The following is a 144,179-nucleotide window of genomic DNA, read 5'->3' on the forward strand; positions in this document are numbered from 1 at the left end:
ATAACCCAAATTAACTGGTAGGTCAATGAGTATTGCTTTGATGATTAATGATTCTGGAAATACTGGGACTAGGGGAAAGTGGTATCATTTGGGATTTAGATAATCTTGTTAAAAACAAAATCAAACCAAACCAAACCAAAACAATAAAAACTTATCCTCCCAGCCCATGTCTGCCCTATTGCACTACCTTAAAATCTAAGTATCCCTGGGAAAAAAATAATGCACTGGGTCCACAGCATGTTCATATAAATAAGACGCTTTTATTATCATTTTGCTTCCTCTGCAATTGGGGAGATTGTAAATAAGAGAGTCCTTAGAGGCAATGTAGGGGATGGTGGTGATAAGGGAGGTCAAAGTCATGGTTGACACTGATTACAACATCCACATATCAGAAATGTGCAGGGCTTAATAAGGGGATCTAATGAAGGTAACACTCACATTCATTTCTCATTAAGGTTCATGTATGTAGTATATTTTCAAAACAATATTTTCTCTATTCTTAGACAAAAATTGCTCCAGCTTTGCAGAGGCCCTGTAGCATTGGGTGGCGATAGCTCCAGAGGAATGAAAACCCTGCAGTATGTTTTATATTGGTTTCCTACTCTACTTTCAAAAGGCGTTGACCTCATTGTTGATTTTTACAGCAAAATTATTTCTACAAGCAGAGCACTGATCATTAAATGATGTCACTTAAAACACATTTTAGGACTGTTTTCTTCATTTTAAACATCATGATTTAGGAGCTATTAACAGGCATTTGATAATTTTGTGGTTTAGTTTTAGCGTTATCTTTTAAGAACTGTATCATGGAATCTCTATTCATTTGGCTCTCAGACGCATACAAACACTCCTTATTTATTTATTGGGTAAACATCTGTTTAACAAACGTTTGATTTTTTTATCTTCTTACCATTATTTTTGGCAGGAGATGGGGTATCAGAAAGGTAGTCACTGGGTGCTTAGTGCTTTGGAACTGTGTGATGTATGACTGTATACACCTGTGCTGCAACTGCTAGGAAATGTCTCCCTGCTCCCCCCACAATTCAGGAATTCACTTGTTTTAATGAAGACTTATCAGCAGCTTTGCCTTCTCATCATTAATCCTGTCTTTAGGTAGAAATCCTCGAAAGTTCTTTTAACTAAGTCCTTAGTAGCTATGTGGTCCTGTATTGTGCTGTGAGTCACATACTCCCCCTCCCCCCACACAGTGGGGGAAGTACACTCAAGAGCACACAAGGGCTCTATTAGAAGCATCTACAAATGAGAATTTTCATTCCAGCCTTCTAGGGTCCATGGCTAGTAGATTTCTATGTTATCACATAGCAAAATGACAATGAAGTAGAGGTGTGAATTGATTCAGGCAATAATGCTGTGCATTGTATAGTGCTGAACTTCGACTCTCTGTGCCTCAGTTACTACACCTATGACATGAGTACAAGACTAGTCCCTAAGGAGGCCATGGTGAGGATGAAAGAATACACATGGAAAGGGATTTTGAAAATGACAAAGTTGTTTGTAAATGACAATAAATATTAATATCTTTTGTAATTCTAAAGATTAAACCCATAGACTCATATGCTAGGCAATCAATCAGCCACTTGTAAATTGTTTCCGCACAATGAGATGTAATATCTACCTTTATAAAGATAGCCAAATACACAGAGCACACTCAGGTTTCCTATGGATCCTCTAGGATACAGTCATTTCTAAACCCTGAGAAGAAGGTGGGGTCTCCTATAAAGGATGACCAAAGTCTATATTCTGAGGAGGTAAGCAAAGAAATCTGAGTTTCCAAGGTTTAGTTTCTGTTCTGTTTCCCCCTGACTACTTCATAGTCTGAGTCACTTTTCTTGGCTCTCAACCCACAAATGAAAGCAGCCTCAGAGAAAAATGGCAACAGAAAGCAAGGACGAAATACACACCCAGCTAGTGTGACCCCTCTGCCCAGAAATGAAGATGGATGAACTCTAGCACTGAAGAAGCCAAGCATTCCTCAGGATGCACGGGTGACAGGTTACACTCACATGTCAGAGGCCTTTATTTTGGCAGATATGGGAGGCACATAAATATTTCATGGGTATAAAAACAAGGGACCCAAAGTGATGTGATGGCTTTTCTTTTTAATTTAAAATTACTATCCTTTGGAAGACTGTCTTTTACATTCAGGAAAGAAGTCTTTTCTTGAGGATATCTACACTGAGCATTGTAAAACAGAGTGGCTAATTAGGTGGGTCTGGAGAATGCGGCCTGTGTTCCAGTTTCACAATTATAGACTTCAAAATCTATTGCTTGAATCTATGGTAAGTCACTTAGCATATGACTCTAGGTTGAGGGAGGAAAGATTAGAAAAATTTGACCTCTTATAAATTTCAAAACTGTCCAAATAGGAACTAAAATGACTGATGCTCACCAGAGTCCCAGCTCTAGCAATATTGTCATCTATTTTACAGTATTTTAACCAATTTCCCCTCTCTTCTTTTTTACAACACCATTAACTGCTATACAGATAAAGTCTAGATGATAAAATAGGACATGATTTTTTACAAATAGATACAAGTACAATGTTGACCAGATAATGCTACATTAATTATGTACACCTTGTTTCTTCTTTAGAGGCAGGAACCTCTCCAAGGAGGACCATCAGCTTTCTGCTTTCTGGGTGCTGTGCCTGCCCTCACCATGGAAGCTTATCCTGTGCTTTAATTCCATTCTTGAAGGACACTCTTGGGTGGAAAGCCAAGCCCTTCTACAGAACTTCTTGGGACCTGGCTACCCTTAGTCTACACATGACCAAGATTTTTTTACTGTTGTATAGCCTAGATATCATCTCTCTTAATATAGTAAAATGAACACATTCCCTGCCTCTCTTTTATAAAATATGTTTCCAAAATGTAGATGAAGGCTTCCATCGGTCTTTCTCCTCCACATCAACATTCTGTCACTCCTGGTGAGGTGAACACTTTCTGAGCAGTCCTTTGAGAGGCCAGGTAGACTTAGGCTGCTCTGTGAGATTCAGCCTTTCCATACACACATGTGGTTTGCTACAAAAATATACTTTACTTCAAGTCCTCAATGATGAGTGCTTCAGATCTTCATGGGGAATTAAGAGCAACAGACAGGCTAAGCGCACTACAGTTTGTACCTGAACGTTTGCACAGTACCTTTCTCAGCAAACTCTACCCAGGCTCTGTGCAGCCAGGTGTCAGGTGCTGTATTAGTGAGCACTATGTTCTGAAAATCCAGGAGGACAACTCAGCTTCTTAGGCTTTGTAGTTATGAATGGGCGTTGTCAGGGTCAGCTGCCCATTGGGAGCCACTTCATTGGCATCGTCCTCTAACAATCCCGATACATCTGCATTGGGTATGCTGTCATGGTAGCTGCTGAAACTGATATTGTCTTCTTTCAGTTCGATGGTCCAAAAGGGAGCATTGAGTTTCCGATTTTGGTACTCTCGGTACATGTACACAGCTCCTACAAATCCCATTAGCAGCACTACCACAATGATGATGACTGTCAGAATGATGATGTTAAATTGGGTCCATGATACATCAGCAAGAGCTGAGGTGCTGTTTTCAGAAGAGCTTACTGAAAAGATAGTCTGCAGGGTTGTGGGGGCAAATGTACTATTTATAACAGGGGTGGGCACTGATGTGGTCAAAGAGGCATTGGAAACCAAAATGGTAGAACCTTCAGGAGTTGGAACAATAACTTCTGAAAATAAAAACAGAGAATGAAATGTAAAAGACAAAATTATCTAGTTTTGAAAAACAATAAAAGAAATACACATGAGAGTGAAAGTTGATATGGAATGTTGACATGGTGCCCTGCTTAGAGGAATGCAAGTTAAAAATAATTTTTAAATAAATACAATGATAAGAAATGGAGTCTAGACAGCTCATTTATTACATCTCACATCCAGGTCTGTTCTTCAATGTGCATAACATCCATAATGAAACTTTAGAAAAATTCTAACATGGAAGTTTTCCATCCCTTCTTAAACATGTATAATCATGGACATTTCTGCAAAGGCTGGAAATGTGTCACTACCAAGTTCTAAATCACCTGGTTTAAAATGACAATTATCTGATGTAAAATATGTCCAGCACATCTGATGGCATTTTATGAAAGTGAAATTCTCCTTAAAGAAGTATAAAAGTCCATCCCAGAAAACAGAATTTAATGCTAAGAGTTGATGTTAGCCAAAAGAGAAAGAAGGTTTTCTTTAATTCAATGTGTAGAGATTTCTTGCTTTGTGTGTTGCTGAATTATTTTATAATCAAGGAACTAGATTTTAGATCTCTTGGCTCAGTGGAAGGATGAAAAGCTTTGGACTAGGTTTTCCACTAGGTTAGTTCTAGGTTTGGACTACAGCTAAGTCAATCAATCTCTTAGAATTTTAGATTCTTCATCTGTTAAACATGAATAACAATGTCTACATCACAGAGCTCTTGGGGAATTTTATGTGTACATTAGTGAACATTATGGGTACTGAATAGGCAAAGCTTGTACTCTTTCATGGCTAAAAAAAAATCTCATCAAAATCCTATCTTCTTGGCACTTTTGTCTGGATACATGGTGGAATGCTATGCGATAGTTTTATGCTAGTGATGTGGTTCAATCTTATCACTATAGCAGAACACCAAATATAGAAGAAAGATACCACAGGTCACTGGCCAACTGTACCTCAGTTCAGTAATCAGTAAACATTGGAATATCAAGGAGTGGTTTGTACAGAGCAGGGTTTAATCTCTCTGTGGAACAATAATCCCTAAATATCCCTAGCTCCTCCTGAATTCTAAATTCTCAATGAACACTCCTATAAGGAACATTTCTTTATATGCCTTATGCCTTTTATTTTAAAACTCAAAGGGAATATTAATAAGATTTTATCTATCACACATGGACAATGTCAGCTCAAAGTGTGAAGATACTATCAAGAACTGCAGTTTCCCAGATGGATGATCACTGAAATGATGTGTCAAGAAGCAAAGGAAAACAACTTTCAGGACCTTTCAATTCTAACAGAGAGAAGAAGAGAAACATGAGTGCACTCGGTCTCATTGTCACAACGACTTGGTCTTGGTCTTCACATTTCTGGAATTGATGCTGGAGGATCAGGAGACAATAAGAAGGGAAAGAAACCTCTTTAGGCAAATACCTAGCGAAATTTATTTCCAGAAACTCGTCTGGTAGGACTGGAAGGTTTACAAAGCTACTGGCAGCTGTCTTGAAACACCCAATGCAAGCCTCAGATACTCAATATGTAATTTTAGTTGGAGTTTTACCTTGCTTGATGCAGTTTCTCTGAAGGTCTCGAACATAGCCTTCTAGGCATTTCTCGCACCAGAGCCCAGTGGTGTTATGAAGGCAGTTGATGCACTCACCACTCTCGGGCTTGCAAATCTTTGGAGTTTTAATTGGGTCCACATGGCCATGACATTCACACTGTAGACAGATGCTGTCAGAATGGTAATAGCCATTTTCACATGTATTGCAGTTCTGGCCTGTGTAACCATCTTTACACTGGTCACATGTAGGCTCCAACGCACCAAATTCTAATAGAATAACAGAAATAGAAATACAAGAACATTAAAATAAATTAGTAAAGTCTCAAGCTACATTAAAAAATAGAAAACTATTTTGCCCTCCAAAATCCTCTCTGGTATCTTTTCTGAAGAGACATATAGAATCAAAAGTCTAATTTAGTTTATTAACTTTCCAGTGTATTGAAGGAAAGATGAGCCTGTCTAGAAAGCCTGCTGTAGTAGAGGGTAAAAGAAATATGCTTTCGCTAGATGTTTCAATAACTGTGATATACTGTCCCTTACATAGAGTGTGGGTGTGTATAATGTGCATGCTCTGATGCATATGGGCAACACTATGTGTATGTATATCAGAGGACAACTTGCTCATGTACTCTCCATCCATCATGTAGGTTCTGGGGATCAAACTCAAAGGTTGTTAGTTTTTCTAGCTTGTATCTTTGCCCACTGAACCACCTCACAGGTCCTTACATAGCTTTGGTTTGTTTGTATGTTTATTCATTACTTTTACAATTTTCTTTCCTTTGAGGCATGAAAGACTACATAGAATATGGTTTAAGGAAAAACATTCTCCATCTCCCACTTCCCTAAATGTTGATACTCCTAGGAGTCTTTTTCTTTTGTGTGGTGCTGGGTGGGTATTAATCTGGGACCTCTTCCGTGGAGGGCAAGTACCCTCTGGCACTGACCTACACCTGAGACCATTATTCTCTGTGCTGAGTGCTCTGCTTGGTTTCCCTTTCATTCTATGTTTCCATGGGTGAGGTTACTTACTTGTACAATCAACAATGGAAAACAAGTATCTCCAGTTCATCTCTCTTGTCTTAAATTACAAACTATATATGATATACAGATTGCCTGGATATCTAGGTCTACAAATAATTCAAATTTAACATAGATGTCTGTCCTCAAAAAAGTTTCCCATATTTTAGTGAATGACCCCAATATTCATCCACTTGCCTAGGTACCAAAGCTAAGAACTCTCAGCTCTCTATCTCCTACCTGCTTTGGGGCAGTTATCAGTTCAATTCAGTGATACATTAAAATATTCCTAATCTAGTGACATGTATCAATTCCAGTGTTATGCTCCTGGTTAAAGCTGTCATCATTTCTTAGTTCCGGTTCTCTCAATATTTCCTAAGACTTCTTTACTACAGTGTATTCCTACAGTCTCTATGATCTTCAAAGTAAATCTGAATACACATATTGCCTCTCTACAGAAGTTGCTACAATTCTAATGGCTTAAGAACTAAGTGAAAATTTAATAAAAATTTCTACTGAAAATTATTGAAGCCATGCCTATTTTTTTAAGCTCATCTCATTTCTCTTCACACTTCATCATATACTATGTTTCAAGCTTGTCAGATGGATTAGGACACTCCTAAAGAATGTTTGCTTTCTTCTCTCTCTAAAATTTCATTTATACTGTTTTCTTTACATGCAGCATCCTCTTGTCCCCTACCCTCATCATCTTACAAATGCAAACTGCAGCAATTCAATTCTCAGAAGCACAAAAGGTTGTACCTGATTTTCTGTTTACACTTAACATTTAAGATGCAATAATTGGATTAGTTTCTTGTTTCACCAACTAAGTTGTAAGCTACTTGTGCTCCATCCTTACCTCCAGTATTTTTGTAGCATCTAACATTCAGTATCTGTTCAATGAATGCTTGCTACTTACATAATTTCATCTTTTATACTGGGAACATACTGGTTCATAATTATTTGCTCTTTTCAAGTCTCTATATGATTATAGCTTGGGCTTATCAATTAGATTTGATAAGTGATTTTTAATAGTAAGTTGTAACTTAACTTCTTAGATTTTACGAATTTGCTAACAGAATAATAATTTTCTCTAAACATGGTATTTCATTACAGAAAGAATAATTTACAGTGGGCATGAAAGCTACAGCAAGGACTCCTCAGACTTTGGATAAAAAGGGAATCTCTTTTGCCTATTTTATTAAGAGTTTCATTTGAGAAACAATTCATAATTTGTCATTTAAAGTATACAAGTCAAGTGTTTTGAGTATAAGTCAGAGTTGTATAAGTGATAAACAAATTTAATTTAACATTTATAGTCTCATTGGTCATGTGGCATCAAGTTAAGCTAATAAATTCAGAACCTTGATTTTCTATTTTTCAAACAAGGACTTTAAACAAGAAATTCTTAAATTAATTTGCATAAAGAATAATGACAACAGAATGAATTCAGAACTCTTACAACAGATGATATATAAGAAAAATACTCAAAAAAGTTTATACTTCATTTTAAGAAGCTCATAACTCATGATAGTGCCATGTTTACATTTTTATAGGTAACAAAAATTCCATTTCAAAAAGTTGTAGATAGAACAGATAGAAGGATTGGAATGAGACTTGTGAGAGTACCTCATCTCCCTAATATTTATACTCCGTGGACCTCATGAGATATTTAAAATCTGCTTCCTGTTTTACTCTTCCTCCCTTGCACTTTGCTTCTGGCACACCTAAGAAGTCAGATCAGTGATTTTTAACATTCCTACTATGCTTTTGTTCTTGTGTGTTTGTTTTTAGAGAGTGTCATACTGTGTAGCCCAGGCTAGCTTTGAACTTATGATCCTTTTGACTCTTCCTACCCACTGCTGGCTGGGATAATGATTTCATGACTTGAAATGTCTTTCCTTTCATTGGCTCTTATCACAAGACCATCAATCACTTACTGAAACTATTACTGATACTCCCTCACTAGTGTAGAATGTTCCCCCCCTGTGCTGCTAATTTTATTTCAACTTGTCATAAGCTAGAGTCAGTTGGGAAAATGGAACTTCAACTGTGAAACTGCCCCCATAGATTGGCCTATGGGCAAGACTATGGGGCATTTTCTTTATTGATGATTGATGTAGGAGGGCCCAGCTCACTGTTGGTATTAGTACACCCGAAAGTCTTAGATGCTATGAAAAAAGCAGGGTGAGCAAGACGCCAGGAGCAAGCCAGTAAGCTTTTCTTCTATGGCTTCTCTTCTATGGCTTCTCCTTCAGTTCTTGCATCCAGGTTCCTGCTCTATCTGAGTTCTGGCCTGACTTTGCTCACAGATGGACTGTTACCTGAAAGTTTACAGTGAAATATATCCTTCCTCTCCAAGTTGCTTTTGGTAATGGTGTTTTATCATAGCAACAGAAACACTAAGACACCCTTTTAGTATAACCATTATATTATAGACTTAGTCACTATTCAGAACTTATTTGTATGTTTGAGCATTAGACCCAGCGATCTGTAGTGGTAGTTTATCTAAGTTGCTTTGTGTTCCTGATGGGTTTAACATGCACACCTGCCCAAGCATTATCTGGATTTTCGAATGGAAGACTACCCCTATACACACCACACACACACACATGTCAGTTAATTTTAAATCTGTCTTGAGCTAGCTCAAAAGTTGGGCATTTCTAATCTTCTGCCCGGCTAGCATACATTTCCCTCAAGAACTCCTGGCTCAATACCTCCTAAATCTGTTTTACCTTTGCTGCCTAACCTTATGCACAGCCCCTCCCATAGGGCCACTTTCCACCTACATTTTGAATGAATTTTCTTCTGCAGCTCTTAATCTGATCCGTCTCCCTCTAAAAATGGTGCTCTCTCGCTCTCCTCTCTTATAGTTCCTAGCCCATGCAAATCCCTAAGTCCTGCCTCAGTCTACCTGCCCAGCCATTGGCTCTTTATTGATTGATCAAAAACCAATTGGGGACAAATATCTTTAGCATTTAGACATGCAGACTCCTGATTTGGGGGACTGGATTAATTCAAAGCACTAGAGCCAATCTTCAACATCCAGATGGATGAAACATGGTAGGTGAGAACTCACTATTAAAAATAATTTAGATTTCCGAGTGGAATCACACACACCATGAGGTAAGTTTAGGAGGAGGGGAGAACTGGTTTTTCAGTGAGAGGATCTGAGTCATGTGATTCCCATACAAGCCATAAAACTAGAACAAAGGAACACAGCCTCCTGCAGGGATCTCTCCTAGACACTTTTCTTTTCTTTCTTTCTTTATTTTATCTCTCCAATTACTTTTTTTCTCCATCTTTATTAAATTGGGTATTTCTTATTTCAATTGTTATTCCCTTTCCAGAAAATGTGGTACATCTACACAATGGAATATTACTCAGCTACCCTAGACACTTTTAAAAAATTCTAGCCACCTCAGAAAGCCTTAGCTGAGATGCTGTGAGTCCCTGCTATACAAAGAGATAAGATGACTGCTCTGAGACAGAGAATCAGATGATAGACACAGCTTACTTCCTACAAGTAAATAATCAATGGATAGGGATAAATAAAATTTGATTGGAGAGACCCAACCGCCTGGTCAGGTGGGCACTCCTGAGGCTGCAGAGCAGAAGAGACCACCAACACTGCTCACCCCTGCCCACATCCCTGGCCCAAGAGGAAACTGTATAAGGCCTCTGGGCTCCCGTGGGGGAGGGCCCAGGAGCGGCAGGACCCCTGCCTGAGACACCGCCAGAACCTGAACAAAACAGACCGGATAAACAGTTCTCTGCACCCAAATCCCGTGGGAGGGAGAGCTAAACCTTCAGAGAGGCAGACAAGCCTGGGAAACCAGAAGAGACTGCTCTCTGCACACACATCTCGGACGCCAGAGGAAAAAGCCAAAGACCATCTGGAACCCTGGTGCACTGAAGCTCCCGGAAACGGCGACACAGGTCTTCCTGGTTGCTGCCTCTGCAGAGAGCCCCTGGGCAGCACCCCACGAGCGAACTTGAGCCTCCGGACCACAGATAAGACCAAATTTTCTGCTGCAAGAAAGCTGCCTGGTGAACTCAAGACACAGGCCCACAGGAACAGCTGAAGACCTGTAGAGAGGAAAAACTACACGCCCAAAAGCAGAACACTCTGTCCCCATAACTGACTGAAAGAGAGGAAAACAGGTCTACAGCACTCCTGACACACAGGCTTATTGGACAGTCTAGCCACTGTCAGAAATAGCAGAACAAAGTAACACTAGAGATAATCTGATGGCGAGAGGCAAGCGCAGGAACCCAAGCAACAGAAATCAAGACTACATGGCACCATCGGAGCCCAATTCTCCCATCAAAACAAACATGGAATATCCAAACACACCAGAAAAGCAAGATCTAGTTTCAAAATCATTTTTGATCATGATGCTGGAGGACTTCAAGAAAGACGTGAAGAACTCCCTTAGAGAACAAGTAGAAGCCTACAGAGAGGAATCGCAAAAATGCCTGAAAGAATTCCAGGAAAACATAAATAAACAAGTAGAAGCCCATAGAGAGGAGACACAAAAACCCCTGAAAGAATTCCAGGAAAACATAAATAAACAAGTAGAAGCCCATAGAGAAGAGACACAAAAATCCCTGAAAGAATTCCAGGAAAACACAATCAAACAGTTGAAGGAATTAAAAATGGAAATAGAAGCAATCAAGAAAGAACACATGGAAACAACCCTGGATATAGAAAACCAAAAGAAGAGACAAGGAGCTGTAGATACAAGCTTCACCAACAGAATACAAGAGATGGAAGAGAGAATCTCAGGAGCAGAAGATTCCATAGAAATCATTGACTCAACTGTCAAAGATAATGTAAAGCGGAAAAAGCTACTGGTCCAAAACATACAGGAAATCCAGGACTCAATGAGAAGATCAAACCTAAGGATAATAGGTATAGAAGAGAGTGAAGACTCCCAGCTCAAAGGACCAGTAAATATCTTCAACAAAATCATAGAAGAAAACTTCCCTAACCTAAAAAAAGAGATACCCATAGACATACAAGAAGCCTACAGAACTCCAAATAGATTGGACCAGAAAAGAAACACCTCCCGTCACATAATTGTCAAAACACCAAACGCACAAAATAAAGAAAGAATATTAAAAGCAGTAAGGGAAAAAGGTCAAGTAACATATAAAGGCAGACCTATCAGAATCACACCAGACTTCTCGCCAGAAACTATGAAGGCCAGAAGATCATGGACTGATGTCATACAGACCCTAAGAGAACACAAATGCCAGCCCAGGTTACTGTATCCAGCAAAACTCTCAATTAACATTGATGGAGAAACCAAGATATTTCATGACAAAACCAAATTTACACAATATCTTTCTACAAATCCAGCACTACAAAGGATAATAAATGGTAAAGCCCAACATAAGGAGGCAAGCTATACCCTAGAAGAAGCAAGAAAGTAATCGTCTTGGCAACAAAACAAAGAGAATGAAAGCACACAAACATAACATCACATCCAAATATGAATATAACGGGAAGCAATAATCACTATTACTTAATATCTCTCAATATCAATGGCCTCAATTCCCCAATAAAAAGACATAGATTAACAAACTGGATACACAACAAGGACCCTGCATTCTGCTGCCTACAGGAAACACACCTCAGAGACAAAGACAGACACTACCTCAGAGTGAAAGGCTGGAAAACAACTTTCCAACCAAATGGTCAGAAGAAGCAAGCTGGAGTAGCCATTCTAATATCAAATAAAATCAATTTCCAACTAAAAGTCATCAAAAAAGATAAGGAAGGACACTTCATATTCATCAAAGGAAAAATCCACCAAGATGAACTCTCAATCCTAAATATCTATGCCCCAAATACAAGGGCACCTACATACGTAAAAGAAACCTTACTAAAGCTCAAAACACACATTGCACCTCACACAATAATAGTGGGAGATTTCAACACCCCACTCTCATCAATGGACAGATCATGGAAACAGAAATTAAACAGTGATGTCGACAGACTAAGAGAAGTCATGAGCCAAATGGACTTAACGGATATTTATAGAACATTCTACCCTAAAGCAAAAGAATATAGCTTCTTCTCAGCTCCTCATGGTACTTTCTCCAAAATTGACCATATAATTGGTCAAAAAACGGGCCTCAACAGGTACAGAAAGATAGAAATAATCCCATGCGTGCTATTAGACCACCACGGCCTAAAACTGGTCTTCAATAACAATAAGGGAAGAATGCCCACATATACGTGGAAATTGAACAATGCTCTCCTCAATGATAACCTGGTCAAGGAAGAAATAAAGAAAGAAATTAAAAACTTTTTAGAATTTAATGAAAATGAAGGTACAACATACCCAAATTTATGGGACACAATGAAAGCTGTGCTAAGAGGAAAACTCATAGAGTTGAGTGCCTGCAGAAAGAAACAGGAAAGAGCATATGTCAGCAGCTTGACAGCACACCTAAAAGCTCTAGAACAAAAAGAAGCAAATACACCCAGGAGGAGTAGAAGGCAGGAAATAATCAAACTCAGAGCTGAAATCAACCAAGTAGAAACAAAAAGGACCATAGAAAGAATCAACAGAACCAAAAGTTGGTTCTTTGAGAAAATCAACAAGATAGATAAACCCTTAGCCAGACTAACGAGAGGACACAGAGAGTGCGTCCAAATTAACAAATCAGAAATGAAAAGGGAGACATAACTACAGATTCAGAGGAAATTCAAAAAATCATCAGATCTTACTATAAAAACCTATATTCAACAAAACTTGAAAATCTTCAGGAAATGGACAATTTCCTAGACAGATACCAGGTATCGAAGTTAAATCAGGAACAGATAAACCAGTTAAACAACCCCATAACTCCTAAGGAAATAGAAGCAGTCATTAAAGGTCTCCCAACCAAAAAGAGCCCAGGTCCAGACGGGTTTAGTGCAGAATTCTATCAAACCTTCATAGAAGACCTCATACCAATATTATCCAAACTATTCCACAAAATTGAAACAGATGGAGCCCTACCGAATTCCTTCTACGAAGCCACAATTACTCTTATACCTAAACCACACAAAGACACAACAAAGAAAGAGAACTTCAGACCAATTTCCCTTATGAATATCGACGCAAAAATACTCAATAAAATTCTGGCAAACCGAATTCAAGAGCACATCAAAACAATCATCCACCATGATCAACTAGGCTTCATCCCAGGCATGCAGGGATGGTTTAATATACGGAAAACCATCAACGTGATCCATTATATAAACAAACTGAAAGAACAGAACCACATGATCATTTCATTAGATGCTGAGAAAGCATTTGACAAAATTCAACACCCCTTCATGATAAAAGTCCTGGAAAGAATAGGAATTCAAGGCCCATACCTAAACATAGTAAAAGCCATATACAGCAAACCAGTTGCTAACATTAAACTAAATGGAGAGAAACTTGAAGCAATCCCACTAAAATCAGGGACTAGACAAGGCTGCCCACTCTCTCCCTACTTATTCAATATAGTTCTTGAAGTTCTAGCCAGAGCAATCAGACAACAAAAGGAGATCAAGGGGATACAGATCGGAAAAGAAGAGGTCAAAGTATCACTATTTGCAGATGACGTGATAGTATATTTAAGTGATCCCAAAAGTTCCACCAGAGAACTACTAAAGCTGATAAACAACTTCAGCAAAGTGGCTGGGAATAAAATTAACTCAAATAAATCAGTTGCCTTCCTCTATACAAAAGAGAAACAAGCTGAGAAAGAAATTAGGGAAACGACACCCTTCATAATAGTCTCAAATAATATAAAGTACCTCGGTGTGACTTTAACCAAGCAAGTAAAAGATCTGTACAATAAGAACTTCAAGACACTGAGGAAAGAAATTGAAGAAGACCTCAGAAGATGGAAAGATCTCCCATGCTCATGGATTGGCAGGATTAATATAGTAAAAATGGCCATTTTACCAAAAGCAATCTACAGATTCAATGCAATCCCCATCAAAATACCAATCCAATTCTTCAAAGAGTTAGACAGAACAATTTGCAAATTCATCTGGAATAACAAAAAACCCAGGATAGCTAAAGCTATCCTCAACAATAAGAGGACTTCAGGGGGAATCACTATCCCTGAACTCAAGCAGTATTACAGAGCAATATTGATAAAAACTGCATGGTATTGGTACAGAGACAGACAGATAGACCAATGGAATAGAATTGAAGACCCAGAAATGAACCCACACACCTATGGTCACTTGATTTTTGACAAAGGAGCCAAAACCATCCAATGGAAAAAAGATAGCATTTTCAGCAAATGGTGCTGGTTCAACTGGAGGTCAACATGTAGAAGAATGCAGATCGATCCATCCTTATCACCCTGTACAAAGCTTAAGTCCAAGTGGATCAAGGACCTCCACATCAAACCAGACACACTCAAACTAATAGAAGAAAAACTAGGGAAGCATCTGGAACACATGGGCACTGGAAAAAATTTCCTGAACAAAACACCAATGGCTTATGCTCTAAGATCAAGAATCGACAAATGGGATTTCATAAAACTGCAAAGCTTCTGTAAGGCAAAGGACACTGTGGTTAGGACAAAACGGCAACCAACAGATTGGGAAAAGATCTTTACCAATCCTACAACAGATAGAGGCCTTATATCCAAAATATACAAAGAACTCAAGAAGTTAGACCACAGGGAAACAAATAACCCTATTAAAAAATGGGGTTCAGAGCTAAACAAAGAATTCACAGCTGAGGAATGGCGAATGGCTGAGAAACACCTAAAGAAATGTTCAACATCTTTAGTCATAAGGGAAATGCAAATCAAAACAACCCTGAGATTTCACCTCACACCAGTGAGAATGGCTAAGATCAAAAACTCAGGTGACAGCAGATGCTGGCGAGGATGTGGAGAAAGAGGAACACTCCTCCATTGTTGGTGGGATTGCAGACTGGTAAAACCATTCTGGAAATCAGTCTGGAGGTTCCTCAGAAAATTGGACATTGAACTGCCTGAGGATCCAGCTATACCTCTCTTGGGCATATACCCAAAAGATGCCTCAACATATAAAAGAGACACGTGCTCCACTATGTTCATCGCAGCCTTATTTATAATAGCCAGAAACTGGAAAGAACCCAGATGCCCTTCAACAGAGGAATGGATACAGAAAATGTGGTACATCTACACAATGGAATATTACTCAGCTATCAAAAACGAGTTTATGAAATTCGTAGGCAAATGGTTGGAACTGGAAAATATCATCCTGAGTGAGCTAACCCAATCACAGAAAGACATACATGGTATGCACTCATTGATAAGTGGCTATTAGCCCAAATGCTTGAATTACCCTAGATCCCTAGAACAAACGAAACTCAAGACGGATGGTCAAAATGTGAATGCTTCACTCCTTATTTAAATGAGAAAAAAGAATACCCTTGGCAGGGAAGGGAGAAGCAAAGAATAAAACAGAGACTGAAGGAACACCCATTCAGAGCCTGCCGCACATGTGGCCCATACATATACAGCCACCCAATTAGACAAGATGGATGAAGCAAAGAAGTGTAGACTGACAGGAGCCGGATGTAGATTGCTCCTGAGAGACACAGCCAGAATACAGCAAATACAGAGGCGAATGCCAGCAGCAAACCACTGAACTGAGAATAGGTCCCCCGTTGAAGGAATCAGAGAAAGAACTGGAAGAGCTTGAAGGGGCTCAAGACCCCAAAAGTACAACAATGTCAAGCAACCAGAGCTTCCAGGGACTAAGCCACTACCTAAAGACTATACATGGACTGACCCTGGACTCTGACCCCATAGGTAGCAATGAATATCCTAGTAAGAGCACCAGTGGAAGGGGAAGCCCTGGGTCCTGCTAAGACTGAACCCGCAGTGAACTAGACTATGGGGGGGAGGGCGGCAATGGGGGGAGGGTTGGGAGGGGAACACCCATAAGGAAGGGGAGGGGGGAGGGGGATATTTGCCTGGAAACCGGGAAAGGGAATAACACTTGAAATGTATATAAGAAATACTCAAGTTAATAAAAAAATTTGATTAATTATTTTTAAGGATAGAAAAATATAATGATAATTGTTTAAATGTTCTTAACTATATATCGAATTAAGAGATCCAAGCATTTGATCTCAAATGTATAAAATAAAGTCAAGAAGGGAGAATTTAGGGAGATTCAATGAAAAAAAATGCTTTAAGGAAATTTAAGACTCTTGCCAGGACAAATACTTGGGATTTTTGGTCATGGTCTACATGGGATTTCTGACATTGATTTTTGCCTGGCATGACAAAATAGAGACTGGAAATAGGCATATATAGTAAGATTACATAGAAGTATAGATAGTTGAGGAGGTTGATCTTTAAAAATTAGATCAAAAAGTAGGGGATAGGGAGCCTAATCTATTTCCAACAATAAAAACTTAGGTCTTGATAATTATTTAAAAAGAAGGGGACATATTACTAATATGTACCCATACAGATACTAATTTCTATAGAAGCGAGGATTAAGCTTATATAGATGTATAAACAACTTTGGCCTTGATCTCATATAGAACAAGAGAGGGGACAGTGAAGACACACTGTCTCAACAAATAATATTTGTTTAGATTCTTTAATTGCTTTAATTGTTTTAATTATCAAAATACGAATGGTTATGAGTTTGGTTGTTACATTAAAATTTCTCTGAGAGAGAGCTCAAGCTATGATTTCTAGTTACTGGACCAAGGATATACTATTTAGGGAGAGAGGCTCTATATTTGTGTTAACAGGAAAGGAAAAAGACTTTGGACCCCTTCCAGAATCATATGGAGTAGACCCCCCAACCCCTAAGACCTTGACAACCAAAAAGAAAAATTTGAGACAATCAAACAAGACAGGTAACTCGATTTGCTGATTCATCACCATGGGAACAGCCCAATACTGGCTTAGACATAAAAATGTATCTAGCCAAAACTTCAGCTAAAATTAGACAATAAATCTTGTTGGTTATAGAATACTTAAGATTCTTTGTGCCCTCCTTCATATGACATGAATGAAGATTTATTACAACTGGTTATTGATCAAATTAACTGATAAAAGGATAGTTGTATTTCAGCTGCTTAAAAAAAGGGAACAAAATTCATCCTTATTTGTACACCTTACATAATCCATAAAAATAGCTTAATGTTACTAAAATTTTGGTTATGAGATTCATATATTACAGAATGTACAGCTTTGACAAAATTCAACCTTAGAGATGCTAAACTGGCCTGCTGTTCTAACCTCCTGATTCCTGATGCTGTCCAGAGACTTCTAGAACAGCTTCAGGAATTACTACTAATTCCAGATGATCTATAGTCCAACCTTTCAGACAGATCCAGTCAAAACTTCAGTCAAGCCTTAAGCCTTCTAAGCATACAGAGACTAGATAATAGATGCTAAAGCTAGCTTTAAGTCTAATCAATTTTTCTAACTTTCCTATCCTCCCAGCCCTTTAAAGAATTTCTTGTCGCCCCTAGTCAGCAGGAAGAAGCCATGGAGAGTAATCATCCTGATCACTTGGATTTGGGTGTCTTGGTATGGTTATTTTATAAATTATAGATAGATTGTCATTTGAAGAGATAATTTGGAAATAGTTGTAATTTTTGAACAAGGGGGAAATAGATGGGATGGATTACTAAATTTATTCTTGAACAAAACATTATGTAGCCATAATCTTACATTAATAGAAATCATTATAATTGATACAAAATTAAAGTTATAACTTCTTACATTGGTATAGAATCTATATATTGATATAGAATTAAGGTTTTTATTGATAGAATTCTATATATTGATGCAAAATTGAAATTAATACTGTTACTCTTAGATAGACATTGTGCCTATGAAAGTCATTTAAGAATACAAGGCTTTAACCCAATCCTTCTAACAGCTGCTATTACAAACTGTTTAGAATGAATAAATAACCAAATTTAAAGGGTCAGATAGTAAACTCAAGGTTATGCTAGATTCTGGTTTAATTATAATAATGTGTTTTCAATTTACTCAAATAGAAATGGCTAAGAGAAGTTAAGGTTTAACAGTTCCGAGATACTTTATGTAGATAGTCTTCAAAAACATCTAAAATGAACAAATATGACATTTAATGTTATTACATTATTAAGAATCACTTGACAATGTGACATGTCTGCTTCCCGATTTTTCTCCAAAGAAGAAATTGAGCATCAAAACCTCCATATAGAGTTGCTCCAATAATGACAAGGTACTCAGTAGACAAAAATTGTCCTATTCATCTACAGACAAAATACTGTCCAAAGAGAACAGATGTGGGATAGTTGAGTGCTAAGCTCTGTCAAGACAGGGTAAGCCAGTCCTTTAAATTCCTGCCTAATTGCAAGGTCTGCCAGATGGCTCTGAGTCAAAACACTAAAGACATATGCTCCAGTTGTTGGAGAATGTCGAGGTAGTCAGCTGTCTCTACCATTTAAGTTTTGGAAGTTATATTTTTGTTTCCCTTATATTCAGGTAATATTCAATTGATTCCTGGATTTCTGATAGGGTTGAAGACTAGTTATAGTCTCATTATCAAACTCAAGTTATTTAGCATTGAGAGAGATGATACAGAATTAAAAAGATAGTTTTCAGATGGTGATACAGGCTAAAATCAAAACCTAATTCAGGTACAGAATTATAAGCTTTTTAGTTTGGCTAGGTGATCAAGTACTTTGTATAATTTTTGAATATAATAGACTAGATGCTAATTGTATATCATACTTTATAATTTACACAATTGTTATGGTTATGCTCAATTTATGTTTAAGACAATCCTTTTTTTTTATACAGAAAGGGTGAGATGTTGGGGATTGGTTCTAGTGCTTTGAATTAATTGTTCCCCCAGATCGAAAATCTGTGTCTATATGTTAAAGGTCCTTGTCCCCAGTTAATTTTTGATTTTTCAATAAAGAGACAACAGTAAAACCACTTTGGAAATCAATTTGGTGGTTCCTCAGGAAACTGGAAATAGTTATACCTGAAGATCCAGCTATACACTTCTGGGCATATACCCAAAAGATACTGCAACATATAACAAGGACATGTTCTACTATGTTTATAGCAGTCTCATTTATAATAGCCAGAAGCTGGAAACAACCAAGATGTACCTCAACAGAAGAATGGATACAGAAAATGTAGTACATCTACACAATGGAGTACTATTCAACTATTAAAAGCAATGACTTCATGAAATTCACAAATGGATGCATCTATAAAATATCATCCTGCATGAGGTAACTCAGTCACAAAAGAACACACATGGTATGTACTCACTGATAAGTGGATATTAGGCAAAAGCTCAGAATACCCATGTTATAGCTTACAAACTCTGTGGAGCATAAGAAGGAGGAAGACCAAAGTGTGGATGCTTCCATCCTACATAGAAGGGGGAACAAAATAATCACAAGAGATAGAGGAAAGGAGGGACCTGGAAGGTAAAGAGGAGGGGAAGAGAAAAAAGGGGGAGCAGGATCAGGTATTAGAAGGGACAGAAGTACAGAGGGTCAGGAAATTGAATAGAAATATGTACCAGTGGGGGTGGGGTGGGGAACTGGGGGTAGCCACTAGAAAGTCCCAGACACCAGGGAAGTAAGAGGCTCCCAGGACCCAATGGGGATGACATTTGTCTAAATTTCCAACAAAGGAAAGCTACAACCTATAGAGACCACCTCCAGTATATAGATGTGGACCATAGATGAGGGAGGGGGCCACCCACCTATCTCAAAAATTTTAACCCAGAAATACTCCTGTCCAAAAAAAAAAAAAAAAAAAAGAGAGACAGGGGCAAAAAATGGAACAGAGACTGAAGGAAAGGTCATCCAGAGACTGCCCCGCCTAAGGATCCATCCCATTTGCAGACACCAAACCTAGACACTGTTGCTGATGCCAAGAAGCACTTGTTGACAGAAGCCTGGTATGACTGTTCCCTGAGAGAGGTCTACTATCACCTAACCAATATAGCCGCAAGTTAGAGCCAACTATAGGGCCGAGCCAGGTGATCCCAATGGAAGAGGAAGAAGGACTGAAGGAGGTAAAGAAGATTGCAACCCCGTAGGACGAACAATATCAACGAACTGGACAACCCAGAGTTCCCAGGAACTGAATCACACCAACCACAGAGTACACATGGGGAAACCCATGGCTCCACCTGCATATATAGCAGAGCATAGCCTTATCTGACATCAATGGGAGAGGAGGCACCTGTAGAGGCTTGATACCACAGCATAGGGAGATGCATGGGCGGTGAGCCATGAGTGGATGGCTGGGTGGGGTGAGCACCCTCATAGAGGCAAAGAGGAGGGGGGAGGGGGTGATGTGGGGGGTTGTGGAATGGGTAACTGGGAAGGAGGGTATCATTTGAAATGCAAATGAATAAAATGACTAATAAAATAAATAAATAGCCAGCAGCCAATGGGTAGAGAAGTAGACTAAAACAAGACTTTTACATTTGTGTGGGCTAAGGAATGGGAGAGACAAAAGAAAATAATCAGGATTCGGAGGGAGGCAGATCAGACTTAGAGCTACAAAACAAAACAACCCTAAAATCCAAAGTGTAGATGAAAAGAAATGCGACCCCCAGAAGGGCTGCCCAGAAGCATCTTGAGCAGCAAAGATTAGGGTTCTGCCCAGGAGCCAGGGCAACAAAGATAAAATATAGAATTAGAGGACATTAAGCCAGGAGGAATACTGGAGGGAAATATGTGCTAGCCTCAGGGAGGATTGGAACTGCTCAGCCTTTGAGCTAGTAAAGATATATTTAAGATTAACTAGTGTATGTATCTTTCATTCACAAATCCGAATAGCTCTTGGGCAGGTGCACACATGCGACCTGTCAGGAACACAAAGCAGTTTAGCTAATTCACAACCACAGCGGTCTCTGAAAGTATCAAATTGAATTGGCTTAGTACTTTCTACTCCTATAGGCACATGCAAGCCTAATCGGATTGCTCATGTTCCAGTTCAGTTTCTGGCTGTGATCTGCTACTACATGGATACATCTCTAAGTATCCCAGTCCTTACTTTTCAAGGCTCCATTTAAATGTAAGGTGTTCCATACATACTTTTCTGTATTTCCCAGTAAGAAATATAAATCTCTCCAAAGGTCTCCCAGTCCATTTTTACATACCTAATTACTCTCTTCCCCTGAGATGGTTGTCCCTTTTTCTACTCACCCAACATGTACTATCAGCATAAATTATATACTGAGGCTAGAGATTTAAGTGATTTAAAATATAGACATCATCTCTATTATAGTGCAGTATATAGTGTATAGAAAAGGCATATAAGAACAAAGCTTTCAAGCACATTATTTTTCACAGGGATTTTCTTTCCACAGAGATTTTATTCATTTTAAATTCATCATATGAAAGAGAACCCAGGGAATCACTCAACTAAAAGCAGTATATTAAGCAAAGCCCCATGTTTAAAAAAATATTACTCAAGATGAGCCAAGAACTTGAGCAGCCAAAGTTCTGCTTTATAAATATTAAAAAGATCTTAAATGTCATTAACAGCACACCAATATGTATGCTCTAGAATTCTTTTATTGCAGATGTAAATTTAGATATTAATATTCAATCTTTATATTCCTGACACAAAATGATAATCCTAACTTATTGTAAATATTTGAGATTGCATACTTATAAAGGGATAAATAAAAATGTATGCCATGTGATGGTATCATCTTCTTTAGGAGAAATAAGAGACAGAGGTCTAGTCCCAGGGATAATGGTACAACGTTCTTCATGTCCTGCAAGCTCATACCCATAAGTTTATGTGCTACTTTTGACCCTTTGTGTGTTTTCCTTTCTATAACACTGAATGCTCCTTTAGAACCCATACCTTACATTTTTATAATCCTTGTCTATAGCAAGGAAAAACATGTACTGGTGATTAATTACTATTTGGAAAAATGAAAGATTTTTAAGTAGCTTCCTATGAAATGAGAAACATACCATTTCTCGTTTATTACTAGGTATATCAACTGACTTCCCAGATGCTGTCAAATACTCCCAACTCCTGGAGTATCACATGTTCTTACTTGATAGAATAGGTATAAGTAAGTTAATTGGGTATTGCAAGCACCTCTCTGGCTTTAGAGACTATATAATAAAATATACCACAGATTGCCTTTTTCCCGTTTTTAGATCATTCCCTTTTAGCAGAAGCCAGCTACCATGTTGCAAGCATATTAAGTAGCTTACTGACGAAGTCCATATGATGACCAATAGAATCTTTTTGCCCTTAGCAAGCCATATGAGTTAGCCATATTGAAATCAGATTCTACAGTCCCAATTAAACCTTCAAACTACTGACAACAATCCTAACATCTTGACTCATGAGAATTAATTCCAAACCAACATAAACAATAACAGAAAATTAAACTGAATGCCTCTGAAATTAAGCAAGTAAACAAAAAAATCATTTGTGTTAAAAAGAGATGAAACAAGTGAAAAATTGTGCTATTGGAATATTTATAAATTATTTTTTAAAACCTTTTCATTTAAGTATTTTATAATATTTAGAGATCAAGCCCAGAATCTTCTATTTACTAGGCAATAGCTTTCACATGGAGCTATATACTCATTTCTTACAAATCAGATATCTGAAAACTGATTTGTATATATTACTCTATAAACACAATGGTAAAAGATAGATATGAACAAAAGAATACCAAAAGGTGTTTTCTTAAAAGAAATACAATACTGGTCAATAAACATATAACCAGACATCAGAGACAGACAAATTAAAACCTCAGTGTAATGAATGCCATTTCACATCCGTAAGGATGGCTGTAGTTATAAAGGAGATAGCTGATAAGTGTTTCTGAGTCTGTTGACAATTTAAAATCCTCACTTATACTTCTTAAAAACAATAATATTGGGAGACAGGGAAACATCTTGACCCAGATGATTGGATGGTCTCTTCTGGCCTCCACAGGCACTGCACTCATATGCACTTGATATTCCATAGATAAACATGTATATGCATAACTAAAAACAAAAGAATAAATCTTAAACATGTAGGGTGGAGGGAGGCTGAAGATACATGATGTTCATCTCTGCCTTTAAAACACAACATGCTGTGCCATACAAACTCATACACAATATACATACACCACCCCCACAAAATGGTAACATAAAATTGTGTTCTTATTTTGGAAAACCATCTCATATTTCCTCATAGAGTCAAACAGAATTGATATATGACATAGCAAATTCTACTCCTAGTGACAAGCCCCAGAGAAATGAAAACCCTTGTACACAGAAACACTGGTAAATGCAGATTAGAAGCAGAGTGCTTGGCTAGCACACACAAATAAGTTCCCAAGTTCACTCTTTAACAGTGGGGAAAACATACAACAGCCACTGACTTGAGGGTATATTGGCAACATTTATATATACAAAACATGAACAGAAATGTTTATGACTGCATTATTTACAGCAGACAACTTTTAAATATCCACCAAGTCAGGAAAAATAAATAAAATATGGCTTCTATACAATTTACAACAAGAAGTATGCATTACGGATACCTGTTTCAATATGCATGAACATTGAAAATATGCTACAGGAAAGAATCCAGATACATGCACAGTGTTGATAAGACGTCTAAATTTTCATTTCATATATGATTAAATTTGGTTGTAAATTCATAGAAATTAAACTGTTGTGATATTTAATAACTCACTTTCACTTATGTCCTCTAGAACCTAATACATCAATACAGTTTATTTCAGAGAAGAAAGTGAAGACCTAGAAAAAGACCTTACCTATGGTGCAATTGCCTGTAGAAGTCACTGCTGAACACGGGCAGCGAAGGCATTCTCTTGCAGCATCAGGACTCTGATAAAATCCTTCTTTGCATTCTTCACAGTGTTCACCTTTAGTATTTTCCTGGCAGTTTAAACAAGCACCTAAAAGAATCAAATTAATTGTTTAAATGTTAAGGAATGTTCAGAAATCCTGCCTGCATCAGGAAGACCACAGGTTATACAGAAAAATTAGCAGGAGTACCATTTAGTTTTATTCTATGTTATTTCTTGAAAGAAAGGAAGAAATAAAGAAAGGAAGGAAAGGAAGGAAAAGAAAAGAAAAGAGAAGGATTGAGGGATGGAGACAGCTGAGCTGGTAAAAGCCTTGCTGTTCTCACAGACAGTCTGGGATTCCCAGCACTGTGTGCCACCTCACAATGGCCACTCCTGTCCGGGGGATTCCACACCCTCTTCGGACCTCTTTGGGCACTAGGCACACATGCACGCATGGAGGCAAAACAGTCATACACATAAACAAATAAAATAAATACACCTATTTTTTTAAAAAATTTATTACTTATGTGTATGTGCCTATGTGTGTTTCTGTGCACTGCCCTTGGAGACCAGCAGGGGTAATCAGAACTCTATGATGCTTGTGAGCTGCCCATGCATTCAGACAAGTCATACACATAAAGTGTAAACATATACAAAAAATATATAATACATTAAACCAAAAAAATACATAGTAAAAACTTTAAGTATGGACAGAGACAGTTAAGGAATAATATGGATTACTGTCTCCATGAATAGGAGAAAGAAAATATATCTGAGAAAACAAGCACTCTATTTTTTTTGAAATTTTCCATTTCAAATATCTGTTGTAATGGTTATTCTTATTTTTCAGTTTAAATACATCTGGAATGAACTAAAACTCAAGTGGCTGGTATACTTGTGAGAGATTTTCTTAATTAAATGATTTGAAGTGGGAATATTCACCTTTAATATGGACTATGTATTCTGGTAGCAACATATATAAAGAATATGGAGGACAGAACCTTTTTTTTCTTTGCTTGCAGGTCCACATTTTCACTGCTATTAGAAACTACTTCTTCAAGATTTTGGTGTATATTGAAGACCAGTTGACATATCCACCCTTGTGGACTACAACTACTGCATGCTTGGACTTTGCCTCTGTTGACAGCCATTGTTGGACTAACAGGACCACAGTCAGTAAAATAATAATAAAATCATAAATATATATATATTCATATGTATTCATTCATTTATACATATATTCATTCTATCAGTTCCTCTAGAAAACCCTGACTAATATAGTAATTATACATATATGGATAAGTATGAAGCAAAATGGTGGCAAAATATTTAGAGGTGGATACATGAATATTCATTAGTTTTTGTCAAGTGATATAAGCTAGAGTCATTTTTTTTATTATGGCAAATATTACATTTATTCAAAGATTACATGTGTCTAAATAGTAGAAAGTACAGGAAGTCTTTGTGGGGCAAAAGTTTTAATAACTGAAGGGAAAAAAAGTGCTGTGAAAATAATCTCATGGGGTTACCCATCAGAAACAAATTCGTTGCTAGTGCAGCTTCCATAATTAATTAATTGTAGTAAGTTATGGTTGGGAAGCTAGAGTCATTTGAGAAGAGAGAAACCTCACTTGAAAAAATGCCTCTATTGGCTGTGTGGTGGTTTGCATTTGTATTGAAAATAGACTCCATAGGCCCCTGTGCTTGAATACTTGGCCTCCAGTTGGTGAAACAACTTGAGAAGGAGTAGGAGGCCTGGCTTTATTGGAGGACTATATCACTTGGGATGGGCCTTCAGGTTTTAAAAGACTCCAACTGTTCTCTGTGTGCCCTCTCTGCCTGCTGCTTGAGGGCTGGACTGAGTGAGATATGAGCTCTCAGATGCTGCTTCAGACAACATGCTTGCTGTTTCCTGCTATTTTGCCCCAAATCATGATGGACTCCAACTCCCTAAAACCATAAGGCTAATTAAACGTTTTCTTCTATAAATTGCCTAGCTTATGGTGTTTTTATAAAAGAACTAAAAAGTAACCAATAAAAGACTTTAGACAAGTTTATATGACATTTTCGTTATTAATGATTGGTGTGGGAGGTAACAACTCTAGGAAGTGATCTTGAATTGCATAAGAAAGCAGGCTGACTTTTCTGAAGGGAAATGGAGGAGTGGATGGGGATGGAGAAAGTAGGGGGGGATAGTGGTGAAGAGCGGGGAGGGGAAACTGTGGTTGAAATGTATGAGAGAATAAATTAATAAAAACAGAAAAACAAAAACAACAAACAACAAGCAAAAAAGAAAGCAAGCTGAGTAAGCTACAAGGAATGAACCAGTAAGCAGTGTTCCTCCCTGGCCTCTGCTTCAGTTCCTGCCCCTAAGTTCTGCCTTGAGTTCCTGCTCTGACTTCCTTCAGTGATAGAGTGTGACCTAAGATGTGAAAGATGAACTAAACCATGTCTTCTCCAAGTTGCTTCCCATCAGGGTGTTCAGCACAGCAATAGAAAGCAAACTAGGACAATGCAAAGTGAAAAATTTAGAAGTGACTAGTAAAAAAAACAGGAAGAAGGCAGAGCTGTGTGTTTTGGGACAACATTCCTTGGGACCCTATGACAAAGGATTCTTGAGAGAGGCATAGCAGCATCACATCTACGTACAGACTGAGACAATGCAGTATAAATCAGACTTACAATTACTGCTACTGCTACGGTGTAATTTAAGTACACAAAAAAGCAGGAATGTGTTTAACTTTTACAAGCTAAAAACAGCTGATACTAACGGAGACTTTCTGGATACATTTCTTTTACTCATGTAATATTTTCAAAATCGAGTGTGGCAGAATTGATTGGACTATAAAATGATATGACAACTGTAACAAGATGTGAAAGCCAAAACAATGAAAATATTAATAATGTGTGCTCTCAATTCCTAAAGGATTACAGGAATTTCATGACTTACTAGGAAAGATATTTTTATGTTATTTGGATACTTTGATTTTTGACTGAATTTTCATGTAGATATCATCTTTTAAAAACATATAAAATATATTTAGTTATAAATGATGTTTTATAGTTCAAGCTAGTCTCGAAGTTACTGTTTTGTTGAACCTGGCTTGGAATACTTGGTACTCTTTTTTTTTTTTTGAGTTGTTTGATTTATATGAACAGTTATTATTTTTTTTATTATTAACTTGAGTATTTCTTATATACATTTCTCTTGCCTCCATCTCCGTCTTCTGGCATTACAGGCAGGGGCTATCAAGCCTGGCTAAAATCATGAAACTTTTTACACATATGACAGTGTTGAAGGTATTTTTCATGTATATGAGTATGTACTCATACAGGGACAAAAACACATTGACACTGCTTTCTTTCTAAATCTTCTTATATTCTGGTAACTCTATAGCTATAAATTTTATAACAACAAAAAATTTTTGCTTTTAAAAAAGTTTGCTTAAAATATCACAGACAACTGTGGATTTGGATTTAAAACAAAGTATTTTAATTTTAGCTTTTATTATTTTTGTTTCAAGCCATAGAAGCATATCCTAATTCTACTCCAACAATAACAGTAGGCTACTGTAGGGTTTTAGCAGGGGAATGTCATAATTAAGTATTATAATTTTAAAAATTCTTACATGGAGACTGGACTGTGATAGGATAGAAACCCAGGGAAGTGGCAATAGACAGAGGCAGAAAGATCAGTTAAGAGAAGGTCAACCAGTTCAGACAGGTGATAATGGCTTGGGGAAGGACGCACTATCAGTGGTTGTTGCAAAGGAAGGAGAGACAGGTATTAGTGGAAAATAAGAGTTTTGGGTGTTAGGATTTTAATGTTAATGAAAAGCATTCAAATGAAGCAGCCTGTTGAATGAGCATGGAGATCAAGGGAGGAATGCAAAACTGAGAATAAACAAGCATATCGGTGACATTTCAACTAAGTCTAAGGTCTGGGTGAGATCACCCAAAGGGAAAGTACTAGTGGAGGGGACAAATGTGCCAAGCTCTGAGTTCCGAGGCACCAGTATAGAGCTGACCTAGGGAGATGGAGCACAACGGACAGAAAAGGAAATGTAGCCATAGAGGAAGAAGGCCAGGGAGAGCAGCATCCTGAAGCAAAGCAGCTACTAAGCAGTCCAGGGAGTCAGTGAATCAGGCTGCTCAAGTCTCACTCTCATGCGATATGACCAAGACACAAAAGTGCCTTGAGTTCTTAAAAATAAGCCTGCCAGACAAAGTTGGCAGTTAAAAAATAACTGACTCTCTTACACTTTCATTTAAGAAAAATGTGCTCAATAAAGAAAAGTTGGAAAACAAGTGAAAGGACAAGAAAAATGCCCAGACAATGCATTAACATTTGGGATACCTTCCTTGGAGTTTTAACTTATTTATAGAGATTTGGGTTTTGTCATTGAAGCAGTCTAATTATATGGTACTTTTTGTTTTAAAGCCCAAATATTCACATATGCCATTCATGAAAACACTGTAATGAAATCTAATAGCTATCACTTCCAGACTGCTTATGATGATCAAGGTATTGTAGAGAAGCACAAATGTATTTAATTTTACAGCAAAACTACTAGGTGATTATTGTTAACCCAAGTTTATGGAGACAGAAACACATTAAATAACTTGCCCAAGATACAGTAAAATTTTGATTTTCTGGGTTTTCAATCATATATTATCTATATATCAGTATTAATTGAATATTTTTATAAATTATGGTGTCTAAGTGTTGCTTTTTATCATCATAACTATCATTCTGGTGAGCATTTTTTTAAATCAACATAAGCTTTTTATGAATTTAGAATTATTTTCTCTGCAGGTTCCTGAAAATAGAATTTCTGGGTTAAATATTTTTAAAGAGCCTTTTCATATCTACTGTCAAATTTGTCCCTGTGATATTTTCTCCAATATATTTTACTTCAAAAGAGAACTTTGAAACTCTAAATCAATCTAAAACAGAAATTCAAGACATACTGGGAAGAATAACTATGCAAACATACAAAGTGGCCACCAGAGGGCGATAGTGTCACAGCACTCTTGAAAACTCAACTGTGATAAAAATTGTATATAAATTGGCTGTTTTCAGTAAAGTGCTCACTCCTTCACATTGGATTCCAGACTTATTATATTTTTAATATGGTAAACTATAAATGTCTTTTAGAAGTCAGAATTACTTAATGGATTTATTTTACTTTATCTCCAGTGCACATGAGGGTCAGTGTGATAGCTGCCACCTGCTATGAATAAAAAAGTCATACAAATGGCTTTCTGGTTCTTTAAACCACCCAGAGAATAACTGATGATATGATCCAGTAAAACATTCTTCTTATTAGCCAATGATGAACCTCACCATTGTTTTTCATATTTTACCATTAGTTTGTTCATTAATCCAACAAAGATTAAATATGTGCCAATAAGTGTGATAGAGCTTGTGTAAACAACAGGATGACGCTGATTCTGTTCATGCCCTGATAGAACTTACCATGTAGGGCATGTGTACATGAGAGTAATGCCCACAAGTAAACATTTCAACCAATTGGGACACGTGCTCTGAAAACTTGCAAGTGCCTGTGACAGTGTGTAGCGAGAGAGCTTTCCATTTAGTGAGTGGCAACAGGAAATGCTAATGAAATCACCTTTTGTAGAGGACCTGGATGAAGTCTATGACTTAATAAGGCAAAGGGGTCTAAGGTGTGGATGGAGGCGAGTTGGAAAGGCCATTCTTGTCAGGGGGAAGAATATGCGTAGTCATTTTGGGACAATACAAGAGTAAAGGAAAAGAACATTAGGTAAGTAGCTACAGACAGAGGACACAACGTCTTCAAGACAGCTTTCTCTACATATGGTTCAGTAGAGTGTCGAGGACTAAGTGTAAAGAATAAGCTCCTAGTGTGATTCTTCTGGGGATCCACTCAGCTTAGATTTATTCTGATGTTCTGTTCTCATAAAAAGTCATGCACTTCTCAAAATCATATGTCCTGATTTTTTTTCCATGTTGATATTAAAAGACTTTCCAGGAAGGTCCTCTAATCTTACTTACATTTAGGGAATTTGAAGATCAGAAATTTAATTTTGACAATTTGACTGAGTTTGCTTAGATGTGGTTTTCTCTGTTATTAGACGGCTTGGCGTTTGCTGAGCTTTCTGATCTGTAGGTTGAATTTTTTTTAATCATTTAGAAAATTCTTGGCCATAAATTCTTGAGCTCCCTTAAACATTAGACTCTGGCTGTACCCTATTCATCTCTCCTGCCTTTTTTCTACTACCTTGTTATAAAAATGCTTCAGTTTTGACAGCTTTTATTGTATTTTATTTGGTTTTTATCTTGCCTTCACTGGGTAAAGCCTATTCCTAGCTCTTGCAAATAAGTTATTATCTTTAAATACCATAATTTGTATGATCTTCAAATATCACAATTTTAGGTTGCTTCTATTTTAAAAAATATTTATCTATGTATTCTTTTTTAATGCATGAGTGTTCTGTCTGCATGTATACCTGCATGCAGGAAGAGGATATTAGATCCCTTTATATATAGTCATGAGCCACCATATAGTTGCTGGGATTTGATCTCAGAACTTCTGGTAGAACAGCCAGTGTTCTTAACAACTGAACCATCTCATCAGCCCTTAGATTGCTTTTTTCAAATCTGTGTGTATGTGTTTGCAGCTTTATATTCATATAAGTACATATGTATGTGTGTAAGTCAGAGGATAATCTCAAGTGCCATCCTCAAGAATGCTGTCCAGTTCCTTTGAGAGGAGAGGCTCTCAATGACCTGGAGTTTATCAATTAGGGTATACTGGATGGTCAGCTAGTCCCAGGAATCCTCCTGTCTCTGTTTCCTGAGCACTCAGATTCTAACTGCATGCACTGGGGCTGGAGAGATAAATGGCTCTGTACACTAGCTGCTCTTCTAGAGGACCCACATTCACCTCCTCGCACCCACAGTGGCTCACAACTGTCTGTAACTCCAGTTACAGGGGATCAGATGCCCTTTTAGACACTGGTACACAGACATACATGAGATGCAGTACCCATATGTATAAAACTATGCCCAGCAATTTAACACGGGTTTACAACCCAGGTTCCTATGCTTGCATAGTAAGCATTTTACTAACTGAGCTGTCTCCCTAGCCCCCATCCCATGTGAGTGTGTATGTGCAGTGTAGAGCTATTCTCTAGTGAAATTTTATCTTTTTACTGATTTTGTCTTATTCCTAATAAGACAATTCTATAATTCCTCAATATAGTAGTTTTAGTTATTTTGAAGTTTCCATCTGAATTCTAGTAACAGTATTACTTGTAGTTCTGATTCCATTGTTTATATTTTTTAAGAGCCACATTTTTCCATTTTTGTAGTCTTTTTTGTATTGTATACCATACCTGATATATAAAAGAATCAGCCAGGTGTAGTGCTACACATCTTTAGTTCCAGCAGTGACATTTAGAACTCTGTGAGTTTGAGACCAGACTAGTCTACAGTTAGTTCCAGAAGTCCAGGACTATTACACAGAGAAACCCTGCCTTGAAAAACTAAACTAAACTAAACTAAACTAAGCTAGAACTGAAGAGGGTTCTTATTTCCTCTAATAGGCAAATACACGAAAATGATGGCCTCAATTCAATCAGGCATGACGGTGGGTTACAGACAGACTCAGTTTTCTTATCTGCCAACTCAACAGTAGTTCTTCACAATTTCTTGGCATGACCTTTTGGATTAAGAATTTGGCAGACCTTTGTCTTGACATTGGGGGTTCGACCATTCAGACCCATTCCATGCATCTTCAGAGTTTGGCAATGTATTAAGAAAGAGCTGGCTGCATGTTATAACAAGCCCTCTTCTCTTTAAAAGGATTTTGTCTCCTCAGCATAAAATATTTTCTGGCCCAGACATCTTAGTTCAGAGTTGGGAAAACTGTCCTTGTGTTTTGGGCTCCTCTAGTTTCCACCTATTATGCATGCTCCAGATGGCTGTCAAAAGCTCTCCTTCAAGAGTGCTTTCCCTTCCTTTGGCCAACCCTTACCCCTTAACCTGTGCTCAGAATCAGCAAATTTCTACTGGAAAGAAATCATGTGGTGTATTGATGCAGTCTAACTTAACTGGAGACATCTTGAGCCACAACTTTTATTCCTATGCCTAAGCAATCCTACACCCTTTCCTTATATAGCTTTCCTGCACATTGCAGATTAAAAGAAAAAGAATGGCATGATAATGGGACTTTAGGACTAGACCTTCTCCACTAGCACCAGGAACATGCTGGACATCTTTGATGTTAGCCTGAGATAAATTAGCTACATTCTGGGTTTAATGAAAGTCACCATTGATCTTAAAACCACACAATTCTCTATTTGCTGATTCAAGTTGTGAGGACTGGCCAATGTAGTTTCCACCCTTGACTCTAGTTGTGTAAGTAACCCCACAGTAAACTTCACTCTGCAGTCTTGGATTTGCCTCAGTCTTCCTAAGTCATATGGAGTCTCAGTTCTTTCACACAGGAATTCTCAAGGAAGCATAGCTTGCTTAGATGAGCTCTAATGTATTTTGCAAAGTCTAACACTTCACTTGTGTTGTTCTCCAATCTTCAATCTGTAGGATTTTTGAAATTCATTAAATATTTTAAGTTGTTGTAAAAGTTTGACTTGCTATATGCTTTACTATATCTACATAAAAGTTCAAGGCCTTAGAAACTATATGAAAATAATCAATACATTAAGACTTCAAGATTGAAGGAATAAAGAATAATTTCATGATGCTATTAAGAAAACTACATACCTGTGAGAACATCACAACTATCAGACCGGTTGTTGCACTGGCAGGGCAAGCAGCCTGTCTTACCAAAGCCATAATGTCCGTCTTGGCATTGGTCACACATGGAGCCGGTGACACCCAGTTTGCATTGGCAATTCCCAGAACTGCAAATAAAAGCAAAGACAGTGAATAAAAGTAAGTGATATTGAAAACTGTAGTTTGGGGCTCCATAGATTATCTTAACACAGCCAAGAATTTCTACTAGATTCTACTTCCAAGAAGCATAGAAGAGGGCCTGAGAGATGACTTAATGGTTAAGAACATTGGTTGTTCTTAAAGAGGACTCATGTTCAGTTCCCAGCACCCACATGGCAACTCACAACTGTCTATAACTCCTATTCTTGGGGATATGATACCCTCAAAAAGATGCATGCAGTCAAACCACCAATGTTCCTAAATCAATAATAATACATTATAAAAAGCATAAAAGGGATTAATATTGTTTTAGGGTTTTTGTTTGATTGGTTTTGTTTTCTGGCGTCCTAGTCTCACTTTGCATAGCACAGTCTGCTGTGGAACTCACAATGCAACTTAGGCTGTCCTCAAATTCATAATCCCCTTGCCCCAGCCACTTAAACTAGAGAAATTTATGGACATATTTCAGCTAATAGTATTGATAGCCATTTATGATAATTCTATCCTCTGTGCTTGGGAAGTTGAAAATACATGACAAAGGACCCACGGAGAATAGAAGTTTCTAGTGTAAAGCCTTTCTTTACTGAACACTGGAATTTAGAATATGTATCACTGCTGTATCTTATTCCAGATTATACCATCACTCTGCAGATATCTGTTCCAATTTTGAAAAAAGAATTAGACTTTACCTAGCTCCTGTCTCACACATATGAAGAATAAAATCTTGATAGATGAATCATTTCACACCAATTTCTAAACTAGAGACTCGATATGATTCTCTATTTTAAGTCTACAATGTATTTAAATCATAGTTCTGATAAGTAAGGTGGAGTGTACATTAAGTAAGTATGACTAGAATGGTGATGCCTAGTGAAATTTTTAAGATTTCTTTTTATTTATGTGTTTGCATGCCTAAGAACATGTTTGTGGATACTGACAGAAGCCAGAAGAGGGTACTGGATACCCTGGAGCTAAAGTTCCAGGCAATTTTGAGTTGCCAGACAAGGTAGTCCTCTGCAAGAGCAACAAGCACTCTTAAATAGCAAACAACCTTTCTAGCTCCTACATTAATTTCTATAAAAGTTGAAGGCTGCTAACTACCCAAAAGTAAAAATAAATAAAGACTTAAAAATTTATTCAGTATACTATCAATTTCTATTTATATTCTTTTCTTAAATGGCCATTTTAATAATAATAACAACTCCTCAATTATTAAAATATAAAACTTTTGTGTTATTTTCTTTTAAAATTGTCTAATTTTTTGTTTTGTTTTGTTTTAAGATAGGGTTTCTATGTCAGTGATTCTCAAGCTCTGGGTCACAACCACTTTGTGGGTTAAACAACCCTTTCAGGGGACCACATATCAGATATTTATATTATGATTCATAATAGTAACAAAATTACAGTTCGGAACATCAATGAAGATCATTTTATGAGTGGGGTCAACACAACACGAGGAACTGTATTTAGAGGCCACAGCATTAGGTGGTTGAGAACCACTGCTCTGTGTAATCCTGTCGTTCACTGTGTAGATCAGGCTGGTCTGAGACTCACAGAGATACGCCTACCTCTGTCTCCCAAATTCTTGGACTAAAGGAATGTGCTGCCATATCAAACCCAGTTTTTTTGCTTAAATTAGGGACTCCCATTAAATGAATCAAAAAGAACTCACAGGGCAAGAACATACGTTACTGTGACCTATATAAAACTTTCTTCCATCATATACAGTAGAACATTCATTACTGTGACCCATGTAAGACAGCCTCCCACCATACACAGGCAGATCAGGATTAACAGTGAACTGAAGGGACAAAAGGAAGATGTCCTGTGGTTGTCATCTATATAAGCACCCAGCAGGGAAGACCCATATCAGTATATGGGTTTCTTTTTGAGTTCTGAGAATTTAAACCAAAGGCAAACAGGCAAACACTCTACCATTGAACTACATCACATTCCTTCCCTAAAGAACCCTTTCATAGCAGCATAGCATTATGCAAATGCACAATCTCTTACTTAATTTCCCAGATGGAATTTAGGTTGCTTTAAACATCTTACTATTACAAGTGTTGGGAAACACAGTTGGGTCTTATTGTACTCCTATGGCAAAAAGTAGGAAGGGGGTTGAACAAAGACTTCAGTGGCTCATGGGGAAATGAAGACATTAGGAAGACCATAGCTAGTTGGGGCAGAAATATACAAAGTAATGGGTTAGACAGTTGGCTCAGTGATTAACAGCATGTTTTGTTCTTGTAGTGGACCCAGTTTCAATTCTCAGAACTTGCACTGTGGCTCGCATTGTGGGGTAATGGGCTGTGAAAGGTACCCTAATTCCTAGTCGAGATAGGTCCCCAGGGATCCTAAAAGGGATGGCAGGTGCATTCCCACTCTCCCAGATCAAGGCCTCACTAGCTGCAGCCCCCTACAGACCCCTGTAGAGAGTTTGAGACAGACCAGTCATGTAGAGCCCCAAGCCCCTTTTCCATAGGTGAGGATGTGACGTGCCCACAGGTTACATGGGCTCAAGACAGATCAGTCATAGAGGACAGCGCTCCAAATCCCTCCTCCACAGGTGAGAATGTGACCACAGGTCATGTAGGCTCAAGACAGATGTAGAAGCAGGACCCTGAATATGTACATGAGGTCTTCCCAAGCTCTCAGGCCAAAGCAATAGGAAGTACCTGCTGTCAGACACTGACCCATCCAAAAAACTGTAGTTAAGAGTCATGTTCAGGATTAAAGGTGTGCAGGAATTATTCCATCCTTTGAGAACTTCTGTCTTAAGACCCGTAATACTGACACATGGGAAAGAGACCTGCTCTCTCAAAATTTCAGCCAAAAGCCTTCCTGCACCCCTTGTCACTGGCTAGTCAATCTCCTGAAGGCTCAGCCTGGCTGAACAACTGAAGAGGCAGTGGCAGAAAGGAGAAGGACCAGCAGTTGAGGTGGTAAACGCAGTCTCACCCCCTACCCATGCCTGAGTTCTGTCTTTCCTTGCCTGAACCCACCTAGCTGGGTGAGAGATCACTGTGGAAAGTCCCAGGTGCCAGAGCTCCACATCTCATCCCATAATTCCAATTGTAGGGGATCCAATATATTCTAGGTATGTGTGAATAAAACCACAGCCTGTTATACTCTATTCAATAAAACAGAAGTCATCAAAATGACCATAACCCATGGCACAAAGCACAGCATTTCCAAATGGCTGAATTGGGCATAACTTTCACAACATTTAATACATTCACAAAGGTACCTCTGGATCATTTTCAATTCATTCTCTCTACTCCATGTTCTTATAATCATTCATTTATGTCCAATATGTCATTTATGTGTGTCAAATTTTCCTCAAGTAACTCTTGGTAGAGTTATTTCTTCTATACACTTTCCTAGAATAGTCCTTGTTCCTCTTTACCTCTAAAATTTTTTCCTGCTTTCAAGGCATCTTCCAATGAAATGTTTCTCTAGCTGGTCCACAGAGATCTTGTGGTTTCCCACATTTACATTTTAATTCCAAATGCAATTTTTGTTTTGTTTTGAGATAGACTTCTCTATATAGCCCTCGCTGTCCTGAAACCCACTTTGTACACACGCTGACCTTCAAACTCCGAGATCTACCTGCACTATTCAATCCCAAGTGTAATTTATTCTGTAACCTTTCAACATGTAAAGCTTCCCATCTCCCATTAGATTATAAAAGTCCTTAAACACAGCCCATCATGTGGTTTCCTATTGTCAAGACCTAACATAAGTGTTAGACAAGACTGTGTTTTGGAACAGACTGTTTTAATGTACACCTCGCTAAGTGGGTTCTTATTTCAGGGATAGGTAATCAATGGCAACTCCAAAAATGTAAAGAAAGTAAATGCTTGGTTTGTTGTCTGTACTTAATATCAACACCCTCATGATTTTTCAATAAATATACAGACTAAATTTTGGCATTAGGCACAGGGAAGAGTAAAAGATTAAAAACACCAATTGCCAGGGTATTCAGGGAAAAAAAACCCCTAATTTTCTCTTTGCACACTCTTGACCTCAATAGGGATTCTTTCTTTGTTTTGCTTTTACATAGACAGGCATTCAGTATGTCATCTAGTCTAGGCCGGCTCTTAACTCTCTTTCAGCCTTCTGACTGCTGTAAGTATACCACTATACTCAAAGGAAAATGCTTTTCTTTACATGTTTTAAAATATTTCTTTACATGTCTCTTCTAGAGCTCACAAGTTTAGACTTTATGGAATCCTGGCAGCAGTCACACTAGATAGGAGATGATTAAACTTAAAGCCGCATTTAAAAAATAATTTTCTTAGAGATTTAGTTGTTAATACTGACTCCCTAAAGAAACCTATTCAGTTCAGGAGGCCATGCTAAAACTATTAATAATTAATAATAACTCTTAACATATCACTTAATGCAATTTCCTGTCACTCCCCACTTTCTCTTACTATAATAAAAATAGAAGTTCTAAATTAGAAGATTATTGAGACTCTGAACTGAATTTTGCAGAAGTAATAGGACTTTTAACCATGAATAATCTATTTGCAGTTTGAAAATCTACTCTACTTGTAGTGTACAAATCCAAGCTTTTCGTTGTTGTTGTTGTTTTGATTTTTGTTTTTTGAAACCTGAGATGTGCTTATCAGTTTACTATACCACTACTATAAACAATAAGTTTTATGTTCTACCCATAAGCAAATATTTTTAAGTTAAAGTTTGCTTCTGTGATGGTTAATGTTGACTGTCAACTTGATAGGATCTGGAATCATCTAGAAGGCAAAACCTGAGGCATTCCAGAGATGATCTGGAATAGGTTATTTGAGGTGAAGAGATCTGTCCTAAAAGTGGCTTGTATTCTGGAATGCAGAAAAAGGAGACAGGCAGCCATGCATGGACATTCATTTTCCTCTGCTTCTTGGCTGGCAATGCAATAAGACCAGAGGTCTGATATCAGAACATCTCCACCATTATGGGTGGTACCTTGGAACTATAAACCAAAATAAATCCTTTTGGCCATAAGCGGCTTTTGCCTGGGTATTTTATCATAACAATAGGAAAAGTAGCTAAGAAAACTTTTCTCTTCTTTTCCTCTTGGTTATCTGAAGAATTGTCAAAAAGGAGTATAAAAGTAGAAAAATAAATCCATTCAGTTTTACATGGAAATTTATTACAGCTTTACTCAAATAAATCTAATCTAGAAAAGAAAGTCAGTATTGGGTTAATTTTAAATACTACCTCTGCAATATTGTATGTTAAATAAAAATATTGTATTGAACTGCATTTTTATTCAAAGCTACCTAGTCCATTCACCCATGTAATTTCCTGGCAAATAAGAAAAAAAAGGACTTAAAATGGAGATATCCTAAAAGCAGGAACACTATAACAATACTACTACTACTACTACTACTACTACTACTACTACTACTAATAATAATAATAATAATGATAATGATAATAATAAACAATAAACCACTGTGTTGAAGACCAATGTTAAAAATAATATCCTCATTAATCCTCTGGATCTCTCTTCTAGTGGAAGTTACAATCTTTCATTTGCTACTGGGAAGGCAGAGTTATTGTTTACAATCAATGAGTTAGGTTTATCTCTCATATCTCACTACTCCTAAGGTTCTGATAATTGATTGTTTTATACCTGATCTAGAATAAATAACATCTCTTTTTCACGGTCAGTAAAAATCAAGTATTCTGAAACAGAAGCTGAACAATGTGATAATTGGAAAACTGTCATAGGGTAACAAAGTACAAGGTTCTCGGAGGATATACCATCAAGTATTTAGATATTCAAGTTAGATTAGAATTTAAATTTTGTACTGTCCATAGAGTGGATGAGCTCTGGTATTTTAAAAGGTTCAGTAGACATTTACCAAGCATGCCTCTTAAGTAACTTTGCAAAACAGAAAAGATACACTGATATCTAGTTTTACCCAAGAATACCCTAAAGCCACTACATGATTTGGCAAAGAAGATGGACATTCATCATGTCTGAAACAAAGGACATATGAGAAAACTATAAAGAAAATCACTCTTCCTGCAGATTTCTAACTGCACTTATTAGCCAAGTTTCAAACATTTCCGTCGTCCATGAAAACATGCTTGCTCTTCACTCCTCTAAGTCATTACTTAGTATTCGAATGGATCAGGAACAACTTCTGAGGGTCTACCTAGACTGCCATGGGACGCTGAGTCACAAACACCCTGTAGCTATGATATAGCCATGTTTCCTGAGTTGTTGTTGCTGGTTATGTTTTCCCTTTAGAATTCTGTGGGGAACTCAAAACACTGATGTCAGCTGGCATCCTTTCCCCTGGAGAGTATATCCCTTAGTAGCTTATTTTAAAACCAACCAGAGTAATTTCAGGAATCCTAATGAAGCCAGTGATTGGATCTAGATACCACAATTCACTTTTCCTGGGTAGATTTTTTTTTTTAATAACAGGAAAGTAAGTGCTTTCTTTTCACTTAAAACAAAACCAAAAAAAAAAAAAAAAAAAAAAAAACCCCAAAAAATCCCAATGGAGTAGAGTGGGAAGTTTGCTTGTGATATTGCACTAAAAGTGCTTTTTCATCATGTTATGCATGGTCCACAGCCAATTCCAGCATGTGTAAGAATTAAATCACTCAGCAAACATAAAGCTTAGCCTGTGTGACTTCTTTTATAGAATAATGCTGTACAACACTCTCTTTCATGGGCTCCTTGTTACAGACTGCTGCTTTCTGAGGCAAAGGTCAAGGATATAAATGTGGGGGAGGGAGCTGCAAAAAGCCTCTGCTTATCCACAGATTTGAAAGGAAATAACTGAAGATTCACAGTTTCCTCTCTGTAAAATAAGTAAAAGCATAGCATCGCAATATGAATAGAAATCAGAAATCTGTAAGATATACTAGCAAGACATTTAAAGTAGAATTTGTTCCTCCAGTGTCATATCCTAGGGACTCGAATTTCTAGCAAACTTTGAACACTCTACAGAGAAAAAGTTTACTTACAATATGTAGGAAATCTAGGCATATACTCCACATTTCTTAAACTATTCCAATGGGTTTTCAGATTTTCTTATAGTGTCAATGTTTACACATTCTACATAATCACTGGTACAATAAATATTGTGAGGCTTTAATACATTGGGAAGATTTAATATTCAGAATCTACATTATACATGAATGATCTATTCAAAAACAAAGTCAGTAAAGTATTACAGAAAATTATCTCTTAGAGATGATGTTACAGCCCAATCTGGAGAGCATGCAAACTTGTGCAAGACCCTGGGTTTAATCTTTACCAAAAAGTAATTACGTAAAGCAAATGTTTTTCCAACACGAATAATTACTCATTTAAAAAATATCCTCCAAAGTCTGTCATTTCAAGATTTGGCATATATCTGTGCAACAAGTACTATCCAATCTTTTTCTTTAAATAAAATTCCATTATTTTATCCTCATAGTGATTAACTGGGAGGAGTGGAAGACAAGAGAGAAGGTATCAGAGTTTATGGAAAACAGACCAAGGAGTCTCACCTTGGTTCTCATCCAGCTTTGCTGGTGAGTTCTTGGTACAAAGCATGAACTCTCCCCAATAGCCTAGTTATTATTTATGCAATGAAAATAACTACAACTTTTATAGGGTTATTGTGAAAACTATAAATTATATTCACAGCCTAAGCACAAACTTCAACTCAAACATGATAGCAACTGTGACGTAGTAATGATATTCTTAGATCATGTTTTTCCCCTAGGACTCATTAGAATAGGAGTATTTAAACACAGGGAAAACTCGGAGTTGTTGACTTTTTTTAAGATCCTCTTTTAAGAACCAGCAAGAAATTAAAGGATAACCACTTAATTTTTTTTCACTGCTTTAGAACAACATATAGCTAGGCAAAGAGCATACGAACACATTTGCAGTTTCTAGAAAGAATATTTTACAAGTGAGAAGGGAAAACTCTGGAAGTCCTACATTATGCAGGATCAAAGCCAGCTAGACTATATGTATCAACTAGCTAACGATTGAATTTATTTTTTTAAGTATCAAACATCTTGGCATGTTTTTGTCATTAAAACATTTGTCTATATGATTCTTAAGATTTGCAGGATATAAATTACCTGTTCATATACACATTTAGTTATACTGTCATTAACTTTAACTAAATATATGTTAATTGATGTATTTTTGGTCAGTAGGATCTGGAGGGACCTTTCAGAGTTTAAGGACCCTTGCTGTTCTTGTATGAGAACAGAGTTTTTCCCTATATCAGGCAGTTTACAAATGTCTTTAATGCCAGTTTCAGGGGATTCAGTGCCCTTCCTGGCCTTCATGGGAAACCTTAAACACAGGTGTGTACACACACATACACAAAATAGATACATGTTATTGGTCACTAAAGAGCCTTACTCATTTTTCTCTCTTTCTCAGATAGGTTACATGTTGGCACTCAGACATAGAGAACAAGAAACAGAAAAATTCCATTAACTAAGTCTATCAGTTTTCTTTTTTCTTGCTTTAACTTGGGAGAACAATTTAGTTTGGCAAGACATTGAGATGGCTAATTAAAATAGAGTCAGAAAAAAACCCCGTTGATTTATAAGCTCTTTCAAATGATTAAAATAATATTTATTAGGTAGTAGGGAAGTTTAGCCACCAGAAAGTTTTTACATAGGAATATAAAATAAAAAGTTACTGACAATTCTTCATTTCAAGTTTGAGCTGTGGTTTTGTAAAGGTGATGAAAAATACTGCTTCCTTTCTTATTACCAAAAATACTCAATAATTGGACATTTTGGCTAAAGACTGTCTGTTCCTTATTTTTTTAGTCATGGAAAAAGGCCATTATACAATGAGAAAAGCTCCTTTTTCTTGAGGAAAAAAGGATAGCTTTATTGTTGAAAACAGTGGGCTATTATGCCAAACATTCCTTGTATTTTTTGAGGACACATAGTACATAATACATAAGAGAAAAGTCAAATTCAGACAGAAATTCCTAATAATAAAAGAGTATTGCCTAAGTACAAAAATCTTACCATTATCAAATTTAAAACCTATTTGAAAGATCAGAAGAAAATTAGAGGCAAAACACATAAAAGTATCATATTCCCAGGGCTATGACTTAGAAGTTTGGCTTAATTTAGAAAGGAACATTATTTCTCATTCCCTTCACTTTTTTTCTTCAACAGAAGAAAACAGGCCTCTAAGAATTCTCAGCCCATTCAATTACTCCATTGTTTGGACGGTGATTTCTTTATGTTTTTGAGACAGTGTCTCATTATGTACTGGCAATTGACCTTGAACTCATTATGCAAACCAGGCTGGCACTGAATTCATAGAGATCCCTCTGCCTCTGCCTCCCAAGTGATAAAATCAAACGTGTGCCATCATGCTTGGCTTGTTTTCAGCCTTTTAAGTGTTGTGCACTACATTCTGTGAACCTCTTACAGATCTATTGCACTCCTGAGTACAATTCTCCCTAAGGAGCACATCAAGGACTAAATTCCTAGGCAACTGATTCACCAGGCAGCACATGTTTTGCAATGGAGGAAGGCACTCTGAGCTTTACCAACACTTGGCATTCTTGTGATTACTAAAGTGATGAAGTATGTCTTCATTATTGTAGGTCATGTGACTTTGCTCTTCTGTAAAGTGTATTTTTCACATTTATTTCTAGAAACTCTTGAAATGTTTCTGGGAAAGCAGTCCTGTCATGTTCAAATATGTAACTGTCCTTTCCCAGTATGTGGTTGTCTTTACCATCTTATAAGACTGTTCTATAAACAGAAGCCTCTACTTTTAATACTTTAAATTGTTCAGAATTTTCATTTTTACATAGCAAAACTAAGAATATAAACACTATGGCAATAATACTTCATACATTATTAAAATAACTAATGGGGCCGGTGAGATGGCTCACAGTTACAAGCACTGGCTGCTCTTCTAGAAAATTGAAGTTCCATTCTCAGCACTCATATGGTGGCTCACAAACCTCCTATAACTCCAGTCCCAGGGGAACAGATGGTCCCACTCCTGGCCTTGAGAACACTGAACGCAAGTGGTGCATATATATGCACCTACAGGTAAAACACCCATACACATAAAAAATAATTAATCAAGAGAAAGGATTCTGAAAAAATTTACTATAAAGTAATGGATAAATATTGGAGGAAACAGATATATTTAACCAGATTTAAACAAAAATCAAAGCGAACATGCACTAATGTGTTACATGTACTACATTAGTGTACAATTTTTATATATTATGTATTAGTGAAAAATAAACATAAAAATAACAAAAAACTCTGGAATTAGAATGTTTGAATTCAAATCTTCGCTTTCTTACAAGCCATAACTATGTAAACTATATTTGAAAGATTATAGTTTATGAGGCTGGAGAGATGGTTCAACAGTCAAGAAGGATTTGTTGTTGCTTTGCAGAGGACCTGGATTAAATTTCCAGCATCCACTGGCTCATAAACATGCTTTTGTTCCACTTCCAGGACACCCAGCACCCTCTTCTGAACCCTATGGATTCCAGATACACATATGGTGCAATACATACATTCAAGCAAAATATTCACATACATATATATATAATGAATATACATAAAAATATTGATCATTTTTATTTTAATTCATGTGTAAACATGCACACGCACATGGGTACCTACAAAGTTAGAAGATAGTGTGGAATCCCCTGGAGCTGGGATTACATGAAGCTCCATTATGGGTGTTGGGACCTAAATTCCAGTCCTTGGAAGGACACTCAGTTGGTTTCAATGAGAATGGTCCCTATACGGTCATAGATTAGAATGCTTGGTCTCTAGGGAGTGGCACTATTTGAAAAGATGAAGAGGAATGGCTTTGTTAGAGCAAGTGTGTCACTGTGGATGGGCTTTGGCATTTCAAAACGTCAAGCCAAGCCCAGAGGGTCTCTGTCTTCCTTCTGTCTGTGGATCTTGATGTAGATCTCAGCTACTTCTCCAGCACTATGTTGCCTGTGTACTGCCATGCTTCCTGCCATGATGGTAATGAACTGAATCTCTCACACTGTGAGCAAGATCCAATTCAATATTTTCATTTATAAGAGTTGCCAAGGTCATGGTGTCTCTTCACAATGGAACAAAGACTAAAACAAATAACAAGTGTTCTTAAATGCTAAGCCATCTCTCTAGCACTGCATAAATCATTTAACCTCCTTTCTAAACTTTGCGTAAATTACTTAACCCCTTTTCTTATCCATAAGATGCAGAAACATCTCATACAAAAGCCATAAAGGTTAATTTAGTAAACATATCCGATAGGCATATAAACAGAACAGTTTCTGACACAGTTAAAACCGTGTGCTGTCAATATTTTTATATTACTGTTGAAGCAATCTCTCTGTCCTTCAGGACATCAAGATGCTTTCCTACAGCTTTATGTTAGCTTTCACACTTAATGTCTTCAATCTGCCTGAAACTTACTTTTGTGTATGTTAACCAAAGCTCTAGTAAGATCCACTGAGAACCCTCAGATACCAAAGTATACTTCATATCACTTTTTCTTGTTACCTTGTTCAGTTTCCTCCTTTATGAAATCAGTTTTGTGAAGTCAAGAGGTTCTACGTACTTTCTCCCTTGTATTTGCAGTATGCAAACTTCATTTGGCTTCAAAAGTCATGTAATTTCTTCATTAACTCATGACATCCTCTAAATTCTTTCATAGAAAGGATTATTTCTACTTCAAGTCTTTTCCTTTCAAATGATTCTTAATATATACTCTCACTACTTCATGTTACCATCTTTGAAGTACTCATTTTCATTGTGGTCCAAAAGTGATTTCTAAATTTATCTCTCTCGAATGACCAACCCTTACACCAATGAATCATACTCACCCACACCCAACCAAGCACTTACATGAGATACCCACACTGCCATATATAATCTTGCCCTCTTCTATTTCCGTGTACAGTATAAAGAGCCTCAGGGCCAAACAGAACTGAGTACAACTATTTTTTAACTGTAAGATTTCATTTACAAACTTCAAAAGCAGTTGTCTAACATGTGCAAGTGTTTGGAGGTTTTTTTTTTCCCCTTGACTCAAATATAAATTTTGCTATTTATTATTTAGTCCATGTTGCTAAATAACTTAGCTTCTGAGAGAACAATGATTTGAATTGTCTTAAGTCAGAGAATGTGTACATGTTAAGTACCAAACACAAAAAGTTAACCACATTCACATTAATCTTCCTGATGTCCTCGATTATGCTGCTTTTTTTAACAAATAGGTCAGGCAAGGAAAGTCATATATTTCTCCGTTAAATAGTTGTAGTATATGTTCTGTTGTAAATCCTATTCATTTTCTGATCTCTTTAAAAATTGCTTCAAAGTTAAAAAGTGAAAATTGAATAAAATAGTCATAGTATGTATCTGAAAGGAGACACAGAGAAGAAGGGGTCTTGTCACTGACATCAGAAGCTATCTTTTCATTATAGTCTTTGACAACATAAAAATCTCTACTGAAAAGTATATTTACCCATCAACACATTTCTTGTGTTCTCTTCATTGAGAACTCTTGGCCTAGAGAACAGACACACATGCTAACCCAACATTAAATGCCATGAAGGTATTTAGGGTTTTGTTACTTTTTTGTAACCTTTTTGGGGTTTTTGTTACTTACATTTTTATTCTTAATATTGTTTTTATTATTATAATAAGGAATATGAATATTAACTGGGACTTCGTTATTGATATTACTACACTGATAACTTTGAACACATCCCAATCTGTTTTGCCCTAAGACATGACAGATGATTGCTTCTTATAACAGTAGGGTTTGTTTTTAGGCTCATTTATAAAAGCCAGTCTATATTTTAAGATAAATGTATTGTGATTTTGCTATCTGGCAACATTTAAATTTATTATTCTGGATAGGTGTTTCTCTTGTCTATAAGATGGTGATAGTATTTCTCATAGGCATTTTTTCTGAATCCTACAAAAAGCAGGAAAGTAATCTTGCAACAGACCCAAAAGAAGAAGCCACACAAAATAATTCCCTCTCTAAAAACAAAAATAACAGGAGACAATCAGTATTTCTTAATATTTCTTAACATCAATGGACTAAATTCCCCAATAAAAAGACATAGCCTAAAGGACTGGATATATAAAGGAAACCCAACTTAGTGAAAAAGACAGACACTACCTAAGAGTAAAAGGCTGGGAAAAAAGTTTCCAAGCAAACTGTCCCAAGAAAAAGGCTGGAATAGCCATTCTAATATCAAATAAAAACAACTTTCAACCAAAAGTTATCAAAAAAAGGGAAGGACACTTCATACTCATTAAAGGAAAAATCTACAAAAATGGACTCTCAATTCTAAATATCTAGGCTCCAAATTCAAGGGCATCCACATTCATAAAAGAAACTTTACTAAAGATCAAAGCATACATTGCACCATACACAATAATAGTAGACTTCAACATACTACTCTCATTCATGGACAGATCATGGAAACAAAAAGTAAAGAGAGACACAGTGAAACTAACCGAAGTTATGAACCAAGTGGATTTAACAGACATCTATAGAACATTTCATCCTAAAACAAAAGAATATACCTTCTTCTCAGTACCTCATGGTACCGTCTCAAAAACTGACCATATAACCAATAAAGAAAACAGGTTTCAACAGACATAAGAAGATTGTACTAATTCCTTGCATTCTACCAGCTCACCACAGACTAAAGATGGTCTTCAATAACAACAAAAATAGCAGAAAGTCTACACACACATGGAAGCTGAACAAGGCTCTTCTCAATGACAACTTGATCAAGGAAGAAATAAAGAGATTAAAGACTTTTTAGAATTTAATGAAAATGAAGGCACAACATACCCAAACTTATGGGACACAATGAAGGCAGTCCTAAGTGGAAAACTCATAGATCTGAATACCTCCAAAAAGAAATTGGAGAGAGCATACACTAGCAGCTTTACAGCACATCTGAAAGTTCTAGAATAAAAGGAAGCAAATTCACCCAAGAGGAGTAGACAGCAGGAGATAATCAAAGTCAGAGCTGAATCAACCAAGTGGAAGGTAAAAGAACTATACAGTGAATTAACAAAACCAGGAGCTGGTTCTTTGAGATAAACCCTTAGCCAGACTAACCAGAGGGCAGAGAGGCAGTATCCAAATTAACAAAATCAGAAATGAAAAGGGAGATAAAACAACAGAAACTTAGAAAATTCAAAAATTATCAGATCCTACTACAAAAACCTATACTTAACAAAACTGGAAAATATGGAGGAGATGGACAATTTTCTAGACAGATACCTGGTACTAAGGTTAAATTAGGATCAGGTAAACCATCTAAACAGTCCCATAACCCATAAAGAAATAGAAGCAGTCATTAAAAGTCTCCTAAACAAACAAACAAACAAACAAACAAACAAACAAACAAGTCCAGGACCAGATGGGTTTAGTGCAGAATTCTGTAAGACCTTCAAAGAAGACCTAATACCAATACTTTTCAACCTATTCCACAAAATGCTACTTACATTTTTTGTTTTTCTTCCTTGAGACTGGGCTTGCTATTTAAGCCAGCCTATCCTAGAACTTGTGGTCTCTTCCTGCATCAGCAACCTGTGTGCCACTATAGCTAGATAAACTTCATGAGAATCTAAAGTAGTAAATAACATACAATGTTAGAAGCCATCAATCAAACTTACCTATTTCTCACAGTTCTATTGAATCAAATTAGGAATATACTGTCATTTGTAAATTACTTTGAAGATAAATTAACATTCTTACAAAACCTACTGAATTTACTATGGTAAGTTGGAACTTTAAACACTCAATGGAAAGTGAAGTGGTGCATTATTGAGTGCAGTGTATCCTAATACAGCTATAAAAAAATAGTACAGAAGTGCCTCAAAATATTTTTTATAAAGCAACTATACAATCCAGCAATCCAACTACAGTGTTCATTACTAAAGAAACCCAGCAGACTGAAGAGGCATCTGGCTTATTGTGCCACCATTCATGAGAGACAAGAAATGCAAAAAACCCCAACTGTCCATCAGATGAAGAATGGACAAAGAAATGTGCATAATAGAACCCTATTTGGTTATAGAAAAGAATAAAATTTGGGCACTTGAGGCAACATATGAGATCATTATGTTAAATGAAATAAGCCAGCCACAGAAAGGCAATACAGCATGATCTCATTTATATGTAGAATAAAAGTTGATCTCACTGAGTTGAAAATAGAATGATAGTTCCCCAGAGTACTGGAAGAATAGAAGGTCAAAAAGATGAAGAGGAAGAGTGTGCGTGTGTGTGTGTGTGTGTGTGTGTGTGTGTGTGTGTGCGTGCGTGCGTGCGTGCGTGCGTGCGTGTGTGTGTGTGTGTGTGTGCGCGCGCACGTGCACACATGTGCACAGAGGGAGTGGGAACTAGGAGTAAGAATTTCTGATGGGCCACTGCATTGTAAGGTGACTATAGATATTAAGTATGTGCTCTGTATTTCAAAATGATAAATGAAAGGATTTTGATTTTTTTTACTATAAAGGAGTGATAAATATTTGAGGAGAAACATATATGTTCAATGTGAATAAAACAATATATTCATGTAATCTATAACCTTTGATTTTATATATGAGTAAAAATGTAACGAAATATGCAATTGTCAAAGTGCACTGTATCATATCAGAGAACTACTGAGCAACTTATAATTTTTGACTGAACCACACATGTTGAAGGCCACAATACTGCTGATGGATTTAAACTTTTCTCTTAGGAAATCTGAAGAAATGCCATATCCAAATCCTTTTGTGTTGGCAAATTTAGTCATTTGGAGTGGAAATTATATTCTGGTAGAACAAAAAATCTCTACAGTCAAGTATTTCTGCCTGGTAAGACGCTTTTTTTAAAAAAATGTGTGATGGAAAAAAATCAGAAATGGAAAAAGTCATGCTGCTTTCAGACACAGAGGAAGACAAAGCCTTCTCTGTAGCAACAACAGTACTTCTATTTCAAAGTAAGTCTTTAGCATAGTTTTAGAAAGTCTACTTTTAAAATCTGAAGGAAGGACATTAAATCAGGCTGGCAGCTTAACTGTATATTCTTACCACAACATCGTATATCTAAACCTGCAAATGTTCATGCAACAAAGTGTTATACCTATGAGGTATCACTAGGACCAAGTTTCATGGCAAGACAGCAATACTATCCACAATACCTTTCTGGCTACTCACAATAATGATTTTATTGACATTTAATCATAAAATATGAGATTTAAGAAAGAGTCTTTTTAAAGTATAGAGAGCTCTCATATGGCTTTTATCCAACTTTACCTACAATTTAACATCTTATATAAGCACAGAACATTTGTAAAAGCTGAAAAGTTAATATATTGCTATAATAGTTATCCTTGTTTCTCAACCTGTGTACATCTAGAATTAACTAAAACCCAAGCAGCTGGGAACACCTATGGGGGATTTTTTCTTAAATAAATCATTTGAAGTAAGAAGATGCTCTTTTATCTTGTTAAGTGAGAGGATACACCTTTAATATGAGCCATACCTGCTGGCAGCCTGTATAAAGGACATAGAAGAAGGAAGCTCTCTCACGTTACCTGCTTGCCCTTACTTTCGTTAGCAAGTCTGTTCCTTCACTGGCTATTTGTATTAGTTAATGTTATTCTTGTTATTATATAACACCATAACCAAAGCAACTTGGGGAAGAAAGGGTTTGTTTGGCTTATACTTCCGTATTAGTATTCATCATTGAAGAAAGTCAGGATAGAAACTCAAAGTAGGAGCTAATGCAGAAGCCATGGAGGGGCGCTGCTTACTGGTTTATTCCACATGACCTTCTCATCCTACTTTTTATAGAACCCAGAACTACCTGCCCAGGACTGGTCCCACCCACAATGGATAGGGCCTCCCCCTTAAAACACTAATTAAGAAAATGCCCTACAGGCTTACCTACAGCCTGATCTTATGGATATTTTTCTCAATTGAGGTTCCTTCTTTACCAGTGACTCTTGCTTGCCATGTTGACTTAAAACGAGTCAGCACACTACTTTTTCAGGATTACAGTGAATAATGAAGACCAGCTAGATACCTGACCTCATGGACTGAAAAACTACTGGATTATTGGAACTTCCATCAGTAGATGGCCATTGCTGGATTGACTGGACCACGGTAGGTAAACCATTTTAATAAATCCCCTTTAAATGTATAAATTCTGTAATTTCTGTTGCTCTAGAGCATTCTGACTAACATCACTGCTGTGAACTACAGACTTCAGTTAAATTTTCCTAAATTTTCTAATTATGTCCTTTTGTTTCAGGTTCCCGAGCTACCAGCTAGCATTTACTAGTCATATCTTAAAGGAGTCTCTTCAATTTTGTAACTTCAAGGTCCTTCCTCATTAGTTATGAACTTGAAGCTTTTCAATAGTTTCTTTTAGAAAATCTGTATCAGATATTGAATTTATGGATTATGGTTGCTCATATGGTAATGGATATAGTAATGTCTAACATGTAAAACATTCTTCTGGTTCTAAGTATTTTAGAAGGGTGAGATGGCATGTATAATAGCATGAAGGTAGCACTTTCCAAGTTATGTGGTATTCTCATCTTAGAAGGAAGTCAGACTACAGATTAACACTACTATATGTTTATAAGGCTTTAACCTTTTAAAGTATAATAAAATTGCCTATGAGAAAGATATTTATTGAGAAATTTGTTTGTAGTTTCTTTCTTCTTAAGCAAGAGAAACTGATGGTTGTTTTGCCATTTAAATAGAAGTTGAAAATAAGCTTAAGGCTGATCAGCCTAAATGCTATCATTTAAATTAGGTTTCCATTGGTGATATGAATATGGACTGAACAAGTTCCCTTATTAGGAGAGATGGGTCTAACAAAACTCTCTGCAATTTGAATGTCAATGAAAGGTTCCTCACCCTTAGGAAAGGAAGAGGATTCCATGTTTGCTATAAAAAATTCCAAAATTTTTATTGACTCTGCCATGCATCAAAGCTATTCTGCATCATGTTTAAACTGAAGAAGCTGACTGTTAAGATCTGTAACTTAGGAAGTTCAGTTCAGAACATCCTTATGAGAACTTGGCACTGTGGGATTAAATTCACCATCTCTCAAAACAAAACAAAACAAAACAAAACAAAACAAAACAAGTCAAAACAAAACAACAAGAAAAATCGCTGTTAGTTGTAAGGATACAGACAGAGGGTAATATACCATTACAGCAGTGAGTACATATAAAGCATCCAGACGTTTAGGGAACTGGCTGTGACAAATAATTCCACACATCAGGAAAAATCAGCATCAGTGAACTGATCAGAATCATTCCTTTTATACTTACTGTCACAGGAGAACTGAGCCCAGAGTTGTTAAACAATCGATGACCTCAAAAGGAGGGCACTGCACTTTCTCCTACTGCATATGAGGGTCAGAGTGATTAAGTAGAAATATGATTTTATTGAAATTTTATGAAAACTGTAAACTATACAAGTTTTTGACTTTCCCTCATCTATTATTTTTGTACATCAGATGCTTCTTTATAATGAATAACAGCTCCAACACTTTTAAAAGGTGAAGGGGCCTTGGATTTATATTCAACAGCATAGAAAGAATTTAGGTATGGAGGCTTTGTTTGATACTCAAAAGCAAGACTTGGGGGGATTAAAATCCCATGGGGTGTAGCCATTGAACCCTTGCAGCTTGCAGCAACAGAATAGAAAGCACACATAGAGAATATAGATCTGAGAAGGAGGCTGAAACTGATGCACATTTCTATAAATTCAGTTTAGGAACCTGAACTACACTTACATTTGTTTGAATTAACACAAAGCATTAATTCCTAGAGATTATGCACAGAAACATGACTATTACAGTACTTCATCCTTTATTTTCCTACTATTCTCTCATTCCTGTTGTGTTACCCATATTTTGATCCTTACTAATTCTCACTCTGCCTTTAACAACTCACTATCATACATATCCACATTGGAGATTGCTACAATACAGTGCTGATCCTACACCTGCTGTTACGGATGATGGCTTACAAAGGAGCACCTAGTGAGAAGGCTCAGAAATTACAAGCACTTACTGTTCTTTTAGGATACTCATGTTCACTTCCCAACATCAACAAAAGCCAGCTCACAACCATCTGTAACTTCAAGTCCAAATTCACTTTTCTGGTATCTATGTACACTACACTCCTATGCCCAAATTACATAGATACATACATATAATTAAAAAATAAGTCCTTAAAATTTATGTAATAAGTACATTTTAATTTATATGGCTTTTTTTTTCTTTTTTCGGAGCTGGGGACCGAACCCAGGGCCTGGCGCATGCTAGGCAAGCGCTCTACCACTGAGCTAAATCCCCAACCGCTATATGGCTTTTAATATATTATCTATGACTTGACCCCAGAAGTACTTACCAGATTCATCCCTTAACCCTGCTTCTTTTTGACTTCACATCTATATTGAGTGCATTTATGAGTTATTAATCCTCTTTCCTCTTCTAAAAAGTCTTTTTCTACTTTTTTACCCTGTATGTCTAAATCCTTTCTTCAAAACAGACCAAATGCTACTACCTCATTTTATTCAGTTCTGGTTTTCACTGGTTTCAGCTATAATACTGATCTCTTCCAGCTTCTCATAATCTTAATACTTTGTGGAACTTGATTTTACCATTAGCATACAAATGGAACAGACTATTCAAAGCAAAAGAAATATTACTTAATATTACTAATAACACAACATTAAATTCTACCTTCCAAAACTGTTCTAAAGTGATGTTAAACAAGAGGAGTCTATGGTAAGATTCAGAAAGAGTGACAAAGGTCAGGAGTAGCTGGAAAGAGGGTTTTTTCCATTCATTTGCCTACAGTTGTTATCTAGTTAATAATTGGATGACTAGGAGGGCAAATTGTGCCTGATATGAAATGGAACCTTTAGATACAAAACAGATAAGATTATCCAGACTACTTTAAATATGCTTTATTTCCATAAAAGTCTCAGTATTCTCAGTGCCCATTCTTGAACAAAGCCACCTCTGACCACTTAAGAATCATAGTTTATTCCAAGTTTTCTTTCCATAAGTCATTTGATATAATGACCTTAATATACCTTCTAAGATATAAACTATCTAGCAATATATAAATCCTTACTGGAACAAATAAACCATGGTTCAGAAATACAGGCCAAATACCTACTTTTACCACTATGATTATCTTTAAAAATTCCACTTCCAAGGATGGCATATTGAAGGATTAAAAAAAAAACTTTGAACTTGAGGTTGGTGACTTGCAGGAATAATAATTGGTATATACACTAAAATTATAAGGTGCTATCCTCTTTTTCTACAAAACAGCATAAAATACAGTATTTTAGGTAGATAGTTATTTGCAGAGGACCTGAATTCAGTTCTAAACACCCATGTTACATTATGTGGCTCTGTTAGACCAACTCTAGAAATGTAATACCATTTTCTGAATTCCAGAAGCACTTGTACTCACATGAACAACACATGCATACATATATAATTTAAGATAAACCTTCTTTTAAAAAATAACAGAATATATCTTGAGCTTGTTAGAGAACATATCGGAATGTATCATTAAGACAGTTCTACTAGTCATTTTCATATCTACATGGTTAAAACCAAACAGCATCACTACTTAACTTACACCACTATTTTCTCATTTGTCTAATGGAGTATTTCTTTTCTTCCACTTCTATGCTCAAGCTAGAAAGACACACAGTTGTCATCTCTCCCCCATTTACTTCATACATTTAAGGTAACCATTTAACTCTTAACCTGGTTCCCTTCACTGTGGTTTAGATATGGCCTTATGTTCTCTTGATTACATTGTTAAACAGTTTGCTACTAGTCTCTTTGCCTGAGCACTCTTTCTGTTCACCAGATAGATGATTTTTCTGATCACCCCCTAATCAAGCATATTTATTGAATGTGATGGCCACTAGCTCCTTCATGGTCTAGCTGTTTATTCTTCATTCATCTATTCTGTTCACTCACCAAATGCTTACTGAATTTCTACTATAGCCAAACTTTCAAGATACAACCCCAAATAAATAGACAAGAGTTCTATTTCCTATTCTCTTTTAATCCTTCCTCACTGCCATTACTACTCTTTGCCTTCTAGAAACAGTGAACCTTTCTTTTCATACAAATTTCTACTCAGTTTTCAAATTCCATTTCAAACATGAATTCTCTCCTAAGACCTTCCTGAAACAACTTGTACACTTTACAAGCTCTAACATTTGATTTTTCACAGGAACTCTTCTAACCTGTGAGTTTCTTGAGAACGGGGACAATATCTTTTGACATGGGTGGCAAATACAATCGAAAAATAAGAATTTGAAATGACCAAGCTTCCCACATTATTGTTTCTAGCAACCAACTAGCTTTCTTTTTAAATCTTCAAAAGCTGCATTCACAAAGCACTATTTTATACCAGCTATTGCTCCTAAACACTACACAAAAAGTGATTTTTAGTGCCCTATATAGGCAAAGGTCTGGATGAGTCTTAGTTTTCTATGGGTAGTCACCAGCAAGTCACAGATTGCAGGAAATCAAGAGGCTCCCAGGACCCAAAAGAGATGAGATTAGCTGAAATGCCCAACAGAGGCGAGGGAGAACCTGTAAATCATATCCAGAATGGCCTAGAATGGCTCCTGTCTAAAGGAAATATGGAAACAAAGTATGGAGCAGAGACTGAAGGAAAGGCCATCCAGAGACTGCCCCACCTGGAGATCCATCTCATAATACAAACAGCAGGCCCAGACAATATTGCAGATGCTAAGAAGTGCTTGCTGACAGGAGCCTGTTGTAGCTGTGTCCTGAGAGGCTCTGCCAGAGCCTGACAAATACAGAGGCAGATGCTCGCAGCCAACCACTGGACTGAGCACAGGGACCCCATTGGAGGATTTAAAGGAGTGAAGAAGCTGAAGGGGTTTGCTACCCCATAGGAAGAACAACAATATCAACCAACCAGACCCCCCTAGAGCTCCCAGGGACTAAAACCACTACCCAAATAGTACATATGGTGGGACCCATGGCTCCAGCTGCATATGTAGCAGAGGATGGCATTGTCTGGCATCAACAGGAGGAGAAACCCTTGATCCTGTGAAGGGTCAATTCCCCAGTGTAGGGGAATGCCAGGGCAGTGAGGTGGTAGTGGGCATTGAAGCAGGGGGAGAGGAGATGGAATAGGGGGGTTCTGGAGAAGAAACCGAGAAAGGGGATAACATTTGAAATGTAAATGCATAAAACATCCAATAATAAATAAAATTAATTTTTGTTTTCATTTATGACATAATTATAATTTGCCTTCTGATCTGGAACATCTTCCAATAATTGGGAAAGCAAAGTAATATATATTCCATGACACACTATATAGCCCAAATTGGACTTTAAGGAGAGGAGGATTATTAGGTTATCACAGAAATTACCTCACTCAGATAATATAAAGTACAGAATCATGTATTCTAATTTATTATGAATATTTTGATATTTTGCATTAAAGCATTAACATTAAATATGATAACATCTTAAGAAATATATATGATGACATCCACGACCTTACTAGCAGACTTCATTTTTGGATAAAACATTGTGTTTTTAATTAATAAAACATCAAGATCTGAATCAGGAAACCACTAGGAATATAACCCAAAAGCAAAAATAAAAAAGTTCAGAGGGTACAGACCAACTTTCCAGTTAAACAGACTAGAACGCCAATACTGACACAAGGGTGTGACCTTCTATCAGTACATAGAGAACTTTGTGTTTGCATACAAAGACATTACTCAACCCACATTTAACTCCTAGAGCCAAAATCTACCTGCACTGGACCAACTCCCACTAAAACATATGGACAGAGAGAATGGGAAAATGAATTTTTAAAGTCAGTTGTTTGTTCCACAGTCCTTCAATGTGTGAGTCAGGACAGAACTCTTATTTCTATTCATTTTTAATGAGAACAGAGAGATCAAGACAAAAGACTTTAGCTGGCATTAAGGGGAGAGATCTCTCATATTCATGCATTATTTTAGAAAATTCTCTAGAATTTTAGGTCTCCCTCCCTGTAATACCCCAAAAGACTCATCTGAGGGCCTTTGGTAGCTAAAATGTTCTGCTTACAAACCAGGCATGTATTTAGACTTGTTTGTGTTATTTCCTAGTAGTGTATGCCTTTAGTCTTACACAGATTATACATTTTTCTTTTATGCCAAGGTGCAAATGCAATGAGAAAGCAACTAAACATCACATAAGACACTTACTCACAAGGCTGATCTTTAACTCCTAAATCTATTAACAGCACATTGGGATTAGCTCTGATTTAGCATGAGTTATCTCACCAAGGTCAGGATCTGATTATCAGATGACAAATGGTAGAAAACCTTTAACAATACAAGTACTCTGAGTGCATTAGTCAAACATCAGAGCTAAAAAACACAATGCTCACTCTCTTGGTTCAGCATTTGATTTTCTCAGAAAAGATGTACCACAGTAGACAGGAATATTCAAGTCTAGCTGACTTATTCCTTCTCTTTTGTGAGATAGTAATTATATTGCTCACTTTATAATAAAACAAAACAAACAAATCAGGTTCAACTCCAAAGGTTATTGAGCTCTATCTATACACCACTCACAATGAGAACATATACATATATATCACACAAAAATTTAATTCTCAGAGATATCCTTCATGTTAAATATATTGATCATATTATACAAACATATTATTAAACACTAAAGTTCATAAAGTACATATATCTTAAGTTATTAAGCTAGTTAGCAAACTATCAGCTTGTTAGCATCCTGTTGTTTAAAATGGTAGGCATGACATGGTATGAATTCACTGATAAGTGGATATTAGCCCAAAAGTTTGGAATACCCAAAATACAATTCACAGACCACGTGAAGCTAAAGAAGAAATAGACCAAGGTGTGGATGATTCAGTCCTTCTTAAAAGGGGGAACAAAAATAGTTGCAGGAGGAAATGTGGAGACAAAGTGTGGAGCAGAAACTGAAGGAAAGGGCATCCAGAGACTGCCACACCTGTGGATCCATCCCATATACACACACCAAACCCAGACAATATTGCAGATGCCAAGAAATGCTTGCTGAAAGGAGCCTGATATAGCTGTCTTCTGACAGGCTCTGCCAGAGGCTGACAAATACAGAAGCAGATGCTTGCAGCCAACCATTGAACTGAGAACGGGGTCCCCAATGGAAGCATTAGAGAAAGGAGTGGAAGAACAACAATTATCAACCAACCAACGCCCCCCCCCCCCCAGAGCTCCCAGGGACTCATCCACCACCCAAAGAGTACACAGGGATGGGCCTATGGCTCCAGTTGTATATGTAGCAGAGGATGGCCTTGCCTGGTATCAGTGGAAGGAGAGGCCCTTGGTCCTGTCAAGGCTTGATGCCCCAGTGTAGGGAAATGTCAGGGCATGCAGGTGGGAGAGAATGGGTGGGTGGATGGAGGTAGAATCAGGGGGAGGGGAGACGGGATAGAGGGTTTCTGGAGGGGAAACTGAGAAAGGGAATAACATTTGAAATGTAAATTTTAAAAATCCAATAAAAGGGAAAAGTGTTAGGTGTGTTGGGCTCAGGATGTAGCTCTGTGGTAGAGTTCCTGCCTAGCATGCTCAGGGTTAGCTGCTAATACCACAATAAAAGTAAGTGAATATAACTTATATGGCTATGTATTTGGGGCATGGTAAAGAAGTTATATATAGACCAGGGGTAGTGGCATATAATTTTAATCCCAGCACTTGAGAGGTAGAGGCAGAAGTGATAGACATAGAGAAAGCAGAGGCAGATATATCACCATGAGTTTGAGGACAGCCTGTTTTAAGAGTTCTACACTGTGAAACCCTTTCTCAAAAAAAATGTACTATAGTCTCAATATTAAAAGAGACTCAATTTTCCCATTATAGGTGGCATGTGGCATGGTAATAAATCCAGGACTTGGGCATGGAAAACTTAATTTGGAATTATTTTTTATGCCACTTGATATTTTTGTGACCTACTAACCTACTATATATAAACAGTTGCTATGAAGATTAAGACTAACTTTGAAATTATTAAAAATTCACAAACATTCATCATTGTTTCACTTCAAATTATAGACTTCTCAGTCAAATTAATTTCTATAGTTTAATACAAGTACTTAGTGTAATATTGCACAATAGCGCAATATGATTTATAAAACATCTAAAATACCTATTGGTAGTCTAAAACACTTTTTGTTTTGTTTTGTTTTGTTTTGTTTTGTTTTGTTTTTGTAGTAAGGGTTTCTCTGTGTAGCCCTGGCTGTCCTGGAATTCACTACGTAGAGTAAGCTCGCTTCAAATCTGGAGATCTGCCTGCCTCTGCCTCTCATGTGCTGGGATTAAAAACGTGCTACCACCACTTGCTGAGTCTAAAGTATATTTTTAACCAAGGAGCTATAAAAGTTCCTTTAAAATATTTCATCACAAAATGTGGGAGATAAATATAATAAAATATATTCATACATGTATGAAATTTTCAAAGAATTAAAATATTTTAAAATTAAAATATTTAAAATTTTTTCATGTAATTTAATATTCCTTTGAAATAAAGACAAACATGTATTTCTTGATTTGTGTGTGCCACATCCGTTTGTAACATACATAACATTTATAACAAATATAACAACCCACTTAGCTTTTATAGAAACCTTGAGAAGAAACTGAGTCACTGAAATGAGAGTATTTGCCAATAACACAGTGCAGTTCAGAAGCGGCACCAGATCTTGGGTACATATTCAGGGTACATTAACTCCAAATTTCTTGCCCTTGTCACTTTGAATGGCTCTCTCTTCAGCTTTATGCCTTGAGGTCCATAAAAAGTTAGGTATTCACTTATATAAAATCAAATAACAACTACTTCCACAATGTGGTATGGTACCAGGAGATTGAGTCGCTTCGAAATAGAAGATAACTTAATTTGATCTCTCTCTCCCTCTCTCTCTCTCCCTCTTCTCTCCTCCCCCCTCCAAATAATGTCTACTTTCCAGTCATTTAAGAAACAGGTACAGTATAGTAGGTACAGGTACTTCCCACAAAACCTAATGACTAAAGCTCAATTCCCAGGACCCTATGTTAGAAGCAGAGATCTAACTCATATAAGTTGTTTTCAACCTCCATAAGTATCATGGCAGGCATACCCCTTCCACAACACACACAATGAATATCTTTTAATAAAAAAGCAAAATAAAAACAAACAACAAAAAAGCATATATGAAATCTGAGACTTCTGATAATACGAAAGTAAACCAAGAATATGTTTCCTTAATATCCAGTCATGTTAATAGATACAACAATAAAGATATTCCACTGGAAATGCCTAAAAGGGAAACCCCTTCCAGTGGCCAGAATCCTTCATCAATATTTATTTCAGTAAACTTAGAGAAACTATCAAAGAGCAAAAAACAAAAGCTTTGTAATTCTGATAGTAATACACAAAGTAACAGAATTAAAGTGTAAAAAACATTGTATAAATCTATGGCACAGTGGTTTTCTCTTTTAATTAAATAACTGATTCTCCACAGGGTAGTCTTTTTAAAAAATTCTTTGATATATATGAAATCTTAGTCATACCCACCTTCTAGTCTCCTCTTCCAACTCTTCCAAGTTTCCCAACACAGTTTCTCCTTACAAAATACAATAGACTTCACGTCCATACGCTGCTGCTTACCTGTTACAGAGGATGCTAACTGCTCCACGTGGACTGCAGTGACATGGCAGGCAGAGACCAACAGTGTGATTCAGGTAAAAGCCCTCTTTGCAGGTGTCACAGTGAAGACCCTGATAACCCACATGACAATCGCACTGCCCTGTGGTCTGGTTGCAGCGCTTTACATCCAAACTTCCAACCTCAGAACAGTTACACATATACTCTGAAAACAAAAGAAAGTCATCATTAAACTCTAGTTTTTGTTAAAAAAAAACCACTTGTGATAAATTTTTAGTGCTAGAAAAAATAATTCTAGTTTTGGCTTCTTAGACTATGCAGCTTATTTAGAAATAAATACAGCAGAGTTCATAACACATATAGAGTTTATAATTATAGACACTCTCAATTTCCTCTCTAGTTCTCTTCATTGCCTACTTGCTTATTCTAAGGCAGCGTGCGTGCATGCATGCATGCATACGTGTGTAGTGTAATTATGCACGTTTCTGAATTAAAGGCCTCTGAGAGCAGGCTTATCTGCATGGTGCTTGAAGGACAGGCTAGGCTCCAACTGCACAGGTAGCAATGAATAGTCTAGTAAGAGCACCAGTGGAAGGGGAAGCCCTGGGTCCTGCCAAGACTGAACCTCCAGTGAACGGAATTGTTGGGGAGAGGGTGGTAATGGGGGAAAGATGGGGAGGGGAACAGCCATATAGAAGGGGAGAGGGAGCGGTTAGGGGGATGTTGGCCTGGAAACCAGGGAAGGGAATAACAATAGAAATGTAAATAAGAAATACCCAATATAATAAAGATAAAAAAAGAAATGACAACATGTTAAATAATAAATAACCCTACCATGAGCAGCAAAGGCCTAAGACTCAGGTGACTAAGTCCAGTAAGTTATACAAGGTCGTATAAAACTGGGTCGCAGCTGCAATCAGACGTTCAGTGTTCCATCAAGGAAGAAATGGAGAACTAAACTATAAGGGGAGGAAAGTGAGAAATAAGCCCAGAGAAGGAAGGGCCAGTTTATCCTGACAGAAACCAATCTCAACTCAACTATCTTTTCTAAATATGGTTATTTAGAACCTAAATGTTTTCTTAAGTAGATTTCAAACAGTTCTTTGGATGAAAATGATTTAGAAGCTCCCAGCTTTAACCTTTGAATGCAAACACTCATTTAGGAGGTTTTAGCAAAGGGAAAGTATTTTTTAGCAGAATTTAACCCAGTTTTAACAGAAGACTTTGTAAGTTTGTACAAAAGATGTTCTTTAAATGAACTGTAGGAGAAAATAATAAAATTTTGTGTATATTCTACAGATCAGCTTCTTTCATTCCCAAATAGGGATAAACCAGGATAAAAATTGTATTTGTTAGTAGTTAAGGCACTAAATAAAGTAGCATAGTCATTAAAATTTTAATTTGGGAATGTAATCTTAATATTAATCTAAATTATTTTAAAAAATTATCAAATAGCAGGAAATCCAGAGTCTTACATAGAAAGTTATAAAGGTGTTTAATTTTGTACTTTAGAGAAACAAATACAATTTAAAAACAGTGTATCTGCACAAGTAAAAACAAAAGATTCCACAAAATTCACATTTGGCAACTTCCCATGTATTCTCAGTTTCTAAGCCTTGGTATCAGTTCTTTCCTTCCATTTCCTTTTTATCTATAGATGTAATGAATATACTAGTAGATAATTTGTTTCCTTTTTTTGATATTTCAAGCATGTGTAGTGAACTATAAAATTTAATGGAGAGTTCAAACATTTTTTAGTACCAAGACTAAGGAACAGAATCAGCTTTACCTAAAAATTGGAATTCTTACTTTTGGCTTGGGGTTATAACTCAGTAAAACATTTTCCTACCTGGATGTAAGCCTCAGTAAACACACACACACACACACACACACCACACACACACACACACACACACACACCACACACACACACACACACACACACACACACACAACTTTGTTATTTGAATAATCTTTTTGTATATAATGAATTCAGTGGTTTGCAAACTTATCATGGCAAGACCTCTGCTAGGCCGAAATTCAAGAAATAGGTAAAATTCATGTCAACATTGTGAAAGAAAATATAACGTACTCCCTGTAACCCTAATACAAGAGTAGTTTAAAGAGGCAATAAATCAAAGAGACCATAGAAACAGTCAGCTAACATTTAAAATCCTGCCTAAGAACTCACTTACTCTCCCTTGCTCTCCTGTTTTTATCTGTAAACAGTGTGGAGTGATGGCATTTGTGTCATAGTCCCAGAATGGGGTGTACAGTACTATAGTAGTGAATGTTAGAGTAGTGATACCACACAAAACACCACAAGTGTCATTCAGGTGGTAAATTTATAGGCCGCAACTTCAATATGCAATATGGATGAGATCATTTATAAACAATATATAGAAAACAAAATCAATATATAGAAAACAAAATGTTACAATATCCTGTGTATAGTGGGTTACATGCAGTATTCATATATAAGTCTATGATATAGTGATGCAAGTAGAAGAATTTAAGACAGATTTTTCAAGAATAAGAAATGATACCACCCAGATTTGAATAGATACTTTGGTACTGTGGTATTAGGTTATCCTAATAGTAACAGAGTCATTAAGATATTTAAGCAAAAAAAAAGACCAATACAATGACAGGGAAAAGCAATGATGCAATATCACGATAATCTTCCCAAAATAATGAAGGAAAGGAAGATAGAGCAAATGTGAGAGGGTATATGCATCTTTTAAATTATAGGTCAGATTTTGAGCTCTATCACAATGACAGTCCTCAAATAAAATGGCCCATACTAAATGAGATGTGAGCAACTACAATAAATACAAAACACTGTGAGCAGCCATTATATTATGTCAAGGTAGTTTTTTAACTTGTAAGGAAATTCTCAGACCTTTCATAATTCTAGACATTCATGTAGATAGGAGTCAATACAGAAATAGTGCAATCACTTTAGTGGAAAATTTTATGAAATGAAAAAATGCAATTTTAGTTATTAAACATAATATGAAGAACTTTTGGGTGCCCAAGGCAACAATCAAAGTACTGACTTTTAATGAAGTAGAATCACAGACAGCAGAGCTATACAAAGCAATACATTAATAACATGACTAATGGTGAGTCACCAGGGCAGACACTGTGGAAATGAAGGAACAGAAGCTAATCATGGAGAGTGTGGAAATGCCAAAAGCTCCTTCAGTTTCTGAGAACTGAATGTGGAATACTATTTATCAAGTAAGTAGCTTGCAAAACTTTCAAGTTTTAGGGAAAAAACTCTATAGAGACATAACTAGAAAAAGTAATGCAAATTCTCACAGACAGACTGCTATACTAGGTAATCTTATTGTTGTCTAGTTTCTGAAGAGCATGGTAATATAGTGATTTGTACCCTGAAAAATTAAAAACCTAAAATCTGGTACCAAACTGATTAAAGTGTTTGAAAAAAAAAAAGAGTATAAAGGCTCAGAGAAAGGTAGTAGTTCCTCTGAGAACGTGAATTTATGGAAAAATCCTTATGTGAAAGTGTCACTGAATCTATACCCAACAGCACATTTCCTCAAGTGTCCCTTTACCAAAGATCAAGAGATGAACTTCCTTGGCTTTTATTTATTTTTGGGGGGCGGGGATTCAGTCTTGCAGGTACCACAACTCTTCTTTACATGCAAATACCTATTCTGGGAGGTCATTAGCCTCATGAATATATAACTGATCTTTTAGGGGACTTCTACATATTTGTATTTTTTCTCTCCATTTAATTTTTATCATCTATGTCTTTGCTCAGCTAGGAGTGGTACCACATGCCAATAACCAAAGCTGTTTTACATGTTGAAGCAGGAGAATCATGAGTCTGAGGCCAAACTAGGCAACTTAGTGAGACATAGTCAATGTGTCAATGTGTGCCCTCTTCATATGCTTCCTTTTAAAGTCCTTTCTGAATGTTAAAAACCTTAGAATTACCATTGATGTTTAAAGGTTCAAGCAACTTCATAGAACAGTGGGTTAACACTTTATAGAAGAAAAAGAACTATAGTAAATCAAAGATTTAAATAAAGAAATGAAAAGTTGTCCTTAGTCTATTTACTATGTAAATTTCTGGGAAAGGAAATGTTAAATTGATAATAACAAAATAATGGTCATAAAGTAAGCATTTCCTTCAAACATAGATACCAAGAAATGTACTTGAACTAACAAAAGCTTAAGTTTTGGATTATAATGGCTATAAGAGAGGATACGGTGAGAGATGAAGAGCAACAGGATTCCTCTCCCACTTTTCATATATTTATTTCCTTTTGAGATTTTTTAAAAGTTCATACACAGGCTAGGAAAATTATTTTAAGTATAATAACTTGATGTGTATACATAGTGTGTCCAACATACAATGTTACCATTTTCCAAGAAGCCTACAGTAACCATTTCTTTGGTTTCTCAAACTGAAGGAGAGAGGAAGAAGACTGACAAAATCAAAGGATACTACATTCAACACCTGTACATCAAGCTATTCTTTTTCCATTAATTTATTTATTCAGTTTACATTCTGATCACCACCTCCCTCTCTCCTCTCCTCCAAGGCCCAACATCAGACTCCTCTCCCCATTTCTTCTCAGAGAAGGCTAGGCTCCCCCATAGGTATCAACCACTCTGGAATGTCCGGTCCCAGCAGGACTAGGCACATCCTATCCCACTGAAGCCAGTCAAAGCAGTCCAGCTAACTGAAAGGGATCCAAATGTAGGCAAAAAATGAGAAACAGCCTCCCCTCCAATTGTTAGAGGATCCACACAAATATTAAGTTGTATATCTGCAACATGTGTGGGGGACCAAGGTACAATGGATTCATGCTCTTCGGTGGTGGTTTAGTCTCTGTAAGCTCCCCATGGACCCAAATTAGTTGATTCCGTAGGTTTTCTTGTGATGACTCTGATCTCTCTAGCTCCCTCAATTTTTTTCCCGATTCTTCCACAAGACTCCCTAAGCTCCATCCAATGTTTGGCTATGGGTCTCTGCATCTGTTTCCATCAGCTGTTGGATGAAGCCTCTCAGAAAACATTTTTGCTAGGCGCCTGTCTACAAGCATAGCAGACTATCATTATTAGTGTCAGGGGTTGGTTCTCTCACAAAGAATGGGTCTCAAGTTGGGGCAGTCATTAGTTGGCCATTCCCTCAATCTCTGCTTCATCTTTACCTGTCTTGTAGACAGGACAAATTTTTGGTCAAAGATTTAGGGGGAGGGTTTGGTGTCCTTCTCCTTCTACTGCCTACGAGAGGTGGCCACTTCAGGCTCCATATCACTGCTAGGAGTTTCAGGTAGGGTCATTTCCATAGATTCCCAGGAACCACCCTGTCACAGATCTCTGGCTCCTTTTAGAGAAACACCCCCCACAACCAATTTCCACTTTCTTTTCCCAGCTCTATCTCCCCACACTACATCTAAATCCCATCTCCCCTCTCTACCCCTGTCCCATCCAGTTCCCTCACTCCATCTACCTCTGATCTCTATTTTATTTCCCCTTATGAGTGAGATTCAAGCATCATCCCTTGGGACCCTTGTTACTTAGCTTCTTTGGGTCTGTGGATTGTACTATGGTTAGCCTTCACTTCATGATTAATATATACTTATAAGTGAGTACATAAACCACGTGTGTGTGTTTCTGGGTATGGTAATCTTACTCAGGATTATGTTTTCTAGTTCTACACATTTGCCTGCAAATTCCATGATGTTCTTGTTTTTAATAGCTGAGTAGTATTCCACTGAATAATGTACCACATTTTCTTTATCTATTCTACAGGTGAGGGATATCTAGGTTATTTCCAGTTTCAAATGAAGATGCTACGAACACAGTTGAACAGGTGTCCCTGTGGTATAGTGAAACATCTTTTGGATATATGGCCAGGAGTGGGTCTTGAGATAGAACTATTTCCAGTTTTCTCAGAATCTTCCAAATTGATTTCCAAAGTACAAGTTTCCACTCACACCAGCAAAGGAGGAGTGTACCCCCTTGCTCCACATCCTTGCCCCCATGAACTAGTTGTCTTTTGTGTTTTTGACCTTAGTCATTCTGACAGGTATAACATAGAATCTTAGAGTCATTTTGATTTGCATTTCTCTGACGACTAAGGATATTGAACATTTCCTTTTATTTTAAAGTGCTTCTTGGCCAGTAAAGATTCCACTATTAAGAATTCTCTATCTAGATTTTTACCCGATTTTTAAATTGAGTTATTTGGTTTCTTGTTGTTTAATAGCTTAACTTCTTAATGTATGTGGATATTAGTCCTCTGTTGGCTGTAGGGATGGTAAAATTTTTTCCCTTTTTTTTTTTTTAATAAACCCACTTTAGTAGCTCTTTATTTTTTTATTTTTTTTTTATTAACTTGAGTATTTCTTATATACATTTCCAGTGTTATTCCCTTTCCCGGTTTCCGGGCAAACATCCGCCTCCCCCTTCCCCTTCCTTATGGGTGTTCCCCTCCCAACCCTCCCCCCATTGCCGCCCTCCCCCAAACAGTCTAGTTCACTGGGGGTTCAGTCTTAGCAGGACCCAGGGCTTCCCCTTCCACTGGTGCTCTTACTAGGATATTCATTGCTACCTATGAGGTCAGAGTCCAGGGTCAGTCCATGTATAGTCTTTAGGTAGTGGCTTAGTCCCTGGAAGCTCTGGTTGCTTGGCATTCTTGTACATATGGGGTCTCGAGCCCCTTCAAGCTCTTCCAGTTCTTTCTCTGATTCCTTCAATGGGGGTTCTATTCTCAGCTCAGTGGTTTGCTGCTGGCATACGCCTCTGTGTTTGCTGTATTCTGGCTGTGTCTCTCAGGAGCGATCTACATCCGGCTCCTGTCGGCCTGCACTTCTTTGCTTCATCCATCTTGTCTAATTCGGTGGCTGTATATGTATGGGCCACATGTGGGGCAGGCTCTGAATGGGTGTTCCTTTTAGTCTCTGTTTTAATCTTTGCCTCTCTATTCCCTGCCAAGGGTATTCTTATTCCACTTTTAAAGAAGGAGTGAAGCATTCACATTTTGATCATCTGTCTTGAGTTTCATTTGTTCTAGGCATCTAGGGTAATTCAAGCATTTGGGCTAATAGCCACTTATCAATGAGTGCATACCATGTATGTCTTTCTGTGATTGAGTTAGCTCACTCAGGATGATATTTTCCAGTTCCAACCATTTGCCAACGAATTTCATAAAGTCATTGTTTTTGATAGCTGAGTAATATTCCATTGTGTAGATGTACCACATTTTCTGTATCCATTCTTCTGTTGAAGGGCATCTGGGTTCATTCCAGCTTCTGGCTATTATAAATAAGGCTGCGATGAACATAGTGGAGCATGTGTCTTTTTTATATGTTGGGGCATCTTTTGGGTATATGCCCAAGAGAGGTATAGCTGGATCCTCAGGCAGTTCAATGTCCAATTTTCTGAGGAAGCTCCAGACTGATTTCCAGAATGGTTGTACCAGTCTGCAATCCCAACAACAATGGAGGAGTGTTCCTCTTTCTCCGCATCCTTGCCAGCATCTGCTGTCACCTGAGTTTTTGATCTTAGCCATTCTCACTGGCATGAGGTGAAATCTCAGGGTTGTTTTGATTTGCATTTCCCTTATGACTAAAGATGTTGAACATTTCTTTAGGTGTTTCTCAGCCATTAGGCATTCCTCAGCTGTGAATTGTTTGTTTAGCTCTGAAGCCCATTTTTTTAATAGGGTTACTTGTCTCCCTGCGGTCTAACTTCTTGAGTTCTTTGTATATTTTGGATATAAGGCCTCTATCTGTTGTAGGATTGGTAAAGATCTTTTCCCAATCTGTTGGTTGCCGTTTTATCCTAACCACAGTGTCCTTTGCCTTACAGAAGCTTTGCAGTTTTATGAGATCCCATTTGTCAATTCTTGATCTTAGAGCATAAGCCATTGGTGTTTTGTTCAGGAAATTTTTTCCAGTGCCCATGTGTTCCAGATGCTTCCTTAGTTTTTCTTCTATTAGTTTGAGTGTGTCTGGTTTGATGTGGAGGTCCTTGATCTACCTGGACTTAAGCTTTGTACAGGGTGATAAGCATGGATTGATCTGCATTCTTCTACATGTTGACCTCCAGTTGAACCAGCACCATTTGCTGAAAATGTTATCTTTTTTCCATTGGATGGTTTTGGCTCCTTTGTCAAAAATCAAGTGACCATAGGTGTGTGGGTTCATTTCTGGGTCTTCAATTCTATTCCATTGGTCTATCTGTCTGTCTCTGTACCAATACCATGCAGTTTTTATCACTATTGCTCTGTAATACTGCTTGAGTTCAGGGATAGTGATCCCCCCGAAGTCCTTTTATTGTTGAGGATAGTTTTAGCTATCCTGGGTTTTTTGTTATTCCAGATAAATTTGCAAATTGTTCTGTCTAACTCTTTGAAGAATTGTATTGGTATTTTGATGGGGATTGCATTGAATCTGTAGATCGCTTTTGGTAAAATGGCTATTTTTACTATATTAATCCTGCCAATCCATGAGCATGGGAGATCTTTCCATCTTCTGAGGTCTTCTTCAATTTCTTTCTTCAGTGTCTTGAAGTTCTTATTGTACAAATCTTTTACTTGCTTGGTTAAAGTCACACCGAGGTACTTTATATTATTTGGGTCTATTATGAAGGGTGTCGTTTCCCTAATTTCTTTCTCGGCTTGTTTCTCTTTTGTATAGAGGAAGGCTACTGATTTATTTGAGTTAATTTTATACCCAGCCACTTTGCTGAAGTTGTTTATCAGCTTTAGTAGTTCTCTTGTGGAACTTTTGGGATCACTTAAATATACTATCATATCATCTGCAAATATTGATAGTTTGACTTCTTCTTTTCTGATCTGTATCCCCTTGACCTCCTTTTGTTGTCTGATTGCTCTGCCTAGAACTTTAAGAACTATATTGAATAAGTAGGGAGAGAGTGGGCAGCCTTGTCTAGTCCTTGATTTTAGTGGGATTGCTTCAAGTTTCTCTCCATTTAGTTTAATGTTAGCAACTGGTTTGCTGTATATGGCTTTTACTATGTTTAGGTATGGGGCTTGAATTCCTATTCTTTCCAGGACTTTTATCATGAAGGGGTGTTGAATTTTGTCAAATGCTTTCTCAGCATCTAATGAAATGATCATGTGGTTTTGTTCTTTCAGTTTGTTTATATAATGGATCACATTGATGGTTTTCCGTATATTAAACCATCCCTGCATGCCTGGGATGAAGCCTACTTGATCATGGTGGATGATTGTTTTGATGTGCTCTTGGATTCGGTTTGCCAGACTTTTATTGAGTATTTTTGCGTCGATATTCATAAGGGAAATTGGTCTGAAGTTCTCTTTCTTTGTTGGGTCTTTGTGTGGTTTAGGTACAAGAGTAATTGTGGCTTCATAGAAGGAATTTGGTAGTGCTCCATCTGTTTCAATTTTGTGGAATAGTTTGGATAATATTGGTATGAGGTCTTCTATCAAGGTCTGATAGAATTCTGCACTAAACCCCTCTGGACCTGGGCTCTTTTTGGTTGGGAGACCTTTAATGACTGCTTCTATTTCCTTAGGAGTTATGGGGTTGTTTAACTGGTTTATCTGTTCCTGATTTAACTTCGGTACCTGGTATCTGTCTAGGAAATTGTCCATTTCCTGAAGATTTTCAAGTTTTGTTGAATATAGGCTTTTATAGTAAGATCTGATGATTTTTTGAATTTCCTCTGAATCTCTAGTTATCTCTCCCTTTTCATTTCTGATTTTGTTAATTTGGACACACTCTCTGTGTCCTCTCCTTAGTCTGGCTAAGGGTTTATCTATCTTGTTGATTTTCTCAAAGAACCAACTTTTGGTTCTGTTGATTCTTTCTATGGTCCTTTTTGTTTCTACTTGGTTGATTTCAGCTCTGAGTTTGATTATTTCCTGCCTTCTACTCCTCCTGGGTGTATTTGCTTCTTTTTGTTCTAGATCTTTTAGGTGTGCTGTCAAGCTGCTGACATATGCTCTTTCCTGTTTCTTTCTGCAGGCACTCAGTGCTATGAGTTTTCCCTTTAGCACAACTTTCATTGTGTCCCATAAGTTTGGGTATGTTGTACCTTCATTTTCATTAAATTTTACAAAGTTTTTAATTTCTTTCTTTATTTCTTCCTTGACCAGGTTATCATTGAGTAGAGCATTGTTCAATTTACACGTATATGTGGGCATTCTTCCCTTATTGTTATTGAAGACCAGTTTTAGGCCGTGGTGGTCCGATAGCACGCATGGGGTTATTTCTCTTTCTGTACCTGTTGAGACCCTTTTTTTGTACAACTATATCGTCAATTCTGGAGAAAGTACCATGAGGAGCTGAGAAGAAGGTATATCCTTTTGCTGTAGGATAGAATGTTCTATAAATATCTGTTAAGTCCATTTGGCCCATGACTTCTCTTAATCTGTCTACATCTCTGTTTAATTTCTGTTTCCATGATCTGTCCATTGATGAGAGTGGGGTGTTGAAATCTCCTACTATTATTGTGTGAGGAGCAATGTGTGTTTTGAGCTTTAGTAAGGTTTCTTTTACGTATGTAGGTGCCCTTGTATTTGGGGCATAGATATTTAGGATTGAGAGGTCATCTTGGTGGATTTTTCCTTTGATGAATATGAAGTGTCCTTCCTTATCTTTTTTGATGACTTTTAGTTGAAAATTGATCTTATTTGATATTAGAATCACTACTCCAGCTTGCTTTTTCCGACCATTTGCTTGGAAAGTTGTTTTCCAGCCTTTCACTCTGAGGTAGTGTCTGTCTTTGTCTCTGAGGTGTGTTTCCTGTAGGCAGCAGAATGCAGGGTCCTCGTTGCTTATCCAGTTTGTTAATCTATGTCTTTTTATTGGGGAGTTGAGGCCATTGATGTTGAGAGATATTAAGGAATAGTGATTATTGCTTCCTGTTATATTCATGTTTGGATGTGAGGTTATGTTTGTGTGATTTTCTTCTCTTTGTTTTGTTGCCAAGACGATTAGTTTCTTGCTTCTTCTAGGGTATAGCTTGCCTCCTTATGTTAGGCTTTACCATTTATTATCCTATGTAGTGCTGGATTTGTAGAAAGATATTGTGTAAATTTGGTTTTGTCATGGAATATCTTGGTTTCTCCATCCATGTTAATTGAGAGTTTTGCAGGATACAGTAACCTGGGCTGGCATTTGTGTTCTCTTAGGGTCTGTATGACATCAGTCCAGGATATTCTGGCCTTCATAGTTTCTGGCGAAAAGTCTGGTGTGATTCTGATAGGTCTGCCTTTATATGTTACTTGACCTTTTTCCCTTACTGCTTTTAATATTCTTTCTTTATTTTGTGCGTTTGGTGTTTTGACTATTATGTGACGGGAGGTGTTTCTTTTCTGGTCCAATCTATTTGGAGTTCTGTAGGCTTCTTGTATGCCTATGGGTATCTCTTTTTTTTAGGTTAGGGAAGTTTTCTTCTATGATTTTGTTGAAGATATTTACTGGTCCTTTTGAGCTGGGAGTCTTCACTCTCTTCTATACCTATTATCCTTAGGTTTGATCTTCTCATTGAGTCCTGGATTTCCTGTATGTTTTGGACCAGTAGCTTTTTCCGCTTTACATTATCTTTGACAGTTGAGTCAATGATTTCTATGGAATCTTCTGCTCCTGAGATTCTCTCTTCCATCTCTTGTATTCTGTTGGTGAAGCTCGTATCTACAGCTCCTTGTCTCTTCTTTTGGTTTTCTATATCCAGGGTTGTTTCCATGTGTTCTTTCTTGATTGCTTCTATTTCCATTTTTAATTCCTTCAACTGTTTGATTGTGTTTTCCTGGAATTCTTTCAGGGAGTTTTGTGTCTCCTCTCTATGGGCTTCTACTTGTTTATTTATGTTTTCCTGGAATTCTTTCAGGTATTTTTGCAATTCCTCTCTGAGGCTTCTACTTGTTTATTAATGTTTTCCTGTGTTTCTCTAAGGGAGTTCTTCACGTCTTTCTTGAAGTCCTCCAGTATCATGATCAAATATGATTTTGAAACCAGATCTTGCTTTTCTGGTGTGTTTAGATATTCCATGTTTGTTTTGATGGGAGAATTGGGCTCCGATGGTGCCATGTAGTCTCGGTTTCTGTTGCTTGGGTTCCTGCGTTTGCCTTTCGCCATCAGATTATCTCTAGTGTTACTTTGTTCTGCTATTTCTGACAGTGGCTAGACTGTCCTATAAGCCTGTGTGTCAGGAGTGCTGTAGACCTGTTTTCCTGTTTTCTTTCAGCCCGTTATGGGGACAGAGTGTTCTGCTTTCGGGCGAGTAGTTTTTCCTCTCTACAGGTCTTCAGCTGTTCCTGTGGGCCTGTGTCTTGAGTTCACCAGGCAGGTCACTTGCAGCAGAAAAGTTGGTCTTACCTGTGGTTCCAAGGCTCAAGTTTGCTCGCGGGGTGCTGCCCACGAGCTCTCTGTGGTGGCAGCAACCAGGAAGATCTGCCAATTTTTTCCCTTTCTATAAGCTGCTGTTTTGTTCTATTGGTGGCAGTGTCCTTTGCCATACCGAAGCTTTTCAGTTCTATGAGGTCCCATTTATTAATTGTTGCTCTTAGTGCCAGAGTCATTGGTATTCTGTTCAGGAACTTGACTCCTGTATGTATGAATTCAAGGCTATTCCCCACTTTCTCTTCTGAGATTTAGTGTATGTGGTTTTATGTTAAAGTCTTTGATGCACTTGGACTTGAGTTTTGTACAGGGTGATAAATATGTATCTACTTGTATTCTTCTACATGAAGAAATCCAGTTAGACCAGCACCATTTCTTGAAGTTGCTTTTTTCCATTGTATGGTTTTGACCTCTTTGTCAAAAATTAAGTGTACATAGGATTCTATTCCATTGACCAACCTGTCTCTTTTTATGCTAATATCATGCATTTTTTAATCACTATTGCTCTGTAATAAAGCTTGAGTTCAGGGATGGTGATATATCCAGAAATTTTTATATTGTACAGAATTGTGTTTGCTCTCCTGAGTTTTTGATTTTTCCATTTGAAAGTAAGAATTGCTCTTTCAAGGTCTGTAAAGAATTATGTTGGAATTTTGATGGGAACTGCATTGAATATGGAAATGATTGAGTGGAAATTGCTTTTAGTAAGGTGGCCATTTTTTTTTCCTATGTAAACCGGAAAGTTTATATTTTGACCAGAGGCCTGATTTCTTAAAGTTATTCTGTGCTCCAAACTGCACTTTTTAATAAGACTGTTTCATTTTTCAATATTTAGAAAAAATAAATCTTGGAAAGTCTTCATTCTAAGGAAAAGTAACAATTACCAGATTTTTTAAAATAAAGTGTCTTACTTTAACATAGAACTGATACTCAAATTACATTTCATGTTTATGTTATGCTAGGGTAGGGTCATAAATATTTTAAATTCTGGCAAACAATGTTAAAGCTGATGAGTTTCTTGAGTTAAAACAGGTGTCACAGAAATGTAAAAGTTTAAAAGCCATCATTTGTAAATAAATGCTCCAAGATTTCCTTTTAAAGATAAGGATGTAGCCACAAAACTTCCCAACAACACATTTTTATAGTAAAACATTTATTTTATTGTAGACATTTGTGAATAAAGGAGTGAACTTTTTGTAGAAATTTTGCTGTTTCATAGGCAAGATTATGTTATTAGTGTGTCTTACCTCTGGCTCAGTGCCAGAATTCTACAGTTCAACAATAATTCATCTAATTAATGGGACAAGATGACAAGCTCTAAAAGGCTAACAGCTAGCCTTTACTATCAATAATGAAAATGATATCACCAGTCATTGAGTATGTGCTACATGTATCAGATATAATCTTAGAAATAACACAAATGATCTCCGTTATCCACTGCAATCTTGAGACATGGGGATTGTGAGTATGGAATCTGATGCTACAAAAAAGAAATAAATCATATAACTAACCAGGACCAGAGAAATTAACAAATATTATTTTAAAAAGCCATAACCACATAACCACATAACCACTTAAAATCATACTTTAGGGATCACTGACTAGCTTTTTGTGCTCTCTGTGTCTCTGTGTCTCTGTCTCTCTCTCTCTCTCTGTGTGTGTGTGTATGCATGCATGTGTGTTTATGTATGTGCCCTGAGCATCAGCATGCATCATTAAAAATAAGTAAATAAAAGGTCATATTATCTGTGATTACATGTACTGCCTTTGGATTATAAAAACCCTGCTTTATAACTGAGAAAATGACTTACATAGTAATCCTAGAAAGTCTAAAAATACTGTTATGAAATGCAAATACTCTCATTTTCAGTGTCATGCACATAGACTATTTCTCTTCCTCTGATTGTCTACTTACCTGTCTCTGCAGTTTCAGACTGCCCAGGTCCTTCACGATGAACTAGCTGGTTTCTCAACTGTGCTCTTTATCACACCCTTTCCCAGCTCTTTCCAGGATTCTGCCCTCTCTTCACTGCCTCCTATAATACCTTTTCATAGATTCTACCTTTAAATATGTACTCTAGGAACATAAAATATATTTTCTTTAATCTCCTGGCCCAGATAAAAACCATTTATCTTCCAAATAAAATTTCTCAAACTAAAATACTGATTTGGTTCCCTTTCTTCACCACGGATTCTTTTTTTTTGGGGGGGGGGGAGGAAAGGGTTTATTTGACTTATACCTTCCCAGATCACTATTCATTATCAAAGGAAATATAAATGTTTTTACAAAAAGTGTAAATGTGTGGTTTTTGCAGCCACATCAAAATCTTAAAAGCAGACATTGCAAGTCTCTAGAACTGCTACAAAAATACTTTTAAAATGTAGCTAGAATTATAATTAGGTTTGCTCTGAACATATTTATTGACCTCAAGAGAATAAAAGTCATAAAAAAATAGTAAATCTGATTCAGCAATGTAATTCTGCCCTTCATACATTCAGATCACTTTGAATTTCTCTTGTTTTGGTTATAGTATAGCATTTTTCAATATATAGTTTTTACACACTTCTTGGAAGCTTATCCCAAGTATTTTATATTCTTGATAACATTATAAATGATCTTAGTTTGCTTTTATTTTTGCAGTGCTGGGGATGGAACCTAGGGCCCTGGACATATGAGGCAAGCACTCAACCATTGAGCTGTACACCCAGCCCTTTAGTTTGCTTTCTCATTGTCCACAGCCGAATACTGTATCCTGCCTGTTTCCTAAGCTTATTATTAGCTCTTATTTGTTTTCTAGATTCTGTTGGATGAGTCTCACAGACAGTTGTGTTTCATTGTGAACACAATTGTGTTTCTTTCTCCTCTCAGAGCCATCTATATTTTTTTTACATTTCATTTTTTTTTTATTAACTTGAGTATTTCTTATATACATTTCAAGTGTTATTCCCTTTCCCGGTATCTGGGCAAACATCCCCCTCCCCCCTCCCCTTCCTTATGTCACCACGGATTCTTTAATGTTCCATAATCTCTGAACTGCTGAAACTGCTCTCTCAAAAAAAAAAATACTGGTGCAAATATGAGTCTTCCTCCTCAGCTATATATCTCTTCAATCTTTCGTTATCTCTTATTTTGTGGGTGTGGCTGTGGGTACGGGTAATGAACCCAGAACTCACAGGTTAGGTACGAGCACCATCACTAACCTACATTCTCCCACCCGCTCCTTCCAACAATACTTTGACTATTTACTGAGAACTTACTATATAAATTCCTATCCTTTCCTTGTGTCCCTATCATTGTAAATCCTTGTAATAATGATTCCCAATGAATTTTTCCTGTGTCCACACCTCTTTTGCACTGTGATGTTGTTGTAATTACTCATCAAAAGACAGAGTCTATTTGAAACCCCTAACTGGCCTTCTAAATGTAGCATAAGTGAGGGGACAGTTTTAGACCTGGTCTTGCAGCATCTTACATCTTCTGCTTCATTAACTTAAGACGGATTAAGTTAGCCCAGTTACCTGAGCTAAACAACTATCCAATAAGAAATTCTACAAACAGGGGACTAGAAAGATAGATCAACAGTTAAGAGCAAATGTTACTCTGATAGAGGAGCAAAGATCAATTCTCAGCCTCCACATAGTATTTTACAACCATTCCTAACCTTAGTTTCTAAGGATCTGATGTCCTCTTTTGACCAAAGACACACATAGTGCATATACACACACTAAGGAAAAAAAATTCACACATAAAGTAAAATGAATAAATCTAACTTAAAGACAATTAAGGAAATTTGACTGATTAAAAAGCTGGTTATCCCCAGAAGTTGGAAACAACCAGATTTCCCACGACAGAAGAATGGATACAGAAAATGCAGTTCATTTACAAAATGGAATATTACTCAGCTATTAAGATACAAGGATATCCTGAGTTTTACAGGCAAATGGATGGAACTGAGTAGGTAACTCAGACCCAAAAGGACATGCATGGTATGTTTTCACAAATAAGTGGATATTAGCCAAAAAGAAAAAAAGTACAAAATACCCAAGATACCGTCCACAGAACTCATAAACGGTCAACAAGCTGAAGGGCCCAAGCTAGGATGCTTCAGTTCCACTTGGGAGGGAGAAGAAAGCAATATAATGGGGGAGGGGGTGGGCCAGGGGAGGGAAAGGGTTTGGAGGTCAGGGGAGAGGGGAACATGTTCTGGTATTGGGTGGGGGTAAAGGACTGAAGCCCTGAGGGCCAGCAGAAAGAATTGAAACAGGTGACCTTGGGAGGAAACAGGTTGGGAGGATCCTCTAGAAAGTACCAGTGACCTGGGAAGTAAGAGACTCTCAAGATCCAAAGGGGGGAGGGGGGTAGACGAAAGGGTTTATAGTTGGGAGAGGGAACTTCTTGAATCCACCTCCAGCAGAAAGATAGGGTATCAGGTGAGGGATGGGGTTGCTATTCTACAGTGAAAACTCTGACCCATAATTCTTCCTGTCTTTAAGAAATTCAGCGATGGAAGTGGAGAGGAGCTTGAAAAAAAGAAGGTCTAGCTACAGGCCCAAAGTGGGTTCCAGCTCAAGGGGATGCCCCAAGACTTGACACCATCACTGAAGCTTTGGACCATTCACAAAAAGGGACCTACCATGACTGCTCTCCAAAAGACACACCAAGCAGCTGAATCAGATGCAGATATGTGCATCCAACCAATGAACAGAAATAAAAATTTTAAAAAAAAAGGAAAAAAAAAAGCTGGCTATCCACCCATTCCCAGTGGGACATCAAACATCCGAGGCCATCTTAGACTTTCTATTTCTAGAGAATTACCATTTAAACTTTTGAAGTTAAGGATTAGGTATGGTTAAGTACAGTTATACTGTGCAATTACAAAAAGTTTTCTCTGTCCTTACTACATTTTATTTATTTACTGGTTTATTGTGTCTTTACTCCAAAATCCAAACATATAAAAAGAGATTTGAAAGAGCTAACAGTTTAAAAACAACTAAATGTCACAGGGCCACAATGATCTAAATAAATAATAAGTTCTAAAAAATAGTTTGAAGGGAGAGCTTTTGCTTCAGTAAAATTCTAACTAATATGGGAGGATGACAGAAAACAGCAAGATGTGGACTTTGGCATCAGAAGGGAGCTCAGCAAGTGCGTGGGGGAACTTGGCAGCTGAGTCAGCAGGATAAGTCTAGAGATTCTTTTCTCTGCTTACCAGGAGCTCTTCTGGCAAAAGCAAGGCTGGTACAGTTTGTTCTTACAAGACTAGAAAATGTAGAAGGGGAATCCAGATTGAGTAAACTCAATAGGTCGTGAATGCCTTTCAAGAACCTGGGAGAAATATGTGTAGCTTTCTGCCTCCATTCAAGGAAACAGATGCTAATGCTGTATATATTCAGAAGAGCTGGCCATAGGACAGAAGGTACCTAGGCTTAAAGAATAATATCAATAGCCTTTTGTCCATGGCTTCAATTATCCAATTGAATTATCCAATTCAATTATTCAACTTAAGAAAAAAAAAAAAAAAACAGAGCCTGGAGATATAGCACAGGAACAGGAACACTTACCTAGCTGGCACTAGGTTCAATCCCCAGTATGAAAGTAAAAACAATAGAAAATTTATTATTTAGCTAGGGTAATGATTGAAAATAAGAATGGAATAAAATTGAGTGACAGTTATTTTGACAACTAGGATAGATACACAGGCTGTGCCCATAAAGACTGAGGAAGGTGCTTAATAATCCTCTGGTCTACACACACACACACACACACACACACACATGCACATGCACGTGTGCATACACACACACACACACACACATTCTCTCTCATGCATACACACACCCACACACCACTTGTGTACACAAATGCATACACACAAACTCAAACTCAAATACTGGACAAAATTAGCGATTAGTATTATTTGAAGTATCCAGGTCATAAATGATAAAAACAATCTCAGATAGAACTATTCCTTATTAGGGCTGTCTAAGAAGAATGAATACATGAATCCAATGTGAGATCCTGTATTGGAACTATGATGACATAAGGAACCTTGTAGAGAACATTGTAAAATTCAATAATATCTTAAACAAAAGGAGGGTACTCAGTAAGAGCATTTTTAAATTTTTATGTATAAATAAAGTTGCTTCCAAATAATATTTTAAGGTATGGGAAATAACAACTTATAACTTTAATAATTCTAAATCAGAAAAACATATTACAAAGTATGTATGCTCCTAAATTGACAATGAGTTTATACTTAAACTTAAAAATATTACGTCAACATGTATTCAACCTCACAAACACCAGCTTAGCAACTGTGGAGGCCATTGTGAGGCCACTGCTTACCTTTACCTTTGACTGCCACTGCCTCACATCATAAGAAAGTCAAAATACATATTGTTCACTCAGAAAAAGGTCAACATTAAAAATCTAAAATACAGTTTCTTATGGATGCATACTGCTTTCACACCATCATAAAGTCAAAATCATCAAGCCAGAGACTATCCATAATATCAAGAGATAATTCAATACCAGAAACCAAACTCTTTTCTATCATTGATCCTATGCTGGACATAGTATCACGTGCATATTGTCTCAGCTACTCTGGAGAATCACCTGAGCCCACAAATGTAGGGCCACCCTGGGAAACAAACATTACTACTACTCACAAAGACATCAGTAAAGAGTGCACAATCCAAAGTCAACAGTGATTCAAAATCAGGTAGACTGGAGAAGTGACTCAACAGTTAAGAGCACTTACTGAACTTCCACTAGACCCAAACATGGGTCCTAGCACCCACATTATGTGGCTTACAACTGTCTATAACTCTAGCTCCAAGGAATACACTGTCCTTTCCTGGTTTTCACAGAACCCACAGAGATATACCCTCACACAGATACACACATATCTAAATATAAATCCTAAAAAATATTTTCATATTAGAAAACAATTTTATTCCCTTGTTATAAACAATTAGAATTAAATTTTAAGAAACTCTTAAGAATAACACCTAATATGTAATATTAGGTATGAACTAAATACAATGTTCATAGCCTTTAGACTTAAAGCTACAAAACACCTGTGAAAGAAACAAAAGAAGACTTAAACAATTGGAGACAAATACTGTAATAATTATATCTACAGAGTCAATGAATCTTAATTAAAGACCCAGAATAATTTTTTGGAAAAAATATTCACAATTAGGTTTTAAAATAAAATGAGCATGAAAAACAAAAGAGCAAAGAAGAAAAGTGCAGAACGCATAAAAGGGGGTTTTAAGACTTCCTGTAAAACAGCAGCTATCAGGGTACTGTTTTATCAGTGGAGAACAGGTATTAATGGCTGGAGAGAAAAACCCTGGCAACTTGACTTCTATCTCAGGACCTACTGAAGAAGAAAGCTGACTTCCACAAACTGGCCTCTGACCTCCACACCTGTGGCGTGCCACACCTCAATCCCTCCTTATCTGCTCCTTCACAGCTAATCAACCAATTTTTTGACAATGAGAAAAGCCAATCATATGTAAAAAAGGCTAGTTTTTTTCCATTAAAATAATTTTAAAGAGTTGCAGTGACTCTTAGTTTTCTTTCTAGATACTGTAATAAAATAATCTGATACAAGCATCCTAAAGGAGATAGGGTTTGTTTTATCTCACAGTTGTAGGCAATTACTCTTGGGCAGGCACAGCAGGAGCCTGAAGCACCTATTCACATCACCTATAGTTTGGAGAGAGCAGTGAATGCATGCTTGCTGCTCAGCTCCGTCCTTTCCATTTATTTCAGGGTGCAGCCCATGAAGTTGTACTGCCTACATTCAATGTGGGTCTTCCGGTTTCAAATAACTCAGTGAGAAAATTTTCCCACAAGTATGTTCAGGGGCCCATCTTCCAGATGATCCTAGAGTCTGTCAACCTGACAGTTAATAACATCACAAGTTTCTGCAAGAAGAAGACAAACTCGATCTAACTTCATACTTACACAAAAGTTTTATCAAAAGAACCATTATCATAAATATACAGTATGGAAATAAAACCATATTAGAAGAAAACAGAAAAATTTGATTGGGTTAGACAAATCATTGTATTATAGGAAGAGCTTTTAAATATAACAACAGAAATAAAATCCACAAAAGAAGGGCATACAAACTAGACTTTACTAAAATAAAACAAAATGAACTTTTTCAGAGATGTCTCAGAACTGAAATTTCAAGTCACAAGTCACAGACTGGACAAGATATTTGTAAATCATATTTATTGCACATATATACAAAGAACTCTAAAATCCTAACATATTTACATGGAGGAGTGCCTACCATGCAAACATGGGGATCTGAGTTCAATCATCAAAAAACACATAAAAATCAGGAGGCGATGGCATATATTTTATTAAGGGAGACATGGAGAGTGTAGCATGTAATTTTTTTGATGTGCTTATTCTACATAGAGACATTGGTAGTATGAGTGCTCACTATCCAATCTAAGGTAATGTGCTCCACTGTATAAGTGGTTACTCATATACAATAAAACAATCTCAGCACCCTTTAATGACCCATAGGCATTGCTGTCTTGGCAGGTGAGGGTGGTGGAAGTGGGTAGACACATGATGATGTGATACACCACCCTTTACCCCCCATTCCCATAATGAGGGCAAGACACATGCCCCCATTGAGTAAACAAGGTAAATGACACCTGAAGAATGACACCCAAGGATGACTCTGGCTTCCACCCATGTGCACACATTTCCACACACATCCACAGGAAACTATACATACACATATACACACTATATATATATATATATTTTTCTTTTTTAAACTTATGTTGATCTATTTATATGAAAGCATAAAATGGTTTTATTAGCTACAGTTTTATAACATTCTACTAATTTGTTCTTCTCCACATTTGCCTTTAATCCTTCATAATTATTTATATTTCTAAACTGTTAACACATTCCTCCCAAAAAATTCTTTGGTAATTTTTCTAACAATTTCATTTACCCTAAAAATTAATATACCAAGAATGAGTAGATTTTGTAATATTCAAACTTCCTAATTGTAAGTACTGGTTCACTTTTCAATTAATTTATTCAGAATTTTTATTGCCCAGTAAATTTTTATTATTAAAATTACATTAAGTGTCATATAAATTTTGTGGAGATTACTTCAAAACTACTTAGTCATTATCAGCAGTGGTAAAAACTGATCTTTTCCCATTATATCTTCTATCAAGCATTAGTAAGTAGTAATTGTTTACATCTATGTTTTGAGATATGCAGAAACATTCTAATGAACTTATTCCAGACAGTTTCCCTACTTAAATCTCTATAAGATTTATTTCTATTTCTAAGTAAGGTTACCCACTGAAGGTCATACCTATCTGGGTAACAACATATTTTAACTTTCCTGGACCAGAACCTTGTCAACAAACTAGTTCATACAACTATTAGTGTAATCTCTAACTCAGTATTATGGTTTGGATGTGGATATAAATAAGGCACAGGTATTGAAGGTTTGATCCTAAGCAGATGGATCCACTCACATAATTATGTGCTTAGAGTGCTGACATAATCAATGAGTTTATCTACTGATGAATCACTCGATGGTACTATTGGGGGAGGGTCATAGAATATTCCAGAGTTGGGGCCAAAATGGCAATATGGTCTTGACCCAGGCCTCTTTGCCTCCTTTGCCTCATATTCTTATGACCATATTTTGTCTCAGCACAGGTCCAATTGATCATGGACTAAAATCTCTGAAACTCTGAAAGTAGGATCCCAGAAAATTCTTCTTCCTTTTATTTTACTTCTCCCAGGGATTTGTCATAGCAATATAAGTCATACTAGCATAATTAGACTTATCATTATTAATTACAGTGAGAAAAATTACCGTTCACTATTGCCAACAATGCTCCAACCTTTGTTGAGCATTTTACTTATTAACATTTAGACCACCCAAACTTTAGGGGCAGGGATTACAAGCCTAAGTTTATTAACAGGAAAACTGAACCTTAAAGAAGTGCAGTAATTGCCGGAGTCCACAGTTGCAGTAAGTGGCTGAGGCAGCAGGCACATTTACACTTGTCTTACTCTGGTGTTTATTCATTTCGTTTCGCCACACAAGCTTTTTACTTCACATAAGAGATGGATCATTTACCTAGTACTGTTCAATATATCTCTTTCATTTACTTACCCTATGTAAGCAAGTGACATCAAGTTGAATGATTACCAAATGGGGGGTGGGAGGAAACAGTTGCTGAAGAGACAAAAGTAGTTCTCAATTGGTGACACAGAGTATCTTGCATTTGCTCTTTACTTATGAGTCTTAATATATTGTACAGAAAGCCAAAGGTACGTATTCTTGTTTTAATATTTGTCACTGCTTTATTTTATTTAAATGCATCCTCATTTAATTAGCAGACTACAACTTGCTACCTGAACCTAGATATTCAATTTTTTTTGCTGCTATTTCTCTGTCTGTACACATTTTAAAAGCCCATGTGAAAACTTTTCCATTTAATAAGAATTTTTTTATTATAATTAATTTTATATGCCATTGTCAAATTTAAAATGCACTAAAAGGATTAGCCCAGTACTTGCTGCCCGAGGACTGAAAGGGTGCTCTATCTTACCACTTGCTGGGCTGCTCCTCCATCTTAGAAACCATGTTTGCATGTATATGGGTCTCTTCTTTGATAGCCTGAGCACAGGAGTCCTGAGTTTAATGAGTTGGAAGTGGTTGTTAAAAGTAAACACAGAAATTGAATTTGAACAGCAATCCAGGTCCAGACAACACTGGAAGGAAGTCATTCTATAAGGTCAAGGGACTTGGGGTCAAACATGAAACCACTGTTTATTGCTTTGCAATCTTGAGTTTCATGCTTGCTTGTAAGTTAGGATACTTGTTACTTAATTGAGGAGTAGAAGATACAAGACAAAAGAAAATCTACAGTAATAGATTTTTTTCTCTCCACCTTACATTTTCATTATAAGGAATCTTTCTGAAAAGCAGTATCCTTACAAACAGCAAGAATTGTAGATTAAAAAGATCATCAGAGATAACTAAATATTCTTAAAATACTCTAAGTAATTTCATTAATATATTAATTTTATTAACATAGCAGAAAACAAACGTGATGAAAGAATTTCAATTTCAAGCACTACTTACTGCTTCTGTCATTGGACTGAATCTGCCTTAGTCTCTCTGTTTACAGAAGCCAGCTGGGCAACTTAAAGCCTGGAACTATTTACTCACTCTAATGCCTGGAAAAGTCATTCAGAGGAGTGCAAAGAGAACAAAAGGACAGGTCAATTAGAAGCTGCAGATCTAAAGCAGCTGGTGATACAACCTAAAGAAGATTATACAGTATAGTGTTAGCACTCACATGCAATCAACTGTTAAACATATCACTAAATGGATAGCTTACTGAGGATATATGCATTTGATACCAGAATTAGATCATACTATCTTAACAGACCCCAGGAGTTATAGCGGTAAACAGTTGAGCAAAGAGAAAATTTACTTACCATGGCTGCAGCAAAAAGTAAGGAAGAACAGATGAAGAAACAGTTATTTGATCCCTGAATCTAGTATGTTTGGATTTGATCATAGAATTATTCAACACTGAAGATTCCAGCACCAGTAGCTAGAGAACACTCCTGGGGTTCATCAGATCTGGTTGTGGTACTTGGAATTATACAAAATTACAATATAATCACTTGAAAATACTTGGAAGGTTTGTCACAAGCAAAGGAAAATTCAAAATTCTTGATCAGTGTAATGAGGTCATGTTTTAGTTTGGTTCTCTATTGCTGTGATGAAACATTAGGACCAAAAGCAAGTTGGAGAGGAAAGGATTTCTTTGGCTTACACTTAAAACATCATAGTCCATCACAGAAGGGAATCAGGACAAGAACTCAATAAGGCAGGAATCTGAAAGCAGGAGCTGGTATAGATGACATGAAATTCTGCTGCTTACTGACTTGCTCCTCATGGTTCACTCAGCCTGCTTTTTTATATAGTCCATGAATGGAACCACTCTTAATGGGCTGGGCCCTTCCCCAACAATCACTAATTAAATATGCTACAGGGTTGCCTACAGCCAATCTTATGGTGACATTTTCTCAGCTGAGGCTCCCTCCTCTCAGAAGACTTTTACCTTGGGTCAGGTTGACATGAAATTGAAACAGGTAGCCAGAATTCTACTTCAGAAGCAAAAACAAATAATACAAACAAAAACAACAGTAACTATCTCTACTATTCTTTACTGTTTTATTTATTTCCTTATTACACAGCATAATCATTTTATGTATTCTACATGCACTAAGTTGTTAATTTACTAGGAAACTAAAAGATAGGTACTATCTTTATCTTAGGATAAAACAATGGAATGGAGATACAGAGAAATCAATTTTTCCAGGGTGTGATGGCAACAGAGACCAGTTGGGATTAGATTAACTTCAGGAGCACTGCAAGGAAAGGACTGAATAAAAGAGACTAGAGGCAATACATTTATTAGTAAATTACTTCAGCTGTCTAAAGGACAACTCAGGTTTGGACAGAACCACCAGCAAAAACCATTTTTTGAAATATGGATTTGGCACAGTAATAAAGTTTCTCTTTTGTGTTATACAATATAATTAAGTCTATTTGCTGCTTTCTGAATGAATAAATGCTGTAAAGTGGAAAACACTCTTCTATAGTCATCAAAGAGGCTACAAATTTAATTGATGTGCCTCCAAGGTAAGAAAACAACTGAGTTTTGAGTCATTCCAAAGAACATTTAAATAGATCTACTTTTTCTTCTCTTTGGAACTGGAAGAGGTCTATCCTTACTTTGTGTTCTCTATCTAATCCTCTTAATTCCCCAAACTAGTTGACAAATTCTCCCCACTCAGTATGATCATTGTAACACTTTTCTGCTGTGCAAACTGCAAAGTTCTTTGCTTTATCATCATGACTAAGCATTTGGGTAACACTTCATATTAAAAAAGAAAACCTTTTCTTATGGCACTACTTGCTCGTCATGTTGCATACATTGATGGAATTCAACCACTTCCTGAGCAACACAGACACACAGACACACAGACACACACACACACACACACACACACACACACACACACACATACACACACACACACACACACACACACACACACACACACAGAATCTTGAAGAGGAAGTTGAGATATAAGAAATCATAGATTACAACACTTCAATTAAAAAGTTGGAATCACAAAGACATTAGAATTCTTAAAAAGGCTTCATGTCACCATCATTCTAACATAAACTCCTTCAAAGAAAAATGCAAAACACAACCCTCAAGCTCCCCTAATAATTGCTAAGGTACTATCAAAGCTTGTAAATTTAGAAATTCTCAGTGAACGATGATGGGTAACCATAACTCAAAACTCTTCCCGAAGTAATAGCCCTGAAAAGAAAAAAGCAGTGTCAACTGAAAAAGCTAAAAGAAGTAAATTGGCTAAGTGATATTTTCCTTCATACTAACAAAACTGTTTCCTTCATTTCTGCTTTTATTTCTCCCATTTTCTATTGTGTGTATTAACAGTCTCAGTAGTACTGTAAAACGGTGCAACACCATAGAAAATAGTATGGCAGGCTGGGTGTGGTGGCACTGTTCTGTAATTCTAGAACTTAGGAACCAGAAGCATAAAGATCACAAGTGTAAGGCCAACCTGGGATACATAGAGAGAGACTCCCTTTAAAGGAAGTTGGGGTCAGGGAGAATACAGCTCAGTAATAAAAGGCTTGTCCAACATGCTTAAGACCCTAGATTTGATTCCCAGCACTAAGAGAGTAAGAGGGAGGAGGAAGAAAATATTCTGTATATTAGTTATGCTCTTCTATTTCTATGGGCAATACCTGACAAAGTAAAGTAAAGGAAGAAGTATTTATTTCAGTCTGTTGTTTTGAGAGGCTGCAATGTATTATGGCAAGGAAATTGAAGCAACTGGTCAACACTACCCTTGCAACAAGAAGCAAAGAGTTGTGAATGGTGCTGCCAAACTTGCCTTTAGTCAGGTACCCCAGCCACCTACCATTTAGAATGGGTCTTTCCTGCTTGGTTAAACCTTTCTGGAATCATCCTCACAGAAGCACTCAGAAGTGTGTTTCCATAGTGATTCTAAATTCCAACAAGTTGACAATCAAAATTAGCCAGTATGGCAGCTCCTCAAGAAATTAAAAATAGACCTTCCATATGACCCAACATTTCTGAGTATTTATGTCCTGAAATATTGAACAGGGTTTCAGAAAGAAGATCCCTTCCCTTGTCACTGTAACAGATTATTTGACAGAGCAACTTGAGGAAGTGAGGATTTATCTTAGAGCCTGGCTCAGTAAATATAGCCAATCATGACAGGGAAGGCATGACAACAATTAGCTCAATCCACGGGTGCAAGAGGCTAGGCTGTCTCCCAGTACCTCAGTAGATCAGAGAGCAAAGTGTGTGTGCCTGAAAAGGCATTAGATATATCCTTCAACAACTACAGTGACCTGCTAGGCTCCATTTCTCTCTTTTTTTCCATTTTTAATTGGTTATTTTATTTATTTACATTTCAAATGTTGTCCCCCTTACCAGTTTCCCCTCCACAAACTCCCTATCCCCTCCCCTCCCCCTGCCTCTATGAGGGTGATTCCCCCTCCCACTCCTGCCTCAGTGTCCTCCCATTCCCATACCCTGGGTCATTGAGCCTCCATAGGACTAAGGGGCTCCCCTCCCAGTGATGTCCGATAAGGCAATCCTCTGCTACATATCCAGCTGGAGCCATGGACCTATGTGTACCCTTTAGGTGATGGTTTACTCCCTGGTAGCTTTGGAGGGTCTGGTTGGTTGATATTGTCGTTCTTCCTATGGGGTTGTAAACCGCTTCAGCTCCTACAGTTCTTGCCCTAACTTCTCCAATGGGGTTTCCTTGCTCAGTCCAATGTTTGGATGCATACATTCGAGTTTGTATTGGTCAGGGTCTGGCAGAGCCTCTCAGGGGACAGCTCCCATGACAGGGTATCAAGTCCTCAAACACATGTGACTGTGGAGGATGTTTCACTTTCTTTTTTTTTGGTTTTTTTTTTTTTTTGTTTTTTTTTTTTTTTTTTGGTTCTTTTTTTCGGAGCTGGGGACCGAACCCAGGGCCTTGTGCTTCCTAGGTAAGCGCTCTACCACTGAGCTAAATCCCCAGCCCCTTTTTTTGTTTTTAAATGTATACCTTACTGCTTTTTAAAAAGCTTTATTATATATAAGTATACTGTTGCTGTCATCAGACACACCAGAAGAAGGCATCAGATCCTCATTACAGATGGTTATGAGCCACCATGTGGTTGCTGGGAACTCAGGACCTCTGGAAGAGCAGTCAGTGCTCTTAAACACTGAACCACATCTCCAGCCCGATGTTTCAATTTCAAAGTGTAAGAATCCAAAGTAAATGAATTTTTAAAACATGGCATGTATGCACGCACAGGCGTGCATGTGCACACACACACACACACACACACACACACACACACATCCAACAGTATATTTTAAAAATGAAAGTCTGTAGTATACTATAATAGAAGTGAAACTTTCAGTCACTAAATAAAATTAAGCCACAAAAGACCCTTAGGGAGATTTTCTGCAGTAGCTAAATTCATAAAAACAAACCATTGAATTACCAGGACTTAAAAAAAGAAGAATGGGGACCTTTAAAGGGGCACAAAATTTTAGGTTTGTAAGATGAAAAGGTTCTTGAGATAATACAATATTATTAAATTGTAGTTTAGCAAATTCAAACTGTTTTAGCGGAAAACTAACATTATATAGTAAGTCTGTATACATGTCTTAGCCAACCAAGGATTTGAGGGAGTCTCAATGCTGCCACTTGAGTATCTGCTCACCTCTACCACTTCCTTTTTCTCTATTCTTAAGTGAACCTGAGGCCAAGAGAAGTATGTTTATTTTCCAGACCAATTTTGAAGCTAGACAGTCTAAAATCCAACAGTGTTTCTAACAGTTAACCCTGGGCCTCACTTTCCTTATCGTTACAGAATGTAGAAATTAAACAAAAAATACAATATCGTGCCATGCTCCAGGAAGGATGGTTCATCTGTTAGTTAAAAAAGTGTCAAATGCTAAGGTAGAAAAGCAGTTCAGGAAAGGGGGCTGGGGAGGGGCTTCCTCCTGTTGCAGGAGTCCAATATTACGTAGTCACAGTTTTCCAGAGAAGGCACGGAGGTTCAAAAAGTTTAAAATAACATTTTGTTGAGTAAAATGTAGGTTTCAGTTTCTTTTCCTGTGGTTATGATAAAGTATCCTGACAAGAGCAACCTAGTGAAGGATTTATTTTGGCTCACAGTTCACGTGTACAGTAGAACATTATGGTGGGGAAAAGGTGGCAGCAGGAGCTTGAGATATCTGGTCTTGCTGTTTCTGCAGTCAGGAAGTGGAGAATGAGAAGCTCAGCTCACTTTCCTTCTTATATAGTATAGAACCCAACCTATGGAATGGTGCCACTCACAATGCGTGGGTTTTTCCATCTCAATAAACCCAATCAAGATAATTCCTTACAGGCTAGGTCAGAGGCTTATCTAACCAAGATAATCCCTCACAGGTTTGCCTGGATTCTTATTTTATAGGTGATTCCAGATTCAGCCAAACTGACAATCAATGAGTGAACAAATGAATATTAATAGAACTTAAGTAGGAAAAATTCAAGAACACAAGAACAGAGAGCTAAAATGTTCTCTGCATTTACCAAAGAAAGGATTCTCAGCAAACTATAAGTTTATTAATTCAATCATTTACCAAGCTACATTATGCCATAAATAGAGTCTATAATTTCTAGGTAATGTGGATACAACAAAGAAGGCAGATATGGTCCCTGATCTCCAACCACTTACTGTCTTGTGGAAAAAAGAAAAACAAATAAGCAATATATTCTGTTAGGTATCATATGGAGATATTCATGTGGTATTAAAGAAAAGTACAGTACAGCCCAGGCTTTCTGAAGGAGAACATCTAACCGGGAACAAAGAATGAGGAGGTATGATGGAGGTTAGGAAACAGCATGTATATGATTTGGGGACAAGGAAACATACCCTAGAAATTTTAAGACACTTCATTGTAACTAGGGCAAGAAGTAAAAGCAGAAGTAGTGACATGTGAGGGCTGAGTAGCCATGGGAGAATTTTACATAAGAATCACAGGTCTGCATTATAAAATTATAACTCTAGAGACAATGTGGAAAATGTCTGGGAAAGAATGAAGGCAAAGAAATCTTAGCAGTCTGCTAAAATAATTCACTTAAGACACAAAGAAAACCAAAGAAAATGGCCAAGAATATGTTACTGTTAACCCAACCACAGGAAATTCATCATCACCTGTACCTGAAGGCAGCTTGTGTCTTAAAAACCTAGGATTCTTTTTATGGTAGTAAAAACAAATAAATTGTGTCAGTAAGTTATCAGTGCCTCGAATACAGAAGGTAAAAAGGCATATAAAAGCAAAGACCCTAATATAACAGCCCACCAAAATGTTTTCAGATTTAGGCTGCATAATTCACAAAAATCATTACATTGTTCACATAAGAAAGCACCTTCACCTGTATAGTATGTCAATGGCCAATGACAATTTTCATATTTTCTCTTCCCTAAACAATTTTCCTACCCACATTAATAGCTTCTGAGAGCTAGAGATTTGTGCTAGGCTATGTAGAGGCAAGTATTGCTTTTCAGCTGAATAAACAAAGACAGACAATGAGGGTAATGTGGCAAACAGGCCTGCCCACTCAGATATTTTCCAAAGTAGGAGTTCATGCTGGGCTCCCTCAGTTGGAAAGCTCAAGGGAATAAACATTCCAGATATATAACTGAGTTAATATCAAAGTCATAGTCCATCAGCACTACATTCTTATTAAATGGACAGTGTGCAAAGTGTTAGGGGATAATTATGAGATGCAAGGGCTTGAAAATTCAACAGAAATAAAAAGGTAGGCAAAGTGCATATTTTCTGACAACACCAGACCTAGTACACATAAAACAATTTTCCTTACCTGAGAGACCAGGCAAAATAGTCCTACTCTCAACAAAACCTATTTGTATCTGAGGTTATACTCTAAGATCAATGGCTTGTATCAAACAAATAGAATATTTGGCTTGGATGATGCAATGTTTGAGGCAGCCTCTCTGTCCTTTTCTCTCACTCAAAATGAACAGTACATTCCTATCCCGGTCTGCTCAAACATCCAGGGTGCCAATGAATGGCAGTCCAGACTCCTCAGTGACCGAGCAACCAATATCCCGGACTTTAAAAAGAACATTTTGCAATGAGAAGTTCTTCCACCAATGGACTATTTGCTTGAGTTGTTTTCATAGTTGCAAATGACCCTCTGTTGTAGATCAAAATTGTTTCTTTATGAACCCTAAAATCACTCACGTAAGGGTAAGACAGAGGAAGAACAACATGAGAAAGGGCAGAAGAAATTAGATATTTAAAGTAAAAAATACATCATTGTAAAAATTATGTGTAATAAGCATTTGAAAAGAAATCTAAGGGACTGGGAAGATGACTCCATGGTTAAAAGAATACTGGGTGCTCTTATGAAGGACCTGGGTTTGATTCTCAGCCTCCACATTGCTAGTCACAGTCTCCTGTAATTCAAGTTCCTGGAATACAATATCTTCTTCTGATCTCAACAGGAGGAGGCATGCAATGCCCTTAGACACATGCAGGCAAAACATTTATGCACATTAATAATAATATCCAAAGAAAGGAATACAAATAATTTCTCACATTTAATATACATTTATGGATAAGCATTGTTCAAATAGCAAATTTCAACAACTACTTAACAGTTTCATATTGATAAATCATCTCTTTGAATCAGATTCCCTACATTGAGAAAGTGCATTCTAATCTGTACCTAACACTATCAAACAGTCCCAGGGTTCCTTCCCACCTCTATCTTCAATTGGGCTATACTAGATACTTAATAGTGCAGAGAGACAATGACATAAAGCCATCGATTTACATTACAAAAGCAAACTAAGCTAGCAGCCCAGCTTTAGCTTTTGTAAGGTAAACAGGTGGAAGTGTTGATAAGGCAGTGCTCAATACGAGGTAATGGCAGTCCAGATGGGTAACAGGAACAGGAAGGGTCACTATTTTGTGCATTTTTTTTATATGTTCAAAGTCAAGTCTCTAAATATATCTAACAGCAAGCAAACAAAATAGATTTCTTTAGTTAAAAAAGAAAATGATTTCCTGAATCTCCATTAAACTATATTAAGAAAACCGTTAGTTTTTGTTGAAAATGATTTAGAATGGAGAACCCACTTCTTTCAAAAATACATTCATTCTGAAATATTCATACATCATAGAATGACTGGCATTTATTTAAAAATAATTTCAGAATAAGGTAATCAGATGGAGGTATCTATGAGAAAATGCCTTGTTTGGGGGGCCAAGAAAATGGTTGCCCAGGTAGACAGAAGTCATGTTCCTATTATGTTAATTTTGGCATATGCCCCAAATTTTCTACAATAAAGAAGTGTTTAAGCTACTCTCATGCCATACTTTATTGGATGTGTATTTATGATGACAAGGTTTCTCAGAACCTGAACAAAAAGCCAAAGTTCAAATGTGTGCCAGTAAAAGACTCTTTACCAAGGTTAATTTGAATACAGTACAACAGTTTAAATGGGTGTTACCATGTTTCCTAAGTGTTTGGAACAGAGATAAGTTGCTATTCCAATGGTGATTCTAACAACTAAGCTCTTCCTTCTGAGCTCTTAATGTTTAAGTGGTTTGCTAACATTTTCTCATAATATTAGAGAAGGGGAAAGACTTCAGGTTGAAAGTACAGAAATACTGCCTTGTCAGGGAAACTAACAAAATATGATAGGAGTAAATGAAAAAATATTGAATTGTGCTTATTTATTACTCATAATTAAATGACATGATTCTGAGAAAGTTCATTATTTCTCCTAGGTTCCTTACCATATCCTACAAGTTTGCAGTAAGGCTACAAAGTGAAATGCATGTAAAAGAATATAGTAATTACCTAGAATATTCAAATTATTATCCAAGACTATCAAGCTACAAAGGACTAAATAATCTATCATCTCTCCCCAGCCTTTAACACAAATAAATTTTTTGGCACACAGGAGGTGCTTGCATTTGGCCAGACAAACACCAGGCTCTTTGCAAGGTCCAGCATCAATTGAGAATTTTATTGGGTCTATTTAATTTACTTTAATCATCTAAGGATGAATATCACACCAACAAGTCAAATAGGTTTTAAATGGTTTCTTAACAAGAGAAGCTAGACAACTAATTCATACTCCTCTATTACTATGTTATGGTATAAGCCCTTTAATCCACAATTAGAGGCAGAAAAGAAGAAAAGAAATAGCCAGTGGTCTAACTGTGTTTGCTGGGCGTCAGCACACTTTTGGAAGAACAATGCATTTTCCACAATCTTTACAAAGCAAAAACCTTATCATATCACTTTCTGGCATACACTGCAACTCATTGCTTTCAGAATAAATATTTGAATATGGCCTGGGAAGCAGTGCATGATGTGACACTGCTGACCCATTCCAAATCCAGGCTTCACCGTTCCCTGGATCACCCTGACAATGCTAGGCCACTCAAGACTTCCCAAACGTCCCATTTATGTGCTCTCCTACCTCTACTTTCCCATGGACTTCCCTAGGTTCACCTTCTCTATCATCTCAACAATTCCTACATATTTTCAAGATTCATCTATAAAAATTTCCTGCAGAAAGCTTTCTGTATCATCCTCCTAGACCTTCTAAAAGTCTGAGTGGGGAGTCCCTTCTTTGCTCCTCTAATTTCTCTGCCCATACTAGCCTCTGATCTAATTTTCTTTATTCTCCACTGTGTTCTCAAGGACACAAATCCTGTCTTATTTGTTCCTCCAGCAACTAGGTTAACAGGCATTCAGTAGTGGAAAACTAACAGACCTGAAGAATGGACAAAAGAACTGCCAGTAATAACTATGCTATGAGTAAGGCAAATGTGAAGTTTCTATTACATAACTAAAAATAAATACATGGCTAGACATGTAGCTGAGTGTACAATCCAGAACATGTAGAATATCCTGGGTTCAATCATCACAGAGACAATAAATGAGAATGTAATGTGGAGTTTAATCATGTTAATGATGTATAGCTGAGCATGGATATAGACATATGGAAAGAAAAGATCTAAAAATTTGTAACAGTTAACAAAAAAAAAAAAGGAAGATAACATCGAAAATATATTTGTGACTTTAGTCCTAGAAAACTAGTGACCACTGACTTTGGTTGAATGTTTTCATAAATGCATACTCTGTTACACAGATTATAAATTAAAAGAAGTACAATAAATACAAATGTTGGATTTCTGATAAGCTATTAAAAGACTTGCTAAAAACTGGGTTGGTGTGCGATATTACTAAAAGTAAGTCTCCAGAACAGCTACAGCAAGTTTAAAGATCTCTTTCCCCTCTCTTCTCTTCTTCCCTTCCCTCTCTTCTCTCCTCTCTTCTCCTCTCCTATCCTCTCCTTTCTTTTTGACAAATATCTAGAATCTACTTGAAATATTTCAAGTGTCTTGTACACAAACACAAAATTTCACATTAAGGTTGCAAAACAAGTATCTTCATTGCTACTGTCTTCCACTCTGAGAAACTTATGTCTCATCTTTTATACCAGCTAAAATGGCCCTTAGTGCTTGGATGTATGATATATTTCCTTAATTGACATCCTGGATAATGTATGTTTACTTATCTGATTCATATCAGTTCCTCTGGAAAAAAATCCACTATACAGACCAGTCAGGCTAACTAACAATGACAACGACAGCAGCAGCAGCAGCAGCAGCAGCAGCAGCAGCAGCAGCAGCAGCAGCAGCAGCAGCAGAAAATAAAGCAAAAATAAAAGCAGTGTAGTGTTGGACAATGTTTTGTTGTCTCCGATAATGTGCGAACTTCCTACTACAAATACAAGGATCACGAGAAAAGCTAGAGAGTAGTAAATAGATTTATAATTTAGACAAACTAAAAGACTACAAAGTGAGAAAAGAGAAGTAGACACGCTGAGTGAGTGAATGATTCATTTAAAACTAATAGGAATGGAAGAAAGAATATAACAGAGAGCATTATGTTCTTCTATTTCTAGCATGCAAATTTGCCATGATAGAATGACTTCAAAAGTCTGATGCATCTGGGTTTGAATCCCATAACTAGCACTTCTCAGCCACATGATTTTTGAATAAGCAACCCGACCTCATTTTAGATTTTGGCTCTCCATTGTAAAAGCACCAGATTTGGAAGGATTAGAAGAACAAAATAACCAAGAATTGGAAGTAGTAAAGGGAAACAGATATTCAAATTATAGCAGTAAAATGTACAGCTAACACAAAGCCAATTTATATCAGAAACCTTAAATTAGTTTAATTCATACAATAACTCCCATTGTCTATAATATAGGTGAGGATACTAGGTAGGTAGCACAGCCCAAATTACAACTGGACAGCTTTGATCCAGAGATAGTAGTCATCATTGACCATAATTATCAACTTGAAAAGCTCTCTTTCAGTCTAACTAAATTACACTTTCATTCATGATAAAACATTAACAACTAAAAATTCTAGACTGTGTTTCTACTATCTCACTATTCCTATGCAAATTAATTTCAGCATTATTAAACTTCCTTTCTTCAATAGAGTTTTTAATTTTACCGTCTGTGTGTATATACATGTTCTTCTAGGGGGTGTGTATGTGTGTACATGTACATATCTTCTGCCAGGGGTTGATACCAGCTGTCTTCCTTGATCACTCTCAACCCAGAAAAGATGATAATCACAGATGTGACTAGTTATAATAGAGAAGGGGAAAATAGGTTCATAAAGTACAAATATAGTATCCTCAGGCCATTTTTGTGGCTACTGACCGTAGTAGCAGATCTATGGAAGTTCCCAATTAACTTTTTCTGGTTATGCTTCTGGATAAGAGGAAGAGGTGACCAAAGATAAATAAGACTGTTTCCACTCACTTATTGTTTGGAGTCTAATTGGAAACTATGAAACAATGCTCTGAACAGGTCACTCATTCAAAGGTCTCTCTGGCTACTGTTTCATTCCCAAAGGTAAATAATTTATTTCAGGAGTCTTCTCCTATCCAATAGTTACCAAGGAACTACCACATACAAGGACTTAATCTAGGCGCCTGTGTTTGAGAGGGGGCCTGCCTTTGTAGAGCTTACTTTCTAGAGGTGGTAGGCAGTAAGTATACTTCAGGGCAATGGAGCCTTTCATGCTAAAGATGAGATGATGTCAAAGTGTAAACATTAATAAAGCATAAACGTTTAAATAAGAAGACAGAGAGCCAGTTCTGAGACAACTGACACTTAAAACAAGAATCCCTTAAAAGCAAGTATTCATACATTCAGTAATGTTAGAACGCATAATTCACAATAGCACTAAAAGACAGCATGAACGGTGTTTTCCAAGGACAAATAAGTTTGTTAGGTGGCTGAAAGAGGTGTTTGACATCTGGCATTCTTTTCAACAGATTGCTGTTAAAATTCCTTGGTATTTCAGAATTATTTTCTATGTAGTGTATTTATGCATATTCTTAGCTCTGATTCTCCATCAAATGGTTTAAGTCAGAGTCTTATATTATATCCCTGGCCTTCCCTGCAATCAGGACATGTATAATGACTGAAGATAAATAAGTCAGATGCACATTCCTTGTCTTTAAAACTACTTTAGAAACTATGGGTCCAAGGAACGAGCATGAGGTTCTCTCTCTTGGCTGAGGAGATGATGTAGTGTAACAATGGGCCTACTATCAGGTTCAGTGCCCAGGTACTCGTGTTCTCATCAAGCTATATCCAGTGCTCAGTAGCAATGTCAGCAGCCCATTTGGTGGCATCATCAGGCATCACTGCCAGCTTTATGGCCTATATTGGGTTCTCCTGGTAATTTTCTGATACCCTCAAAATCCTTGTAATAAACCTAATTTCCGATTAAATCAGTGTGTTAATTTCTGTTACTTACAATTAAGACTTCTATTTAAACTGAAGACAAAGACACTCTAGGCAGAAGAAAGCATAAACAAAGTAAAATGGTCTGGTTAGCTTAATGATTAAGGAAACAGGCTTTGAGGCTAAAAAGCTGAATGTAAATCAAAGTTCTACATTTTAATAGCTATGAAAATTTGTTCATTCTCTTTAAAATCTTAAAACTTCAATTTCAGCAAAAAAGAACAGGAATCATAATACATTTTATTATTATACTTTCTGAGTATTAAATGAGGTCATACAATTTATCTAAAGCTTGGTGTTGGACACAGAAAAAGACCTTCACAGATGATTGCTTCCTACACTATTACTAATGATCACAGTAAGTATGTATATGGTGGAAAATACGGCATTCGGATTCTACTAGAGTCTAAAGAACAAGTTGAAGGATGAAGAAACTGAGAACAAAGATAATGAAGAACTTTTTTAAGTCATTAAACAACTTGGGCCTTATGGGCTGGGATTACTTACTGTTCTCAGCAGGACTATTGTATTATACTCTAAATATTAAATTATTAATTATGAGATTGACATGATTGGGTTTTTCATTGTATATGTGTGCCCTATATCTAAAGTTGGACCTGACCTCTGCTCTTGTCCACTTGCAGATGTGATAGCATTATTGTTGAATAGTCATTCCCCCCACACTGAAGCTATTTATTCATTCTTTTTAACAAACAAACCCTCCAAAATTTTACACATCATATGTCAATGTTTTTTGAGTGGATCAGATTGAAAGAAACTAATTTTTCACTAAGAAGTTGATTAGATGGAGACAGGGCTGCAACCTGAGGTGACTGGCAGAAGTCTGACTCATATTTGCTCTTCTGGCCTTTTGTGACTTTCGTATAGGTTATTATAAATCAGCATCTTGATCTAGAGCTCATTTTAAGTTAATTATGAAAGGCCCTATTGTCAGTCAAGAACAATCAATACTTTCGTTTCACAGTGTATGGTTTCACTTGCCAAATTCTAACAAGCACTACATGGTCATATGTCAGCCCTAACCATCTGGTGCTGAAGGGCAAGCTCACAGTCACTCCTTGGTTCTGTTTAACATTTCCCATGCTCATCCACCTGTTTGTCCTCATCTTATTCTTACCACAACCTCCTCTCTTTACTCCTACTCCACCCACTCTACTGCCTTTGAGAAAGGCTCTTTGATCTAATTTTGATTTTTGTAGGAGCTACTGAAAGCAAACATGGATCAGTATGTACAACTGGATCCAAGTACTGAGAAAGAAAAAATATGAGCTTGCTGGAGGAGGCTAGAAAAGGTGAGAAAATCAGAAGCCAAAATGAGATCTGTACCCACTTGATGCTTTATTCCATTTTCTGCTACTCCCATCTGCTTTGGCAATGCAACACAATTAAGTCAGAGGAAAAGTGCATAGCCTTTGGAGTCAGGAAGAGCTGGCTTTAAATGAATGGGCTATTAAGTAAGCATTATTATACTAAAGTTACAGAGGTAGTACTGAAGGCCAGGTAGCTGGTATAACTTGTACATGCAGAGTCTATTTGGTATCTTCTGAGAAAGAACAACATGCTACCAATACAGAATTGAACACACAGACTTACACTTTGTGAGGCCATTTAGGACTGCAACCTGGTACTAACAAAAGATCCCAGAGGCATGCACACTTAACAGACTGCCAATTGCTATTCCAGAAATTCCTTAAAAGTTTGCATTTATTGCTTCAGGTTCTCTCTCCCTCTTCCTCTCCCTTTCTCTCCTTTTCTCTCCTCTCCTCTCTCCCCACCTCTCTTTCTCTCAAACTGGTCTTGGCATCCTGATCCTCCTGCCCCTAACTACTGATTGTTTACATTCACCTTTTGAAATAGCTTTCAGATAGTCCAGCGCTGTCATGTCTGGGGACGATTCTCACTTGAACTGGGCCCCTCTAAAGGACAGGGCATAGCCTTTGAAATGACACTGGTCCTACCCTGCATATTAAAGCACTTACTAGAGAAGTGTGATTTGTGACAATGTATGTTTTCCTAATTATGAAAGTCTTGTCAGACTGTCAAGAAAGAGTAAGTTTATTAATCTAGAATTACAATGTTCTGACATTACCCTAACATTATTGATAGGTAATAAAGAAACATAAATAATAATGACAGCTAATTTTGAGTGTTTAGTATGTGGTGTCTATTAATTTAAGTGCTGATTTTTTCCCATCTGTATTAACTTGAGTATTTCTTATTTACATTTCGATTGTTATTCCCCTTCCCGGTTTCTGGGCCAACATCCCCCTAAACCCTCCCCCTCCCCTTCCTTATGGGTGTTTCCCTCCCCACCTCCCCCCATTACCACCCTCCCCCCAACAATCACCTTCACTGGGGGTTCAGTCTTGGCAGGACCAAGGGCTTCCCCTTCCACTGGTGCTCTTACTAGGCTATTCATTGCTACCTATGAGGTTGGAGCCCAGGGTCAGTCCATGTATAGTCTTTGGGTACTGGCTTAGTCCCTGGAAGCTCTGGTTGCTTGGCATTGTTGTTCATATGGGGTCTGAAGTCCCTTCAAGCTCTTCCAGTCCTTTCTCTGATTCCTTCAACGGGGGTCCCATTCTCAGTTCAGTGGTTTGCTGCTGGCATTCGCCTATATATTTGCTGTATTCTGGCTGTGTCTCTCAGGAGGTTCCTGTCTGCCTGTACTTCTTTGTTTCATCCATCTTGTCTAATTGGGTGGCTGTATATGTATGGGCCACATGTGGGGCAGGCTCTGAATGGGTGTTCCTTCTGCCTCTGTTATAAACTTTGCCTTCCTATTCCCTGCCAAGGGTATTCTTGTTCCCCTTTTAAAGAAGGAGTGAAGCATTCGCATTTTTGTCATCCTTCTTGAGTTTCATGTGTTCTGTGCATCTAGGGTAATTCAAGCATTTGGGCTAATAGCCACTTATCAATGAGTGCATACCATGTATGTCTTTCTGTGATTGGGTTAGCTCACTCAGGATGATATTTTCCAGTTCCAACCATTTGCCTACGAATTTCATAAACTCGTTGTTTTTGATAGCTGAGTAATATTCCATTGTGTAGATGTACCACATTTTCTGTATCCATTCCTCTGTTGAAGGGCATCTGGGTTCTTTCCAGCTTCTGGCTATTATAAATAAGGCTGCTATAAACATAGTGGAGAAGTGCTGATCTTTTAACAGTGCCATACACATTAAATAATTTAATTCTTTCTTAGCATTATGTTTCAGTATAGATTTTGCAGTTCAAAATTCAGAAAGTACAGATCATTGTATAGGACACATATCAGTTTTTAGAAGGCCAGGACTACTTTGAAGCCATGTCCTCAGCATAGCACCTAAGCATTTTGGCAATGCATGAGCTGGGCAGATGGGCACCCTGCTTTCTTACCACAGGTCTGAAAATATTACAAGCCAGGCTTGGTGCCAGAATGCTTTAGGCTTTCAGGGGCCCCTTGAACCCAGGAGATACACACAAGAGCAAGTCACCTATCTGGTTCTTCCAGAGAACACCAAGCAAATCATCTCAAGTCATATGTAAAGGAGATTTGTGTTCTTTATGGAGGTCAGATAAGTTGTTTAAATGTGGTGAATTTTTCCATGTCGATCAGTCATATATTTAACTCCAGAGTGCTAAATTCAACTTGATTATTTGTTCTCTTAACAAATAAGTGATCTCATTTACTGCTGTGAAGAATGGAGCAATATGCATAGCAACAGAATATTAAAATTGGTGATACAAAGCTTTATAAGATAATTTCTCCCCTGCAAATATTTGGAGGTATCTAATATGGTAATTTGAACATACCAAGCTCTCAGTGTTTGATAAAATAAATTAACATAATAACACTACAGTTCTACTAACAACTTCAATTGGAACCCATCTTACTTTAAAATATTCACATTTGTGACATTATCTGAAAGAATGGTTTTTATGCACTATATACATATAAACATACATATATACATACATACATATATAATTTTATCAGTGACAGGGAAGGAGAGGAAAACAAAGCTGATATAAAAATATCTGCAGTTACCACTAAAAACTGTCACTTCTATTATATCTGAGTTCACTTTTTAACTTTGCAATTGCTTTCATATTCTAAAACATATATTTATACACTTGAACATAAAATTGGTGAAGCAGAATCCATTCAAAAAAGCACGACCATAATCCAGGCCTAGTGGCACATGCCTATAATCCCAGAACATAAGAGACTAGAGCTAGCCTAAGCTCAAGGCTAACCTTCAGTGAAATTTCAGAATAAACAATAGACAAAAATTGAAATGAGCAAGCAAACAAAAATCGATTAAAATAATATTAAAGATTTATAAAGCCTGATTTATTATGTTTTATTTCATCAAGCTAATCAGCAAAGAATGGCACTAAAGTGTCCCAAATTTAAACATAACAGCAGTTTATTATACAAAAAAATAAATATTATAAAATATAACATGTATAAACTCATATAAATTTGTATATGCTTTTTGTTTGTTTTCAAAAGCTATCCTAGTCACAGTATTTTATGAACAAATATAAACCACATAATCTGAATAGAAAGCTTGAACACTATAAAGCCTTTTTGTCTGAGAAAAACCCAAATTAAGTTACATGTTTCTCAAAAACCTTGGGATTCTGGAAAATATATTTCATTTTATAGATAGGGAACCTGACATCGATCATTAGAGATTATGTTCACTAACACATAAAATCAATGAAAGGAGGACAGGAATTTAGATCTGACTGCCATTCCACTGATTAACTGAAACTTTTAGTCCTGCATTTGTGGACAAGTTGAAGCAACAAACTAACACAGAAATTAAAACCAGTTAAACGGGATAGGTTTGCAGGCAATACACCAACAATTCAGTATAATAATACCCAACAGCCAAATTGCTTTGTGTGTTTGGTATACTGTCTAGCTATTCATTATCCCACACATTATTAGTGGGTGGTGGGTTTGTATTATTAATGCTGTACGCTCAGAACTAGGACTGTAAGGAACATAAAGCCAAATAAGAAATGTACAGCAGTAAAGGCCTAATATCTTCTTTTAACTAAACCTCAACAGGAAAATGAGACAAAAAGCAGCATGTCAGAATGCTGACCACGTCTATTGGCCCCTATTATTCCCACTAACCCTTTCCACACCTGGACTACATTTCTATAAATGACTGACAAGATTGAAGGAAAACTAAAATGCTATTCAGTTCACCCAAGTTCCTTCAGAGTGTCCAACATCCAAATATTTCCTAGAATACACTTATGTGTGTGTGTGTATGTATACACACATACATATATTTTTATTAATGAAATTTTTATTATTTAATATATTATTTTATTATATTTATTGTTTTTATTAATGATATTTTCTTTATCAACATTTCAAATGTTATCCCTTTCCTGGTTCCCACTCCAGAAACCCCTTATCCCATCCCCCCAACTCTGCTTCTATGAGGGTGCTCCCACTTCCTCCCGCCTCCCTGAAAATTAAGAGGAACTCAGAGCTATCATGTCCTGCTCACAGCTTACCCCTTTGCCCACATTCATGAAGTAAAAGCAGCAGATTTAAAAGAAACCATGAAAATATAAAAAGATCCCCGGGCATATGTTAGTTGCTAAGAACAACAAAATACTGAAACAAACTTTCAAAATCAGTTATCTCAAGGGCATAACATTGGCTAACTAAAATTTATTTAACATTCCTCTTGTAAGTTGAAAACATTCCTGCTCCTTATCACTTTCTCTTTGACTAGGCAGAACACATTCCATCTTCCAAATGAATAAATTTCTCCTTTCCTTGGAGCTTAGCTGTCTCCCTGGCAAGGCATCATATAGAACAGCTGTTCTATTACCAGAATAAAAGCAACCCCATCTGATCTAATTGCAAAACATATGGGCAGATTGAAACCAAACTTCTAGGGTGCAGTGTGCCTTTAAGGGGAAAAATATCAGATTTCTATTAGTAAAGGACAGTAGAAAAATGCCATGAATTCAAATATTGTTCGGTTTAAACAGTGTCTATATAAATAAAGTTTAATTTTTCTTATTTTAAATTTTATTATGTATTTTGAAAATGCAAATAAAAAAGTACACACCAAAATTAACCCGACCTTAAATTCTAACTCAATGAACTTCTATAGAGGTAGAATAGTATTGGGAATGGAAGCTCTGGAGCTTTATCCTGGATTTTACAGTCTCACTACCAAATATATTTTTATGCATTTATCTGTCAAAAATGAAAAATACATGACAAAATTAGAATTAGAAAAACAATTACCTTTATATCCTCTTTCACAATTTATGTTCATTGCCTGCATTCAATCTTTCCCCATCCCCTAATATACTATTTAGTCATTCTTGTCTTCTTTTCTACATTTTATACTGTACCCACATGCACATTGCTTAGACATTTACATATATTATTAGCTAGATTCTAGAGATAGAGAAGAACATGTTTTACTTTTCCTTCTGAGATTTTGTGACCTCACTTAAAAGCATAGATTCTAAGTCCATTCATTTTCCTGCAAATCTTTGATTTCACTTTTCAGCTGAATAGTAGTCCATAGATATAGGAATTTTTTTTTTTAGCCAGTCATTTGTTGATTGACCAAAGGTTGATTACTACCATGAATAAAGCAGCAATGAACATGAGGATGCAAATATCTTTGTGGTGGAATGTGAATTCTCTGAGTATATGCCCAGGAATGAAATAGAGTACGGCTGTTCTATTTCAAAGTTTTTGAGAAATCTTCAAACTAGTTTTCACAATGGTTGTATTAGTTTTCATTCCAACCACTGGTGAATAAAATTTCTGTGTCCCTACATCCTGTCCAATATTTGTTGTCATATTTATTTATGAGATCCATTCTGACAAGGATGAGGTGGTATTTCAAAATAGCTCAATTTCCCAATGGCTAGGGACATTGAACATTTTAAAAATAGTTATTGGCCATTTTTATTTCTTCTTTTTAAAGTATATATTTTCATTTGTTGATTGGCAGTTTTATTTTCTTAGAACTTAATCTCAGTAATTCTTTGTAAAGTCTAGATTTTAGCCCCTTGTCTGATGTGCAGCTGGTAAAAATCTTTCTCCAATTACGTGGGCTGTTTGCTCTACTGTTTCCTTTGCTGTACAGAAACTATTAATTTTTACAAGACCCCTGTCTATTGACACTTGAAGTTAGTTCCTGTCATATTAGTGTTCTATTAAAATGTTCTTTCCTACCCCTATATCTCAAAAGGTATCCCTTATGTTTACTTCTAGAAGCTGCAGTATTTCAGGTTTTAAATTAAAGTTTTTGGTCCATTTTTAATTGATTTTTATAGAAGGCGAAAGATAAGAATTGAATCCCCTCTTCTCTTCAGGTACATTAATATTAACTTTAAAGTATTTGTTTCAAATCCTTTAGACTAGGTAAAATGGAAAAAAGACACAATATCCCATGTTCAGTTTTTATCAATCACTGAAGTTAATCTTTCCTAAAGAAAAATACATTTAATCCATCATCTCTGCCTGTCTAAATCTTGTAGATTTGTCAAGCCTCAGGAGGTTTCCTATTTCAGACAGCATCTTCTACAGCTTTCTTCAGAATGGCATCTCCCTGACACTGAGCAAGTATCTCAGATGCACATCAAACTTGCTCAGCCAATTACATGACTCTGTGTCACATCATCTGACTTAACCTCATGTAAAGAGAGATTTACCATGCTTATCACAACTTCTGTCCATTGTTTTTATTTTATAGTTATCTTATGACTATAGAATAAAAATTGGATCTAGTGAATAAAAAAACCTGGAAATTTCATCAAAATATCAAAAGATTTAAATTTTACCCATAATTTTATTCCTTGGCTTATTTTGGTAGATTTTTCCTATGTATTTTGCTCCTTATTGAAAGGCTTTTAATGACTACAATAATTCAGAAAGCAGTATAATTTATTTACCATAAAAGTTAGAGTAGGAAAATTCTGTTTTAAATCTCTATTAAGAGAATGTACCCATTATATAAACCAGTTGAGAATATAGATGATTGGTGTGTAACTTGTGTATGAGAGTGAAAATGAGGACTGAAGCTTGGTGACTACATGAGTAGACCTACCTGAATTCTCTTATTTTAGTGCTGGCTCCCAAACACATCTGAGGAAGTACAAGTACCCACATAACACAGTTTATAAGTCAAAGTTCTCATCTCATTTTATAAATAAAATTATTTGCCCAAATCATGAGATTAGTAAAATGACCACAAAGCCCATATGTTATATACAAGAACTCAGCTTTCTAACTTGGCAATTCTTTCTACCCAAAATATCAGATTCTCAATTGCCTATTTGGTTTTTCTTTTAGCTAAGAAAAATAGAAAGGACAAAGTTATGTAATAAAATTGAATAATTAGTGTAATATATAAGTTCTCAGAATTGGACATGCTCTATTGATTTGAGAAAAAGAGAAAAGCTAGAGGGAAGTTCATTTTAAGAGAGAAGGTCATGATTGTATTATATTCCTCAAGAACATACTGTATGCCTACTCTAAGTACCAACCACTCTTTCTTCATTCATTTGGTCACTAAATACTGAAAATCTATTTGGGGATATTCAATGGCAATATAAATGTAAATTACTTCTTTAAAAATCACACATATTTATTTTATGTATAGGTACTATGGCAAGTGTGTGGGAGGTAAGAGAACAACTGGGGGAGTCCATTCTCTCCTTCTCTTGTTATATTTATTACTGGAGAGGTAGATGTGTTGTGTGAGCATGCTTACAAATGAGAGAGCACTTACATACACATGTGGAGTCAGAGAACAACCTATGAAAGACAGTACTCTCCTGCCATGTGGGTTCAAGGAAATGAACCCAAATTATTGTGTGGTGAGGGTCACCTTTACAGCTGAGTCATATCACTAGTCTCCTTTCTTCTGAAGCTTTCTGAGTCCCAGTTTGCCATCTATAAGGTGGGGATGATGACATTTAACTCCTTTAATGTTTAAGAAAAAATTATGTATATTTTAAAAGCCTGATAAGAAATTATCCATATAAGTACTCAGTTATATTTGTTGCCACCATGTTAAATATTAGAGTAGAAAGGAAATGAAGTCTCTTTTCTATCGAGCAGAACTTTGTGTTTGGTGTAACACAACTGAAGAGGTAGATTAAGATAGTTTTAAACAGATTCTTACCATTCATATTCCTACATAAAAATTTTAAGATAAAGAAGAGAAATGTATTTGAGTTTCCTAATCAAATGCCATAGCTTAACTTGTTATTTCCCATACCATTTATCTTTAATTATGACTAGGTTCTTTTTATTACATTTCCCAGCTTCTGTCTAGGAAAGAAATGTAGACAATCCTAACCTCTAGTCACCTTCTTTCTGCTATATAGATATGAGCAGTAAAATCAACCAAAGGATTAAACTCAGCAAATAAACTCCAAGGACAACAGCTAGAAAAAAAATGATCAAATGTGAAACCTATCAAATAACCAATAACAGAATAGTGGACAGAGACTAAGCCTTTTTACATTTATATAATACACAGAAATTAACCTCAAGGTAGATGAAAAGCTCTAGAAGATTCCAAGAGCACTTTGAAACCCATACTTGTTAATTATTAGAAGCATTCTGTTCATTATTAACTTTAATTGTATTTATGCAAGGAAATTTCTATCATTCAAAAGATCAAAACACTTGTTTCTCAATCCAGTTAAGCCTCATATACCAAAGCAGTATATAAAAAATAGCCAATATTATTCATAACAGAAAAACAAAATTGCTCCTTAAAATACTTTATATTTTGTTGCTTAAAAAAAGTCACAGAAAAAAAGAGAGGTTTTCTTCTGCATAAACAGAATTCAATTCCAAGTACCCTGATACCAAGACATCTTCAAGGACTTTTTGTTCATCTAGAAAGATCTCTTGGAAGAATCAGGCTTTGAGGAAGACAAAGTAGTAAATTGTTCACTAGAGAGGGTAATTCGGCTTCTTAAATAACAGGGAAAAGGGGTAGGGCTCAAGAATGAGACAGAGTAAGAGAAACTCATGGAGGAGTTTGCACTGAACACATGAGCAAATAAAGATGGAAAGTAGAAGAGTTCTCAGATAATTACCTGTGGAAGAGTTGCATTACTAGAGAGATTATTTTGACATAAATTTATTGGATATATTTGAGCAAAAAACCTGATAGGTTACTACTTTTTAGCAAACATTTACTATGGATCCTTGCATAACTTTTATTTTATCACAATTAAAACAAAATCTCTTTTTAAAGTGGCAACTGCAGATGGTATAGATGTTTCTACTAATGAAACGGTAAACTAAAATCTATACTTTAAAAAGACCTAAATGTAGCTAAAGAAATACCTGTAATATAATGTTGAAATTAACAATAAAGATTTTTACATCTAAAGAAAACAAACAAAAAATCAAGACCAAGGCAAAGGCATAAAATAAATGTATATGTAATTAAAAATATCATCTAATGTTCTTTCAGCTAAACAAGATCCTCTATCTGTATTTGCTTCTTCTCTATGAAGTACCCTCAAGCAGTAATCTCCCTACCCATAATTTATCCGTCAGTAAAAACAGCACTGTAATACTTCGCTCCATTCTGTTTTATAAGGATACCAGGACATCTGGGAGGATAATGCACATATGTTTAGAATGCTAAGATGAAAAGTAAGGCACTTTAATTTTATGAGTCTTTAGTTAAATCAAGATAAAAAGACCTCGTCAGATTATTTCAATGTGTACATTTTCAACTAGCCAGAAGGCTTCCTGGAGACTCTAAACTAATGTTATAGAGTTTATGCTATTCCAGAAACTAATCAAACTAAGGAATTTCTACCCAAAAGTATGCACTAAAGCCAGGAATAAGTACAGTAAATATAAGATGTCCTTATGACTAGACCTAAAGATAATTCATACAAATACATCCATCAAAGCAAAACAAACCCTATTCAAAAGGATGAGCTATAGTTTAATATCATAACCATAAACTATTATAAAATGAAATGTTAAAGATGGATGAGCAGTATACAATACAGTAAACACCAAAGAGCATGGGGCCCCAGTATCCTTATTTATAAAATAGGATTGAAGTTACAGCTCAAAGGAGGAGTATGTACTTATCATATGCAAGGGCCTGAATTTAATGCCCAGCACCAGAAGAAAATGAAAATTATACTATATAACAATACCTCACTATTCTAAGAATAAATTATTTAATGTGTGTAAGACATTTTGTGCTAGAAGCACAGTATGTTTGCAATTACTATAATAGTGATTCACAACCCTCGAACCTAATGCTAAATGGTAGAAGATTCAAAATCAAATATTTTTTCTGCTAGTCTTAGTAGCAAAAGATACCAAGATTTAGAACAGATACCAAAGAGAGTTTAAGTTTTATTAGCCTCAAGTGGACCTCTTAGAACAAAAGCATGGTGAGGTCCCCAATACTGGTAATCTTTTCATGGTGTTAACATTTACTCTCCGGTCAATAAGGCAGGAGTGACACAGAACCCACTGGACTCTCATATTGTCTTCAGATAAGAAGGCTATGCAGGTGTTCTCAGTATCCACCTGTCTTTTCACAAACACCCATGTTTTCCCTTTAACCTACTGCAGTTACTGGGAGGAAGAGGGGTAAGGAGGGCAGCTCAGTTTTAGGACCAAGCTACAACTGAACTAGGGAAGGGACAGGGTTTAGGATGGACACCCAAACTGCAGCTCTGATGAGCCAGTAACCCATAAAGTTTTGAACACTGTTCACAGACAAGCTCCCAGCTTTTAATATCAGTGGCCTAGAGCCCCTCTTTCAAGACATAGAGCTGGACTTGGACCACCTAGTCCCCTTCCCAGGCAGACATAAAGAAATACTGACCACAGGATTCTTTTGTCCTCGTTTAGCAGAGTTGAGCTAGGACTTTGCTTCATCTTGCTTTTGCCAATAGCTCACAAACAAAACTTGGGCTCAAGTGTTTTATAAGTATTGGCCAGCTGATGCAAGGTCTGGACCCAACAAATATTGAAGAAAATTATTAAGAATCCAGACACATTTCAGTTACTTACACTGACACAGAAGGATGGCTTAAGCCCACTATATAAGGCCAACCTAGGTAACATAGTGAAACCTTATCCAAGGTGCGGAAGGAAGTACTTGTAAGTATTTCAAGATTGGTAAAGAACCAGGTTGTCTGTCCTGCAATTTCTACCTTGAATACACTTCAATAAAGCCTGACTTGATCAAAGGAAAGGGTACTCATGATTCTTATCCCATTGAGTTGTTGATACTGAGCATGTTAATATGAATGTCCTCATAAGTCTGATTACTAGCTATTTTCCCAGCTTCACCAGGATGAAAAACTCTCCAATATATCTCTATACACATAGGTTTTTGATAAAAGACTTTGAACCCATCTTCTCTTCGGAACCTATACAGATTGTATTTTCATAAAACAAATACTAGACACAAATAACTACATATAATAAGACTCTGGGCTTACCATTAAAGACTATTGGGCAAAAAAACAAAAAAACAAAAAACCAGCTTTTGGTCCAGCTAGGAGGATCCTACATTTCTAGAATGTTCTTGTCAAATGAACTCTAAGGGATTAGTTAGGCATGGTGGTACCTCCAACCATCCCCTTGGGGGTGGGTAGCAGTAAGAGGATTACAAGTTAGAGGTCAGCCTGAGCCACATAGCAAGTTCTAGGTCAGCCTGAGCTATATAGCTAGACCCTATCTTAAAAAAAAAAAAGCAAACAAAACAAATCAAATAGAATCCATTTGTAATATTGCATTCATTCCTCATGCTATTAGAGATTTCAAACTAGATATTGAGGCTTGCTTAAACAAAGTCTCTTCTTGTAGTCTGGATCATAAGTAAACAATTAAGACTCCTTATAAGGTATAAATGTGCCTTGATTCATACACATTTAATCATCACAGATCCTAAGAGCTGAAAGAGACCCTTGAGAACTAGTGTAAGCTATTATCCTTTCCCTTCCAAACTGTTTTAACATCCATAAATTTCTTCTTCCAGTGAGGTAAGAATAACCTGCCCTGACTTGTCCTTAGACTTGGTTTGTAGGAACACCCTGCAAGTCATTTTAACACCCTGGGTGGAGTACAACTTGAGCTGTAATAAACATCTGAATTTGACATAATCAATCTTAAAAGCATGGCAAAATTTTCAGGTATTTTACAAAAATCACAAACATTTCTAAGTCCAGATAAAAGAACATTTATCTAACACATATCTTTTAAATAATAAGTTAAAATAGTCAGATATCTTGATGTATTCAGTGAGTCAACCACACAATTTGGCTGCAAGAAAAAAAATGCTGTGCTTAGGGGACTAAATACAAAATCACTATTGTACCCAGAAAGAACAAGGTAACCACTCTCTCTGCTATGAGCTATGCTGGAATATATCTAGACTATTGGGTTCAGCTCTGTTCTGTGTTTAGGGAAGTTACACAAAACTGAAAAGGTTCACAATAGAGGTGAACAAGATAGTGAAGAAATATGAGGTCACGTCAAGTAAAGATGAATGAAGAAGCTGAAATTATTTGTACTCAGAGTACAACTTCATTCCCCATATCTGAAGATGTGCACTGAGAAAACAGACTTGTACATGTTTCCAAAGGCTACAATCCATTTAGTCAAATGTTAGCTAAAGCAGAGATGTTTCACCTAAGCTTATAAAAGTATTTCTTAAAATGTAGAGCCATGCTGGGCTTTAGTGGCTTCTAATATTCTATTAATCCACATAAAACAAACAAGGAAGCATTTGTCATTACCTTAGGGCCTTTCTGCTGATTATTACTCTCTAGTAAGATCACAGCATTTCCATCCACCCTTCATCCAACCAATCAGTATAGTGTTGTACCAGGTTTGTGAGAAGAAAGTGTCTGCTTGCTGGGTAATTAGTTTCAGTTTGCATATCAGTGTCCCTGTGTAAACAACAGGATCCCAACTGACTGGTAGGTAAGAGCTTTCAGCTAAATCTCTAGGAGGGAAATTTTTACTGATTCATATAGCACTTTCCAAGACCTTTCCAATCAAATGATAAACGGTAACCAGTTCTCATAGAAATGTTGAAATAAAATTCTACAACCATCTTTCCCAATGGCAGGAAATCCAGCTTTGCAAGCCAAATCAGCTTTTTCAAATTCATATAGTAGTTTTTCCTCCTTTGAAGAGCTATACTTACTATCTAAAGTAGATTGGAGCCCATGCTATAATTAAAAAGTCCCAGTTGAATATATCACTGTAAGGCTAAAATTGCTTACCAGTAGACCACAAAGTCAGGCAAGCTAATGAGAACTAAACAATTCTGTGAATGAATTTACAGAGGACTATAAATTACACACTTTTTAAACAAAGGTAAAAGACCTCAGTTTGATATTCTGAAGTGTTTGCTACAGAAAGACAGCCATACAGATGTTAGCCTACAGAAATTATGAAAAAAACGTTTCAAATAATAAATATTCATAAACCAAGCTTGGTTTCACTTAAAATGTATTTGATTCTAAGCAACAATTTGTTATCAAACTATCAGAGGATATAATAAATACATGATGGATTTAATAAGAATACATTCTTCTCTGTGCTTTTCAAAGCAATCTATGTATGTATGTATGAATTAGGAACTGGTTAAATGAATTAATAAGGAATTGGTTAAACAAGTCTACTTTCTGTGTGCATATTTACAATGAAAAATACTATTGGAAGGAATACAGTAGATGGAAGGTACTAACATGAAAATAACTAAGTTTGATGTTACACAGTTAAGTGGTACATCAAGATGAAACTATATATATGGATATATAATTCCATTTTAATTTTACAAATTATTAATTACTTAAGCTTTGGTGGTGACTGGTGATTATTCACAGTAAAGAAGTCTCTACCCCTGAGCCCTAAAATTATTTTAAAATATTTTTGTGTTGATATACATCCCAAAAAAAATGTTATAAGATGGAGCAAACTACTATTAGGAGTAACCTCTAGGTCCTCTAGGAACCAGAACTAGAGAGCCGTGAAGGAGTGACTGTTGTCCTTTTCTTGTAGGCTTCTGATTATCTGTTTTGGCAGTAAGGATTATCTTTGTGTTCTTAATACGTCAAACATGAAGTGACATTAATTGTATGTTCATTTATCAGATACTAACAAAAGGAAGCAACTTCTAGTTAAATAATATATGCTTAAAAACTCGGAATTTCTAACTCATCCTTTTTCTATTTACTAAAACAATGTTTAAAAGTCACAATACTTGGCTTCTTGATATTTTTCTAATCAGAAAACAGAGCTGGTCATAAATAAAACACAACACACACAGGTGGTGCTTATCAAGCACAGAAACTATTCTAAGCACTAGTTAGGTATGCATTGACTTGGTGAATTTTTTTCTTTCCTCTCCTAACCGCTCTCTACTGTTTTTCTTTCTTTCTTGATAAAGTCTTGTTACGTAGTCCAGGTTGCCTTAAATGTAGTATGTAGCCAAGACTGGCTTGAACTCCTGCTCCTCTTGTCTTTGCTTCTTCAATACATCAATAATATAAACATTCAGTCCCATTTTACATAATTTTCAAAGCAAACCTATAAGGACTATGATAACCTTCATCTCGAGGTTGAAGAAAGTGAGAACACAAGGTCCTGCCCACACAAAGTGGGGCAATAAGCTGGAATTCAAACCTAAAAAAATGGACTCTAGAGTCTACACTTAGATACTAGTCTAACTTTTAGTAACATGTCAATCTCTATAAAAAGCTAAAAAAGCACCAAAGGTTTAAAAAATAGCTAGTTAGTACATTCCTTGAAGCTAAAAGAGATCCAAATGTGGCTTTTGGGGGTGAATAATCCGCATTCCTACTTATGCCTTTGCCAAGCTCCAACACACGATTCAAGACTTAGCCATCTGGGAAAATCCTCTACCAACTCAACTGTAGTCCAAAGTCCATACCTGACTCCACAGTAAACCACTGAGCCTAAGAATTAGGTCAACGATCAGATCAAGCTAGACAAGTAAGTGCTCTGGGCAAATCTCCACCCCAATGCAAAGCAAAAGATCTCAGAAACTTGCAGAATTTCTTAAAGAAGTAGGCCTTATTGGTTGAGCTCTTGGCCTACTTAAGATGCAAGAGGGTGAAAGAATATCTTAACTATGAACACTTTTACCAGTAGAAGAGCTACATTTCCTATTGTGAGCTCAGGCACAAATTGGCATGTCAGCATCAGCAGTAAGGAATATCCTCATTTTAAAAAGGGCAAAAATGGGCATCCCTGCTTAAATGGCATTTGCCCAAGCACTGACCTTAGAATGGAGACAGAATGAAGTGGTGCAAGGAAGGGATTTAACCTAATTTATAAACTTGCTCAACCTAGATACACACCTGTCCCAAATGACCTATCAAGTCTACTTATTTGCAGAGAAAACACCGACTACAATGACGTTTTTATTTTTAATTTCAGGCCTGAAGTGGCATGTTTGTAAGCAAAACATATTCTTTATCTTTTCCAACACACACACACACACACACACACACACACACACACACACACACACACACACACACACACGACACCAGCATCTATTAACTATTAAAGAAACAAGGAAACTAGAGCTTTGAGAGAATCCCTTAAAGGTTTTTACCTAGGCATTGATAAAGCACCACTCTAGCTTTCAAACTTTCCCCCAAATATCTCAGGTGGGGTGGCCTTCTGGGCTGATCCAATACAAAAGTTTGTGCCCATTCCTGGACTCTGACAAAAGCCAGAGAACCCTGTTTTTGGAAGAGTCCCCCATCTTCCTCATAGCAGCAGCTCCCTCTGGATGGAGCACAGCACTGGGTTGGGGGACAAAAGACTTTCTAGATTTGGAGGGATTGGGGGTTTACTCTAGCTGGAGCTTGGATCTTCCCTTGGGAAGCTCTTGGGTAATAAGAGGCCAGGGTGACTAGGCTGGTGTGTAAATAGGCAGTGCCTGGGAAAGGTCCAGAAGACTAGGAAGCGCCGAGACTCACCTGGGGGAGGAGGAGTAGGGGCTTCGGTGACAGGTGCGGTGGGCGGGACTCTGCTGCTGTTTCTGCCACGGTCCGGGGACTCGGCAGTCGGGGTCCCCGGAGTGCTGGAAGCCTGAGCGGTGGTGACTACAGAGGTGGTCGGCGCCTGGCCAGCTGTGCTCGCAAGAGTTGTGGGCGCGGGTCTGGAAGGCAGTGGTTCGGTGGTGGGAGTGTGTCCGTCCTCCGAAGGGGTGGCGGACGACAGGTCCACAACCGGGAAGAGGGTGGCTGCGGGTTGTGCGCTGGTGCGGACAGGGATGGTCTCCGGGGAGCCGGCTGACGGGGTCGCAGCCCCGGTTCTGTGGACTGTGGTGCGCGGGGGGCCGGTCCGCGGGGCCTGCGCCGTGGGAGCCGCGGCCTTAGAGAAAGGGCTGCTGGTCTGTTCTCGAAGCCCAGGGCTGGGCGACGCGACCACCTGCCCCTCGGCCCCGCCGCCACCGGTGACATTCCCTGCCGAGGCTGCTGAAGCGGCTGCGGCTGCCGCGCAGCAAAACAGGGCGAGGCCGCCCAGGCTCGGCAGGCTCCTCATGGCGCGCTCGGCTCCGCCATTCATTCATTCATTCATCCAGTTGATCGGTCAGTCATCTTCTTTTCCCTGCTGTCCGCCCAAGGAAAGCTTTGCCGCCGCTGCCGCCACCAAGAGCACCATCGCCACCTCCCTCTGACAGGCGGCCGGCCCTGCGGGCGGGCCTCAACGCGGAGGGAGCGACGGGGAGGAGCGCGCACTGCCCGCCCTCCTCGATAGGCAGCGGAGCCCAACCAATTGGAAGTCGCGTATACTCACGTGACCCGCCAGCTTCCCGGCCTCTTTGTAATGGCACAAACCAATCAGAGGAATCAGGGGGAAGAAGGCGGGACGTCGGGAGGCGCGAGAGGTTTTGGAGCCGGCTGGGTTCGCCGCCGCTCCGGCTTTGTCTACCCACAGAGCGGGGCGCGGGCCTTGGGCACCCAACGCCGCCGTGCAGACAAAGGACACGGCCCGCGCGGCCGACTCTGAGCCAGATTATCTGTTTCACTGGGATGCGAGCTGGACTCGGGGCGGGGGTCCCTGTGGGCAGCATCTCCGCCCTTTTGAACAATGGGGGCACCGGAGCCGCACCCGGACTCAGGCGGGGAGTGTGTTGCATCCCTGGGATGGGCGAGGGTGGTGGCAACGATAATGTAGATGGAGCTGGGCTCTCACTGTGTTGTTCAAGACAGCTGACCTCGGGCCTGCGGGGTCAGCGCTGCCATCCCCATTTCAGAGATGGGGAAACTAAAGCTCTTGCTGACAGCTTCAGCAAGCCAACCTCTGTGCCCCCGGTAAGCACCTGCTGATCGCCTGGCCCCGCACTAAGCCGGATGGGACGGCCTGGAGCCCAATCATAAGCACAAGAAGCAAGCTTCTGACCCAGAGGAGACAAACTGGCATACACACCTTATGCCCAGAACCTCGGAAAGATAGAATAGGACCAGGTTGGATTTCAGCTCCTTGTCTCTCTTGCTGAATTGTGGCTCAAGCAATTTTCTTAACCACCTAAATAAATGGTGAGATGAGAGGGCACACCCCATCCCCCTCACAGAGTTGTGAAAATGAAATCATGAAGGGCTTAACCCAATGCTTGGCCCAACGTTGTAAACCGTCATTAATGCTAACCACTTGGGGTTGCACTATGTCAGGACAAGCCTAAGGTTGGAAAGCAGCCCACACCGCCCCTGAGTCCCCAGAGAGTCCTGCTTGTTGCCGGCACTGGGGTTGGGCTGATAACAGAGCTTGACCCTGGATGACATGAAACTCTGGAGGAAGTTGGAAATCAGGCAGGCAAACTTGCACCATCACCCAAGATCCAGTGCTGTCCGACATTGTAGCCTCAGCTGAGCAACTTTTAGGTGCAGCCTGGCAGGACAAGTTTGTCATCTGATGGCTTAATTCCATCCCACCAGCCTCACTGTAAACCCATTCCTGGCCTCTCCTAGGATGCTTGCCTTTGTGCATGATTTCCCATTAGTCATTCTCCTCTAACCAGACAGGCAGGATGAGATTTGTGTGTGAACTCCTGTGTGTTAACAAAAGCATGCATTTATTTGCCTGAGTGAGTAGTGGGTGGGGAAAGGATATGTTGGAGCTTGTGTATGGAAGCATAAACACATTTGTGAGTCTTTCTGTGAAGATGGTATCTCTGAGTCCTCAAATATGAAAACTTGTGTTTTCATGTGAATTGTTAAGGATATTAATGCATGCTCACGAGTGTGTGTTTTGTGTGAATTTTCTGCTTTTGAATGTGACGTTGCCTCTAAGTGTGTCTTTATAGGCCTACCTATGTAAGAAACAGAGGCAAAAATGAGAGGGCCATGAAACTGTTCTGAAGACAAATATTTAGCAAGAATTGGCCAATGTTCTGTTTTACTTGTCTTTAGGAAGGGAGTGGACGTGGCATGCCCCACCCCTGTATTCTTCTGGTTTCTCAACACCAACCAAAATGCCATATCCTCTAGGACTTGGATTTCTCAGTGGGAGTTCTTCCCTCCCTAGTTCCCTACTGGCCTTTGTTTCTAGTCCTGATCCATCAACCCCTGCCTCTTCCTAAAAGGATTAATGATGGCTTTCAGACATAAGTACCACAAATAAAACGAACCACCCACATGACTGAATTACTTCTCCTGGGTACTCATCAACCTTAGGACTAGAACTTGTGATTACTACCCCTGCCTATCTATTTCATCCAGTTCTGTTTTCCAGTGCCTAGCAGTGAGCACTAAGGCATGCTGATTAATCTGAAAGAGATCCTGTTGTTCTCACAGGGAAGCTTGTGTCTTTAGAGTCACAGACTTGGATCCAGTTTCCTTGGAGGAAAACTTTACCCTCTCTGAACCTGAGTTTCCTTGTCTTTAAAACGAGGCCATTAATTCTTTAAACAGATCAAACAGAACTGTTCCTTTTTAACAGCGCCTTTTTGACACACCAATTATACTCTATTGTCACTTCACGTTTCAATTGCTATTGCTAACTCTGAGTTTTGTTAGCTGAAAGACTACAGCATAAACCTCTGTCCTAAAAACTCCAGATCAGGTGACATGGCTTGACATTTGCTCTACTGGATATTTCCAAATGGTATCTAAAAACTGCTGGGTTGGCCCTGAGCAGTGCTGTATCAGAGATTCTTTACCACTAGAGGGGAAAAGCTGATTTGGCTTTTCAGTCAGGAGACTCCCAGAGCAAAGGCCTAAGGCCTTGCAGAGTGATTCAGGTTTGCTGTGCCTTGGAAAAGGACATTTCATGCAGGACATCTCAGATAGGATAATTCACCAAAAATATGTCTAGGAAAAGTTGAATTTTTTTTAAGATAATATTTTGAGACAGTCTCCCTTTGTAGCTTAGATTGACCTTAGCTGGCCTTCCAAGTGCTGGGATCCCAGAAATAACCACCAATCAAGGCCTGCCTGTAAGGTAACTTAAATATACTATCATTACTTCAACTTTGATTCTTTTATTACTTTTAAAAAAATCTTTATTTTGTTTGTGGTTATATGTGTACATACATGAACACAGTCTTGCTTGGCTTGCATGTAAAAGAGACATTTGGGGGAAGCCAGTTCTCTCCTTCTACTACTTGGGTTTCGTACACTCAGGTTGCCAGGCCTCGAAGTGCTTACCTTTATCTTGTGAGCCATCTAACCAGTCCAAAGTTTTCAATTCACTGATATCCTTTTATTTCTATACCACAAACTAAAAGATGGCTTGTTTTATTGTGTTTTCTGAAACAGTGCTTTACAATCTGGGCTGGCCTAGAACTCCCTATGTAGTCCAGTTTAGCCTAGAGTTTATGACAGCCTCCTATCTTAGCTTCCTGAATACTGGAATTGCATCATGACCAACATGACTTGTGTAAGTTTATATTTAAAAACGGGGAAAAACATATCTACCATCATAGATAGAAATACATGTGTTTAATTTAACTATATAACATGGCTATCATGGAAGTATAACATATCAATAATAGAAAGTAGACTTTGCAAGTTCCCAGGCACTGTACCAAGAGACCCAGGAATTACTTCGTTTAACCGTTAGAACACACCACCCCAAAGGATATGTCCTAGACTATTTGGACTACTATAACAAAAACTAAAGCACTTACAGTGGTGAAACATTTCTCACAGTTTTGGTGACTAAGAAATCCAAGATCAAGATACCAGCTTCTTAAGTGTCTGGGAAGAGACTTCACTCAAGTGCACAGATGCCATCCGTTCGCTGTCTTCTTGTGATTGAAAGGACAAAGCAGCTGTCTGGGGTCTTTTTTATAAGGACACTGATCCCATTCACAAGGGCTTTTGGCCTGCTGACCCACTGCCTTCTAAAGGACTCGAAATACCATATGGGGATAGTGTTAGGATTTCAACACACAAGTTATAGAGAGGCACAGCATTCACGTTACAGCATTTTATTATCTGTATTTTGCAGACAAAAAAAAGCTAGGCATAGAAAAGTTAAACAGCTTGCCTAAGGTCACTTAGCAAGTGAGAGTGGCTGGACTCAGACCAGCATCAAACTGTAAAGGGAAAATGCTCATGAAATTATGTTTGAAAGAGAAGACAAAACTGATAGCCCTGACAGAATGAGGACCAGTACTTTCCCTGTTGCCCCAGAAGAGAGCTGCCATCCCCACTATGGGAATAATGGCCACAAAGATTCAGAGAAGTCCTGCTAGCTGTCTGAGCAGTAACTACAAATACTTTGGAAGGTTCAGTCTGATTCCAGTTTGTGCTGGGCACCAGATTAGCATGAAATCCACAGAATCAGCTTAGGTATCCTGGAGATAAGACGAGTCTTGTGATGGGACAAGTGCTTTTTACTGTTTTGCACTTTGGAAGCTGAATAGAGTGATTGCTTGCATTCGTGGGACTTTGAGTTTGATCAAAATTTAACACCATGAAAACAGGAACACATTCATTCTTTAGGGTTAGAACTATCACCTATGTTTGAAAAAATAAAGAAGAGGAAAGTAAACTTCTAAAAGGTTAAGACTCGCCCAAGATCTGCCTGACTTCAAAGCCAATTCTCATCTCTACAGTCCAATCTGTTAATGTGACCACTGGTATTACACATAACAGTATGCCAAAAGCAAATACTGAAGTACTGAAGGTCAGACACATTTATCCCTCCTGCTAGAGCAGCATAACCCAATCACACACACACACACACACACACACACACACACACACACACACACACACACACACGGTATGCACTCACTGATAAGTGAATATTAGCTCAAAAGCTCGAATTACCCAAGATACAATCCACAGACCACATGAAGCTCAAGAAGGACAAGCAAAGTGCAGATGCTTCAGTCCTTCTTCAAAGGGGTAATAAAAATATTCACAGAAGGAGATATGGAGACAAAGTTTGGAGCAGAGATTAAAGGAATGATCATTCACAGCCTGCCCCACCTGGGGTTCCAGCTTATATACATACAGCCACCAAACCTAGACAATATTGATGAAGCCAAGAAATGCATGCTGTCAGGCGCCCGATAATATCTGTCTCCTGAGAGGCTCAGCCAGAGCATGACAAATACAGAGGCGAATGCTAGCAGCAAACCATTGAACTGGAGGAGAGAAAGGCTTGAAGGAGCTGAAGGGGCTTGAAACCCCATAAGAAAAACAAAACCAACCAATCAGAGCTCCCAGGGACTAAACCAAAGAGTACACATGGATAGACCCATGGTTCCCAGCTATATATGTAGCAGAGGATGGCCTTTTTGGGAACCAATGGGAAGAGAAGCCGTTAGTCTTGCCAAGGCTGGAACCCCCAGTGTACATTAGGGAATTGCCCCCAGGGAATGTCAGGGCAGGAAGAGGAGTGGTTGGGGGGGGGGATATCCTCTTAGGAGAAGGGGAGGGGGGATGGCATCTAGGGCTTTGGGAAACCGGGAAACGGAATAACATTTGAAATGTAAATAAAAAAAATACAATAAAAAAAGAAAAAAGAAAAGATGCATTGAGAATCAAAAAGCATTAAAAATATAATAGCAGAGGCTCATCCACAGACACTTTGCCCTTTCTGGTTTTCCTGAAACATCAGCGCTGGCACAGAGTCTTACTAATGTTGCCAGAGCCTAGTCTCCTATCAGATGCTGGTGAATGCAAAGTTTGGCATCTTTTACTCTAGGGTTGGCAGGGCCACCATTGAATCAACTCTTCCCAACAAAGAACACTGGTAGACTACTCCCAGGAAAGGAAATACACGTGACTAAAAGGCATGAAGTGCATTGCAAATCAAGATGGTGGATTGCTATCCTTTTAAATCTACTGATTTGCATGGAATCAGCAAGTTCTAAAATCAGTTATACTAGGTACTGACCTGAGAGTGTCACTCAACAGTTTGACAACTGTTAGACTGTAGAAACTGATAAATCGAAGCCTTCTAAGAAGCCTTGAACTTGTCCTTTCTCTTTGACTCTTATTTCCCACTTTTAAGATTCTACTCAAAGAAAACAAATAATTAGATGTACGTATTGACATATAAAAATGGAGTGCTGGGCATGACCGCAGATGCTTATGATCCCAAGACAGTGGAAGTAAAGGCAGAGGTTAAGACCAGCCTAGAGATCCTGCCTCAGACAGGGGAAAAGGATAGTAAAAATTAGAAAAACCTAAACAATTAAGAGGAATTGATTAAATATGTTGCACTCTATGCTTTTTTGTTGGAAAATGAAGCATCTAAAAAGCATCCATGGGCTGCAGAGATGGCTCAATGATCTTGCTTCTCTTCTAGAGGACCCAAGTTCAGTTCCCAGCACTACCTGTAACTTCAGCTACAAGGAATTAAGCATCTTCCTTAATGGGCATGGAGACACACTTGAGGCAGAGGGAGAGGGAGAGGGAGAGGGAGAGGGAGAGGGAGAGGGAGAGGGAGAGGGAGAGGGAGAGGGAGAGGGAGAGGGAGAGGGAGGGCAAGCGAGCATTCAAAGACATAAAGATAAAAACTGAGTCTAAAAAGAACATGACGTAAAGTCACATTCCAGTAGTACAAAATTATGGAAAACATGAATTATGTGACTGATATGATTAAAATTATGTAATACATGTACAAGGATAATACAGAATAAATGGCCAAGTCCTAATACACTGAACTATAAGCATTCTTTGCTTTGACTGACTGCCCTATGGATGTTCTAAAATTTTTTCCACATATTTTTGCATTTTCCAATATTTTTTCAATGCACATCCACTGTTCTCAAAACCAGTTAGCAATCAACAACAGAACTAGCTTGCATCTAAGGTCGTGTCTTCCCACCATGCCCCACGTCACAAACCTATATTCCTTGAAAAGAACTATCTCTAAATAATGATGTTAAATGTTAAAACCCAGCTTCAAAGTCCCTCTGATGTTAAAATAAGTCCAGAAAAAGCATTTGCTGCACAGTTCTTTGAGATGTTGAAGGACGTCATTCACAGTGGGCGCTGAGTCAAACCCTTGCTCGTCACCACCGTTGGCAGCAGAGCAAAGAATTTGAACCATTTTGAGGAGGAATGGGGTCTGAACTTCTGGAATAAATCTTTCCCTTAGATTTCTATAATTGTAACAAGTGGGATTACTGACAAGCCCACAGCAAGTAGCACTTTCCCAGTCTGTACTTCCTGTCTGCTCTGTAGCAGTCCTGGGAGATGTAGGCAGTATCAGTAGCACTGACATCAACAGTGACTTACTGAGCATTTATTACATGTTAGGATCCAACAGGAAGCACCTGCTGTACATAGTCCTTTAACACTATACTGTGAAGTAAAGATTGATTGTTCCCTTGTCATGAAGAAGTATACTGTCACTCAAAGTAGGTTACCAAGGTAACAAATTGGAGGACTTTAGACCTCAATTCCAACGTGGTTTCCATCACTGCTTATTGATTCTCTTCACTTTGGTTATTATTTTTTATGGGTGTTGTTGTTAAGTCAGGCAATTCTATAATAAAAGTCCTAGACACAGCCCTAGTCATTCTAGCTGCATAGGTTCAGTTTTGGCTCACTCTCCTGATTTCTCTCTTGGTAGGATAAGCATCATCAAGCAAAAACAATTTTATAAGGCATTGAGCCAAAACCTTACAAGTCATAAACATTCAAAAAACATTGTTATACATCTGCTTTTCCTCAACTGTCTTTCCTCATGTGAAGAACAGAAGAGTACAATGTCCTTGAGACTCCACTGCCAGAATTTCTTGACTGGCAGCAAAGTCACATTCTTTCCACTTTGTGCCTTCTGATGAGTCTCCTTACCACAGCCTGGACCTGCCAGAGGGGAGCTCAGGACTGAGAAGCATTTGGCACAGTGGGCACCTGACTCCTCTCTCTATTTGAGGTGCTTTTGAGGGTATGTAGTCCTTCAAGACTATGATGTCCCCTTTATGGCAACTGTATTAATTTTGTGCTGGCTTCTGAGTGACAGACAAACACCATTTTAAAGAAAATGCAATTCTCTGAATGGTCTACCAAAGGAACAAATGTCAAAACAGGACAGGTAACTATTGAATGGTCACTATTAGGAAGGTTCGGCTCAATGCTTTATGTATTTGTTTTTGCTTGGTAATGAAGTAGCTTAACGGAACCTACACTGTTAGAATGACCTTAAGTTCCAGCCCCTCCAAACACATCAAGTATGAGTGGTGAACCAAGATTTACAGAAACAAAGAGTCTTGATAGGTTCTCACACTGCAAAATGGCAGCTGAATCAGCGTCAGATTCTAACATTCCTACTCCCAAGTCACCATCAAACTCAAATCACCCCTTACATGGGAGGAGCTGTGGGTCAATAAGATCCCTTAAGTCGGGCTGGATGCCAATCTGCCTTCCCACTTCTGACTTCTGTTTCAGGGCTCTCTTCACATCACCAAATTTTCTCTATAGAAACTGTCATTCTACAATCACAGAGATGGCTTCTGGCTGCCAGCTTATTATCAGTGGGGAAGGCAGTATTTTAGAGAGAGAGAGGGAGAGAGAGAGAGAGAGAGAGAGAGAGAGAGAGAGAGAGAGAGAGAGAGAGAGCTGCTTGTGGGCAGCAGTAGGGGCCCGAGAAATGACAAAATCTTCCAAATCCAGCCAGCCACATTGTGTAAAGGAAGTGGAAAGGGCTTTGTCATTCCCTCACTCCCAAATTAGAACAACCTCTGAAGAAGGTCCTAAAATATCAGGCCTTCTCTCAAGCTTATGGGTATCTTTTGCTTGCCCAAACAATCATGGCACTGTTCTGATGATCACTGGGTATTTACTGGTTGTGTGCAGTGCCCCAAGTGCAGTCTGGAATTTGGAATTGGATGTAATCCTTAAGCCACATGCTGGCAGGGCTACCTCTCTCAGAGGTAGAAACACTGGAATCTCTGTCATGCACTTTCCCATTGGGGACTTAGTCTATTATTCAGCCAAGCTGCATTTGCTGCCCAGAGTCATTTCCCTTCAAGATGAAATATTCTGGTGAGGAAAGTCCACAATTCCGAGGGCCCAACTGCACCACTCCCAGCCTATGGTGCTGAAGGCATAACTCATTCTCTCTTAAAGCATGTATGGAACCTGTAAAATGTGTATCAAACGCCTGGTGGAGTAGAATTTGTTTATTCATTCCTTCATTTACTTGCTCATTAAAAATGTATGTACACTAACGTAGTGACTCCTTATAAAACAAGCAATATGAGACTGTTCACTCATGGTACTTGGAGCAAAGCAAGAGGTGCCAGTGATAATACATTTGCTGTATATAACCCAGATATTTAGAGAAAATAACCCAGATATTTAGAGATGATAGTCAATATAGCAAGGGAATAACACAGGATTGTGAAGAGATATTCTTTTACTGTGTTCATGCCAAGCCTTGCTGAGGATTGAATACTCTTTCTGAAATCAGAGGGAGGCATTATTTTATAAATACATTTGTACACACAAATATAAATACATACACACACAAACATATGCGCACATAAATATATGCATCTTCACATACATGACTACATACATGTACACATGTAAATAAACACATGAAGACACATAAACATAATCTTGTGTATACACATAAATTTACACAAGTATATACCCTCATGAACATACATATGTACATACATAAACATACACATGCACACACAAACATGAACATGAATATGTATACATATATAATATGGACATTCATAAATATATACATGAACACATACAAAACCCATAAATATGTACATGCAAAATGAAACACATACTAGTGTACACACAAAGATAAATATGTACAAAACCATATAAACATACACATATACACATGCACAAATATACATATGTACACAAATAATTTGGACATGTATAGAAATATAATTATATACATTTACACAAACATAAAATACACATGTACACACACATAAATAGACAAAAATACACATAAAAATTCATATAAACACATGAACATACACATAAATATACACATGTGCACACATATAAATGTCCAAATATACTCACATGAATTTGCAAATGTATACATGCATAAATGTCCACATAGACATACAAATAAATATGTACCATGTAAACACATATATAAATGTTTATATGTAAACATGTATTAATGTACCCATGTACACATACAAACATGAGCATACAAATTTATAAACACACAAAATATACACATCTCCACACATAAACATAAGTATACCCTTGTACACATATAGTTATACACATGTAGAAATATAAACAGACAATATGCACACATAACATACCAATGTACATGCAAATAAATATATACATATGCACAATGACATGCACATTAATCCACATGCATGCAAACATAACAATACACATAAACACACATAATCTGTGTATACACATTTATGACTATGTGTATATATGGTTATGTTAATGTGTGTACATGTGTATACTTATGAATGTGTATATGTATGCATAAGTATATATTTATTTTACATGTGTACATTTTGTGTGTGTATGTACCTGTATATTTTTATGTGTGTGTACATTTTATGTAACAATTTTCTCTATGACTGAAACATTCTATCCTTCAGGGCAGTCCCCTCAAGCAGGAAGGTAAACAACTCAAAAGAACTTCAGAAAGTCCTAGAAACTGACCAACCAGATTCTGTAGGTCCCTCCCTGCCTTAGTAAACAATAAAAGCTGAGAGTCCCTCTAAGATGAAAGGAAACTGAGCTGCAAAGAATACTTTCAGAGGAGGAAAGTTGCAAGGAACTCTGAGATCAGGCAGAGCTGCCTTGAAGAACCAGAGACCTGCTGAGCTGCCTGGAAAGAGGTTTAGACCAACTAAAGCACTTGGAGGACACTCTTCAACCTGTTGAGCTGCTTGGAGGGTATGCAATGTGCTTCAGGTTTCCACACACAAATGCGATTTGGTGATACAGCTGTCTTTGAGTCATTTCTGCTCCTGTAATAAATCCTCAGCCATGTTTCTGCATGTAGCCCCAATAAAGTCAATAAAGCTCATGGTTCTCCAAGTTGGACTGTGGCAGTATCTGTGCTTTGGTCTGTCATGCGATGCCTAGCTGCAGTGAGTAACATTTGTGTTGTGTCTCTGTAGGAAAAGTTTTGTCAGATAACTAATAGTTGGTGCCCAAACAGGAATCTGACAGAACCAAAGATGAGCTGTGGAGGAGTGATTGCACTGTCCTAGCTATGGGTAGCAAGGCATGTTTAAAGGGAAAGGTATCAGCTCAAAATATCCTAAGACAAAGTTCTCACCACAAAGGAGATGTATTTGTTCAAGCACATGGAATAGAAGACAAAAGCAAGAAATAGAAGGTGAGGGAGAATGGGAAGGGAACAAGGGAGACAGGAAGGAAGTATTTGTCCAGAAGGGGGTCAAAGGGCTGCCTCTGGATAGAGAGAAGACAGACATGGCCCATAGGCAAATGGTGGTTTATAAAGGTAAAAGGAGAAACCATGTGTTAGGATTAGTTGTTTAATTTTAATTGAACACATTAATTAGGTGAACCAAAGGGGCTTTAGATTTCTGGAATTCAATACTTTAATAGCTGGACCTTGGTAATTAGCCTCAAGAGGAGGAAATGGCGAAATAAGGAAATAGACCTTGGTGGCTAGCTTTAGGAATGTAATCTAACAGTTTATAGCAAGTCAAGTAAATGAGGGAGAAGGGAAGGCCTGCCAGAGTTCTGTTTGCTAGAGTCCCTTTGCATGTTACTGAGGCCAAAGTGGCTGAGGTGGGAACATCTATGGAGGGAATTCAGACACAGTTGTCCTTTTCTGTATTGTGTATGTTATGGTGCCCTTGTGTTATGACAGCAGTTGAATAGTTCTTGCTATGGGTAATGAGAAACATATCTAATCCTGAACTATGAGGCTTAGGAGTATCTGTGGAAGGAATGCTGGGATAGCAGTATTCATCTGTATAGGAGAGGGTGGCTTGTCTGCTTTATGAATGAGGTCCACCAAGTAAATACAGAAATGCCCTGATAGGTGTTAAAGGTATAGAGTATATTTTTCCTGTCTTTGAGATTAGTGCACAGGAGGCAAGAGTGCTGGCAAACAGTGATAGAGTTTGCCTGGTCAGTGTTCTGTGTAGTTAGAAATGCATCTGAGACTGAGATGGAGGACAAGCAGGAACTTATTTGTGTAAAGCAGGAACTTGTTCAAGTAAAGGAGAAATTGCAGCAATAAAGGAAGATGTGGCTAGCATCCTCTGTGCTAACCTCTCTGGTTTGGCAATGAAGTTATATAAACAAGAAGTTGACTGAGAGACGGTAAAAGTAATAAAAGATACCTCTCAAGTCCAAACTTTAGTAGCAAAAGAGGGAAAACCTGTAATCCAGTATGCAGATGGGGCACTAATCATGGGCCATTGCAAGTAACAGGGATGATTAGGAAATACTCAGCGCTTTAACTGCTGAAATTAGGGAAAACTTAAACAAGCCATGAAAGAGCATGTCTCAGCCTGGCTTTTGAGGTTGTGGGAAACAGGCACAGATGGGGTCAGTCTGACTGTTGTGGAGGCAGAAAAACTGAGTAATGAGTGTAACTATCCATCAATCCTTAAGTTAAACACAGCATAACCTAAGAAGGTATGAGGGACATTAGTTTCTGAAGGCCTAGCTTATCAAAGCCACTAGGAACACTTGGTTATCACCATCTGAAGTCCCCATAAGCACCAGAGGCTGGAGGACCATAGTAGAGTGAAAGGTGCTATTGAGAGAAACTAGGAAGAAGCATTGTTGTGTTTGAGCACTGTTCTCTGGACTGGATAGAACTACATTCACTGAGAGGTTGAAGAAAAGGTTGCCTTCAGACTGGTCTGGAGCTTTAGTGGCTTTACTGAACTCTTTGTTGGGGCAGGCTCTTTATAAAATGGGAAAAACTTTGACAGTTATCAGGGATTTAGACCAGCATATAGAATGTTCATAAAGTAAAAGAACAAGATAGAGGAAATATAAAAATGGTAAAACAGGAAGAGGCATGGCTGGGCTACTTGAAGACCAATGTGTCAGAATTTATGTCATGCTGGTGTTCCTATGGAAAGAATTGATAGAGAGCCAAATCGTATGCTAGGAGCTAGAGACATTCACAGCAGTAGTTTTCAAACTTCCTAATGCTGCAGCCCTTTAATATAGTTCCTCATATTATGGTGGCCCTGACCATAAAATTATTTTGTTGCTACTCCATGACTATAATTTTGCTGCATATATATGATATACAGGGTATGTGACCCTGTGGGGTCTCAACCCACAGGTTGAGAACTACTTCTTTAAAGCCCCAGCCACAGTTCACAGGAGACATCAATGATAGAACAATTTAGGTGAAGGCAGTCAAGCCGTTTCATGGGTGTGACTATACCTGTAACTAAGGAGGGTGCATTTCTCTCCAGCAACAGGTTATCCTAGGTGTAGAAATGGTCTAACAGCCACAAACACCTCTAACACCCAACTATGGTGGATGATGGGGCAATAGCTTCTGCACCAATTCAGAGTCTCTCTGAACTGGGAAGCAAGCAGATGGAGCAGGGGAAAGCAAGACCATATTCACTTTTGACACCAAATAGGACTGAACAGATTAAGTTGTGCCCACTAAGTTTATCAGGTATAGAGAAATGTAGTGAAGCTCCATGGAAGGACTCCAGGATATGAAAACAGAATGGCTCACAGAGAATGACTGAGGATTACAGGGAACTATTTATGTTGGCACCTCTATCCATGCTTTGTACCCAACTTTGATTGTAGAGGAAGCAACTGATACAACGGATGGAACTTTTCCATGCTATCTTAACTCAGACTTATATTTGAATTCAGTATCTTCTTAGTTGTAAACCGCTGGGATTATCTAACACTTGCTTAGAACAGATGACTTTCAGAGTGTTTCAGCAAGATTACCTTTGTGACCACTGTTTGGTATGGGATAGTGCTTCTGGATGTCGCCTTGTCCTGCCCATCCTCTGGAAAAAGTTTTGTTATATAGCTGACATAATGTTAATGAATTCCTTCCCCTGCCTTTCTTTTTCTATTGATAATTAATCAGGGGTCAGGAAAAAGGGCGACATTTTCCTTACATACTTCCTGCTAAGTCATTGGGGTGGGCCTCTGATTCCATAGCCAGGGGCTGACAATCCTGTAATAACAACCAATTAAAAGGCTGGTTAGACCTCTTTTGAATTTGCTGTTGAAGAAATCTAGACAAGAAGTTTAAAATACATGGGGAAAAAGCAACAGAAGGAGGAGAAAGGGAGGCTAAAAAGGCAAAATTCTATTCGGTATTAGACTATCAACTATCCATTGACCAGAAGCATCTAGATGTTTTTGTACATCTGCCTGGAGATGTCAGATCTTGTCCTTTACTATACTCAAATGCTTAGCATGGTATCAACATTTCTCCCCAAGGAAGGGGCAAAGATCACCCTTCTATATTCTTAGTAAACTAATCCTTGCTGCTTTTATAGTACGGCAGTTGCCAATGTGTCTACTTGGCCCTGAAGAGTGAGGATGGTCTTAGGCACCTATTGACGTCTTGGATCAAGATAGTAACTAGTGACAGTTCTTCAGTGGATAACAACCCTAACTTAAGAGAGAGGAATACCAGAGCATAAGTTCCAGACCACCGGGTGGGTAGAGAGCAGTACCACAAAGGGTAGAGTCATTATGAACACTTGGGCATGAAGACTGGGTAGTAGTGCTGAGGATTAGGCTATTACTACAGTCTAAAGAATCCAGTGTGGCCCGGCCCGCAGCAGCTCTCTGCTCCCAAACCCCGTGGGAGAGAGACCTCACCGCCTGGTCAGGTGGGCACTCCTGAGGCTGCAGAGCAGAGGAGACCACCAACACTGCCCACCCCTGCCCACATCCCTGGCCCAAGAGGCAACTGTATAAGGCCTCTGGGCTCCCATAGGGGAGGGCCCAGGAGCGGCAGGACCCCTGCCTGAGACACCGCCGGAACCTGAGGGAAACAGACCAGATAAACAGTTCTCTGCACCCAAATCCCGTGGGAGGGAGAGCTGAACCTTCAGAGAGGCGGGCACGCCTGGGAGGCCAGAAGAGACTGCACTCTGCACACGTCCAGACGCCAGAGGAAAAGACCAAACGCCATCTGGAACCCTGGTGCACGGAAGCTCCCGGAAAGAGCGGCGCAGATCTTCCCGGTTGCTGCCGCCACAGAGAGGACTTAGGCAGTACCCCACGAGCAAACTTGAGCCTTGGAACCACAGGTAGGACCAACTTTTCCCCTGCAAGAAACCTGCCTGGTGAACTCAAGACACAGGCCCACAGGAACAGCTGAAGACCTGTAGAGAGGAAAAACTACACGCCCAAAAGCAGAACACTCTGTCCCCATAACTGGCTGAAAGAAAACAGGAAAACAGGTCTACAGCACTCCTGACACACAGGCTTATAGGACAGTCTAGCCACTGTCAGAAATAGCAGAACAAAGTAACACTAGAGATAATCTGATGGCGAGAGGCAAGTGCAGGAACCCAAGCAACAGAAACCGAGACTACATGGCATCATCGGAGCCCAATTCTCCCACCAAATTAAACATGGAATATCCAAACACAACAGAAAAGCAAGATCTAGTTTCAAAATTGTATTTGATCATGATGCTGGAGGACTTCAAGAAAGACGTGGAGAACTCCCTTAGAGAACAAGTAGAAGCCTACAGAGAGGAATCGCAAAAATGCCTGAAAGAATTCCAGGAAAACATAAATAAACAAGTAGAAACCCATAGAGAGGAGACACAAAAATCCCTGAAAGAATTCCAGGAAAACACAATCAAACAGTTGAAGGAATTAAAAATGGAAATAGAAGCAATCAAGAAAGAACACATGGAAACAACCCTGGACATAGAAAATCAAAAGAAAAGACAAGGAGCTGTAGATACAAGCTTCACCAACAGAATACAAGAGATGGAAGAGAGAATCTCAGGAGCAGAAGATTCCATAGAAATCATTGACTCAACTGTCAAAGATAATGTAAAGCAGAAAAAGCTACTGGTCCAAAACATACAGGAAATCCAGGACTCAATGAGAAGATCAAACCTAAGGATAATAGGTATAGAAGAGAGTGAAGACTCCCAGCTCAAAGGACCAGTAAATATCTTCAACAAAATCATAGAAGAAAACTTCCCTAACCTAAAAAAAGAGATACCCATGGGCATACAAGAAGCCTACAGAACTCCAAATAGATTGGACCAGAAAAGAAATACCTCCCGTCACATAATAGTCAAAACACCAAACGCACAAAATAAAGAAAGAATATTAAAAGCAGTAAGGGAAAAAGGTCAAGTAACATATAAAGGCAGACCTATCAGAATCACACCAGACTTTTCGCCAGAAACTATGAAGGCCAGAAGATCCTGGACAGATGTCATACAGACCCTAAGAGAACACAAATGCCAGCCCAGGTTACTGTATCCTGCAAAACTCTCAATTAACATAGATGGAGAAACCAAGATATTCCATGACAAAACCAAATTTACACAATATCTTTCTACAAATCCAGCACTACAAAGGATAATAAATGGTAAAGCCCAACATAAGGAGGCAAGCTATACCCTAGAAGAAGCAAGAAACTAATCGTCTTGGCAACAAAACAAAGAGAAGAAAAGCACACAAACATAACCTCACATCCAAATATGAATATAACAGCAAGCAATAATCACTATTCCTTAATATCTCTCAACATCAATGGCCTCAACTCCCCAATAAAAAGACATAGATTAACAAACTGGATACGCAATGAGGACCCTGCATTCTGCTGCCTACAGGAAACACACCTCAGAGACAAAGACAGACACTACCTCAGAGTGAAAGGCTGGAAAACAACTTTCCAACCAAATGGTCAGAAGAAGCAAGCTGGAGTAGCCATTCTAATATCAAATAAAATCAATTTTCAATTAAAAGTCATTAAAAAAAAGATAAGGAAGGACACTTCATATTCATCAAAGGAAAAATCCACCAAGATGAACTCTCAATCCTCATCTTCGGTTGGTTTATATACAAGTGTGCAATTTCTAGGCTTGAAAGTAAAATGATGCTATCTGGTGCTGGATAGAGGAGCCTTATTCTTTATTATGGCAGCTTGCTATTTTTGTAACATGGTGATTTGGTTGAACACAATAAAGTACAGTAGCAACTGATCTCCCCTTCTTCCTCTATGAGTGAGTAGATGATTAAATGTTGATGTCAGCATCCTTGAGCATATTCAGATGATCTTCTGCTTCTGTTGAAAATGATGCTGTGTTTGATTGTGGTCCGAAGCTTTGAAGCACTACTTGGCATCTCTTTCCTTGGAGGTCTCACTGTTTAAACATAACAGATTTGATAGCTTGTTGGTAAGGTGAGGTCTAGCTTGTCTCCACTAGGTCATCTTCATGTGAATCCGGTGGTTATACGGTTTTGTTTTAGGGATATTTCATTTTTTTAATAACGGTTTTAGCTGACATTCATGGAGAGAATGAATCCTTAGAACTGTGCCACTAGTGAAAGGAAATCCTGTCTAGAGTATGTTTCTTTACAAAGCTGTGTCACACCATCCTTTGGGCCCTCTGCTGGAAAAGTAGAATCAAGTCTCAAATAATGCCTTTTAAATTGTATCCTCTAGTATTATAGATGTAGGACAGTACTGTATCATACCTCTGTGGATGTAAAATAGCTTGTACCTGCTTTATGATACATAGTAGTGACCGTGCTTTATCAGAGCTGTTTTTAATGATGTTGCTCAGAATGTTTTCTTTCCAGATGATGACTGAGAAGCTAATTTAAAAAAAATGGTGCCAGGTACGACAAGAGTAACAGAACTGTGCTGTTTTCTCGGGTTTTGTTTTTTTACTTTTTTTTTTTTAATGGAGTGTGCTGGATGTCTCTACAGTTTTGTTCAGATGACTGCAGAACCTGGAAAAGCTGTTGCTGCTGTTGATGCATAACACACTGCTATTATTGGTCTTTTTATATAAACATAAATATATATATATACAGATATATAATTTGAATTTTTGGAAACTTTAGCTGTGCTGTCAACTTTGGAAAAAAGTATCCCCGTTTACTGTGTTGAGTTGGCACTGTACAGAAATTAACAGCCATATTGGTCTAGAAATGTTGAACTTAAATTTTTTCCATTTGTACAGGGGTAATGCACTGTATTAAATATGTAAGGTCTTATCTACGTGGGTTTGATTACAAAAACTAATAAAAAAAAACAAGAAAAAAAAGAATCCAGTGTGACCATTAATCTAGTGTGCTTATGTCCCTGAAAGTTAAATCAGTCTAAGATATTTGGTGCAGAGTAGTTAATGAGCAGTGAGTTGAAAGAGTCTAATAGACCAATGGGGTAAGGCCATGAATGGTAGCTGTGGGTTTGACTTAGGAGAAACCCACAACCATCATTCTCCTAAGTGGCCAGAGGGAGTATTATTTAATAGCTGATATGCAGAGGTCAAGGTCTGAAACAAGAGACGGCGTAGTGACTGCGAGTAAAGAGTGGTGGGATCAGTCAGTCATTCAAGTGGGAAGGTGTTAGGGAGATAAGAGACTTTGATGAATGCTGGATCACATTTTTTTTATAACTAGAAGTTGGAACAGTGGGGTGTATACTCTTTGTATTTTGCTCATGCCCATGAGGCACCTGATGAACAGTCATAATAGTTTGCCAGTGACACTCTTTTCCCATCAAGTGTCAAATGGGTCTTGAAGGTAGAAGCAGGACGATTCCTCCTGTATATAAAAAATAAATTCTATATACAAGATTTGTCCTCTGTAAGTTTCTGGCCACCGTTTGCAGTATTTTTGGTCATAGAGAAAACCGGTAAAGAGAGTAAACTCTGGTCAGGAAGGTGGTGGATAAGGGAGTTATAGGATATTGGAATGGCTTTTGACAGTTGGCATAAGAATAATTTTCAAAGCCACTTAGGATTGGCTGTTGATGAAGGGTCTCTTGAAAGCTAAGCATTCGTATGTAAGAGTTACCCTGGACATGTGTTGATAGGAAAAAAAAAAGAAGAGGAGAGAGAAAGTTTATATATAAAACAGTTTTGGATCATTTGTGCAGTGGCAGGTGTTGTTACCATATGAGTGAATTTGAAAATTGAGCATGCCAATTTTTATCATTGGGCTGTATTGAGGTCAAACTATTTGTAATAGTAGAGTGAGGTTTTAAAAAAAGAAAAGGTGTCACAAATGAATTTTGTAAGTTCCAAGTGGGAGCTAAGAGACAAGAGAAACGTCCATGATGGCATAGAAAAGCTTTGAAACTTTCAGGGGATATCTGAAAAATAGGAGGACAAGGTCACAGACATCCAGAAGGGCTTAAAGATGCTGTGGGACTTATCAAGCAGCTCCTTGGGGGAGGAGGCAAAGAAATAGGGAGGATTCCAATAGAGTGAGAGAAGTAGGTGTCTTAGTAACTAGAGAGTTGCCCACATGGTAGGGCTGTAGAAGGCAACAGGAAATGGCCATGTTGTGGGCACTCTGGAGGGCATACAAGGCTTGAGAAGCCAGGGAAGGGACACTTACTGAGTAGAAGAGAGATGAATTGTTCAAGTAGGTAGAGGGAAGAAGCACTTGAAGAGGTGGACGCAAAGAAGTAGAGACACAGAAGGCCTTTCCTTAAGTAGTCAGAGATAAGAGGCTTAAGTCCCCTGAGATTTTGGAGAGAGAAGGAGAGAGAGAGAGAGAGAGAGAGAGAGAGAGAGAGAGAGAGAGAGAGAGAGAGAGAGAGAGAGAGAGAAGGCATTGAGTCTGGGAATATATTGGGAGCATATTGGAATCAAATATGGTGAGGGGCGGAAGCCAGAAGAAGGCCATACACACCTTAGGAGAGTCAAGTCAGTAGCTGGAGTCAGATTAGATGCATAGTTTGAGGCAGCCAAGTCCCTTAGCTAGTAGAAACACATGGGCAAGAGCTATTAGTTCAACCTGTTGATTAGCAGTTGGGCTGGGAAGTCCTGTTGGTCCCTGTCAAAAAGAGTGGCAATTGGTACAGGAGTGCTCATGTGAGACACCGAGGGCCACTTTATATAGGGGTAAGCAAGAAGAGAGAAAGAGGAGACCTGAGCTCATAAGATGCCATCCAGTCCTAGGAAGCATAGGCTTTTATACTTGGCAGTGGAGATTGTGAGTGACTGGATTAGGCATTTTCTATCTAGGATAATGGCCTGAAGGTTAGATAGCTGGAACTTAGAGGGGGAGATCTCTAAAGTGAGACCTGTATATCTGGTCATATAGAAAGTTTAGTAGAGTAGAGGTGTCAGGCTGACTAATTTGTGGAGCTGGACCCTAAAGAAGATCAACTATTGTGTAAGCTTAAATTCAGAAAGAGACAATGAGTAAATCAGAGGTCAAAGCCTGTCCAAATAAATGTGGGTTGTCCTGGAAGCACTGGAGTAGGATAATGCAAATGAGTTGGTAGAAATATTGATGCTGTGTCAAGCCAAGCAAAGATAATGTATTTCATAACTTCGTATTGAGAAGAATTGAAAAGAAGTCATCTTTGAGGATAAAGAAACTAGAGATCCTTGAGGGAATGGTAGAAATGAAACGAGCGTATAGGGTGAGATACTGCAGGATAAAGAGGAACTACCGCAGAGTCAATAGTCAGAGGTCCCCCAGTCAACTGATAGGTTTTGTCAGTCTTTTTAACTGCAATGGGAATGTTAAAGAGGGAAAGAAGTAGAGACACAGAAAGCCTTTCCTTAAGTAGTCAGAGATAAGAGGCTTAAGTCCCCTGAGATTTTGGAGAGAGAGGGAGAGAGAGAGAGAGAGAGAGAGACGGCATTGAGCCTGGGTGATTAATTGGTAGCATTTTGTAATTAGGCAACAAGATGGACAAGGCATTTAGCTATACAGGAGTTTTGGGTGTCCCATTCAGAGAGGGGACTTGGAACAAGATAAGAGGAAGTTGCAGGGTTGGGGATAGGGAATTTTTTTCCATTTTCCTGATTGCTTACAATAGTTGTCAAATTCCCAAATAATATTGGGATCTATGGTGCCATTTGGGTTGGGTATCTAAGGGATATTGAGGCTAAATTTGATTGCAAAAATGAGTGAGTTTGGGTTGTTTTAGGTTGGGTGCCAGGTGGAAAGACTGGAGGTTTTCTAAAAGGCATACTAAAAAGATTATGAGATGAATGTCAACATTTCCAAGGATGAGAAAGGGGTGGGAAAAAAAGATCATAGCAGCCTGTAGCTAAGGGCATTCCCTGGACTCAGGGAGGATGGAAGAAGACCAAACCATTTAGTGGTTCATAACTACCTTCAACAATCACTTCATTAGACCTAAGGAATCATTTACCAACCAGGAAACTTATTGAATTATAACTGGTGGATGGGATGCAAAACAATAATGAGTTGGAAGGTAAGTTTGTAGGTGGACATGAGATGAGGATTAGAGTCTTGATTTGTCTCAGACCCTGAGCTTGTGGGTACAGACACAAGCTCCAGGAGAGACTATCCAGGCTTTGGAAATAATGAAAGGTTTTTTTTACACCACAAGGGTATCTTAGCCATCAGGAGCCAAAAAAATACCACAGAGTCACACCATGCAACAAACATCTCATAAGAGACTTGTAGGAAAATGGAGGCTGTCTCTGAATGGGAAGAGAGAAAGCAGAGGCCTGCGAGGACATGTGGACTTTTATAGGGTCTTGGAGCATGCACAGTGAGCTAGTGGAGCATGAGCAGTGAGGTACTGGCAAGGTACAGTGTAGCTGGAAGTATTGCTTAGCTGTTAACTCTGAACCTTTGTTTGGCTGTTAAAGCCTCTGAGCTTCAGGGCAGGCCAAGGGTGGGGTGATTTTTCACAGGCCTGTTACCTTACAGTTAGCCTCTGAGAGTTTTGGAGATTTAGAGATCCATTAGAGAGGCATACAAATGTGTCTAAAAGAATGAGGATGGGAGATCAATGTAAGGGCCAGTCACAGCTATAAAATTTCTTGGGTATCATGGTTTGATAATATGTGTATGCTACTTGGTAATGTTATTGACAAAACCCATAATAGTCAGCGCTTGTAAATGTAAAGAAGCTACAAAAACTTGGGGACTCTTAGGATATTGACAGATTGTCATACCACATCCTGCTTAAGCTCTCTATCCTCTGTATAAATTGTATATGGAGTTGGGACAGAAAAATTTGAAAGGAATTTAAGCAGACTCAGATTCTTGAAAGACAGGTCAAACAGCTATGTGACCCACTGCCCCAGTATCTCTTCCAGTTAAACGTCACCAGTTCAGAGGCTATAGCTGGGAGGCTATGCCTTAAGCAACCTGTTCCAGTAGGATTTTGAAAGGAGCAGAATCTTTGTATACAGCACTAGAACAGCAATTGTGTGAGGCATATAAAGCATTGCTACAGGTGGAATCCATAACAGGTTCCACCTCAGTGACGGTATAGATTGAAGGCCTCATAGCATAACTACTTGCTGGTGTGACATAGAAACAATTGTACACAGATGACTTTCATACTTACAGCAGTGAGATGTGGTAGGTACAAGCTCTGATACTGATGCAATAATGCAGTCTGTCCTAGGATCAGTGTCCTTTACAGCTACTGAGTGTTCCCTTACTGAGTAAATACTGAGTATTCATTTACTCCACATAAATGAAAAAATTATCTAAATGACTTTAAATCCAGAAGGTTCTTGTAGTGGTTTGAGTAAGAATGACTCCCATAGGCACATATATTTGAATGCTTAGTCACCAGGGAGTAGAATTTGTTTAGGATTAAGATTAGGAGGTGGGGACTAGTATTTCATGGAGGGTAGGGTGAGATCTGAAGTTTCAAAAGCTTATGTCTACCCCACTCTCTCTAAGTACTTCTCCAGCACCATACCTGCCATGCATGCTGCATTATACCCTGCCTTGATGATAATAAAATATGAATGGAAACTTAAGGGTTCTTTGGAAAGTCTATTGTATTGGACTTTCTTCCCCCTGGGGCAAACACATGAAGGAACATTTCACTGAGGCAGACACAGGATAAGGCAGAGTCATGAAGAAATGTCTCAGTGAAGAAGACACAGGTGAGAAGATATTCTGTTAAAACAAATATGTGAAAGGATGCTGCAGTAAATATTAAAAATAACCACAAAACCTCCCTAGCCAGCATCGATGAGCCATATGGAATTAGTAGGGTATATTCATCTCAGCAATGGCTGGTTCTAGGGCACCATGCCACGCTACCTCTAGCTATTCTCTTGTTCCAGTGGCAGCTGCCCTCCTGGCTCTCTGCCAACAAACTCTGCTCACATTCCCATCATCTGCCCCCTAATGGTTATAATCACGACTCCGAGCAACCCGTTAAAATCAAGACTCAAAAGGCTTATAATTTAGCAATCAGATTTATATCAGTAAGTTCAAACCCCACAAAACATCTGCACGATAAACTCACAACCAATTGATAATGATATAAACTGCCCACCTAGATAAGATACATTGACCCATAAAAATCCATCCCTTAAGAAACATTCATAACTACCTGTGGCTATTTAAGGCGACACAGATCTCGGTCATCTTTCTTTGCCTCCATCTCTGTTCTTCTCTTTCTCCTCTCTCTTCCCTTACCAAAACTCTGTCTCCACCCCACTTTCTCATTGCCCAACCACAGGCCCTGCCACATCCGGTGCCAGCCCTCACCTGCATAAAGACAACAATCCGCAAAAAGACACATGATGAAGGATTCTTTGCTAACAACACTCACTTCACATTGGGTAGTTGAGATCCATTTGCTAGGACTCAAGAGAGAGAAACACAACAGCTTCCTCAGACTTAGGGTAATTGGCATAATGGTGTCAGCTGAGACAGACTCACATGGAATTTTACTAAGTCAGACTCACATGCTGAGACCAGACGAGTGATAAGACAAGACTTGTGATGTTTGGAGACAGTATAAAAAGAATTGGACAGACAGTAATGGAGGCTGAGCTTGGCTTGCTCACATAGATAACTAAATGCTTCTTGGTCTCCCATCTTCACTGATATTTGCTTTACTGAGAGAAGGTCATGGCCTTATGCTGCTAAACAGTACTACTGGTATCTATATATCTGTGAAGTGTTTGGGAGTCGATCAAGCTGCTGCTTCTGATTCCTGTGAACTGAACTACTGATTTCCTAACAACACAGATAAAATTTGCTCCAAAGAACCATTTTAAACAGGTCCACTTCTTCTACATCATTTCCTTTCCACTACTCCTTGTGGGTAGTAGGCCGGAAGGGAGATTAAAGAGTTTCAGAACAATCATTAAAAGTAGGCTTTGAAAAAATTAAAGTTACAGACTAGGTCTCTGAAACTGTAAGCAAGCCCCAAATTAATGTTTTCTTTTCTAAGATTTGCAGTGGTCAAGGTATCTTTTTGTCGCGCGCCCAATGTCCCGCCAGCAAGAACGACGTGAGGCAACAGGATTCTTCTTCGAGCAAGCCTTTACTGTGTTACAGCTCTTCTTAGTGTTACAGCTCTTCTCAGTGTTACAGCTCTTCTTAGTGTTACAGCTCTTCTTAGTGTTACAGCTCTTCTTAGTGTTACAGCTCTTCTCAGTGTTACAGCTCTTCTGAACAGGGACCCCGAGCAGCAAAATCGCTCGGCTTATATAGACAACAGTATGCTAATTATCTCTCAGGGATTGGTGGGGCTTGGATCACCCCACTACTTGTCCTCCAGGGATTGGCAGAGAATGAATCACCTCATTAGCATATTAACGGTCAACTAACACCTGGTGCATAAACCGCACATGTGCAGTACCGCTGCTCACCACTAGAGGGAGCCCTAGCAAGGGGACAAGCCTGCACATGCGCAGTAAGTCATTTATATCCAGACAAGGCTGGATGTCGGCGCCATCTTTGTTTCGCCGTGCCGCTCTCTACATCTCCCCCTTTTTTGTTTAATAAAATGACTGGTCTAGATCTGGGTGTCACGTCAATCTTGTCATTGCTCTTGTCTTAGGTCGTTCTCATCCAAACTCGGCCTTACCCGTCATAGAGTTACCCTATCGCCACCGGGCCCCGTGTCTTAGGTTGGTCCGAGTTCGAGGAAAGTTGCCCGTCCCTGGATACAATGACTCCACATGACTGTGACAAAAATGATCTAGGGCGAACTCTTGATCTTTCAAAGAGGCCAACCATATGTTGGGAGAAGTACCCTTTTTAATGGTGGTCATAGCCTGGTAAACAACCACTTTGTGTCTGGCATGTTCTCTTTTTAAACAGCCAATAAGCCAGAGACCTACTCCGCATCCCAGGAGGACAATAGCTCCCCAGGACAAACATGCCCGCCCACTCCTTAACAAGGGAGAAAGCATTGGTAATCCATGAGGTAAAGTCTTCAACTGTGATGGGGTCCAGCCTAGTGCTGTTGAGGACAGCAATCTGCATCAGCAATTGTCTTGATAGTTGCTCTGCTTTCATGGACCAGTTTCCTTTCAGATAATTCGAGATTTCTTTGTTCTGTTGAAAATTCTGAGAAAAGTTAGCTCGCAAAAGAATAATGCATAAACCTCGAAGGGAAGAAACACAAGACAGCTGTGTCATATGATACAGTGCTTCAATTGTTCTTGAACTAAATCTATCCTTTGATTGGCTAATAGAAGGCCAGATGCCAAATGGGTATTAAATTCTTCTTGTATCTCTAGCGCCACTGCAGTTCTGATTGACAGTCTCAGCCGTCTGTATTTGATTGGTCATAGCGATTGCAGCTGTGGTAGCTGCGGCAGCAGACAGCACAATGGCTGAAATTATGGCTGCCATAATTCCAAAATCTCTTTTGGCTCTCAGCAAATTAAGAATAGGAAAGCTATCTGGGTTTGCCTCCACTGGGATTGGCACAAAGGAGGGAATCTTAACCATCACTGCGGTGTCATTGGTGCCATCCCAGCATTCAGCTAAATAGCAGACTACATCAGAGCTATTACAATTTAAAGCACCACTGCTTACATTAGTGCTTATCAGAAAAAAGGTGATCTAGCACATACTGAAGTACTAGTGGCAGTATTATTTACCAAGAGGTTATTATATTGAATATTGATCAACCTGGTATCACCTTTTTCTGGTAGCTGAAACATTATACAGCACAAAGTTCTCTCCCATCAACCTAGCAAAGGGGGTCAGGGATGTATATAACCCTTGCTCATTGGACAGCACCCATTGAAACCAAGGCCAGAGATTATGCTTGTCAGTCTTATTCTCAAAACAGTAGAATTGCTATGAACTGGCATGGGTACTGGCCAGGATCTGGCAATAGCCCACAGGGTGAGCGAATTAACCTGTATTACCATTCCCAGTAGTAATAGTAGGGTTCGTAGTCTCATCTTCATGAAGAGCAGAAGGCAATTTTCGAGTCAAACGCTCAGGTACCCAAATTGGATTTTCTTGATTCTGCGGAAAAACACAAATCGCTCCCCTGGATCGTATTAGAATAGGATCCGGGCCTTTCCATTCTCCAGTGAGTACATCCTTCCACTTCACCTGATCCTTGGGTAGGATAGGCCACTGCCCATGGCATTCTGCTGCCCAATAGTCATGGGCGTCTAAATTTAAGAAATTTAAAGTAAGAAGTGCAGTGGAGATGGCAACCTTGGGGGTTGGCGGCACCTCACCAATTCCTTTTTGTTTATTTAAATAAGCCTTTAATGTGCGATGGGCACGTTCAATGATTCCTTGGCCTTGAGGATTATAAGGAAGTCCTGTCAGGTGTGCAACACCCATCTGATTACAGAAATGTTTAAACTTTTCTGAAGTATAAGCAGGGCCATTGTCGGTCTTGAGCAGCCTAGGAAGACCCCAAGCACTCCAAGCCTCAAGACAGTGGGCAATGACGTGAGAGGCCTTTTCCCCAGACAAGGGAGAAGCAACTATGACCCCGGAGCATGTATCGATGGAAACATGCACATACTTTAATTTTCCAAAGGCGGGGACATGGGTAACATCCATCTGCCAAACCTGCAGGGGTCGAAGGCCACGGGGAATAATGCCCACATGTGGGGTGGTAATAAACGCACTGCAATTACCGCAGCGAAGCACTATTTTTCTGGTCTCTGCTCTAGAAATAGGAAAACGTCTGCGTAAGGTCTCAGCAGTAACATGAAATAAGGAATGGAACTGGGTGGCAGCTTCCACAGGAGTCAGCACAGCAAACGTAGTGGCTCTAGTAGCCAAATCGGCCAGGTTATTCCCATGAGACATTGGGCCAGGCAACCCTGAATGAGCCCTTATATGGGTGATGAAAAAAGGGGAATGCCGAGATAGTAACTCCTGCTGGATCTCCAGAAACATAGAAGCCACTGTACTAGTGGTTCTAATCATTCCCGCAACTTCTAAAGATTTAACTGAATTAACCGCATAGGAGGAATCTGAAACAATATTTAATGGACTAGGGAACACTCGGAACACTTCTAATACAATCTGACACTCAACTAATTGAGGGGAATTAGGGGTAAATTGCTTAGTTACCACTTTACCGTCATGCACATAAGTACCCAAACCAGTTTTCGATCCATCCATATAAACAATATCCCCTGCCTGAAGGGGTTCCATGCTGGTAACCCGGGGAAACACAAGGGGATGACATTTTGCAAAGGTCAAAATGGGGTGCCTGGGGTAGTGATTATCAAACACCCCTGAAAAGATGCACACAGGTATTGCCCAGTCATCATTTGTAGCAGCCAGCACTTGGAGCTGTTCTGCAGTATAGGGTATAACAATTTTTATTGGATGTTTACCAAAATGTGTTACAGCTACTTTTAGTCCTCTCATAGCCAATCTTGCCACCGCTGAGGGGTACCACTCTACGGTTTTAGCTGGAGAGGCTTGTGCGTGAATCCAAAGTAAGGGGCCATTCTGCCATAACACTGCAGTGGGTAATTTAGCAGTTTGCAAAACACATAGCTCAAAAGGTTCATCAGGTTGTATCCTTACTAATTGAGCCTCAGAAAGAGTCTTCTCCACCTTTCGGAGGGCCTCTACAGCCTCCATAGACAGGGATCGCGGGGATGTTAATTGTGGATCCCCTTCCAATATATCAAACAAAGGTTTTAACTCAGCAGTAGATATTTTCAGGAATGGCCGTAGCCAATTAATATCTCCCAAAAGTTTTTGAAAATCATTTAAGGTTTGTAGGTGATCTCGCCTGATTTCAATTTTTTTGTGGAGTAATAACTTCTGGATGTACAACGGCTCCTAAGAACTTGCCCATCAGTGATCTCTGAACCTTTTCAGTAGCTATAGTTAGCCCAAACTGTTGGAAATGTTTAATTAAGTCAGCATATGCTATCTCAAGCTCTTGAGGTTTGGATCCACAGAGGAGTATATCATCCATGTAATGAAGAATCGTTAGTGATGGATATTGCCCTCTGACAGGAGTCAGGGCCTGTTGTACATATAACTGACATATAGTGGGGCTGTTTGCCATCCCCTGGGGCAAGACTTTCCATTGATAGCGCTCATCAGGCTCCACATGATTTATTGCAGGCAGAGTAAAGGCAAACCTCTCTTTATCCTTAGGATGTAAAGGAATAGAGAAAAAGCAATCCTTAATATCTATTATAATAACCTCCAATTTCTTTGGCAAGGCAGAAAGAAGCGGAAGACCGCGTTGGACTGATCCATACAATTTCATTTGTGTATTAATTGCTCTAAGATCATGCAATAGTCTCCATTTTCCTGACTTCTTTTTTATAACAAATATTGGAGTATTCCAGGGTGAGCTTGAAGGTTCCAAATGTCCTAATTGCAACTGTTCCTTTACTAATTGGTGAGCGGCCTCCAGCTTTTCAGAGGAGAGAGGCCATTGAGGAACCCATACAGCTTTCTCTGTTATCCACGGTATGGGCATAGCCCCCTCAATGGCCCCTAAGAAAAACCCAGATCGTGACGATCGGGTTTTGCAGTGGGTTGAATTGGCTCTGTAGTTCCTTGGTGATGCTTACCAATGCCTTTTCCTGGGACATACCCCATATCCCTTACCATTCTCTGTGCTGGTAGGGAATTCTCATTCATAAGTTTAAGCCCTAACTCAGCCAAAATATCTCTTCCCCATAAGTTGACAGGTAAAGGAAGAACATATGGGACGAAACTACCCTCCTGTCCTTCTGGGGCTTTCCACTTTAAGGGCCTAGAGCTAATAGCTGGACTAGCTTCATAACCTAAACCTTGTAATGAATGGGAAGATTGAGTAATGGGCCATTTTGTAGGCCACCATTTAGTGGAGATAATGCTTTTGTCTGACCCTGTATCTAGAATTCCCTCAAATGTCTTTCCTTCAATGGTTAGGATCAGAGTAGGTCGAGCATGTAAATCGACCATAAGATATGCTGAATCAGTGCCCGTAGAGCCGAAACCCTTCTTTCCTCTTTTTGTACTTCCCGATTTAAACTGGGCGTGATAACTGGGTAAAACAAGCAATTGTGCAATCCAGTCACCTGGGGAAATGGAGAAGAGACCTCGTGGGGAGGAGCACATGATCTTCAACTGGCCCTCATAATCTTGATCAATAACCCCAGGATGTACCACAATCCTTTAAGAGTAGTAGAGGAGCGTCCTAAAAGCAGCCCAACTGTATTGGGTGGTAAAGGGCCATGAAAGTCAGAGGGGATAGGCTGCACCCCCATTTGAGGGGTTAGGATGATTCTGGAGGTGGCACGGAGGTCTAATCCTGCGGAACCCGGAGTGGCTCTCCTGGGGAAGTTTGATGAGCCCAGGTTACTGGGGAGCTGGTTGCCCCATATATTTGAGGGCCCTGAGGACGGGGGGCCCCGTTGGACGTTTTTTGACATATCCAAGGGTTTCCCCGTTATGTCCTTTACTGACCTGCACTCATTGGCCCAATGTTTCCCTTTCTTACACTTTGGACACAGTCCTGGGGCTTTCTTTGGATTAAAGCCAGGATTCTGATTCCTGCACTCCCTTTTCATATGACCCGGCTTTCCACATTGGAAACATGTGATGCCTCTGCTAGAGAGGCCAGGCTGCCTTTGTCCTTGTAATATAGCTGCAGCTAGACCGGTATTGGTAAGTGGTCCTCCTATTTCCCTACAGGCTTTCAGCCAAGCCTGCAGCCCCTTAGATTTCCAGGGGAGGATTGCATTGCGGCATTCTTTGGTACATTGTTCAAAAACTAACTGTTCTATTAAGGGCATGGCCTGGTCTTGGTCTCCAAAAATCCTACCAGCATCCTCCATCATGCGGGCCACAAAATCTGAGAAAGGCTCACTTGGTCCTTGGATGACCTTGGTCAGGTTCCCGGACACCTCTCCTCTGTTAGTTAGAGCTTTCCATGCCTTGACAGCACTAATAGCAATCTGGGCATATACCTCCAAGGGGAAGGCAGTTTGATTATTGGCCCATTGCCCTTGTCCAGTTAACATGTCAAATGTCCAGGCAGGTTGTCCTGCTGCTGCATTTGTGCGTGC

At 38.2% G+C, this 144,179-nt stretch overlaps 1 protein-coding gene across 1 annotated transcript; it reads right to left on the reverse strand.

The window, feature by feature from the left end:
* Positions 1 to 1,978: 1,978 nt before the first annotated feature.
* Positions 1,979 to 114,077, reverse strand: Megf9 (multiple EGF-like-domains 9). Its single transcript, NM_001107940.1, is given in 6 exon segments — positions 1,979 to 3,712; positions 5,287 to 5,556; positions 24,110 to 24,253; positions 32,916 to 33,055; positions 59,842 to 60,043; positions 113,303 to 114,077. Coding segments are annotated over 6 exon segments (1,800 nt in total). The 5' UTR covers positions 113,895 to 114,077; the 3' UTR covers positions 1,979 to 3,260.
* Between the last annotated feature and the right edge of the window lie 30,102 nt (positions 114,078 to 144,179).

The sequence above is a fragment of the Rattus norvegicus genome, chromosome 5, assembly GCF_021556685.1.
Source record: "Rattus norvegicus strain SHRSP/BbbUtx chromosome 5, alternate assembly SHRSP_T2T, whole genome shotgun sequence".
NCBI classification, from domain to species: domain Eukaryota; kingdom Metazoa; phylum Chordata; class Mammalia; order Rodentia; family Muridae; genus Rattus; species Rattus norvegicus.